This window comes from Anolis carolinensis, chromosome 6 (assembly GCF_035594765.1).
Source record: "Anolis carolinensis isolate JA03-04 chromosome 6, rAnoCar3.1.pri, whole genome shotgun sequence".
NCBI lineage: Eukaryota > Metazoa > Chordata > Lepidosauria > Squamata > Dactyloidae > Anolis > Anolis carolinensis.
Window position 1 is genome coordinate 70,396,392 of NC_085846.1, and position 144,179 is coordinate 70,540,570.

At 41.1% G+C, this 144,179-nt stretch overlaps 1 protein-coding gene, 1 long non-coding RNA gene and 1 pseudogene across 3 annotated transcripts; 1 reads left to right on the forward strand and 2 right to left on the reverse strand.

Annotated features, from left to right (window-relative positions):
- The first annotated feature begins 11,841 nt into the window (after positions 1-11,841).
- gask1a (golgi associated kinase 1A) lies at positions 11,842-89,457 on the forward strand. 2 transcript variants are annotated; one of them, XM_003222198.4, is made up of 5 exons: positions 11,844-12,370; positions 65,677-67,125; positions 83,997-84,119; positions 88,477-88,580; positions 89,094-89,457. In XM_003222198.4, the coding sequence occupies exons 1-5, from the start codon at positions 12,302-12,304 to the stop codon at positions 89,302-89,304; spliced, it is 1,956 nt and encodes a 651-aa protein (XP_003222246.2). In that variant the 5' UTR covers positions 11,844-12,301; the 3' UTR covers positions 89,305-89,457. The 2 variants fall into 2 exon arrangements, with proteins under 2 accessions (XP_062813551.1, XP_003222246.2); XM_062957481.1 differs by lacking the exons at positions 88,477-88,580; positions 89,094-89,457 and adding an exon at positions 84,480-84,579 and having other exon boundaries at positions 11,842-12,370.
- A 1,042-nt stretch (positions 89,458-90,499) lies between these two features.
- Positions 90,500-90,948, reverse strand: LOC134292457 (calmodulin-like; annotated as a pseudogene).
- A 1,679-nt stretch (positions 90,949-92,627) lies between these two features.
- On the reverse strand, positions 92,628-95,312 carry LOC134292458 (uncharacterized). The gene is made up of 2 exons (XR_009999706.1): positions 95,169-95,312; positions 92,628-92,919 (listed from the first exon to the last, which is right to left on the reverse strand). It is a non-coding gene; the product is annotated as an uncharacterized LOC134292458 (long non-coding RNA).
- Between the last annotated feature and the right edge of the window lie 48,867 nt (positions 95,313-144,179).

The window sequence follows — 144,179 nt, forward strand, 5'->3', positions numbered from 1 at the left end:
GATATAGATAAAATATGTACGTTGAGATTTAACAACCTCATCAGATGGGCGGCCGGAATTGCCATGTATTGTGGCAAATCCAGCAGTACTTATTGCAGGGCATCGGGAACCTGTCAGTCCATACCCCACATTGCCCAACTCACCCATTGACCCATCCCATGAGGGGAAGCATCCACTGCCCGACTTCGCCCGGTCGATCTCAATTGAAGATGGAAAGCCTCCTGTGTTTGCCACCTTCCTATTTTCCACGGAGTCCCGTCGGAAGTAGCTGTGCATTATGTAATGGGAGCCAGTGGGTTCCATAGATAAAGGGAAGGTACATGGCACCAAATTTATCCCCGTCTGATGAGGTCTTAATGTTATTGCAAAGAGCTATGAACGACTGAGGCTCTTCTAGGCAGGGGGGAAATCTTTTGATCCCACCGCTGCCACCAATTATAAAGATGTTTTATTTAAAAGCTGCCACCAGAGGTAAAGATGTTTATAATGCAGCCACCAGATGCTAAGGGGATTATCAACTCTTGCCACTACTATTGGAAGATATAGCCACTGGCTACTTAGAGAGCAGACTTTTAAATCTTTATTTTTCTTCCTTCTTGTTTGCTTTTGTTGGTAATATAGATTTCAGAGACTGAGATGTTAAAAAGAACAATAACACGTTTATTCAGGCACAAGCTTAATGGTTACAATAACTTCTTTAGAGGCACTTAGATTAACAGTTGCAAAGATATATTGAGATGTTTCAAACTTTAAAATACTACTTCTTCCTTTACTACTTTAACCTGCAGTCACCCTGTGAATTTTAATCACAGACTATCTGTTCCTTATCTGGAAACAGACTACCTTAAAGTAAGTCACCAAACTTATTTTAAACTTGACTCAAATTCAAACATTTGAACCCCTTCACTGAGGATCAGTCTTCCCTGTAATCCCTCCGATTACAGACTATCTTAAAATAAGTCACCAAATTTACTTTAAATTGACTCAAAATCAAACCTTTGAGTCTCCCTGATTCTCCAACTGAGAATCAGCCTTCCCTGTGCTTCAACAGAACACAGACTGACTCGCTTTTTAAAACATTCCCTCCTTTTTCTCCAAACAGCGGTTGGGTCCGCCCTCATTACTATGGCAACCTGCCTCAGAATGCTGAGCTGGCTACCATCCCCCACACACTGGTGACTCTAATACTTACCCTTTTAAACATACAATTAAACATGACTTTTAAAACGCAATTAAACATGACATCTGTAAACTAAAAAAAATTACACTTCTTTACAGTTATCAAAATAAACAATATTTATTAACCTGTTTATTTATATAGTTGGCCCTTTGTATCTGTGGGTGATTGGTTCCAGAACTCCCATGGGTATCAAAGACGTGGATACTCAAGACTCTTAATATAAAGTTTAAGCACTGTCCAATCCCTTCTATCTCACCACCCTTAGCACATACCCTGAAGGCAATTGTTACTCTGTTTGCACTCCCCATCTTACCCCAACATCCAGTTCCCCTTCTTCATCCCTTTTGCTTGCTCTCCCAGCCTACCTCAGCGACTCCTTTATCTTCAAAAGGGGAGAACCACAGCTTCTTCGGCCATGGTCCTCTCATGAGTTTACTGGGTAGAGCATGGGAAGGATGAAACATTCCACAGTGCTTTTGTTTAATATTTTTGAATGCTGCCTATGTTTTGATGATTAAAACTTCTAGACGCTGCAATGAATTGCTATACTCTGATTGATTATGATAGTGAGAAATATTACAACAGCTACTTCTGCCAATGCAGATGAACACAATGCATGTGAACTTCATAGTGCAGTCAATTCATATGAAATTGGAAACTATGATCGTCTGAAGCCATGGAATTTGCATTAAGTGCTTATCATGTTCTCATTGGTTCAAGGAATCCACTCTAGCAGGAACAACAATTGGCTTTAGGGTTCTAGAAATAGTCATAAGATATAAAGTATAAAGAATATATCAAATTGCTATGGACATTTTTACTGTGTGTAAGGCAAAGGTAAAGGTTCCCCTGACATTAAGTTTACTCATGTCCGACTCTGGGGGTTGGTGCTCATCTCCATTTCTAAGCCGAAGAACCCGCTGCACCCAAATGACATTGCAAAGGTATTTATTTATTTGATTTATATCTTACCTTCTTAAGGTACTAGGTGGCTTCTGAAAGAATTCGGAAAACAAGTAAAAGCATATTATCTTAATGATGAAAGCTTTCAGCCTTCAGTATGCAGTCAGCATTTGTATGGAAAAGAAAGAATGCCTTTGCATCTGATGCCCTCTAGATCCCTTTGCCTACATCTCCCAACAAGTACATGATTGTTAGACATGACCGCCTAGAAACAGTTGTTGTTGTTACATGCCTCTAAGTCATATCTGACTTATGGCAACCCTGTCACAAGGTTACCTTGGCAAGACTTATTTAGACGAGTTCGTCATTGCCTTTTTCTGAGACTGAAAGAGCATGACTTGCCTATGGTCACTTAGTAGATTCCCTGGTTGGGCAAGGATTCAAACTTTGGTCTCCAGAGCCATAATAGTCCAAGGCTCCAGCCACTACAGCAAACTGGCTTTCAGGCTAGTCCATCATTTCCCCCTCCTCCCTGTGCTGGGGCTTTTGAGTAATGAAGGTCAACACATATGGGGAGCACTAGGTTGGGGAAGGCTGAAGTCATCAGATGGCTGCCAAAGCAAAGGTTTAGAAAAAGCGATGGATTTTAGACTTCCCAAGATAAGCAGGACTGGCCTGTTTCTCAGTGAAGTCTGCTCTGCAGTGAAACCTGTCTTGTCTCAAGCGCAGAAGCAGAGGGGGAGATGAGATTGCTTTTTCTGCTTGGCTTGCCTTGCAACTTTTTGCCTGTCCTGCATGAGCTCAGACAGGCTGATGGGATTTGTGGCAGACAAGTGGGAACTCTTTAGTGTAACAACTGCCAAACATTTCCAGTTGGCTCCATTCCCAGCTTGCACATTGGCGTACCTAATTTCTACCTGGAGGGCTTGCAATGTTCACAGAAACAGTTCCCAGTGATCATGAAACGCTGGAAAGAAATACAAATAAAAATCTGTTGCTGAGGGAGGTTTAAGGTGTGGGAGATATCCCTCCAAACCGTATCCCCCTCCTACCCTTAGATCTAGTTCTTTTGATTTTTCAGACAGTGGGTTGGAAAATCAAGTTTGAACTCTGAGTAGATGCCTAAACAATCCATCTGAAGCTGTCAAATTCTGGACAACTCATGAGATGATTGATTTAAAAAAAAAAGATAAGAATGCTGGAGAAAAGCCTCGTCTACACCCCCACTGAATCCAGGATCAAACCCAGTGACAGCTTTATGCACTCTACTGAACCCTCTGTGGCATCGCTTTGATGCCCAGACAGTCCATGACAGCATTGACCCCTTGTCATCCACATGACTGCTGCCACTCCTTGCCAGCCTGGGACCTCACTTTGATGTCTCAGATGCCGCAGTTACATCTGCTGAAACAATAATGGAATGCCAGCAGAATCAACCAGGAGTGGGCAGAACAATTCTCTCTTTGGGGTTGTTGTGTGTTTTTTTGGGCTGTATGGCCATGTTCCTGAAGTATTGTCTCCGGACATTTTGCCCACATTTATGGCAGGCATTCTCAGGATGGCTGCCATAGAATACTTCTGGAACATGGCCATATAGCCTGAAAAACACACAACAACCCTGTGATTCCGGCCATGACAGCCTTAGTTGGTTTAGTCCTTTTGCCTGTATAGAGCTCCTCTGTTAGACCCCTCCTTCTTTCTGTAGTAGAACTATAGAGACTACAGGCCTGGTTTTTGTCTGGAAATCCTAGGCCTAGCAATTTAAAACAGGCATCCTTAGCACTATAAACACTGCATTCAGCAGTATTCTTATACCACCAGTCCCAGAGACACTAGAAGCCTTTGTCCAATTTAGGCTTCACAAAGAAAGAAGATTGAGACAGCCCTTGGGCTCCAGCCTGTGAGCCATTGCTTTTCATCAGAGACGAAAGACTTTCAAAAACCCCAGAGATGACTGCAACCAGCAAAATCTCTTTTCGTAATGTATTGTTTTTAGCTATCTTTCAATAGCCCCGGGTGGAGTTAACCCTTTATTCATCTTCTTTTCAGTAAACACCTTTTTGTTATCTTTTCACCTGCCCTAAAGTGCCGCTGTATGTTAAAGGTCTTGATCTTAATAGAAGATATACAGATAGCCACCCAGTAAAGCCAGTTTTCTCAAAGGCTTGGGCGTGCCATCACAGACTCAGTCCATCTAACCAGAAATCTGCAAAGCCCTAGGATACTCCAAAGTTTCCTGTAAACTCCAGAATATTCCCCAAATTTGCATAGTGTGGAACAAAGTCGAGTTAAGGGCTACATATTCTTTATACTTACCAGAAGTTGCCTGCAACATGAAGACTGCCAGCATCAGATTTGGGCTCTTTTTTCCTGGGTAGACATGGACAAAGTAGAAGGCAATAGGGAAAAAGGAGGGCCATGTTACAGAGGGATTGGTTCAGTAAAGGAAGCCATAGTCCTGAACTTGCAGGACGTGAGCACAACTGTTGATGACCAGGATTTGTAAAACTGTCTAATTTGTACAGCCACCACAACAAACTGAAGCAGATTTGATGGAAGATAACAACAATAAGGCAGGTCCAAAGAGCTGTAGCTTTTCAGATGCTTTGGATTTCAACTCCTATAATTTTTTTTTAATCATAAACTATACTAGCTGGAACTCCAAGAATTGAGTGTTGCCAGCTCATCAGACTTTTTTTCTTTGCCTCTTACCATGCTGGTGCTCCTCTTTCCGATGAAATGGGATGGGGGGTGGGGGCCTCATTAGTGTGATGAGGTTTTTGGACTATGATTCTGGAACCCAGGGTTTGGATCCTTACTTAGCTATGAAAACCCACTGGATGAACTTCGGCAAGTCACATACTCTCAGCCTCAGAGACCCACATAATAGGGTCACCTTTAGTTTTGCAATAAGTTTGAAATGACTTGAAGGCACACAACAACAAAATATATCAACTTTCTTGGTGGAAGACAAAGACAATGACAAAGGTCCTCTGAAGAACTCTTTTCCAAGAAAACCCTAGGATATGAGTGCATCTGTCCTGATTTGTTAGATACAGTCTGTAATCACACTTTTTTCAGGTACTTCTAAAATGTCCCAATTTCTCTATATTCCTCCCCTTTTACCCCAGGCTTATTTTGATTACAATGAACTGAGTTTAAAGTACAAAAGTAGCTTGGTGCTATGGCGGTTGGCAAGAACAAGCGGCTAACGAAAGGAGGCAAGAAAGGTGCTAAGAAGAAAGTGATTGATCCTTTCTCAAAGAAGGACTGGTACGATGTCAAGGCCCCAGCAATGTTTAATATTTGAAACTGGAGCCTCCGGTGGCCTAGGGGATAAAAGCCTCATGACTTGAAGGTTGGGTTGCTGACCTGAAGGCTGCCAGGTTCGAATCCCACCCGGGGAGAGTGCGGATGAGCTCCCTCTATCAGCTCCAGCTCCATGCGGGGACATGAGAGAAGCCTCCCACAAGGATGGTAAAACATCAAAACATCCAGGCGTCCCCTGGGCAACGTCCTTGCAGACAGCCAATTCTCTCAGTCCAGAAACAACTCTGGTTGCTCCTGACACGAAAAAAAAATATTTGAAACATTGGGAAGACATTCATTACCAGGACTCAGGGGACAAAAATTGCCTCTGATGGACTTAAAGGCCATGTGTTTGAAGTAAGTCTTGCTGATCTACAGAACAATGAAGTTGCCTTCTGTAAATTCAAACTGATCACTGAGGATGTTCAAGGAAAGAATTGTCTGACCAACTTCCATGGCATGGACCTGACACGTGACAAAATGTGCTCGATGGTCAAAAAATGGCAGACAATGATTGAAGCCCATATTGATGTCAAAACTACAGATGGATACCTTTTGCGCCTTTTCTGTGTTAGCTTCACCAAGAAGCATACCAACCAGATTCACATAACTTCCTATGGCAAGCACCAGCAGGTCCTCCAAATCCGGTATAAAATTATGGAAATTAGAGGTGTGCATTTGTATAGAACTGCTGTTCATTTTGTGTAGTTTCATTCGTGTCATCTCATTTTTGTATTTGTGTCCTGTTAACGAAAATGGGCCCGCCAATACAACAACAATTTTCATCTGGCTTACGAAAAAAACAAAAATGTTCAGATCGTTGGCTGCAATGGGAGAGCTTCTGAGGCTCATTCCCCCACCCACCCGGCTCGGTTTTTTGGCTAGAGGGGTGAAAATCATCACACATGGAGGGCATTTCGACCCTGTTTAGCCCACCAACATTTAAAACTTTTGGGTCTTCCCCAGAGTACTACTGTTGTTATCATCATCATCATCATCATCATCATCATCATCATCATCATGATCCATGGATCCACATTGGATGTAATTGGGAGGCACTGTTCTCCCAGATTCAGCTTAGGGTGCCAGAATAACTGCTGTTCTTAATATTAATATAAATATTATTATCAAGACCCATGGATCTACATCGGATATAATTGGGAGGCATTGCTCTCCCAGACTCAGCTTAGGGTGCCAGAATATCTGCTGTTCTTAATACAGTAGAGTCTCACTTATCCAACACTCGCTTACCCAACGTTCTGGATTATCCAACGCATTTTTGTAGTCAATGTTTTCAATACATCCTGATATTTTGGTGCTAAATACGTAAATACAGTAATTACTACATAGCATTACTGTGTATTGAACTACTTTTTCTGTCAAATTTGTTGTATAACATGATGTTTTGGTGCTTAATTTGTAAAATCATAACCTAATTTAATGTTTAATAGGCTTTTCCTTAATCTCTCCTTATTATCAAACATATTCGCTTATTCAACGTTCAGCCCGTTTATGTTGGATAAGCGAGACTCTACTGTATTAGTATAAATGTTATTATCAAGATCCATTGATACATATCGGATGTAATTGGGAGGTACTCCTCTCTCAGACTCAGTTTAGGGTACCAGAGTAACTATCGTTATTTATATTAATATTATTGTTAACACCCACTGGTACACATCAGCTGTAATGGGAAAGCAGCCCTCTGTCAGTACCTGCTTATTGTTATAGGGCCAAAACAAAACAAAATTAAAACAAGCACAATGATTGTGCAGCTTTTATTTTAGTCTCGCCTCTCATTTCCTACTAAAATGTCGTCATTCGTTTTGTGTAGATGAATGATCGAAACAAAATAATAGCACAAAGGAAACAAAGGCAATTTTTTCGCACACATCTCTAGTGGAAATCATGACTTGAGAAGTACAAACAATTGACCTGAAAGAAGCTGTCAACAAACTGATTCCAGACAGCATTGGTAAAGATATAGAAAAGGCATGTCAGTCAATCTTATCCCCTTCATGGTATCTATGTTCGTAAAGTCAAGATGTTTGAGAAACCCAAATTTGAATTTGGCAAGCTGATGGAACTGTTAATGTGAGATTTGTGTATTGATAGTGTTTAAATGCAATTTGTGCCATGCTTGTATTGCAACTGATTGCATCATCCAGATTGTACCATAATGTGGAAAGAGTTAATTGCCAAGAAGCTATGATGACCTTGATGCATGGCTGGAACTAGGGAGTATCCAGACACAAGTGTTTGTGCATAACAATTGCATCAGTTCAGTTCAGTTCAGTTGAGTTCTGTCTGCCTAGAGTTCGAGTCAAGTTCTGTTGGAGAACAGAGCAGTCCTGTGTTCGTCTGTTGTCTGCAAGTCTGTTTGTGTTGATTACTGCTGCATACAGTAAAACTTTGTAAATAGTTTTACCAACATCTCTGAGTGTCTCTTCGTTCTGCGCTCCACTGCTTCCATCCAACTACTGCTGTGTTGCAAATACTCTGACAGGAACTGCATGGTGAAGGTGGTGGTGCTGGAAAGCCATCCAGTAATGAAGCTGGTGCTAAGGTAGAATGGGCTGATGGGTATGAGCCCCCTGTGCAATAATCTGTCTAAACTCAGTTCATAACATCACAAAATAAAATATAAAGTACAAAAGTAGTTGACACTGTATTCATCAGGGAGAAGTGAAATAGATCTACCCAGTAGACTCAGTCACAAGCAAAGTACTGCAGCCTCTCCTAGCTATTAAGAAGTTCTTCCATATTTATAACTTTGCCATCTTGAACACATTCTGAAGTTTCTTGGCTACATGTCTCCTGGTTTTCATCTTTGAAATGATGGGAAGATATTGGATCACCATAAGTCAGAATCAATCTTGAAGGCACATAACAACAAAGATTCCCCTCTCCTGATAGAAGGCTTTGAAACATGAGTCTATTCACCAAAGGTTTAATGGGAAAGCCTTTTATATCTCCTAAAGGGAGAGGCAATCGGTATGACTCTCAAGATTCTCCCAGCCTTCAATTTTACAGGGCTTTTGACAGGGCCCCGTCTCGATTTCTGAGGTCAAATTCTTAAAATGTCAGGAATGCATTCAAAATGCCTATTTGCATGAAGGGACGGAAACTGAAGCAACTACACAAATCACCTGTCATGTCGCTCCCCATTTGCAGACAGAGCAACTTGATTCTCCCAGCAGGAATGAGTTTGACAGGAAATGGCTTATAAATGGAAATGGTTCGAAATAAGAAAGGAGAAAGGAAATGAAATGCTTCCAAAAGAAAATGAAGATGGAAATCCATGAAGGAAACCAGCTGCTATTGTACTAAAGTCACTTGAGATGAAATTAAAAAAAAAATGCACACATCAAATATGTCATCCTTTCCTCAGGTATACACTGAACTTTCTTATAAGAACTTGAAAAGTCATGTTAGTAGGGCCAAAAAGTCTCTCCCCCTGTAAAAATAGTTTATAGTGCCAAATGGTGTGATAATGGCAAAACAATATCCTACAACAGATCATATAAAGTTACAAAGTCTGCCGTTTACCAACAGCACCACAATTTATTTTATAGAATTTAACCAGTGTTGAATACAAACTATAAACTGTCTTCAATGTAAATTCCCTGAAATAACCTGATACTGTTTAATAAGGTGGTATGGTCCATATGTTATTCCACTATGTTTCTTTTTAAAATATTTTTATTAGTGCTTTTCCATAATTGTGCAAGACATAAACATAACATAAAAGAAAAGAAGATACAAAGTGTCTACTGATAAAAACGAAGACAAAAGACTTTGTTTCTGAAATACAGTAGAGTCTCACTTATCCAACATAAACGGGCCAGCAGAATGTTGGATAAGCGAATATGTTGGATAATAAGGAGGGAGTAAGGAAAAGCCTATTAAACATCAAATTAGGTTATGATTTTACAAATTAAACACCAAAACATGTTATACAACAAATTTGACAGAAAAAGTAGTTCAATATGCAGTAATGCTATGTAGTAATTACTGTATTTACGAATTTAGCACCAAAATATAATGATGTATTGAAAACATTGACTACAAAAATGCGTTGGTTAATCCAGAACATTGGATAAGCGAGTGTTGGATAAGTGAGTCTCTACTGTAATGATTTTAATGTCTGTCTTATTTTTTTTTTAAATTATTTGCACTTCCATATGTTTCTTCAATTATATATCTTTTTAATAAGAAGCCAGGCCATATTTTGTTGGTTATGGATAAATTAAATCAAGGATAGTGGTCACACTGTATTAAACTTGATCCCACATTTCTTCCAAGGATCTCCAGTTCTTTCTGTTATTTATTGAATCTTCAAGAGATCATTCTGAGGTTTCTTGGACAAATTTCTTGATATGTTGTTTGCTTTTGGCCCAAGATTTCTCAGTGAACTTGAGCTGAGTCTGTATTCAACTGAGTCAATGCTGACACTCTATCCCAGTGATGGCCAACCTATGACACTGCACTGACACACCTAGCCATTTTTGCTGACATGCTGCCGCATGCAGATTGATTGGATGACTAATGTCTTTTGTGGCCAAATTTGGTGTGATTTGGTCCAGTGGTTTTGTAGTTTACTCCATGGGAATTATGCAATATATATATATATATATATATATATATATATATATATATATGTGTGTGTGTGTGTGTGTGTGTGTGTGTGTGTGTGTGTGTGTGTGTGTGTGTAGTCTATTATTATATTATTACTATTATATTATTATTATTATATTATTCATTATTCATGACTACATTGAAACTAGAATAGAGAGAAATCAGCGTGGAAATTGCAAGAGGTACCATAGATTGTTGTACATGGAAATAATGGTAGTAAATAGTTTTTGATTTATTAAATACAGTTATATATTACAATTATATATTTTTGTTATTTAAACTATACATATTGAGAAATCATGTTTTCTCTCTCGAAATGACACACCACCCAAGTCATGCTAGGTTTTTTGGTGAATTTTGACACACCAAGCGCAGAAGCTTGCCCATCATTGCTCTATCCACTAAGCAACATTCCCCCCTCTAGTTGTCTTCCAGAAGCTTTGTGTACTTTGTCTTGTATTGCACTCTTTGAGGAATGGCTGAATATCTCAATTAATAATGGCTCTGCCTAGAAGGACAAGAGCCCATCTCTAACATACCCCAAATCATAGAATCATAAAGCTGGAAGAGACCACAAGGGCCATTGAGTCCAGCTCCCAACTGATAGCCATCCAGCCTCTGCTGAAAAACCTCCAAAGAAGGAGACTGCATCACCCTATGAGGCAGCGTATTCCACTTCTGAATAGCTCTTACTGTCAGGAAATTCTTCCCAATGTTTTGATGGGATCCTTTTTCCTGAAATTTGAATCCACTGCTCTATGTCTTAGTTTCCAGAATAGCAGAAAACAAGCTTGCCCCTTCATCTATGTAACATCCTTCCAAATATTTAAGCATGGCTATTAGGTCCCCTGGAACCCCAGTGGCGAAGCGTGTTAAAGCACTGAGCTGCTGAACTTGCAGACCGAAAGGTCCCAGGTTCAAGCCCCGGCAGTGGCGTGAGCAGCCGCTGTTAGTTCCAGCTTCTGCCATCCTAACAGTGCGAAAACATGCCAGTGTGCCAATGTGCGTAGATCAATAGGTACTGCTCCGGCGCTCCATGCAGTCATGCTGGCCACATGACCTTGGAGGTGTCTACGGGCAACGCCGACTCTTCGGCTTAGAAATGGAGATGAGCACCAACCCCCAGAGTCAGACATGACTGGACTTCACGTCAGGGGAAACCTTTACTTTTCCCTATTAGGACCCCTCTCAGCCTTCCTTTTTTCCCAGCTAAATATAACCAGAGCCCCCGGTGGTGTAGCGGGTTAAATCGCTGAGCTGCTGACTGAAAGGTTAGCAGTTCAAATCAGGGTGAGTTCCTGCTGTTAGCCGCAGCTTCTGCCAACCTAGCAGTTTGAAAACATGCAAATGTGAGTAGACCAATAGGTACCGCTTTGGTGGAAAGGTAATGGTGCTCAATACAGTCATACCGGCCACATGACCTTGGAGGAAATGGAGATGAGCACCAACCCCTGGAGTCTGACACAACTAGACTTGATGTCAGGGAAAACCTTTACCTTTACCTAAATATACACAGCTCTCTAAGCCTTTCCTTATAGGGCTTGGCTTCCAGACCTTTGATCATTTTGGTCACCCTTCTCTGGACATGTTCCAGCTTGTCAATATCCTTCTTGAAATGTGGTGCCCAGAACTAGATACAGTATTTCAGATGAGGTCTGACCAAAGCATGATGGCTTCTTCTTTATCAACTCAGGTCAGCTTTTAATATTTCAAGAGAAGGGGCTTTTACTGTGAAAAGAGGCTCAGCAAGCCAGCAGACCTCCGCTCCCCGTTCCCCTTCAGCCTGCCAGAGTTGGCACACTTTGAGCATTCAACAACTACAAAGTTTGTTGGCTGCTAACAAGCGTGATGCCGTCCGCCCATCTCTCCCCTCCCTCCAACTCCTTGCACGCTGTCCCCACCAGCACACATTTCAGAGCAAGTCTGCCAAGGAAATAGTTTGAGCACGCTCGGGAGAGAGTTTAGCAGCACATCCCATACTCTGGCAATGGGAGAATTGAGTCCCACTTTTGGAATGAGCAGCAAGCGGATCAGTTAGCTGGGCCAATGACCCAGTTCATGAGTGGTGGCAACTGGGATGGCATCACCTTGAAGAAGTAACATCTGGTTGCCATTATCAAAAAGCAGGATGTGTGTATGAGCCTTGGAGAAATACGGTATGGCAACAGCTGAAGTTCTAGACATGGAAGTGGCTTATTTGAAGAAGCTCAAGAGGTGATGGGTGTAGCAAAGCGATGATGGCAGTGCCGCAGAGAACAAAAGCAAGGATCCATGCCCTTGTCTTCTGCTGGAAGTGAAATCAGGCAAAAGGAAGAGATGAGAACTATCAGCTGGAACATGGTAAGACTTAAATGTTTTATTCTTCATAATCATAAGAAAAAAAAGTGAGGAGATGTATCTCCCAAACTAAGACACCATAAAGAAAGGGACAAAAAGGGAAGTCAATCAACACTTGAAACAAAATCTGTGCCAAAATTGCACATGTAACAAATATGCAATATGTTGTACTTTATTTTACAGGTACAGTAGAGTCTCACTTATTCAACACTCGCTTATCCAACGTTCTGGATTATCCAACGCATTTTTGTAGTCAATTTATTTCAATACATTGTGATATTTTGGTGCTAAATTCGTAAATACAGTAATTACAGTAGAGTCTCATTCAACACTAGCTTATGCAACGTTCTGGATTATCCAACGCATTTTTGTAGTCAATTTATTTCAATACATTGTGATATTTGGTGCTAAATTCGTAAATACAGTAGAGTCTCACTTATCCAACATAAACGGGCCGGCAGAACGTTGGATAAGCAAATATGTTGGATAATAAGGAGAGATTAAGAAAAAGCCTATTAAACATCAAAATAGGTTATGATTTTACAAGTTAAGCACCAAAACATCATGTTATACAACAAATTTGACAGAAAAAGTAGTTTATTACACATTAATGCTATGTAGTAATTACTGTATTTACGAGTTTAGCACCAAAATACAGTAGAGTCTCACTTATCCAAGCCTCGCTTATCCAAGTTTCTGGATTATCCAAGCCATTTTTGTAGTCAATGTTTTCAATATATCATGATATTTTGGTGCTAAATTCATAAATACAGTAATTACAACATAACATTACTGTGTATTGAACTGCTTTTTCTGTCAAATTTGTTGTAAAACATGATGTTTTGGTGCTTAATTTGTAAAATCATAACCTAATTTGATGTTTAATAGGCTTTTCCTTAATCCCTCCTTATTATCCAACATATTTGCTTATCCAAGCTTCTGCCGGCCCGTTTAGCTTGGATAAGTGAGACTCTACTGTATCACAATGCATTGAAAACATTGACTACAAAAATGTGTTGGATAATCCAGAACGTTGGATAAGTGAGACTCTACTGTACTACATAGCATTACTGCGTATTGAACTGCTTTTTCTGTCAAATTTGTTGTATAACATGATGTTTTGGTGTTTAATTTGTAAAATCATAACCTAATTTGGTGTTTAATAGGCTTTTCCTTAATCCCTCCTTATTATCCAACATATTCGCTTATCCAACATTCTGCTGGCCCATTTATGTTGGATAAGTGAGACTACTGTACCGCTCCATTTCCTCAAGAGGACTTAGGGCCGTTTCCAACACACGTACAAAAAACAGTCAATTGTGAAAAACATCATGCAACAGCTTAAACATAGTAAACATAATAAACAACATCATCAGATAGAAACCCAAACAACTGTATTAAAATGTATACAGCTTCAAATCCAATCAATATACCATATATACTCGAATATAAGCCGACCCGAATATAAGCCGAAGCATCTAATTTTACCACAAAAAACCTGGGAAATCATTGACTGAAGTATAAGCCGAGGGTGGGAAATTTCAGAAATAAAAATAGATACCAAAAAATTACATTAATTGAGGCATCAGTAGGTTAAATGTTTTTGAATATTTGCATCAAGCTCTAATTTAAGATAAGACTAACTCGGATTAAATCATTATTCTCATCTTCTTCAATGTAAATGTGCTTGTGTATGTATCCTTTTAATAACAATAGAGTAAAATAATGCATGTAATAATAATAATAAATACAGGAAAATAATACATGTAAAAATAAATAGAATAGAATAATGTAATAATAATACAGTAGAGTCTCATTTATCCAACAGTCACTTATCCAATGTTCTGGATTATCCAACGCATTTTTGTAGTCAATGTTTTCAATACATCGTGATATTTTGGTGCTAAATTCGTAAATACAGTAATTAAAACATAACATTACTGCGTATTGAACTACTTTTTCTGTCAAATTTGTTGTATAACATGAAGTTTTGGTGCTTAATTTGTAAAATCATAACCTAATTTGATGTTTTATAGGCTTTTCCTTAATCCCTCCTTATTATCCAACATATTCGCTTATCCAACGTTCTGCCGGCCCGTTTATGTTGGATAAGTGAGACTCTACTGTATTTATTTGGTGCAAATGTTGCTTGGATGGTATATTTCATTCCTCACAGCACCAGTAATTAGATATAGTTAGTTGCTCAGAATGTATTGTATTTATTTATTTGAATAATTTTTACCCTGATGTTCATCCTCAAAGGCTTCCAAAACTCAGAAGTAAGTCCAGGTGATCTAACTCACATTTCTTTGTGTGTAGGACTGGAGTTCAAATCCCTGTGTGTATTTAGGAAAGAGAGAGACAGTGTGGTGTAGTGGTTTGAAAACTGGACTACAACTCTAGAGATCAGTGTCGGAAACCCCATTCAGCCATGGAAAGCCTCTGTGTAGCTCTGGGTAATTTCTGTCACCCTTAAAAAATCCCGTGGTAGGTTTGCATTAGAGTTGTATAAGTCAGAAATGACTTGAATTGACAACAACTAATTTGGGAAAAATATGGATCATAATGTTAAATTGTAGAAGAGAAGAGTGGTTCCCTTTGGTGAAGTGATGTGACTGCTGAGCTGGGATTTAGGAGACAGGGGTTCTATCCATTACTGAATCTTGAAGCTCATGAGTGATCCTGGTCCAATAATTTTCTTTCAGCCTGCCCCATCTCCTGGGTTCTTTTGAGGATAAAAATAGAAATGAGGAAAGTTACATGCACTGCCTTATGCTCACTAGAAAGGGGAGTGTGGAAAAGTCATAGTTATTGTGTTTAATTTTGACTGTTGGAGTATGTATTTGTGTTTAGTGACACAGTAGCTGAAACAGAAGCCATTTTGTTTCAATCCACAGTAGTGCTGTTACCAAGGAGACGAAGCTGGCTAGCTCATCTAAGGAGAAGTGGGCGGAGCCAAGAAAAGGAAAAAAGGGGAGTTTTAAAAACGAGAAGCCAGAGTGTGAGGAGTGTGTGTGCGTGGCTGGAGGCTTTTCAGTCAGGAAGGACTGAGGAGACAGGCCTGGCCAGAAATCTTTAGTCAAGGCAGACTAAAGGGAGCCTAGTCAAGATCTCTAGTTGAGAAAGACTAGTGATCAGGAATTTGATCGGTAGTAGATCAAATTATAAGTTTTATTGTAGTTGGAACATTGTTCACTAAGGAGCTCAGCTGAGGTTAGAGTTCGCTACAATTTATATCATCAGTAGGAGAGTGAGAGTGGATTTACACCAGAGACTACTGTTGGGTGGTTATAAGAGTTATTAAACCACTTGTTTATCTAAAGTTCTATAAGTAAATCAATCAACCTGCAACCATAAGCTTTGTACGCAATAAACTTGTTGTTCTTTGTTAACAACTGACTCATTTCATCTCATCTGCGTCTGTGGAGCCAAATTTCATTGGTGATAATTCAAAAACCTCACGTTGGTGGCAGTTACCTTAATAAATTACCTAATTGGGGAAGAGTAATAGTCACATTTACCTTAGAAAGGGAACCACAACACAGAAATCCCTAACTACAGAGACAGAGGCTGGGATCTTGAAATAAAGATCACCCCCTGTAATCCTTCCCCACATATAAAGGTGATATATAAATAATCTAGAGGGATTAAAAGATACAAAAAATCCTCTCAGCAGTGGAAACAGCATTTATAATCTGCCTCACACCAACATCATCAATTACAATTTGGTGACAGCGGTGGAATCAAAAAGGATTCCATCCCTGCCTCACGTCATTTCCGTTACATTTTTGGTGGCAGCGGTGGGATCAAAAAGGATTCCATCCCTGCCTCACGTCTTTCCATTACAGGGAGATACATGGATAACTATGTTTTAAAAGGATTCTCCACTCAATAGAGTTGGCAGCTCCTTCAGGTCTTTCCCAGTTGGGAACTATAAGCAGATGTCCCAACTTCCACATAACTACATTGGCTTCAGGAATGTTGCCTTGAAGCTGGGTGTAAGTCACACACAGGACATGAATTCCCAATTGAGATGAGGGCGTCTAAGACACAAATGTTCTATTTCTATTTATTTATCTGCAGTATTTATATTCCGCCCTTCTTACCCCGAAGGGGACTCAGGGCGGATAACATTATGTACATATAGGGCAAACATTCAATGCCCATAAACACATCGAACCGAGACAGAGACAACAGACAGACAGACGCAGAGGCAATTTAACCTTCTCCTGAGGGGATGTTCGATTCTGGCCACAGGGGGGAGCAGCTGCTTCATCATCCACTGTGATGGCACTTCCTCATTCCAACATCGTAAATTAGTTAAACTTGCCTCCCCACTTTTATAAGTGGTACCTTATTTCCTATTTGATAGATGCAACTATCTTTCGGGTTGCTAGGTCAGCAACGAGCAGGGGCTATATTTTATTTTTAATTTATGGGTGCTCACCCCGCCATGGGCTGGCCTCGAACTCGTGACCTCATGGTCAGAGTGATTTATTGCCTGCACCACAGCCCGGCCCCATACCTCATATCTCCCTGTTTAATCAGAATGAATGAGTCCGAATTAGGGAGAGCAGGCATGAGGGGCAAGTCAGCTGAAGAGGAAACTAATTATTCTGAATGTGGGATTCGGGGATAGCAGTGTCAACTTGGCCCTCAGTTCCTTCACTGTGGCATTGAAGTGGCCTACAAGATCTATGCCAAAGAGATGCATGTTTTGGTAAGTTCTATCAGAATAATATGGCTTTGAGTAAGGGTTGGAAAGAATACTACAAAATATTCCAAAAAAAAAATCTTTAAGATTTCTTGAATCTCAGGAATCACCAATGAAGATCATCCTTGACTTGTAAGAATCTTTGCAGTACAGGACTTATTCTGCATACAAAATGCATGTGTTTTACACAGACAGTAAATTTTTTTACACAGAAAAGAGGTGGACTGTGAGGAAAAACTGTGTGGACCCCCCTACCAAAAAAAACGTACAGTTCCTACAATCTCTTAGATTCCATAGTGGATTTTTCCAGGCTTTGGAATACAGGAGGCCCTGGGTCCAATTCTAAAATCTCTTTTTAGGGCCAAGAGAGGCTGCCAGTCAATGGGGACAATAATGGAATATCTGGACCCACAGTCCAAAGGCTTCTGAATACTACAGTACTTCTGTGTATTTTTCCCAGCATTGCAAAGAGTAACGAAGGGTAAATAAAGTTGAATGTGTTGTCGAAGGCTTTCATGGCCGGGATCACAGGGTACCTCACAATCTCTGAGGATGCCTGCCATAAATGTGGGCGAAACGTCAGGAGAGAATACTTCTGGAACATGGCTACACAGCCCGAAAGACATACAACAACCCTAAATAAAGTTGCTTTGGTCTCCAGAATTATGTATGCTTACTTTTTTATATCTAATACATCTGGTAGACATCTGTGGCCTAGTATTCCTGTGTTCGATTACACACAAAAGTAAGGAGTTTTGTGTGTAAGAGTTGAAATCGTCATCAAGTGACAATGACAGTTTTAGACTTTCTAGTGTCACTTAGTCACAGAATGTATGCAATGGACAATTGCTTTCACAGCAAGCAAAAAATATTGATAGCGGTTTTCTGCACTTGGCCGTAATTAAGGATGTGGCTTATACCATCTGTCACTTGTAATAGAGATTTCATTTCAATTTCAGACTTGGAAAAAGTAGATTTTCTTGGAACAGAACCTAGAAATGTTATCATTTTAAACTACAACTTCCAGAATAACCCAGCCACTGGCCATGTTGAATGTTGGGTTGCTGGTAGTAAAAAAATTTTTTTTTTCCAAACTTTGATTCAGATTCATCCGAAGGTTTTGGCAGCTGGTGGTTCATATTAGGCTTGTGTGCGGATCTGTTTTAGCCATTTTCCTTCGGCCAATCCGGCTTCTTCGGCTTGGTCGAATCACTGTAACCACAAGGGCCCAGCTATCACGGTTTCCCATCCTTAACCGGACCACGTGGCCGCCAATCATGGCTCATTCTCCCCTTTTTGCGGAGAGGCTGCTGCCGCGTGCTCCTCCTTGCATGGGGTTTCCCTGTGAGCCCTGCCTGTTGGGCCAATTGGAGTAGAAGAATGCCATGATGTGTCTTATGTAAGATGTGTCTATTTAATGGGGCAACTGCCTCCATTGCTCTCAGTTGCTTCAGTCCGATTGCCTTGATGCCACTCAGCTTGATTTTTTGGCTTGGCCTGGCCTGACTATCTTAGTAAAGGTAAAGGTTTCCCCTGACATTAAGTCCAGTCGTGTCCGACTCTGGGGGTTGGTGCTCATCTCCATTTCTAAGCCGAAGAGCCAGCGTTGTCCGTAGACACCTCCAAGGTCATGTGGCTGGCATGACTGCATAGAACGCTGTTACCTTCCTGCCAGAGTGGTACCTATTGATCTACTCACATTGGCATGTTTTTGAACTGCAAGGTTGGCAGAAGCTGGAGCTAACAGCGGGCGGTCACTCCGCTCCCGGGATTTGAACCTGGGACCTTCCAGTCTGCATGTTCAGCAGCTCAGCACTTTAACACACTAAGCCACTGGAGGCTCTGACTATCTTAAGCCCTTACTAGAAATCCAGGTTTCCTTGAAAAACCGAAGGGAAGGGATACCAGAGAAGGTGCTATTTTAACTCTGGTGCTTTTCATCCAGTTCCTAATGAAGGATTTAAAGTTCATCCCAATAGCCCTAAAGTGATGGGAAGGGGAGACGTGAAGCCTGCCGATTGCCGCCAATGGGCTGGATCTAGACATATTTTCTGGTTGCGGACCAAAAACGGCTATCTGGCTACCCATCCGTTTTTGGGCAGTGTGAGAAAACAGATACGGGAGTCTACCGGAATCTGGCAAGCAGAAATGGATCATGGTTCAGCTGAATTAGACATGCCTAGCTCTCACGTCATTGATAAATGTCAAATTTCATTGCAGGCTTAACATAAACTCTCCAAGGTGCTGAACTCCTGGTCCGAAAGTGGTTCAGCACTGTGCAGGGATCCTTTAAAGCTAGGCAAAGTCTGCAATGAATTCACCATTCCACTGTCATGGGAGCCGCAACCACCACTAATTTCTTTTGGCATTAATGGCAACATTGCTTCCCTCCTTGCAAACAAATGTTTAGTACTTAACTATGTGATAATAACAATAGCTAGTGATTTTTTTTTTAAAAGAAGCCACCCATATCAGAGTCCCTTCTTCTAAATGTCATGCAAATGTAATATGATGTATTTGTGCTTCCAATGGCCTTTAGAAACACAATATCATTTGGGTTACTGCCACTAGTACAGTAGAGTCTCACTTATCCAACATTCTGGATTATCCAACACATTTTTGTAGTCAATGTTTTCAAAACATCATGATATTTTGGTGCTACATTCATAAATACAGTATTTACTACATAGCATTACTGCGTATTGAACTACTTTTTCTGTCAAATTTGTTGTATAACGTGTTGTTTTGGTGCTTAATTTGTAAAATCATAACCTAATTTGGTGTTTAATAGGCTTCTCCTTAATCTCTCCTTGTTATCCAACATATTCGCTTATCCAACATTCTGCCGGCCCGTTTATGTTGGATAAGTGAGACTCTACTGTACTTTGTGTTTACATGTATTGGACATTTCTCTCTTGCACTTAAACATTTAATCCTACATTTTCTCTAAGGAATTCATGTATGCATAACCTCATGTTACTATACACTACAATTCTGTATAGTAGTCAGGCTGAGAATCAGTGAGGTTCATAGATGAGCAGAGATTGACAGTTGAGTCTTGACAGTCGAAATCTGACACTTTATTTACTATACAACCTTGGTGTTAAACTACCATGAGAAACTACTTTCTGAATATAGTTACAGAGTGTTGTGTCTTGCCAGTGTTCAAAAATGTGATACAGTAGAGCAGGGGTCCCCAAACATTTTAAACAGGGGGCCACTTCACGATCCTTCGGACCGTTGGAGGGCCAGAATAGTTGGCCACCGAACAATAATAATAATAATAATAATAATAATAATAATAATAATAATAATAATAATTAATAATAATAATAATAATAAAAGAGGGTTGGAAGAGACCCTTTGGGCCATTGAGTCCAATCCCCCTCTGCCTTTGTGCACTGAAAGCACAAGCAAAGCACCCCTGACAGATGGCCACTCAGAATCAATGTTATTAATAATAATAATAATAATAATAATAATAATAATAATAATAATAATAATAAAGAGGGTTGGAAGAGACCCCTTGGGCCATTTATTCCTACCCCCTTCTGCCACTGTGCACCAAAAGAACAAGCAAAGCATCCCTGACAGATGGCCACCCAGCCTCAATGTTAATAATAATAATAATAATAATAATAATAATAATAATAATAATAATAATAATAATAATAATAATAATAAGGGTTGTAAGAGAAGAAGAGACCCCTTGGGTCATTTAGCCCAACCCCCTTCTGCCCTTGTGCCGTGGGGGCCGGATAAATGGCTTCGATGGGCCGCATCTGGCCCCCGGGCCTTAGTTTGGGGACCCCTGCAGTAGAGTCTCACTTATCCAACACTCATTTATCCAACATTCTGGATTATCCAACGCATTTTTGTAGTCAATATTTTCAATACATTGTGATATTTTGGTGCTAAATTCATAAATACAGTAATTACTACATAGCATTACTGAGTATTGAACTACCTTTTCTGTCAAATTTGTTGTATAACATGAAGTTTTGGTGCTTAATTTGTAAAATCATAACCTAATTTGATGTTTAATAGGCTTTTCCTTAATCTCTCCTTATTATCCAACATATTCGCTTATTCAACATTCAGCCGGCCCGTTTACGTTGGATAAGCTATACTTCATCTCTGTAATAACATGAGTACAGTTTAGATTTTTAAGATCTAGTGTTACAGTAAAGATATGTTACGCCTTCTTTTTTTAAGCTCAAATATTTTTCACTGTAAAGTTTATATGATAATTTTCTTACGCTCACAGCACATTCTCAACATTCCTATTCATATCAGTTCCAGAAAACCTCTTGGAATCTTTGTAAGGAATGTAGATTTGAAATCAGCATTTTTCTTCCCTCTTCTGTTGACTATTGTCATTTCAAGGTCATTAGCAATTTGTATAGAACTTAGCATTGTTATTAATTGGTTGGGGATTCTGGGGAGTGTAGTAACATTTTCATGCTCTGCCTTAATACAACAGAGGGTGGTAATCACGGCAAGGATGGTGAACAACATCTGATGGGAATTGCTAAACAATGTAAAATATGGTAGCCTCTCTTGGAAGACAAGAATGCTAAGCCTGATTTTTTGTGGAGTGAAAGAATTGTTGGGTTTTCAAAAAATGTGCAAGATTGCACATTTCGAGCATTGATGTAAACATGTAGCCTGCATATTAAAAGCAGCCACAATGTTCCTGGCATTTTTAGTCTAGTGTGGCCTCAGTCCAGAACTGACAACTGCACAGCCAATACTTGCCAGTTGCTGAAGAAAAGCACTGCCAAATGTGGGTCTGTCATCTCAGGACAACAGCTGTTTTGGAAATTGGATACTGTGCTTGGCTTGGAAAAGTTACTCTTTTGGATTACAACTTCCCAAATCCCTAGACAACATGACTCGTGGCAATGCCAGCTGTGGCGTTTTAGGAGTTATAATCCAGAAGTGTAACTATTTAAAGCTCTATATCTTTGCAGTCTTGCTCTTGGTCAGTTGCACAAAATCAGTGGCTTCTCTATGGGGCAGGAGAACATGGTGGAGGAATCACTCACCAGTTGTGATATCACACTCATAGATTACTGGTATCACATTAGAGTTATAAAGTGGAGGGACTCATTTCCCTGCCGAATTCTGGGAAATGTAATTCAGGGAAGCCAAGGACCTCTCTGGCTGAGAATTCCAAAGGCCTTTCCCTATACTACATTTCCCAAACTTGTGGGGACTTTAGAAGACTAATGTGATATCAGGGTTGTTGTATGTCTTTCGGGCTGTGTGGCCATATTCCAGAAGTATTCTCTCCTGACATTTCACCCACATCTATGGCAGGCATCCTCAGAGGTTGTGAGGTATGGAAAAACTAAGCAAGGAATGTTTATATATATCTGTGGGAAGTCCAAGGTGAGGGAAGAACTCTTGCCAGCGTAAATGTTCCAGTTAATCACCCTAATTTGCATTGAATGGCATTGAGGGGCAGTTGACAAAGAATGCCCCCAGGCAGAAAGTAGCTAGTAGATGTAGCCATTCAATGCAAATTAGGGTGATTAACTGGAACATTTATGCTGGTCCCTCACCTGCCATAGATGTGGGCAAAACGTCAGGAGAGAATACTTCTGGAACATGGCCACACAGCCCGAAAGACATACAACAACCCTGTGATCTTGGCCATGAAAGCCTTCGACAATACATTAATGTGATATCATTGGAGGGTGATAAAACCCTCATTTACAATAAGTATTCTCCCCAATGAAACTTTTCTTCACTCTCCAAATATCACTTGAGTGTTTCAACTATAGTGTAGGCCAGGGGTCCCCAAACTAAGACCCCGGGGCCGGATGCGGCCCATCAAAGCCATTTATCTGGCCCCCATGGCACAAGGGCAGAAGGGGGTTGGACTAAATGGCCCAAGGGGTCTCTTCCAACCCTATTATTATTATTATTATTATTATTATTATTATTATTATTATTATTAACATTGAGGCTGGGTGGACATCTGTCGGGTGCTTTGCTTGTGCTTTCGGTGCACAAAGGCAGAAGGGGATTGGACTCAATGGCCCAAAGGGTCTCTTCCAACACTCTTTTTTGTTGTTGTTGTTGTTGTTGTTGTTGTTGTTGTTGTTGTTGTTATTGCTCGGTGGTCAACTATAGTCCGGCCCTCCAACGGTCTGAAGGATGAACTGGCCCCCTGTTTAAAAAGTTTGGGGACCCCTGGTGTAGGCATTCAAAAAAGGAAAAAGAGAAGCCTATGGTATATTAGAATCCTGCAAACTCCCAACACTAACACTTACTAAACTTACTAAAAGTTATGTCTGCATAAGGAAGCCTTTCCATGCATCTACAATGGCTATGCGTGAAAATTCATTCCCAACATGTAGTCTGTCCCTCGTGCAAGGGAGAACAGTTTTAAAAAGAAATCTTGGCTTTTGAAGGAAAACTACGATACATTATGCTTTTAAAACAATTCAAGTCATTATAGTATAACTTACCCCAATGTGCATTTACTTCTTAGACATTGTTATTTGCACAGTTATTTTGCATGTGGAAAGGATTGTGGTTTTAACTGTCTTACCTTTGGGGAGGGGATGAAGCTTTACAAAATACTTTCAGATTAAAATACATCAACTAGGAATTATTTTTGTCATTATTTATGAAAAGAAATTGGCTACACAGACCTCTCTTACAGGGGGCAGTGTTCATATCAATTTTTTTGGTTCGCCTCCCCAGTTTTTGTCTGTGAAAATGTCTGGTGTATGGTGAATATTATCTAGAGCAGGGGTCCCCAAACTAAGGCCCGGGGGCCGGATGCGGCCCTCCAAGGTCATTTACCTGGCCCCCGCCCTCAGTTTTATAATATAATATTTTATATCATTTTAATAATATAATATATTGTAAATACATATAATATTGATAATAATACCATATAATAATATTAATTATATGTTATATATTACATATAATATTATAGTATAGTGTTATAGTTCAATCTATATATATAAAAGGGTAATGAAATTTCGACCTAGGACAAAACAACAAAACTACACATCCCAGAAACACTAAACTTGGCAGCACAGCCCCTCATCCATGCCTCTACGTTCATACAACAAAAAGAAAAGAAAAATAGTCCTAATTAGAGGGAGAGGAATAATTGTTTTTATCCAATTGCTTCCAGTTAGAAGGCTAAGCTCCGTCAGGGGAAAACCTTTACCCTTTTCCTTAACTACCACCAATTCCTCAATACTTTATTTCCCATACCACCAGACTTCGCCACAGCAACGCGTGGCCGGGCACAGCTAGTATAGTAATATATAATGCTAATATTGTGCTATGCTAATAATATAATATACAGTAGAGTCTCACTTATCCAACGCATTTTTGTAGTCAATGTTTTCAATACATCGTGATATTTTGGTGCTAAATTTGTAAATACAGTAATTACTACATAGCATTACTGTGTATTGAACTATGTTTTCTGTCAAATTTGTTGTATAACATGATGTTTTGGTGCTTAATTTGTAAAATCATAACCTAATTTGATGTTTAATAGGCTTCTCCTTAATCTCTCCTTATTATCCAACATATTCACTTATCCAACGTTCTGTTGGCCTGTTTATGTTGGATAAGTGAGACTCTACTGTATTGTATGTACATACAGCTGCTCTGAGTCCCCTTCAGGGTGAGAAGGGTGGGATATAAATGTAATAAATAAATGTAGTAAATGAATAAATAAATAATTTTAGATTTAGGCTCGCTCAAAGTCTGAAATGACTTGAAGGCACACAACAACAACAATCCTAATTCACTTGACTATCTCATTGGCCAGAAGCAGGCCCACACTTCCCATTGAAATCCTGATACGTTTATGCTGGTTACAGTTGTTTTCATTTTTAAATACTAGCTGTGCCCGGCCACGCGTTGCTGTGGCAAAGTGGTGGTGGTATTGGTTAAAAATTGTTGTGTAATTTTTATTTGACTTTATTTGCATTTTTTAAATTAATTTTATTGTAAGTTATATTTTTATTTATTATATTTTATTATTTTCTTGTATTATTTTTAGTTATTTTCTGTTATTATAGTATTTTATTGTATTAATTTTTAGTGTTTTAAATTATTTTTTAGTGTTTTTTATTATTTTTTATTGGGTTGCTAGGAGACCAAGTTGGAGGAGCTTAGCCTTCTAACTGGCAGCAATTGGATAAAAGCAATTATTCCTCTCTCTCTAATTAGGACTTTATTTTTCTTTTCTTTTTGTTGTATCAACCTAGAGGCATGGATGATGGGTTGTGTTGTCAAAATTCGAGGTTGAGGGGCCTGTAGTTTTGTTGTTTTGTGGGTCGCCGTGATGCCATCACTCTTTTATATATATAGATTGTATTGTCCTTTCATTGTTGTTGTTAAGACATGTGCAGTGTGCATAGGAATTTGTTCGGGTTCTTTTTTTCCAAATGATAATTTGGCCCCTCCACAGTCTGAAGGATTGGGGACCGGTCCTCGGCTTTAAAAGTTTGAGGAACCCTGATCTAGAGACTCAGTGAAAAGTGAATGTGTGATTCAGAAAACTGCTCAGAGAGTAATGAATGGAGCCACAACATGATGATTTCATCTAGAAGATTCTGGAAACTGCAGTCCACAAAGCAAATTTTCCAGACTCTGAACTGAATCCCTTATTACTGCCCAAAAGGGAAAAAAATTCAGGGTTAAGAAGGGAATGAAATATTCCTGTTGCTGATGCAGCAGCAGCATCACTTACAATATCCCACTCTTGGCAACTATTTGCCCTTTCAAATGCTAATTCATGCCTATGTCTCTGAAAAAGCCTTGCAAATGTAACTGTGCAAATGACAATGGCAGAAATCCCAGTCTGGCCTGCACACTCAATCCTTTCTCTTCTAGTTTTCCTGGCACATAAACTCTCAATTTGGGTCACTTCAGCAAGCTCAGAAATCCACAATCTACTTTTTAATCTCTTTAGGTATTTCATTTTAAAGGGTTTTGTTGACTCACATGGAGAAATTCATGGTGAGGACCGAGCCATTGAAGTCCCAGGAAAAAAAGCTTCTGTGAGTTTGCGTGGGCCTTAGGATCATGGACAGAATATTCCTCTACCATTAAGACAATCTGTGAAATCAAGATGACTCTGTCCTTTCATGACTAGCATTTTGGGCTTCTAGATGTGAGATTTTGATGCTTTTTCCCCTTGTGGGTGATAACTGGTAGTAGATGTTGCCAGGTGTTCCTTTGCTAAGATGGTGGGAAAAAAAATATTTGAGAAATGAAACTGATAGGGACGAGTGGGTGGTAAGGGCTGATAAGCAAACTTGCTCAACAGAATTTAAAGAAAATATTTTATGGAGATCATTAAGTGCATGTGAGTTACTAAACTGTGGGAAGATCTGAGATAGAGAGTGAAGCAAGAACACCTTTATCTGTGTGGATTCAGGTGCATTCATGTTGGTTTCCATGGCTGCAGATCCATCATTTGGTAGCTTTTGAATCAAACGGTGTCTGATTAATGTTTGTGTTAACTTACTTTTTGGTCATGGCAGAGATCAGAATCCTCTACTAACTGCTTAGTATCCAAATTATCCTGCCCCACTTTTAGCTGCTGCAGATCTTCATCACCAACCCAGCCACATTCACCTCAATCTGAATCCAATCCACAATCAGCATGTTCTGAAGCCACAAAGTATAGAATGGGGCCATCTATAACAAATGCAACTATCCATTTGGGTAAATCAAATCACACAGTTACATTTCCCTCTCTTTGTTTATTTTAAATTGGCTAGTCTTTAATTTGCAAGACATCTCTATATTTTTCTTTCAAGCAATGTAAACAGGACTAGCTGTTTGACTGGTTCTTTACCCCTCTCTCTCATTCTCATACTTTTTGGAGCTTCATGAAATTCTTCCACCATTCCCCTCCTTCAGTCAAAGTGGAATAGATCTAGTTTGCAAACAGTGGTTTTCCCTTGTCCTTCAATAGAGTGCTGTGGTTGTGCCATCACGCCTGGGGCTATAACTCTTAGCGAAAGAGACATGGACGTGATATCTTTCCCCAGGGGATTGCTTCTTGCCCTCCTTTAGGGAAGCTGGAACTCCCAAGGATCAAAACACTGTAGATAACTCAAAACTGGTTTTATTGTTTTAAAAGGTTATCCCTTTAAGGCAATAAGCTAGAAGTTTCAAAGGGGTAAAGGAAATATACATTACAGTCTCTGGTTGTCTTGAGTCCAAGAAGCTTTGCAGCTGAGAAGCTTTTCCAGGTCCTTCTTTCTCAATGGCTGTGAATGGCGGAGCAATCCTCAGCCTCAGTCCAAATGGCCTATGTTTGAAGACACAGAGTCTTCCTCTGGTGCCAAAAAACTGATTTGAAGGCGCTTGAGACTCCTCAACGTCGTCCAGGTTGGTCTGAACATGAAGCAATAAGTCTCAAGGGTAAGAACATCAGAATTGGTGCTGAGAGGTAACTTAATCAAGGGCTCTTAGAGCCAAGTCCCTCTCTCACGTCCATCTGATAGAAAGCTTGATGGTGGAATGAAAAAGGAAACACTGACCCACTCCAGGAAAGGGTGGAGTCAAAACAATTGAGCTGAGGGAGCAATATTACTGGTGCAAACAACATCGATTGACAGCTATGAATAACCAATTAATCCAACGACATTTACAGGGTAAAGGCAAAATCAGGCATGATACAATTCAAGTCCTGCAACTTACAGTTCGACATATAGATGGCGCCACTCGTGCCGTCACAGTGGTGGCTGGTGACTCCCAAGATATTGGGTTGGTGAATTCAGGTTTAATTGAGCCTTTAAAGCAGTGCTTCCCAACATTTTTTTTTCACCAGGGACTACTTGACCACTCTGATCATGGACCACTTGACCAGGGACCACTCCCCAACATTAGTAGCAAAGGGGTTACAAATCAGTTTTTGTTCAGCTTTAGATTCAGTTTGGTTATTTGGGGTGCTGATTCAGAATATTGCATTGGATAAGCCACATCAGCTCCAGCTTCTGGTACAGAACATAGCCATCCAATAGTCGCCATCTGCTTGCCCACAAAAAATCATATTTAATAATCTAGAGCCGATGTGGTCTATCCGATGCAATTTTCTGAATCAGCACCCCAAATAACCCCAGGAACAGGCCTAAAAACAAAGACAACAAGGCGCTCCCGGCTCTGCTCAGGGAGAGGGAGGAGGAGGAGAAGCAGTAATCACTGATCAGGAGGCTTATTGTCGTGCTTTTCAAGGGTAGTCAGTCTCTCGCCTTCCGACATTCCCATTGCCTTGGCACCAGGCATTTAGCCGGGGGGGGGGGGGGGGGCTTGAGGGGCTTCAGTTCCCCCCCCCCCCCCCGAAAATCTCAGGGTGGTCCGCGAGAAGGCCTTACATTTATGATTCAAACTGTTATGTTTATTCATATCATGAAATGATCACCATGCTCAATATATCCCATATGCATGGGGGTATTAGGATAACAATACAAAAGGTTTGCTAGGGTAGACCCTCTCCTGTTCAGATTCAGCCCCCCCCCCCCCCCCCCCGAACCAAAATCCCAGCCCCTCCCAAAACAAAATCCTGGCTACGGGCCTGCTTGGCACTATAAGGGTTCAGCTAGACCTGTTGCTCTCATTACAATGGTGTAGTAAAGGTGAGGCCATGGACCAAATTTTAGTTCTTAGGAACCACTGGTGGTTCACGGACCACAAGTAGGGAACCACTGCTTTAAAGGTGCTGAATATTAGTTCTAAATAAGTTAGACATCTTGGAGAGATTCACTGTGTCATTGGTGGTGTGTAGCAATGCAGGAGGGCTTTCAGTGAGTTTTCTGCCGGACTTGTTTGCCTTTTGGGATTCATTAGGGGAAGATGTGCATGAATGGTGCTTCCCTTGAACCTATTTCTGTGCAAATTGAAGTCATCTGAGGAAGCAATGAAACCTAGACCTTAACACTGAATTATTATTATTTCCCCATGGTGTACTGAGGGCAGGACAAGAAGAAAATATTGGTCAATTATTAGCTGTGGAAAGGGTAGAATCAGTGCATACTGTTGGTACCTTCAAAGTAGAGCCCGAACCAAAATATACAATTCTGTTTGCACAGTTGAATTACCATATATACTCGAGTATAAGCCGACTCGAATATAAGCCGAGGCACCTGATTTTACCACAAAAAACTGGGATAACTTATTGACTTGAGTATAGGCCGAGGGTGGGAAATGCAGCAGCTATGGGTAAATTTCAAAATAAAAATAGATACCAATAAAATTTCATTAATCAAGGCATCAGTAGGTTAAATGTTTTTGAATATTTACCGCATTTCAAAGAAAAAAAAATAAACTAGCTCTATAAGTGGAAAAGTAGAGGCAACAAAAACAATATGGTATCAACAATGACATAATAATAATAATAATAATAATAATAATAATAATAATAATAATAAAAATTTCATTTGGATCCCACCCTATCTCCCCATGGGGACTCAGGTCAGCTTCCAGCATAGTAACAGGCAAACATTCAATGCTTATATAAACAATGCAGAGCTAGATATAGATCTATAATTATAGATACTAATTTCACATATGCATTTCCCCCTGAAACATTTGCAAATCCCCTCTGTGTGTGTGTGTGTGTGTGCATTTCCCCCCTGTAATATTTGCAAGCCCTATATATAGGTAGGTAAGAATATATTCATATCTATCCAGACATCTCTCTTTATATAGATATTTGCGGAGACTTGCAAACATAAGAGGGTAAATTCATATATAAAAATAATGTATATGTATGGCTACAGATACACAGGTGTTGTCGACCGCGTTTTAGGGGATCAGGCCCTTAAGGAGAGACCCGATCCGGTCCTGAGAGAACGGACCTTGGCGGAGCCAATAGGAAAATATGAGCCGCAATACAACCTGAAGCCGAAATGAAGAAGGTCCGCCAAAGTTGAAGGAAAATCCGCCAAGGAGTCTTTATTGAGCAATTCAGCTGAAGAGGACTCCAGTAGCAATCATTCGGTCTACTAGGGTACCATACAATCAAAATAAAGCCATATTTATACAAAATTTCAGTCTGACAGCCCTTTGAATTTCCCGCCCTGCTCCCCCGCCCATCTGATCGTTGATAGGCTAGAAGGTTGAACGAGGCGGGCTTTCGTTTCCCGCCTTGCTCCGTTGGCCCAATAGGAAGCTGCCTTTTGTCTCTACTCGGGCCAATCAGGAAAGAGAAGGCGGGAGTTATTGAAACAATGAGGTGACAGGGCAGGAACTGTCGGATTAAGTCCTGCTAGACCGATTTCTAAAGGGATTAATGGCAGCAATCAAGGGTGTCCGGGTTCTGTCACGTATACAGATTTTAGATATGCCTTGGGGTGTCAGAGGTGGAAGCAAAGATGGGTGGTGATGAGCCATATTGACAGGCTCTGCAGGGTGCCTTCCTGAGGTGTCCTGGATTTTCCTTTGGGTGAGATATGACAATGTTTGCCTTGGGGCGAATCACCTTTAGGTCAACACTCCGAATTCAGCGACTCAAGCCCTATATTGTCCATGCAATTTGAATTTGATTGGGTTTAGCGGTGGCAGATTATCCTTTTGTTTTTGGGAAGGGAAGCCTGGGTCATAGGAAATGGGATAAGTTCTGGGGTTCAGGTTGAGTTCAAAATATTTCCTATTTGATTTCATGACTTGACAATTATATGAAATAAAATGAAAAATAAAATAAAGTTGGAATATAAACTATGCTGGGAAAAATACATATTTTCCGGGGATCCCAAAGAGTACAAATACATATAGGCAGATAGATAGATTTCATGGAAATAAGGGAGAATTCATAAAAGTGAGTTACATTGCATAAAGGGGAATCATAAATGATATAAACAATTGAAAATATTTGATAAGAACGAAGTTCATAACATCTGGAGAACCCAGCATGGAAATTCATAAAAGTGGAGTTTTAGCAGCATGATTTTACAATTCATGAAGTTGTTATCTCTTGCCTCAGGCTAAAAGGTCAAACACCTTTTGTGCAGAGAGTCACAGTAAACTCCAGTAAAAAGTCTCAATCACCTTCTACTATAAATTATGAAATATAGAACATAAAGTCTTGATTTTTGAACTATCTTTTACAAAGTCCTGGGGGGGGGGGTCACCTCGATCACACAGGTACATGGATCTATATGTGTCAGAACCCTGCTACTAGAGCCTGGATGTGGCTCTGAGTTTCAGGGTCACTGACAGTGATAAGACACCTGCGTCCCAGGACTCGGAGGAGAAACGGCTGATGGACTTGGCGGGGAATTTGCGCGGGGTTTTACTGAGCGGGAAGAGACTGTTCAAATGAGGGGGAGGGTATATAAAGGAGGGTTGGCCGGAGCCTCCCATTCTTGGCTTTTCTGATGTTCATGTTTCCTACAGTAAAAGTTCCTGGTGATACCACAGAGAGTCTCGTGTGTTCATTCAGGAGCGGCTGTGGTGAGCTGACACTAAGCCAAGAATACGGACACCATCCCGCTGTAGCGGTGAGGTGTAACATGCAAGTGGAGGATGAAGAGCTCTTGGGCGCCGGAGGAGGAAGGTCGGAAAGGGCCACTCCCGAGACGGACGCTGAGTTCCACCAGCTGGCGGCCCTGGCGTCATCCACCGCTTATGCCCAGCCAAATGGGGTAACCCAGAGGCGCGGAGTGGTGCGGGGAGATAGCACCGGAGGAGAGGAAGGTTCACCTTCCCCAGGCCCGCAAAAGATGGTGTTTCTGGAGGAGAGGATGTCGGCGATGGAGACCACCCTGGCAGTGATGTCGAGGGCGATGGAGCGCCTGGCGGTTTTGGCGGAGCCGGAGCGAGGAAGGGAACTCCGGGCTAGCTCAATGTGGGACGTGAGCATGGGAAGCAGCCAGGGCTTTGCAGACCTCCCAGCACCGAAGGGAAGGGAAATGCGAAAGGAGCCCGGTGCCCGGCCCAAGATCCAAACGAGCCTGACACACTGCGCGGATGGATTCAGCTGGCGGGGCGCATCGAGACATCGCTGGCCCAGGCGAGGAGGCACCGAGGAGGGCTACAGCAGCGGCCGCAGATGAAAGAGGGGAGCCGGAAGGAGGGATCAACCCCAGCCGGGAGGAGAACGGAGCCGACAGGGAACGTGAGCACCAGCAGGAGGGGCTGCTTCGTGTGCGGCCGTTTGGGCCACAGGGCTGCCGAGTGCTGGCAGAGAAAAGGGGAAGGCGGAGGCCCGCCCAAACCAAGAGCCGTGGCAGGGAAACGCGCCGAGGAAGAACCACCGATGAGGCACCACTCGGGGGGGTTGGTAAGTCAGGACAAAGCCATGATAGTGGTCCCCATTCAGCTGGAAAGTGGCAGCAAACAAGCAACCTGCAAAGCATTTGTGGATTGTGGATGTTCCAGGAACATCATCTCCCCTGAATTAGCCGAGGGATTGGGATGCGAAAGAACGAACCTAGAATCCCCAATAGCTTTTTCGCAGTTGGACGGATCCACAGCATCGGGATCATTAGCTAAGTACAGTACCGAAGATGTAAAGTGTAAGATAGGGAGTTGGGAAGGAAAGGTGTCATTTGTGATATCACAAATAGCCAGCTATAATGTTATACTAGGCATGCCATGGCTGGGGCAGGCCAACCCGCAAATCAACTGGGAGGATAAGAGCATGATCTTCAGGATGAAGTTGGAAGGAGGGAGCCAGGAAGTGGAAAGGGAGCCGGGGAAAAGGGGGGAGGAAGACTCTATCAGGATAGCAGAACTGGCAGATAAATTACCCCCAGAGTATCGGGATTTTGTGGACGTATTCGATGAGAAGGAAGCAGACAGTTTCCCACCGAAGCGGAGAGTTGAAGTGAAGATAGAGCTAGTCCCAGGAGCAGAGCTTCCTAAGGCAAAAATATACCCAATGTCGGCTAGGGAAAAGGAGGAACTGAGAAAATACATTGATAAAAACCTAGCGAGGGGTTTCATAGAGCCTTCAAATTCCCCTCTAGGGGCGCCTGTGTTGTTCAGGCGCAAAAAGGACCAAACGCTGAGGCTCTGCATTGACTACAGGGGCCTGAATGCAATCAGTTCTGGAAATAAATACCCCCTACCTTTAGTAAAGGACTTGATCGCCCAGTTATCGGAGGGACAGATATTCACTAAATTGGACTTAATTGAAGCGTACCATAAATTGCAGATTAAACCAGAGGACAGGTGGAAGACGGCCTTCTCCTGTGCATTCGGATTATTCAATTATCGTGTGCTCCCTTTCGGTTTGTGCGGCGGAGGCGCCGCGTTCATGCAATTAATCAACGAAGTGTTGCATCCATTGTTGTACAAGGGAGTCTTTGTTTTTTTAGATGACATATTGTTAGTATCTCGGACTAAGGAGCAACACATAGAACTAGTCAGGGAAGTCCTGCAAAAGTTGAGAGAAGCAAAACTGTATGCGAAGCTTGCCAAGTGCGAGTTCAATAAAGACCAGATAGACTTTCTGGGGTATAGGATTTCCTCCCAGGGAGTGGCGATGGACCCTGCGAAGGTAGAAGACGTGAGGGGGTGGGAAGCCCCCAAAACACGGAAGCAGCTGCAATCCTTCCTAGGGTTCGCAAACTTCTATAGAACATTTATCAAGGACTTTGCGCGCCTCACTTTGCCATTAACGGATTTGTTAAAGACTAAAGGTAGGGGAGAAACAGCCAAAGTGAAGGCCCCAGGGGCCAAACTGACCTGGACAATAGAATGCCAGGAAGCTTTCGAAGCCCTTAAAAAGCGTTTTACTGAGGAGCCTGTCCTACAGCACCCTGATATGTCTAAAGCCTTTGTATTACATTGCGATGCGTCAGACCGGGCATATGGGGCAGTTCTGCTACAGAAAGACGAGGGGGGGAACCTGAAGCCATGTGGCTATCTGTCAAAAAAGTTTAGCGATACAGAAAAAAACTGGCCGATTTGGGAGAGAGAAGCCTTAGCGATTCTAAAAGCACTAGAGTGCTGGAGACACTTTCTGGAAGGAAGTGGAACACCGTTTGAGGTGTGGACTGACCATAGAAATTTACAGTATCTAAGATCCCCTCGTAAACTATCAGCGAAGCAAATTAGATGGGCCCAATATTTCAGCCGTTTTGATTTCAGACTCAGATTCTTCCAGGGGAAACATAATATACTCGCTGACGCTCTCTCTCGGATGCCTCAGCACGGGGGAGGAATTCAGGAATCTGAAGGGAGTATTTTTCTTGATAAGCAATGGGGCCTGGCAGTACTAACTCGAGCACAAGCGGCCAAAGAAAACAAACGTACTGCCATTTCCACGGGGGGAGGAGAAATATGGGAGGAAGAGTTGAAGCGAGCGTATGGAATGGACAAATGGTTACAAACAAACAAAGAAAAGGGAGAATTGTGTGGGGATTTGGTGTTTGTAAATAAGAAATTGTATATTCCTGAATGTTTAAGACGAGAAATGTTAAGGAAGTACCATGATAACAAGGGTGCGGGTCATCTAGGCCCCACCAGGACCATTAAACTGTTGGCCAAACAATGCTGGTGGCCCGGAATGAGGAAAGACGCCAGGGGATACGTCACGCAGTGTGAATTATGTGCAGAGGGAAAAACACCACCGGGGAAGCCCCAGGGGCTATTGCAGAAGGTGGTGGAGCCCATGAGGCCATGGGAATGCGTAGCCATGGATTTTGTAGGCGAACTACCCCCCAGCAGAGGCCACAGATACATTTGGACAATATTGGACCTATTCTCAAAACAGGCACACTTTGTGGCTCTGCCAAAACTCCCTTCAGCTGAAAAACTTGCTGATTTGTATGTGAAGCATGTATATCGCCTACATGGGTGTCCCGACAAGATAATTAGTGACCGGGGAGTCCAATTTACTGCAAAATTTTGGGGAAAATTCTTACAGCTGTTAGGAGCAGAAAGGAACCTGAGCTCGGCCTTTCATCCCGCGACCAACGGGGGGGTCGAACGTACCCAACAGACACTGTGCCAATTCTTAAGGATGTACACCAATTATAGACAGGATGATTGGGCGGACCTTCTTCCGTTTGCTGAGATGGCTTTTAACGGGGCCGTACATTCGGCCACAGGTCGTGCCCCATTCGAAATAGTATACGGACAGGAGGTGGCACCTTTCCCCAGGCTACCCGAGTGGAAGGAAGGGGAGGGCCAGACCGACGAGGAATGGCCGGCCAAAATCAAGCAAGGGTGGCAAACCGTGGTAGAGGCATTGCGGGAAACACAAAAGAAGTACAAGCTCTTTGCGGATCGTAGGCGCCGAGAGGGGGACAAATTAGGCGAAGGAGATCTGGTTTGGCTGAGCACAAAAAACCTGAAATTGGGGTTCCCATCCAAGAAATTGGCTCCACGCTATATAGGGCCATTCAGGGTAGCAAAAAGAATAAACGAAGTGACCTATGAGCTGAGGCTACCAAAGGACCTAGGAAAGGTACACCCGGTATTCCATTGCAGCCTGTTAAAAAAGTATAAAGGAACTCTGGACAGCGGGGAACAATAGTTGTGTTTAATCTTTTCCTTCCAGGACGAAGGGGAGGAGGACGCCATGTCAGAACCCTGCTACTAGAGCCTGGATGTGGCTCTGAGTTTCAGGGTCACTGACAGTGATAAGACACCTGCGTCCCAGGACTCGGAGGAGAAACGGCTGATGGACTTGGCGGGGAATTTGCGCGGGGTTTTACTGAGCGGGAAGAGACTGTTCAAATGAGGGGGAGGGTATATAAAGGAGGGTTGGCCGGAGCCTCCCATTCTTGGCTTTTCTGATGTTCATGTTTCCTACAGTAAAAGTTCCTGGTGATACCACAGAGAGTCTCGTGTGTTCATTCAGGAGCGGCTGTGGTGAGCTGACATATATGTATAAAGGATTTGCAAAGACCTGCAAACATATGTGAGGAAATTCACATGTAAAATTAATGTATATAGATAGATACACATATAAAGGTACAGATGGCAAAAGCTTGCAAGGGGTTAATGCCTATATATCTGTCGGAGAGTTTAACAAATATTTCAGGGGAAAATGTTTTCATAAGATTGATGAATATATATTTTTCTTCTTCCTGACTTGCAAGGGTGTCTTTCTCTTATCAAAACATTCCCTTGATTGAGAGCAGGGAGGCTTTGCAAAAGAAAACACACTGATAAGGGGAGAAGAGAGAAATAGATCACATATTGCAAGCAATAGCATGCAGGCTCTGTTGCTGGCCTTGACCTTGACCCGATTATAAGCCGAGGGAGGCTTTTTCAGCTCATAAATAAGGGCTGAAAAACTCCGCTTATCTTCGAGTATATACGGTAAGCACTATTTAAAAACAAAGTAATATCAATAATCTCTAAACCAAAATACATGCTAGCTCCTTATCGTTCACTCCTGTATTTTGGCACTCCAGAATACTGGAAGCCAGGGGAACACTTATTTCTCTCATAGTATTACAGTATTGAAATAGTGCTCATATTTTTCAAAAAATTAGGAGTCAGTGGAATATTTCTGAGACAGCCAGCCCTCCAAGGAAGTGAAAAGGAGCAGGAAGGACCTTTCTTTGTGGTGGGAAGGCAGGCATTTTATACAATTCTCATTGTAAGGCAATGCTAATGACTTAATTTAGTGGCAACAAGGCAACATAGCAGGGCAAAAAATAGAAGCCCCCTCTTCTACATTTCATCCACCCAGATAAACTGAAATCAGACCCTGTTTCTTTTGAGTAGGCTCCATTGTTAATTCAAATCCCTTTCATAGGGATATCCTGGAATCTGAAGAATGCACTTTATTTCTCCTCTGGAGGGAAAAATGGAAATCAGATCTGCTGACTTGTAGGCTCCTTCCAAAATGCCTTTGAGGGAACCTGATGCTGTCCCTTGAAAATACCTTTTTAAAAACACTTTAAAACCAGCATAATGTAGATTCTTGGGAAATCTGTATGCGGTTTTCTTGAACTCCTCTATAAAACAGACCATTAAAAAGGGATTTTTCTCTCTCTTTTTTTTTTTAAAAAAAAATCCAAATCATTAAGGATACCATGACAACATAACAGTGCTTTTAGGGCAGTTGGTGTCATAGCTGGTAATCCCATCAAGAAAGAATATAAAACAAGAACACTATTTACTTTTGCTCTGTTGCTTATGGTTTAAACATATGTGACAGTGTGTGTAAGGGCTTTCAACTTGCCTGTCGACATATTGTGACCCCAAGACTTTAAGGGTTTTGTAAGGTAATTTGAATTATCTGGTGCTATACAATGGGGGAGTGGACGCTATAACTCCTTATTTTATTAATTAATTTATTTACTATATTTTTACCCTGCTTTATCTCACCCTGAAGGGGACTCAGAACAGCTTCCAAATTGGCAATAATTCAATATCATACAAACATAAACATAAAAATACAATATATACATACATTAAAATCAGTAAAAATTAAAAAAATCATAGCATATCAATACATTAAAATCAACTATTAAAACCACACAAGCAGATATGAAGAAAAAAACTATACTGAGAGAATTTAGAGATATTAAACTCTCATGGTTCCATTGCTTACAGCTAGAGCAATGGTCCAAGAATTGGATAAATAATAATGGGGAAGGAGGCAATCCTACACAATCTGAACAAATGATACGAAAGGAAAGAGCTATGGGAACACACCATAGGATGAAAGGAATAACCAGCAAAATGTATAAGATAATAATTGAAATCACTGCAAAAAATAAATAAAATAAAAGGATGCATTATTAAGAGAGATATGGGAGGGAGATTTAGGGATTAGGATAAGGGAAGTGGATTGAATACAGTTATGGAATCAAAGACATTTAAGGAACCTATCAATACGTGTTAAAGAAAATTATTATAAACTGGTTTGGAAATGGTACCTAACACCAGTAAAGATAGCAAACATCAATAAAAATGCCACAAAAAATTGTTGGAGAGGTTGCCAGGAGGTGGGAACATATATACATATGTGGTGGCAATGTAAATATGTAAATGTATTTTGGGGGAAGGTATTTAGAGAAACAGAAGCCATAATGGATAAGAAGATAGGAAAAAGTGCAGGTATTGCATTGTTGTCATTATATAATGTCAAGGATTTGAGGAAAAAAACAGAGAAGGATGCAATAAATAATATGTTAACTGCAGCAAGATTGTTGATAGCAAGGAACTGGAAAGGTAAAATAAACATACAAATAGAAAAATGGTATAAAGAACTATGGGAATTAGCAATAAACGATAAGTTGACATGTAGGTTAAGAGTTAGGAAAGGGGTTTGAGGAAAATTTATTGAGAAGGGTTTAAAAGAAGTAGATGGGAAATTACCTCCACAAGAAGAAATGGTATTTTGGAAGGAGAATGTAAATTGAAGTGGCTCGGGGGGGGGGGGGGGAGGCACAGAGGTGAAAAGAAACAACATGCTATATATATATATATATATATATATATATATATATATATATACACACACACACACACACACACACACACATACATACACACACACACACACACACACACACACACACACACACAATGAATTAAGTGTGAAATATAAGAGTATTGAAAGTATTGATGTTGTAGTTGGGCCAAGGGGCAGTTCTGGTACTACTGGTAAAACTGCTAGTAGGAGGAAAAGGGATAATGGTGAGCAAGTGTCTGATGAGGAACAGCAGGTAAAGCGGATTTGGGAAATACTTATGTCTCCTTCTGAGGATGAAACGTTTGAGGGATTCTCTAGTGAAGAGGAGTCAATGCTGGAAGATGATGGGTTAACAGAAAGTAGAGGAACTAAGAGATCAACTCGGGAGCAAGAATCAGATGATGAAAGGGAAAGGAAGAAGATCTAGAATATACTTACTGCTCCCACGGAAGATGAAACGTTTGAGAGTTTTTCTGGGGATGATGGGTCTGGGAGTGGGTTGGAAGATACTGCAGACTGGATTCAAGTGAATGTGTGTGCAGAACCAGTTTCTGAGGGTGCATCAGAAGACTGGCAAACTGCTGATACTAAGTCTTGAACAAAGATGGAGTAGTTGGAGGGCTGATGGGCGAGGTGCACATATGAGATCAAGATCAGCTGTGGATAATGATGACAGGGCAGAGACTCCAAGGTGTAAGTTAAAAGTGGAGTTGGAAATTGAGATTCCTTGCAGAAGGCAAGGTGTCTTTTTGGGACAATGCTTTGTCGCTGCCTGTTTCCTTGGGGCCTGGCTGTACATCTTCGTGTTCCTGAATCCGGATTGATTCCTGACAACAGCGTTCATTCCTGGTTTGGCGTTCCTGGTTTGGCGTTCCAACTCGGCGTTCCTGGCTTCCTTTGGCTCCTGAATCCAGTTTGGCTCCTGACGACGGCGTTCGTTCCTGCCTTGGCGTTCCTGACTTGGTGTTTCTGGCTTGGCATTTCTGGCTCCTGAATCCGGTCTGCTTTCTGAAAACGACATTGTTTGCTCCTGGTTTGGCGATTCCGACTTGTTGCTTGTTGTGTGTGGCACTTTAAGAGGAGTCTGTGTCGTGACAATTGATGTATGGATGTATTTTAAGAAAACTTATTAAAAAAAATTAAAAACCACACAGACTCGAAGTCATAATCTAGGAGTCATTCCAATCATGTTACGACAATTACTTTATAACCACCTATTGCACTGACTGATCTTCAAAGGTTTGGTCCCATAGCCAAGTTTTTATTTTCTTTCTAAAGGTCAGGAGGGAGGGGGCTGATTTGATTTCACTGTACTCTGCTCTGGTGAGCAATCTGGCTGCTGCCCGTTGGACTACTTGAAGCTTCTGAACTGTCTTCAAAGGCAGCCCCATGTAGAGTGCATTGCAGTAGTTTATTCGAGATGTAACAAAAGTGTGGACCACCGTGGCCAAATCTCGCTTCTCAAGGTATGGGTGCAACTGGCGCACAAGTTTTAACCTGGGGTTCTAGGCTCATCACAGCTGCCAAGCACCGGTTCCTTAGCAGAGGATTCTAACTCCTCCAACCAAACTGCAGATCTCAGGGTTTTGTAGAACAGAGTCAGGGTGGTTATATCAGTACTGAACTGTGTAGTGTCATTAGTATCCCAAAATAAAGTCCAGATAGCATATCTCTCTCTCTCTCTCTCTCTCTCTCTCTATATATATATATATATATATATATATATATATATATATATATATATATATATATATATCAGCAAATGAGACTGCATATCAGTATGGACACCACCATTCCTTCAAAAAACCTGCCAGTAATGAACCATGGCGACTTTAAGAATTTTAGCATGAACTTTCAGATACTTTCAGAAACTTCACTCCACTTCTTCAGATGCATTGAATTTTGTGATCCATCCCAATGTTCCATCTGAATTATTGTGGATTCTGGTCTTCAGAGCTGTAGTCCAAGACTCAAACCATACCACAAATAAGTAATGTGAAGGATCCTGATTTCCTTTGTGGCAAGGAGCTAGTGATTTGGGATCATTCTTCATGCATTTTTATTGATTGATTCATGTCTTCATTCAATGAAATTCTGCATAAGAAAATTGTCTAAAGCAGACTACAAATCTTAGTGAAAATGAGTATTCATTTGATTTCTACTCTGCCTTATTACCAAAGAATTACATTCAAGGTCAGTTCAAAACACAAACTTTTAAATAGGATAAGGTAACACTATGACTTAAATAGACTCAGAACCAGAAATCTAGCTAAAGGAGATGCCAAAATGCTCCAAATAATAATTCTATCCTCCAAAATAAAATTCTTCTTCAGTCCACAAATTTCTGGCATTGCAGGTAGTGAGAAATGAAAACCATTCATACATGGGAACTCTGTTCTCATTCCTTTGGTCACATTGCCTGTTCCTTTTTTTTTTTGATGTGTAAACTATATCTCTGAAGCTATAAGTTATGACAATGATAGAATTTGGAACTGAAGAAAACTTTCATTTGGGGGCAGAATTGTTATTTTGGGTGGAAATGTCCTCATTTTGCTCTCTCCGTTAGCTACATCCTTGCTAACGTGTAATACTGCTTTGGCAAGTGAAAGCAATTTCCAAAGATTTTTTTTTCCAGTTTTTTAAAAGAAAGCATAACCTATTACACATTGGCCAGATACAGCAAATAAATATTCCTGCAGCATCTTTGCTCTGTGGAATAATTGTGCTCTTCTGAAAGAGCCACGTTTCCCCGGTCTATTCCAGCTTTTCTCGTTGCCCAGCTAAGCTGCAGTGCCAAGGTTTTTACAAAGAATGAAACCGAGAGAGAAAAAGAGAAAGAATTTCTTTCCATTAAGAAGCAAACAAAGTGAGACTTCTGAACTTTTTGCAGTCCTTCAGCCCTTGTGTTTGAGAAAGAGCTGAGAGAATAGATGGAATTGAAAGCAGTTAATATCAAGCAAACAGGGCTTGCAGAAAGCTGTTTACTTTTTGAAGTGAGATACATTGGATTTCAGGATTAAAGCTGTGGTTTTGAGAAGGTAGCCGACGGTGCGTCTGGCTGAAAAAGCTCGCTTTCCATGAATCACAGGCTGTCTTGAATCTCAGTTCCCTACAGGCTGAAAGATTTATAGGAAAAAGATGCAGAGAGTGGAGAAAAAAAATGAAGCTTTTTCTCCCAGGCCAAATCTATAAAGCAGTACTGTATAATTGTATAATGGGTTTATTTGAAGAGTCTTCTCCTTGCACGTGAGAGCCTTCTTGTCCTCTTCAGCAGACATACATCTCCTACCAGAAAACTACTGGCTGCCCATACATCAGTATTATGCTTGAAGAGATCCTAGATCCATGTTGCAGTTGAATAAATATAAGTGGGATGCCACTTGCTATTCAGACATATGCTAGAATCTATATATATAAAAGGGTAATGAAATTTCGGCCTAGGACAAAACAACAAAACTACACATCCCAGAAACACTAAACTTGGCAGCACAACCCCTCATCCATGCCTCTACATTCATACAACAAAAACAAAAGAAAAATAAAGTCCTAATTAGAGGGAGAGGAATAATTGTTTTTATCCAATTGCTGCCAGTTAGAGGGCTAAGCTCCGCCCACTTGGTCTCCTAGCAACCCACTCAGCCCAGGGGACAGGCAGAGTTAGGCCTCACTTAGGCCTCTTCCACACTGCCTATAAAATACAGATTATCTTATTTTAACTGGATTATATGGCAGTGCAGACTCAAGGCCCTTCCACACAGCTATATAACCCATCTATAACGGACTTAATGAAAGGTAAAAACCTTTACCCTTTACCTTAACTACCACCAATTCCTCAATACTTTATTTCCCATACCACCATACTTCGCCACAGCAATGTGCGGCTAGGCACAGCTAGTCACTGTATAGAAACTGGCTGGGATTTCTGGGAGTAAACTGGCTGGGATTTCTGGGAGTTGTAGGCCAAAACACCTGGGGACTCACAGGTTGAGAACCACTGGCATGGAACATGCTGGAATAAATGGGTAATGTTGTCATTACCCATGTAAAATAAATCTATGTATAGGCAATGATATCACTAGAACACTGCATTATAATTCAGAAAAGCATTTAAAAGTGTTCCATTTATTTACAGCTTTGTAATCTGTGGTATAATGGTTTAAAGTACAGAGTCGCCAACAGAAGAATGACAGCAAGGGCCGAAAATGGGCTGCTGGTATCCTCCTTCCTCCCATTAGGCAGTTGTTTCTATTTGGATTCAACACATGCAATCATATCTTGTAGGGGATATTTTTTACTTAGACTGCATGAATAATTCAAAAATTGATGCAGATTATCTGAGGTGCCTCTCTTACTCATTTTCCAGGCTTCAGAAATGTTTTGCAGAATCACAGTTACTGAAAGAAGGATATGCAGTTGGTTCCAAAATTGTCACTTTTTAAGCCGTATTAAAAGGAGCCCCGGTGGCAAAGTGCGTTAAAGCACTGAGCTGGAGGCCGAAAGGTCCCAGGTTCAAATCCAGAGAGCGGCGTGAGGGGCTGCTGTTAGCTCCAGCTCCTGTCAACCTAGCAGTTCAAAAACATGCCAATGTGAGTAGATCAATAGGTACCGCTCCGATGGGAAGGTAACGGCGTTCCATGCAGTCATGCTGGCCACATGACCTTGGAGGTATCTACGGACAACGCCGGCTCTTCGGCTTAGAAATGGAGATGAGCACCAACCCCCAGAGTCAGACATGACTGGACTTAACGTCAGGGGAAAACCTTTACCAATCTAAGCCGTATTAAAAACCCATCCATGACCTTTAGTATTGTGGTTGGTCACAAACCAGAGGGGAGCATGTTTTAAATCATGACATGGGCACACATCTGTGCAATATCTCACATCAAGCCCATTATAGTATTAAGAGATACATGGGATCTTATACAGCATGGATCCAGAATGCAATTCATCTGTCTCTGTTTTACTCTAAGTTGCTTTTTCATTGCAGTTCTGTGTAAAGGTGGGAAGTAAATAATTGGCTACAATACAATAAGACTTCTGTAACAATATAATCCAGTGGCACAGTAGGTTAAATCAGTGAGCTGTTGAACTTGCCGACCAGCAAGTCGGTGGTTTGAATCTGGCGAGCAGGATAGTGTCCCGCTGTTAGCCCCAGCTTCTGTTAACCTAGCAGTTCGAAAACATGCAAATGTGAGTAGATCAATATATACCGTTCTGGCAGGAAGATAACAGTGCTCCATGCAGTCATGCTGACCACATGACCTTGGAGGTGTCTACGGACAATGCCAGCTCTTTGGCTTAGAAATGGAGATGAGCACCAACCCCCAGAGTCGGACACAACTAGACTTAAAGTCAGGGGAAAACCTTTACCTTTACCTTCAACAATATATTTATTTACAGTATTTATATTCTGCCCTTCTCACCCCGAAGGGGACTCAGGGCGGATCACATTATATATACATACAGGGCAAACATTCAATGCCCATCAACACATCGAACCGAGACACAGACAGACAGAAAGACGCAGAGGCAATTTAACCTTCGATTCTGTTCGATTCTGGCCACAGGGGGGAGCAGCTGCTTCATCATCCACTCTGACTGCACTTCCTCACTTCCTCATTCCAACGTTGTAAATTAGTTAAACTTGCCTCCCCACTTTTATAAGTGGTACCTTATTTCCTACTTGATAGATGCAACTATCTTTCGGGTTGCTAGGTCAGCAACGAGCAGGGGCTATATTTTATTTTTAATTGACGGGTGCTCACCCCGCCACAGGCTGGCCTCGAACTCATGACCTCATGGTCAGAGTGATTTATTGCAGCAGCTGCTCACCAGCCTGTGCCACAGCCCAGCCCCTATATATCTGCAGTTTCACTTGCCTATGCCCAGGGGGAAATGGTCCCTTTAGGAATTTGCTAGGCTCCTCAAGTAATTCTATGATATGCTTATCCTTGGTAGTTACTGTGTAGAGTTATGCTGAAGGACCTAGCAAATTTTCATAGAGATATCTCTAGATCCTTCAGCACACTGCTATTGTATGCTGGGATCAGAAGTCAGGTAATTTAATAATATTCAGTCATATCTGTTTCAGTCAACTGCAGTACAACCACAAACATACCGCTTGTGGATGATGGGGTTTTGCAGTATGTGTAAATGCTGAGTGGGCTTCCTTGCAAGTAGGAGGTCATCCACTCTGATGCTTCCTCTCATGCATCTGATGGAGAAAATGACTGATATCTGCTTGATCCCAGGGGATCCCACTTGATCCCACTCTTTTCGTGGCTGCATGACATTCTTAGCATTTCCCAGGACATTATTGTGAGATCCTTCCCTTCACTGTCCTACAAAGAAACAGGCAAATGTAGACACAGTTTTGGTGATATATGTATAATTTACAAAGAAAAGGATGCCCCTCCTTCCAAGCAAAAGCAGACAAGGAAATTAACAGCAGATTTTTGGCATGGCCCCTCTCCATAATTTATGTTAGTTCTATTTTTCACGATGCGAGACCAAGTTTACAGCAGAAGTCATGGACAGAATATATAATAATAATAAAGAGGGACCTAGAGGAGTAAAAGGTACAGATGGAGAAAAGATACTGATGCTATTCTAGAGTCTGTGCAGGTAGGAATACAAGATTCCTCATTCTTTCATCATGCACCTCATATAACTTGAATATGTTTCAAGACTGCAGAGTGACATCCTAAACTTTCCGTGCAGAAACTGCCATTGTGTTCTTTTTGGTAAGAGTCTTCTGTGCTCAGCAAAAGTCTCAGCGGGGGCATTTGCTTTGGTCTTCAGGTCAGAAAAATGGGAACTCTGAAACACTTCAGTGCTCATAAATAAGCTTGAGGCTAGCATATTTGAAAAGCTCTGGTTTCTGGGAACTACTTAAGAACCAGGGAGAACTACTTAAGAATTAAAATAAAGGACATAAGGTCCATCTTCTCTGGTTTTAATGGATTCATTTCAATTAGTGCAGCCCGAGGATGTGGACAAGATCCTTGGAGAAGCAAAGGCAAACATATGCATCCTAGACCCCTGCCCATCCTGGCTGATAAAGAAAGCAAGAGGGGGTTTGGTGCAGTCTGTTGAGCAGCCTGCTGCAATAAATCACTCTGACCATGAGGTCATGAGTTCGAGGCCAGCCCGTGGCGGGGTGAGCACCCGTCAATTAAAAATAAAAAATAGCCCCTGCTCGTTGCTGACCTAGCAACCTGAAAGATAGTTGCATCTATCACGTAGGAAATAAGGTACCACTTATAAAAGTGGGGAGGAAAGTTTAACTAATTTACGACTTGGAATGAGGAAGTGCCATCAGAGTGGATGATGAAGCAGCTGCTCCCCCCTGTGGCCAGAATCGAACATCCCCTCAGGAGAAGGTTAAATTGCCTCTGCGTCTGTCTGTCTCTGTTTGATGTGTTTATGGGCATTGAATGTTTGCCCTATGTGTGTATAATGTGATCCGCCCTGAGTCCCCTTCGGGGTGAGAAGGGCGGAATATAAATACTGTAAATAAATAAATAAATAAATTTGGTAGAGTGGGTGAAGGTGGTGGTTAATGCCTCCTTACAAGAAGGCAAGATTCCAGTGGGCCTAAAGGCCATCATTGGACCTCACTCAATTAAACAACTTTTGGCCAGTTTCCAATCTCCCCTTTTTGGGCAAAATCCTGAAATGTGTGGTGGCCTCACAACTCCAGGTGTTCTTGGAGGAAACGGATTACCTGGATCCAGCGCAGTATGGCTTTAGGCCGGGACATGGAACTGAAAGAGCCTTGGTCATCTTAGTAGATGATCTATACAGGGAACTAGACAAGAGAGTGTGTCCCTGTTGGCTCTCTTGGACCTCTCAGCAGCCTTCGATACTGTAGACCATGGTATCCTTCTGAGATGCCTCACAGATATGGGGCTTGGGGGCACTGTTTTACAATGGCTCTGGTCCTTCCTAAAGGACCATTCTCAGAAGATGTTGCTGAGGGACACCTGCTCGGCCCCACAGCTATTTTCCTGTAAGGTCCCACAAGGCTCACTATTTTCCCCCATGTCGTTCAACATTTACATGAAGCTACAGGGAGAGATCATCTGGAGTTTTGGAGTTGGGTGTCATCTGTATGCAGATGATGTAAAACTCTATCACTCCTTTCCACCTGCTGGAGCTCCTGATGGCGTAGTGCAGGGGTCCCCAAAATTTTTAAACAGGGGGCCAGTTCACAATCCCTCAGACCGTTGGAGGGCCGGACTATAGTTGGCCAGTGAGCAATAATAATTAATAATAATAATAATAATAATAATAATAATAATAACAGCAGTAATAATAAAAAAGAGGGTTGGAAGAGACCCTTTGGGCCATTGAGTCCAATTCCCTTCTGCCTTTGTGTACCGAAAGCACAAGCAAAGCACCGCTGACAGATGGTCACCCAGCCTCAATGTTAATAATAATAATAATAATAATAATAATAATAATAATAATAATAAGGGTTGGAAGAGACCTCTTGGGCCATTGAGTCCAACCCCCTTCTGCCTCTGTGCACCAAAAGCACAAGCAAAGCACCCCTGACAGATGGCTACCCAACCTTAATGTTAATAATAATAATAATAATAATAATAATAATAATAATAATAATAATAATAATCCCCACGTAAGTGTCACCTTGCCGTGGTGTTGTGGGGGGGGGGGGCTTAACTACTCCAATGATGACTGAGAGCTGTCATCATTGTCCTAGACACTTGGGGAGTGTTCGACTTGTGATTTTGTGAAACGAAATCCAGCATATCTATCTTGTTTGCTGTGTCATATAATAAGGGTTGTAAGAGAAGAAGAGACCCCTTGGGTCATTTAGCCCAACCCCCTTATGCCCTTGTGCTGTGGGGGTCGGATAAATGGCTTTGATGGGCCGCATCCGGCCCCCGGGCCTTAGTTTGGGGACCCCTGGTGTATGGGTTAAAGCCTTGTGACTTGAAGGTTGGGTTGTTGACCTGAAGGCTGCCAGGTTTGAATCCAACCCGGGGAGAGCGCGGATGAGCTCCCTCTATCAGCTCCAGCTGATAGCCTCCCACAAGGATGGTAAAAAACATCAAAACATCCAGGCGTCTCCTGGGCAGCGTCCTTGCAGACGGCCAATTCTCTCATACCAGACACGACTTGCAGTTTCTCAAGTCACTCCTGACACGAAAAAACAAAACAAAAACCTGCTGCTAAGGAGGCTGTTCAGGTCCTATACCAGTGCTTGACAGTTGTGATGGTCTGGATGAGGGTGAACAAATTGAAACTGAATCCAGACAAGACAGAGGTACTTCTGGTCAGTCATAAGGCCAAACAGGGTATAGGGTTACAGCCTGTGCTGATTAGGGTTACATTCCCCCTGAAGACACAGGTTCGCAGCTTGGTGGTTGAGCCTGGAAACTCAGGTCTTGGTGGTGCCCAGGGTTGCTTTTGCACAATTAAAACTTGTCCACCAGCTGTACCTGTACCTTGGGAAGTCAGACTTGGCCACGGTGGTCCATGCTCTGGTTACATCTTGAATTGACGAGGAACTGAAAAATATGGATTTTTAGACATATATTGTATACACATTAGAAGCACTGAAAAGTAGAAAAATCAGACTCTCTCTGTGTTAGATTCTGTGTAAATGTACAAGCTGGGAGAAGGGGGGGCCTGTTATCTATACATTCCAGTGTGAATTGGTTCCTAGTACAGCTTGACAGGTCAAGAGTGGCTTCTTGATGGATCTCTCTTGCTACAGGCTTTTAGAGTGCTTAGATAGAAAAATGCTGATCATGCACATTTATACCCATGTATGTAAACATGTGAAGTGACGTACTAATGACTAGATGTATGTAGAAGCATGTTCTTTGTCTGAAAATGTATAAAAGGCAATCTCAACGCCTTGATTGGGGCTCTGGTTTGCTTTTGGAAGAGATTCTACTTCCAGAGACTCAGCTGAAAATAATAAACCAGACTTTTTGGCCTCTCAAAGGATCTCTCTTGGTGTTATCTCTACTGTCATCTATATCAGAATAGATTACTGAAATGCGTTCTACATGAGGTTACCTTTGAAGACTGTTTGGAAGCTTCAAGTAGTCCACCAGGCAGCAGCCAAGCTGTTGCGTGAGCTCCACTGGCTGCCAGTCTGCTACCGAGCATAATTCAAAGTGCTAGCTTTAGCCCATAAAGCCCTAAATGGTTCTGGCACAGTTTACCTGTCCGAACATATCTCCCTCTATAAGCCAGCTAGGAGATTAAGATCTTCTAGGGAGGCCCTGCTCTTGGTCCCACCTCCTTTGCAGACATGGTTGGTGGGAATGAGAGAGAGGGCCTTCTTAGTGGTGGCCCCTCGGCTTTGGAACTTCCTCCATAGTGAAATTAGATCAGCCCCCTCCCTCTAGAGCTTCAGGAAAAGACTAAGCACATGGATTTGAGACCAAGCATTCAGTCAGTACTCTACCAGTGCAATAAGAGAATTAGATTAGTGCAATGACAACCTTAAATGGCCTCGCATTATGATATTGCATTATGTGATTTTAAATACGTAATTCTAAGGTTTGATATGTTTTTATTGATTGTTTTAATGTATATTTTTATTTTACTCTGTATGTCCATATGGCATCGAATGGCTGCCTATATATGTAAGCCGCCTTGATTCCCCTACGGCAGGGGTCCCCAAACTAAGGCCCGGGGGCCGGATGCGGCCCATCGAAGCCATTTATCCGGCCCCCACGACACAAGGGCAGAAGGGGGTTGGGCTAAATGACCCAAGAGGTCTCTTCTTCTCTTAAAACATTATTATTATATGTCCATAGCAGACACTCTGCTGGCTGTTGTATTGGATCATATGTCGGACACTTCCCAAGTGTCTAGGACTGTGTGATGTATCAGCGAATAATGTATGCAGATCCCAGTAAGGTGGCCTTCTGCAGCTGACAGATGGTAATTTTGTTAGCGCCGATTGTGTTTAAGTGCAGGCCAAGGTCTTTAAGCACTGCACCCAATGTGCCGATCACCACTGGGACCACCTTGACTGGCTTGTGCCAGAGTCTTTGTAATTCGATCTTTAAATCCTCATATCGTGTCAGCTTTTCCAGTTGTTTCTCCTCAATCCTTCTGTCACCTGGGATTGCAACATCGACAATCCATACTTTGTTTTTTAACATGATTGTGAGGTCAGGAGTATTGTGTTCCAAAACCCTGTATTATTATTATTATTATTATTATTATTATTAGTAGTAGTAGTAGTAGTAGTAATAGTAGTATTTATTAACAACATTGAGGCTGGGTGGTCATCTGTCAGGGATGCTTTGCTTGTGCTTTTGGTGCACAGAGGCAGAAGCGGGTTGGACTAAATGGCCCAAGGGGTCTCTTCCAACCCTCTTTATTATTATTGTTGTTGTTGTTGTTGTTGTTGTTATTAATTATTGCTCAGTGGCCAACTATAGTCCGGCCCTCCAACGGTCTGAAGGATCATGACATGGCCCCCTGTTTAAAAAGTTTGGGGACCCCTGCCCTACGGGGATGAGAAGGGCAGGGTATAAATATGGTAAATAAATAAATAATATAGGTGGCTTTTAAGAATGGCTTCAATGTAAACTGAATTTGTCTCTGTGAGATACAGTGGCAAAAATTCCAGGAATTTCCTAAAGTTATTACTTGGGTCTGGTTTTGAAAGGAAGTGAGCCTTACAGTGCTACCGGGACCAATAAAATAGTCAAATGGTTTGCAAGAAGCAAGGAGACAGAAAAAGCCTGAATACTTTTTCTTCAAATGATTTTGAGTTCATTGGAGAGGGATAAAATGAGGAAGCAAAGCAAGCCTGCAGTTTCAAATGGAAACCTCTGCATCAGCACTGGGCATGGTCCATATGTTCCAGCAGGACCTATTGGCGATGTTAGCCTATCCTACTACATCATCATTGCTTGGCCAATACCACTGCTGTTAGTTTATTTTCCTGTTGCTGCCACTTCCAGCCATTCACCCTTTTTCTATGATAGGCTGATCTATCATTGTTAGTTTGCAGAAGGTAGTTGCCTCCTTAAATTCTCTTTTGTTGTTGTCAATTTGCTTTTGTTGGTTAAAAGCAGTTGAGATCAAGTTTACCATCAGAATACTACACAATGTACATGTTAAGGTGCAGAAAAATGACAGTACAAGATATCTGAAGTCATCCTGTTTGTGGATGACTGTTTTATGTATGTATTTTTTGTATTATTGTGATTATCCGTTCTGGGCTCATGTTATCCGCCCTGGGTCCCTTCGTGGAGATGTAGGTGGGATATAAAAATAAAATGGTTGTTGTTGTCGTTGTCATTGTCGTTATCTATATATATAAAAGGGTAAAGAAATTTCGGCCTAGGACAAAACAACAAAACTACACATCCCAGAAACACTAAACTAGGCAACACAACCCCTCATCCATGCCTCTACGTTCATTCAACAAAAAGAAAAGAAAAATAAAGTCCTAATTAGAGGGAGAGGAATAATTGTTTTATCCAATTGCTGCCAGTTAGAAGGCTAAGCTCTGCCCACTTGGTCTCCTAGCAACCCACTCAGCCCAGGGGACAGGCAGAGTTAGGCCTCACTTAGACCTCTTCCACACTGCCTATAAAATACATATTATCTTATTTTAACTGGATTATATGGCAGTGCAGACTCAAGGCCCTTCCACACAGCTATATTACCCATTTATAATCTTATATTATCTGCTTTGAACTGCATTATCTTGACTCCACACTGCCATATAATCCACTTCAGTGTGCATTTTATACAGCTGTGTAGAAGGGGCCTCATATAATCCAGTTCTAAGCAGATAATATAAGATACTTTATTTCTCATACCACCATACTTCCCCAGAGCAACGCGTGGCTGGGCACAGCTAATTATTATTATATTTGCTGATAATTCTGGGTGCATTTGACACCACTTCAACTGCAGTGCCTCAATGTTATGAAATCTTGGGATTTGTAGTTTGATGAAGCACCAGTAGTCTTTGTCAGAGAAGACTAAAGACCTTGTAAAATTACAGCTCCCATGATTCTATTGCATTGAGCCATGACAGTTAAAGTGGTGTTGAACTGCATTAATTCTAAAGTGTAGATTCACCTAATTTTGCAAACAGGGAAGGAAGAAACGCACAACAACCTGAAACAAAATGTAATCCTGGAGTTATCCGAGGTAAATTTGGTAGTGTATGGAACTTCCTGGTTCCATCTTGGGACTTGCTGCTCTTGAACTGACATATAGATCTTGCAGTTGAGTTGAATTTTAATTTTGAATTTATTTTGGGTTTTGTTTCTATATTAAATTTTCTAAAAGGCACTGCCTCAGATCCGCATTAGTCATTGCCTTTTCTGTTGTTATTATAGTTATTTTATTCATTTATATCACAACTTTTTCTCAAGAATGAGACTCGAGGTGGCTAACAATATATTTATAAACACTACAGATTAAGGACTTTATCACACGGGCCAGGCGAATCGCAATTGCAGCAAGGGAACAGCGTCTTTGTCTTGGAGGGAGATGGTTCAAATGTGTGTCTTCTGCAAAAGGATGCCAATAATGGATTATTTGTGTTTGTAAAAGAAACGCATTCCAGGCTGGGTTGTTGTGTGTTTTCTGGGCTGTATGGCCATGTTCCAGAAGTATTCTCTCCTGACATTTCGCCCACATCTATCATATAGCTCATAACCTCTGAGGATGTCTGCCATAGATGTGGGCAAACGTCAGGAGAGAATATTTCTGGAACATGGCCATACAGCCCGGAAAATACACAACAACCCTGTGATCCCAGCCATGAAAGCCTTTGACAACAGCAGGAAAGGAATAGGCCCGGGCTGTGGTGCAGGCTGGTGAGCAGCTAGCTGCAGACAGCTGCAACAAATCACTCTGACCAAGAGGTCATGAGTTCGAGGCCAGCTCGGAGCCTGCGTTTGTCTCTGTCTTTGTTCTATGTTAAGGCATTGAATGTTTGCCTTATATGTGTAATGTGATCTGCCCTGAATCCCTTTTGGGGTGAGAAGGGCGGAATATAAATACTGTAAATAAATAAATAAATAAATAGCATCATGTGAGAACGCCAATGTGACCAGTCAGTGGTTGCAGTAGAGAAGGAGTTGCCCCTGGGAGTCCTGCCACATCTACCATGTTTCCCCGAAAATAAGACAGTGTCTTATATTAATTTTTGCTCCCAAAGATGCTCTAGGTCTTATTTTCAGGGGACGTCTTATTTTTCCATGAAGAAGAATTCACATTTATTGTTGAACAAAAAATGAACATTTATTATATACTGTACAGTAATTGTCCTCACAAACCAGACAAACTGTGAATCCTATCAAGAATTTATTGTTACTGCCATTATTTCCATGTACAACTCTCTATGGTACGTACATTTACCGATCCTGCAAGCTCTGGTGTTCTGTTCAGCGGGCATGCTTCCAAACAAAAACTTTGCTAGGTCTTACTTTTGGGGGAGGCCTTATATTTAGCAATTCAGCAAAACCTCTACTAGGTCTTATTTTCTGGGGATGTCTTATTTTAGGGGAAACAGGGTAGGTCAAAAGCAATGGATACAGAAGTCTTGGGTGCCTCCCTGTGCAATATCTCCAAAAGTGCTTGTTGGGCATCACTGGGAGTTATACCAGTATAATCCACTAACGGATTTCTAAACACAGTATCCAAAAGAAGCTATTTTCCCCATGTTTCATTAAGGAGGCTGTTATGGCCAGGAGGAGCATACCTTCTCTTGCTCTCTAACCAGAGTTTACAAGGAAGTTATGTTAGGCAAAGGTTGTGTTTGTTGAGCACATACTCAGCTACTGCTGCTATATAACCACATGCAAACATCCTGACCCCAAATTGGTAATGGGAAAGCACTGGCAGGTGCCTCAACGGCAGACCAAGATGAGGATGAAACGATCCTTTTATCAAGGCTTCATGTTTTACCTGCAGTGGCACAAGATACCTGGAAGATCTGTGCAGAGCTGAATATTTCCTTTATCTGCATTGGCTTTAAGAACTAGAGCAGTGGTTCTCAACCTTCCCAATGTCCTTAATACAGTTCCTCATGTTATGGTGACTCCCAGCCATAACATTATTTTGTTGCTACTTCATAACTGTCATTTTGCTATTATTATGAATTGTAATGTACTTATCTGATTTGCAGGATGTATTTTCATTCACTGGACCAAATTAGGCATAAATATCTGATACACCCAAATTTGAATACTGGTGGGGTTGGCAGGGGGATTGATTTCGTCATTTGGGAGTTGTAGTTGCTGGAATTTATAGTTCACCTACAATCAAAGAGCATTCTGAACTCCACCAATGATGGAATTGAACCAAACTTGGCACACAGAACTCCCATGACCAACAGAAAATACTGGAAGCGTTTGGTAGGAATTGACCTTGAGTTTTAATTGTAGTTCACCTACATCCAGAGAGCCCAAACTTATTGCAGAGCTATGTTTCCCTACCCCGTAAATGTTATAAATGACTATATTCCTAGGAACTGTTGGTAGTATGCCTCTTCCTTGCCTGCCATAAGCATAAATACTTTGCAAATGTAACCTGCTCTGTTCTCCAACACATACAGAAAGATAAAAAGAAAACTCTGTTTCCTGAAGTTGTTCTGCTGGTTTTCTGTTTTTTTACAGTTTCTTATCCAACTAAACTATGCCAGAATTAGAGATAATGAGAATTGCCCTACAGGAGAAAATGGATGACAATATTCAACCTAAGGCGCTTTTTAAACATCATCATTACTGCAGAAGCAATGATGTGGTAGAGGACACAGTTCAAGACATTTTTTTAAAAGCATAGGAGCGATGAGATCATCTGCTTAAGTGTCAGTAGAAGTGACAGATTCTGCTTGCACTGGAATGTGAGTGAAGTAATAACAAAGTTATCAAGTTTCATAATTGTTGGTAAAAGATTAGTTTGGCTGGATACTTTTTTTACAGTAAGAAGACTAATTTATTTATTTTTTGCATGCAGAACATTTGCATAAATATTAATATAATATTTATTCATTGGTTCACTTAATAATAAGTAATAATAATAATGGCCCGGGCTGTGGCGCAGGCTGGAGAGCAAGCCAGTTGAAACCAGCTGCAATGAATCACTCTGACCAGGAGGTCATGAGTTCGAGGCCCGCTCGGAGCCTATGTTTGTCTTGTCTTTGTTCTATGTTAAAAGGCATTGAATGTTTGCCTATATGTGTAATGTGATCCGCCCTGAGTCCCCTTCGGGGTGAGAAGGGCGGAATATAAATGCTGTAAATAAATAAATAAATAAATAAGTACAATGGTAAAAAAAGAAATTTTGTTTTTAGACATCCAATTTCAGGTGTTGCCTAATGTTACCTTATATGTGTTCATTGAGCATGTGGCTTCGTAGGTCCATTACATTTTTATAATATTTTTTAATTACATTTCTATTTATTTTGTTGCAAAAAACAATTTCTACAATTCTTCTCCCTTCTCCCGTTTTGTTCCCCATCTCCGGAGTCCTTCTTTTTTTCTGATCCCACCAGAACCTCATTTCTTCTGGTAGGGGTTGGTTCCCATCTCCTTCCTTTAATGTTTCTTCAATATTTTTTTTCATATACTTTCAAGATCATTATTGTTCCTTAGGCATTTTTTTTTAACATTTAGATTAACTGTTAATTGATTATTTATTGTTCAGAGGAAGAATTGTTTGAGGCTACAGACAATGCAGTCCCTGTTGCCTGTTTTTGGTCAAAAGATATTTAGCTGCTTGTGCTCCTTCCATTTTTATCAATTTTATACTAATTTATACAATGCTTTCGATACAAAAGGAGCCCCGGTGGCGAAGTGCGTTAAAGCGCTGAGCTGCTGAACTTGCAGACCGAAAGGTCCCAGGTTCAAATCCCGGGAGTGGCTTGAGCACCCGCTGTTAGCTCCAGCTCCTGCCAAGCTAGCAGTTCGAAAACATGCAAATGTGAGTAGATCAATAGGTACCGCTCTGGCGGGAAGGTAAGGGCGCTCCATGCAGTCATGCCGGCCACATGACCTTTCATGGACTTAACGTCAGGGGAAACCTTTACCTTTACCTTTGATACAAAATAAATAAATGTATTGCTAATCTCCAAATTTCCTTATACCATTATTCTATTTTAATTTCCACTTCTCCTTTCCAATTTTTTGCTATTAATAGCCTTGCAGCCATTAACATCGTTATCAAATTCTTTTCATTTTCTTTCCATTCATCTGTATTATAAATAGATAGCAATATAATCACCGGGTTTATATTAATTTTTTTCTTCATAATACTTTCTATCTCTACTATAACTTTCCCTCAAAACCTCTGTACATATTTACATTGCCACCACATATGATTATGCGTTCCCCTTTCTTGGCAACCCCTCCAACATTTTTCTGCACAGTTCTTGTCCATATTGTGTATCTTTGTCGGAATCAAATACCATTTCCATACCATCTTGCATTTAAGTTTGAATGGTAATATTTATTAGCACAATTATTTAGATTTCTCAATTAAAAACCTCAGCACTGGATTTTACTTCATGGAAGATCTTTTGTTAAAGCATCCTGTGCTTTACAAGTTGAAATCATGAGAGTCAGAAGTAAGCACCACAAAGTTTAATGTAACTTACTTGTAGCAGAGCAAATCTAGATGTACATTACAAATGTGTCCCAAAATGATATGGAAGCATTATAAGCCCCAGTTATGTTTATGCAGTTTGCCCGGTCATATATAACCTCCAACATTTCACAAATGAAAACTGGGATATGTGTGGCCAGGCAACATCAGAGGTTGGTCAAGACGGCCAAAGGTATTAATGAGAAAGCAGAGTCAAGAGTCCCCACTGGGGAGATATGGTGGGATACAAATAAAGTTTATTATTATTATTATTTTATTATGACACAGCAAACAAGATAGATATGCTGGATTTCGTTTCACAAAATCACAAGTCGAACACTTCCCAAGTGTCTAGGACTATGTGATGTATTTTCGGATGATGCGCGCAGATCCCAGTAGGGTGGCCTTTTGCAGTTGGCAGATCGTAATTTTGTCAATGTCTATTGTTTCCAAATGCCGGCTGAGATCTTTTGGCACGGCACCCAATGTGCCCATCACCACCGGGACCACCTGCACTGGTTTCTACCAGAGTCTTTGAAGTTCAATCTTGAGGTCCTGATAGCGGCTGAGTTTTTCCTGTTCTTTTTCGTCAATGCGACTGTCACCTGAGATGGCAACAAGAATGATCCAAACCTTTTTCTTTTCCACAACTGTCATGTCTGGTGGGTTGTGTTCCAGAACTTTGTCAGTCTGGATTCGGAAGTCCCACAGTATCTTTGCGTGCTCATTTTCCAATACTTTTGCAGGTTTGTGATCCCACCAGTTCTTTGCTGCTGGGAGGTGGTACTTGAGGCATAAGTTCCAATGAATCATTTGGGCCACATAGTTGTGCCTCTGTTTGTAGTCTGTCTGTGCGAATTTCTTACAGCGGCTGAAGATATGATCAATGGTTTCCTCGCTTTCCTTGCACAGTCTGCATTTTGGGTCATCAGCTGATTTTTCGATCTTGGCCGTAATTGCATTTGTTCTGATGGCTTGCTCCTGGGCTGCAAGGATCAGGCCTTCTGTCTCCTTCTTCAGGGTCCCATTCGTGAGCCATAGCCAGGTCTTCTCCTTATCAGCTTTTCCTTCAATTTTGTCAAGGAACTTTCCATGTAATGTTTTGTTGTGCCAGCTGTCAACTCTAGTTTGTAGTGTGGTTTTCTTGTACTGTTTTTTTGTCTGCTGTGTTTTGAGGAGTTTCTGATTTTTGACTTCAATCAAAGCAGGTTCTTCCCTTTGCTTTACATATTCTGCCAGGGCATGTTCTTCTTCTTTGACTGTTTGTTTTACTTGTAAGAGTCCTCTGCCCCCTGATCTTCTAGGCAGATATAGCCGGTCAACATCACTGTGGGAGTGCAGTGCGTGATGAATGGTCATGAGTTTTCTTGTTTTTCTGTCCAAATTGTCCAGTTCCACCTGTGTCCAGTTTATGATGCCAGGAGTATATCTTATGACAGGTATGGCCCAGGTGTTTATGACCTTGATAGTGTTGCCTCCATTGAGCTTGCTTTTGAGAATTTTTCTGACCCTTTGTGTGTATTCTTTGCTGACCACAGTTTTCACATGTTTGATGTTGTCTAGCTGTAATATGCCCAGATATTTATAGGCCTCTGGCTGGTGACACATTATTATTATTATTATTATTATTATTATTATTATTATTATTATTATTATTATTATTATTATTATTATTATACGAGAGACTGCAGTGGTTTGCTTTTGCCCAAACCTATTGGGAAGAGCAAGATTCAAATACATCCACTCCTTTCCCTCTTAGTGAGTTAATGGAGTGTAAAGTACATTTGCACTTTGAGCTAAGTTTCCTCCAAGGAAGAGAAAAAGAGGAAAAGAGGGAAGAAGAGAAAGAAACTGAAACATTTAAAAAGTAAGATAAAAGAGGAGTAATCAGGATAGTCTCTCTCAAATTAGGACAGTTGCATAGTCCACTCTATAAACATAGTTTTTGGCACTCATATTTTTACATGAGGCAAAGGTAAAGGTTTCCCCTTGAAATTAGGTGTAGTCGAGTCCGACTCCGGGGAGTGGTGCTCATCTCCATTTCTAAGCCGAAGAGCCGGTGTTGTCCGTAGACACCTCCAAGGTCATGTCTGCGTGGAGTGCTGTTACCTTCCTGTCAAAGCAGTACCTATTGATCTACTCACATTTGCATATTTTCGAACTGCTAGGTTGGCAGAAGCTGGGGCTAACAGCGGAAGCTCATCCCACTCCCCAGATTTGAACTGGTGTTCTTTTGGTCAGCAAGTTCAGCAGCTCAGTGGTTTAACCTGCTGCAAAAATTTTGCATAATTTTACAAAACCACACCCTATAAACTTTATTTTGAAATTATAACCAATGCATGATTGGTTAGTTGGTTTCAGATCTCTGTAGATATTTTCAATAGGAGTGTTTGCCCCCTCTGGTGCGGGAGGAATGCATATGGATATTTTTCTGATGGGCATGGCTTTGGACAGTATTCTAGTGAGCGCTTGCATTTTATAACATATTGCTGCACTGTTTCTTGCTGTGGTTTCTTTTAATACATATTCCCGAACTTTTCAATAAACAGGATAAAAGAGGTTGTTTCCATGGCAATCAGGTGAGCCTTGTCACAGCTCCTATAAGGAATTGTTTGTGGAAATCTCCACTCCTTGGCAATATGCCTGTTAGGAATAAAGCAGATATAAGCCCCCTGAGTTGCGTGCATTGTGGGAAGGTATCCTCCGTGCTTTTGTAATCTCTAGTAATGCACTGCATGGCACTCTCTTTGAAGAATCAAGCCTTTTGCTTAACTCTCCTGCCAAACACAATTCTTCAACAGACGTACTTGCATATATATGTATTTATTCAGCCATACCTCACCTGGAGCCTCTCAGATGGGTTGGATTCTAGCTCATGTTGTGTCTGGACAGCGAGGCCAAACTGGGGCTGATAGGAATGTTTGTTCAGCACTATCTGGCAGGCACAAGTTCCTTAACTCTGATTTAACAGCTGGTCTGTCCTAAAGGTAAAGGTTTTCCCTTGACATTAAGTCTAGTCGTATCCTACTCTGGGGGTTGGTGCGCATCTCCATTTCCAAATCGAAGAGCCGGCGTTGTCTGTAGACACCTCCAAGGTCATGTGGCTGGCATGACTGCATGGAGTGACTACAAAGACAAGTATCCACTATTACAGTAATACAGAAATCATTAAACCTAAATTTAGTTCAATACATCAATATGAAAACAGATACAAAAGGCGTTGTTAAACAATCAAACAAAGGACTGTTACATTCACAGTAGAAACAATATTTTTCTCTTGAAGGATGAATTTTCTCCTCTTCTCATCTTCTATATATATAAAAGAGTGATGGCATCAGGGCAGCGGACAAAACAACAAAACTACAGGCCCCCCAACCTCGAAATTTGACAACACAACCCATCATTCACGGCTCTAGGTTGATACAACAAAAAGGAAAAGAAAAATAAAGTCCTAATTACAGGGAGAGGAATAATAGTTTTTATTCAATTGCTGCCAGTTTGAAGGCTAAGCTCCGCCCACTTGGTCTCCTAGCAACCCACTCAGCCCAGGGGACAGGCACAGTTAGGCCTCACTTAAGCCTCTTCCACAGATTATCAGATTTTAACTGGATTATATGGCAATGTAGACTCAAGGCCCTTCCACACAGCTATATAACCTATTTAGAATCTTATATTATCTGCTTTGAACTGGATTATCTTGATTCCACATTGCCATATAATCCACTTCAGTGTGCATACTAAACATAAAGACAACCATAAAGCAGACATTCAATACCACCACTACCTCAACAATTTCTCACCAACACCACAGCAACGCATGGCCGGGCACAGCTAGTAAAAAATAAATGTTCTTTTGTTCTTTGATTGTTCCACATACACAAATTGAGTCCTCTTCTTATATATAATGATTGTTCTTGTTTCTTTATTATGGATAGTAGACTGCAAAACCACAACTGGTTTCAACTCAAAAGAGTCTTCATCAGGTGGACTGTAGTCCTTTTTTTCAGTTTTTTTTTTTTGAGTTTTTAAAATGTGGATCCTATAGGGAACATATATAGTGGCTACCAGCTATTTACAATACATATAGTTACATGAGACATACACTATACACAACAAAGATAATGTAAAAGTCATACTCACAGAAAGATCTAAGTTTTAAACACGCATACTCTGCAAACAGTTTGATTCCAATGCGAGTATGAAGCTGAGTAACTAATTTCACTCTTAAATGGCAAGCACAATGGTCAGGTGGTTGTAAAGTAATGTAATTGCTGTTACTCCAGAGTCACATTTAAAGAAAGACTATCAATCTTTACAAGAAACAATCATAAAAGTTGGTATTGTTCAACCCCTTCGGATGTTCCGTTTGGAGTGTGAAAATCCAAAAAGATTCACGCTGTAGGAGCTTCGTCTGGAAATCTATGCCTTTGGAGGGTGTGACAACTTCTAGAACCTGGACCCGAAGTGATTCAGGATTGTGTTTTAGATCTTCAAAAAGATCTTATAAAAATTGAATCAGTGGAATGTTTCCTGATCTTACTTTTGTGTTCTATAATATGGACTTTGACTTCCCTGCTCGTTTGGCCTATATACATTAGGGAGCAGGGGCATGTGATGGCATAAATTACCCCCTCAGTGGAGCAAGTAGCGAAGTGGTTTATTTTATGACTGCATGGAGTGCCGTTACCTTCCTGCTGGAGCAGTACCTATTGATCTACTCACATTTGCGTGTTTTCAAACTGCTAGGTTGACAGAAGCTGGGGCTAAGAGCGAGAGCTCATTTTGCTCCCCAGATTCAAATTGCTGACCTTTTGGTCTGCCCTATCTTTTACAAATATTTAGCTTGGTTTCCTATAACTGTAAATACCCAGTGTTTCCCTTAATAACCATGCAGCAATCCAAATTTATAATGTGGTGAATTACAGCTAGGGCTCCCATGCTGAGGGTGATGAATGGTATAACTCATTTCGTGGCAGCTCCTAAATGGATTAGTCATATTTGAAAATAATAATAATATAATAATAAAACTTTATTTATACCCTGCCACCATCTCCCCGCGGGGACTCAAGACGGCTTACATGGGGCAGAGTCCCAAACAACATAAGGACAAAATAAACAGCAACATAATACAAATCACAATATAAAAAGATAAAATAGTAATACAATATGAAACAAGAGTGTTATAACAGTTAAAGCCAATCAATTAAAACAACAATACAAGTATAAAAATTTGCATTTAAAACACATAAATGGTAAGGCCATAATAAATACATGATAGATTATTAAAAACCATCTGGGGCTGATTAGTTAATGATTGTCTTACCAAAGGCCTGCCAAAAATATTGTTATTGTTGTTGTATCCCCTCAAGAAAGTTCTGATTTATGGTGAATTTAAGGCAACCCTATCACAAGGTTTCATTGGAAAATTTTGTTCAGAGGGAGTTTGCCCTTGTTTTCCTCGGAGGCTGAGTGGATTGCCATGGGATTCGAACCCTGGTCTCCTAGAGCATTATCCCACACAGTCCCATCCCCCCCCATCCCACTAATTTCTTAACACTTCTAAAACAGTTTCCTGAAGAAGCATCATGGAGCCCATCAAACAATGTAAACAGTTCCACCAGGGAACTCTTTTAAAACTGTTATGAAATTTTGGGGGGGTGGGGGGGGGGTGGGATGATACGGGGAGAAATCATCTTCTGAGCTCATGATCTGAGTGGAAATGGGAGAAAGCGGGAAATATGTAGGATGGGATCTGTCAAATTTGCTAATGTTGAATTGCTTTGGTGACGTGGAGTAGAGTTATGCATAGATCCCATTTCCTTCAGTACCTGTGTGTTGTAGCTCAGCTGTCAGGATCTGGCCATCCACAGGAAACGGAGTTTGACTCAGATTCTGATTCGGATTTTGGGCCTCTCCAGGACTTGGATCAAAGCCCAATGGCTTTGCAGGTGCCCGAAGTTGTGCTTCCAGAAGAACCACTAATTGGGGAACATTCCGATGTTCAGTCAAGGTTGGGTTAGCCAGATGGTGGTGTTGCAGAGGAGGATGTGACTTTTGATCAGAGACAATCTTTTGCAGAGGATAGGAGTAGAAGGGAGGGTGTGAGAAGAAACTGGCACTTGGCTCTCAAGCGCACTAATGAGTAACTTTCCCATGTGAAGTTGTAAGTGTCCTGATTCTCACTGCCTTGTAGCCTTGAGAACTCCTTAAAGGTGCCTTGTTCCTTGTTCTCGTTGCGGTGTCAACATTGCCATCCTTGGGAGAAGAATCTCCATTCCAGTCTCTTGCTCCTTGCTTCGTTTCCGTGCCGGTTCCAGGAACTCCAGGTGGAGTTCATGCCTTGTGACTCTTGAGTATACCTTGCCTTGTTAACCTCGTTTCCGCTACTCCTTAGTGGATGTTTTCCATGTGGATTACAGTTGGTGGATTTACCACGCCTTGTTCCTGATCCTTGCAACCTCTGGCTGTTTACTGACTTTCACTTCTTGGTGGAACTATCAAGTTTTGTTTGTGGATTACAACTTTGAAAGATTTTGTTGGACTAACTATTGAACAGTTGCGGACTTTATATTATGGACTATTCACTTTACTGACTTTTTACACTATTTGCATATATATATATATATATATATATATATATATATATATATATATCCTTCAGTAAACTGCTTTGCTTATGATTGTGGCTCTAGTGTGGTTTTCAAAGTGCTCTCGCAGCCTTGGAGTGCAACACTGTGGCACATCCGGCTCCTCCAGGACCTTTGGGAGCAAGTAACTGGAAGGCCCTCCCCCCAGTACGAAAACCCGCTTGACATGAAAGCAAGCAGGAGCTGATCACCGGCTCCTCCTCTGCTTTTGTGAGCACATGGTGCTCCTCACGTGGTGCTTGGAGAACTGCCACATGCTCTTTCCCTCAAAGCCCTGCCTGTTGGGCCAATTGGAGGAGGAGGTGAATGCCGTAATTTGACGCTCATGCAACCTGAGTCTATTTAATGGGGTGACCACCTCCATTCGCTCACTTGCGTCAGTTGCGCCTCGCCTGCAGCTGCCTGCCTATATCTCACTCGCCACCGTTCTCTTCTGCTGCTAAAATTAGAACCATTGCCGATAAATGTTTATTGTTCTGGTTTGGCATGTGCTGGATTTTACATGTTCCTGTTTAATTCAAATTCTATACCCATTGATGGATATCTGATAAGATACGCATGCCAAAGGGTTGCCACTGTGCAGGACTGACTCAGACCTGAGGTTTCTGAACTAAAAACCTGAGACCCAGGTTCAGCCCCTGGTGATTTTATGTTTTCTTCATGAAGTATCAACCACATTTGTTATTTCTTGCTCTTTGTTTGAAAATCATATCAGAAATCTTAGTTAAATGAGCTGTTGCCAGATCAAAATGAAATGAGGGGATTGTTCCTTCTGCTAAGAGAGATGATGGCATAAGGAATAGAAAAACCAAGCCTACTTGATTCTAACCAGAAGATGGGCTCAGAGCAGAGGATGAATTCTGCTGTTAAAAACAACTGGGAGGGAAGGGGGAAGCTAAATGCACAGACTCTTGGAAAGTCTATGCAAGTTGTAGTGACAAATGAATTATGCCCTTCAAATTGTAGCAAACTGTATTGGAAATTTGCATGCAGCTCTTTCCTCTTTCATGGAGCTGAGCTCAGATGAGAAATTAGTCTCATCTTCTACCTGGAAAAGACTTATGGCAAACAAAGTCAGGGCTGAACTCAGAGATCTGGCAACCCTGAAGTCAGATGGGAAGACAACTAAAATAATAGGTAAAGGAGAAAAATCCAGGTAAGTATCTAGTCTGTCCCAAACTCACATGGAAGCATTATGGCCCTCAAGAGACCCATATGTTATCGAGCTAGATTTTGGTTCGGGATTCCCTTTCTTAAAGGGAATCCTCGCTCCTTTCCTGCGCTCTGGGTCCGAGGATCCTGGCAAGGGGGGGAGCCGCTACAAATCAAGGTTTAGCCAGAAATTCTCACCATCAGACGTGAAGAAAGATACACCGAGTTGTTTTATTCAGTTCAGTTGAAAAGGATGACAGCCTGCGATCGTTTGTCAAGGAGTTATATCATGCAATACATATCAACAACTTTTATAATACAGAAAATGTGGGCACGACTTGAATTTTGCGCTATTCATTTCTCCGCCTCCCTGCACGCTGATTGGTCCTTGAGACGGTGGCGGGAACCCTCGTCCAATCAGGGGGCTCCCTACGCCTTGGTGTTCCCTACCAATCAGGGATGAGGAGGCGGACCTAACTAGGAACAATGGATTTGCCAGGGATTAACAAGGGATTATGATTGAGTCATTGGGTAAATGTCCAGAAGGAGTTTCTAAACTGCTTCTTGGGGTGCAAATATACATATTTGTCTGGCAAGCTTTGCCAGTTTTTGATGAGTCAAGATGGATCGGATGAGCTGTATTTGTTTTTGAAAAGAGTCCAGTTCATGTTGACAGTCAGGAAGATCGCGTTTTGATTGTCCCTATTGTTAAGTGGTCCCAGAACCAGATGGCTGTCTTCCCATTAGGCGGCCCTGCTCCGATGCCTAATGGGAGGAAGACCTAATCTTTTGTCCAAGAAAGGGGAATCTGACAGTTTCCTGGTGTGAGGAATTTTCTCCCTCTGGGGTGTGTTGCAACTTGTCCATTTGATTCCTAGGTCAGGTCTCGGTCATTCTTTAATATAACACATATTTCATAGGGATAAACGAAAAAGGGAGCATGCCGGGTACTTCGATCACATATATGAACATATTTCATCTTAGTTTCCCAATCCCGGACCCCAAGCTTTCATGATATGGAATTCATAAAATAAAAGTTCAAAAGGAGTTGAGTCTGTGACAATCTGGGTGAAGCAGCCCCACTGGGTCAAAGGGTCAGCGGGAGGGGGGCACTCCAGGGATGAAGGTAGTTCATGGATGGAAGGCAAGGAGCTCTGAGTAGTCCCAGCACATAGTTCGAACTTCAGAAGATCTGTCCTTGCAGAGAAAATCGCACCGCAATGCAAGGGAACTCCATTTTTGACATTTGACAGCTTTTGACAATCAGCTGATTTGGTTCCGAAAACTGTATTAATTTGAGAATGGGTGGTGTCCTTCTGATGGGGAAGCATTTTGAGTTAGGGATATGAAAATTGGTCATGCTGGGGGTCAAAATGGGGGAGATATGACCGGAAGTTGAGGCTGGGGGTAGCCCGCAGCTCCGCGGCTCGCCCAGCGAGGGGGAAAAGGAAGGGAGGGCAGAGCTGCGAGAGGGAATTCAAGCTTTCATGCAAGAGAGGATACAAAATAGCTTTTATTAGAAGTCGTTACATAGTCAAAAGCTTGGAAAGCACAGAGAGGGAGCAAAAGATACATTTTAAGTTGCTGCTGGGGCATGCTTGTACGGCTGAATTGATCTCAGCATGGCTCCTTCTGATCTGCGGAACTCACTGCTGCAGGTCAGATTAAACTACACGCAGATGGTCACCTGGGTTCGACCACACATAGAACTTAAACCTCCCACTTCCATATTTGAACATTTCAACCATATCCCTAAATGCCACCTCTGTAAACACGGTCTCGTTTTTTTATTCCACAGATCCATCGAACATGTTATAGGATGAGGTGGAACAGATCTCCGGTAGCTGGCTGCTTCTTCTTGCTCGCCTTATCTGTGATCACTCTTACTAGCTTCTCTCCAGCATCCCTGAACAGTTACAAGAAGTCTAATGCCCAGTTTATACCTAGGGATGAGCCACATGGGAGAGCTACCCGTTCCAAGCGTATATGGATAAACTCTACCTCCGCCAATGCCCAACAGGTATGGCGCTTTAGCGAGAGACAATGGGCAAACCCACTGGGAAGACAAACTCCATCAAATTCTGTCTGCAAACAAAAGAAGAAGCCAAACAACCAGGGTGGGATGAATCACAGAGAACTACAAGGAAGGAAGAATACTGGGCAGCTCAGGAAATATAACATTCCATCTCAAAGCTCTGAACATAGCCAAATATTCCAACAAAAAGACTACCCATCCAGAGCTAACTACAAAAAGAAAAGAGAATTTGGGGGTTTTAATATAAAAAGTGCCAAGGAAGATAAAAGTTTCCCCCCTCACTGGAGAACTGGGAAGGAAGTGGATTGGAAACCACAGAGTCCTGTGGTCTTCCCCTCTTCTCCTTTGAGAGATGGAAAGCTTGGATCTCTTCTGTTGCTTCGGAATACATCCGCAGGCCAGCTGACTGTACCACAGGAGCAATGTAAAACAGATGTGCAGACAGCTGGCGCTGAACACCAACCCTCAGATTTGATCAAAGCTGTTATCTCAGGCAAGCAGCCTCTCCGGAGCATGACAGGCGCTTGGGGACGGATGGATAAATCTCACTCTCGGAGTCCACAAAGCACTCCAGTTTGGGTCAGAGATACAGAAGGGCTGCAGAAATCAGCATGGTGCAAAAAGCTTCAAGACTACGACCACCTTGGAAAACAAGAGGGCGGACTGAGGTTTCATGAGAAAACGCTTCCGTGGTTTACTCTGGATGATGTGCGCAAAATGATGTTTCTGACCAATGGTACAGTGGTAAGCAAAGACAGAATCCCTGCTCATGGACAAATACTCAGAGTTGCCATTTCATCCAACCAAGATACCAACTCGCATGACTCCAAAAATCCCTGTTTGGAAGGGCTCTGTGGTTTAATTAAAAGGCCCACTGACCTCTATGAGGTTCTGGCTTTTCACTTGGACAGAGTTTTAGGGTTACATCGGAGCCTGCCTGTGGTGGCCAGGAAATTCAACAGCCCCTTGCTACCTTACAAGTACACCAACGGTGCCCCTCGACCCATTGTGTGGTGGGTATCTGACCTGCAACACTTGAATGATTCCAATAATGACCAGAACTCCTTTGCTCTAGGATGGGAACAGTATCAGGTGCTACTGAAGCAACGATGTGGCATGGAAGGTTCCAGAACGTCTCTTGGGAAACCTCCGTGTTTGACTGTCCTCCATCCAGAATGGGCCAAACTGGCACTCTTTGATTTTCTTCTCCAGGTAGACATGGTGGTAGAGCAACATTATTCTTTCTTTTCCTAAAAGTGGAGTGGCTGAAATCATGCTAACAAGAAGAAGTGACAAAACTGTGAACACTGATGTATACAAATTTGATCTTATACAACTCAAATTAAGCCAAGGATATACTTCTATTATTTAGTAGAATTTAAAAATGGTGGTTGTTTTGGTATTTAATCAGGGAACAGTCGCACACCTTGTGATTGTGTTATACAGTGTTCCCTCACTTATCGTGGGGGTTATGTTCCAGGACCGCCCGCAATAAGTGAAAATCCGTGAAGTAGGGACACTATATCTATATATATAAAAGGATAAAGTTGCGGGCGCAGTGACTATAACAACAAAACTAAACATCCCAGAAATACGAAATTTGGCAACACAATGCAAAAGGCTTGCCTCCAGGTTACAACAACACAACCACACCACAAAACCACAATCCAGACCCACAACACTCACAACAACTCATCATGCGATAACAACACAACTAAACGCCCCAGAAATACAAAACTTGGCAACACAATGCAAAAGCCTTGCCTCCCAGTTGTAACAACACAACCACACCACAAAACCACACAGGACCCACAAAACTCACAACAACGCATCGTGACTATAACAACACAACTAAACGCCCCAGAAATACAAAACTTGGCAACACAACACAAAAGCCTTCCCTCCAGGTTGTAACAACACAACCACACCACAAAACCACAATCCGGACCCATAAAACTCACAACAATGCACTGTGACTATAACAACACAACTAAACGTCCCAGAAATATAAAACTTGACAACACAACGCAAAAACCTTGCCTCCCGGTTGTAACAACACAACCACACCACAAAACCACAATCCGGACCCACAAAACTCACAACAATGCATTGTGACTATAACAACACAACTAAACGCCCCAGAAATACGAAACTTGGCACACAACTAAACGTCCCAGAAATACAAAACTTGACAACACAACACAAAAGCCTTTTCTCCCGATTGTAACAACACAACTACACCACAAAACCACAATCCGGACCCACAAAACTCACAACAACGCATCGTGACTATAACACAACAAAACGCCCCAGAAATACAAAATTTGACAACACAACGCAAAAGCCTTGCCTCCCAGTTGTAAGAACACAACCACAACACAAAACCACAATCCGGACCCACAAAACTCACAACAACGCATCATGACTATAACAACACAACTAAACGCCCCAGAAATACGAAACTTGGCACACAACTAAACGACCCAGAAATACAAAACTTGGCAACACAACACAAAAGCCTTGCCTCTCGGTTGTAACAACACAACCACACCACAAAACCAGAATCCGGACCCACAAAACTCACAACAACGCATTGTGACTATAACAAATACAACATTTTACAACACAACTCATCCACCTCCCCAATCCCTACATTCACACTTGGCCTCCAAAAAAACAATTACAATAATAACAATGACAACAACAACAACAATAAGAATCAACACCATCACAGGCAAGAAACAGCCAGGCACTGAGGCTGAGAGGCCAGTCAGTGCTACACTGGGCCTCCAAAAAACAATACAGTAGCATCTAACTTATCTAGCCTTCATGACCACTACAACAACAACAATAATAAACACCTACACAGGCAAAACAAAAAAAAACTATTGTACCACAATAAGATGTAAACCGCACTCAGCAGAATCAGACATCACGATTAACAACAAACCAAAGACAACAGGGATCTCAAGCAATTATCAATCAACACAAAAATTGAAGAAGGTAACAGACTTCAAATACTACTACTAATGTGAGTATAAAGAAGGGTGGAGGTCACAGCATAAATACAACCTAATGTAGATGGACCAACACCACCAGACTAAGCCACAGCAACGCGTGGCCGGGCACAGCTAGTTTATTATAATATATATACCTTATATTTATTAGTTGGGCCCCTGGTGGTGGTGCAGTGTGTTAAAGCGCTGAGCGGCTGAACCTGCAGACTGAAAGCTCCCAGGTTAAAATCCTGGGAGCGGAATAAGCGCCCGCTGTTAGCCCCAGCTCCTTTCAACCTAGCAGTTCGAAAACATGCAAATGTGAGTAGATCAATAGGTACCGCTCCAGCGGGAAGGTAACGGCGCTCCATGCAGTCATGCCGGCCACATGACCTTGGAGGTGTCTACAGACAACGCCGACTCTTCGGCTTAGAAATGGAGATGAGCACCAACCCCCAGAGTCGGTCATGACTGGACTTAACGTCAGGGGAAACCTTTACCTTTTAATGAGAGTTAAATCACATTGTTGATGGTGGTGGTTGTTATTTATAGAGCACCATCACTGTACATGGCACTTTGCAATTAAAAAAAAAGAACAACCAAACAGTTCTCTGTCTTCAGGCAAGCAACTAATTAAGACAAGACATCAAAAGGGGAAGAGGAAGGGGATGGCAGTGCAGGATATATTGCCTCTTCTTCTTTCCTTCCAAGGCTCCGGTAGTAGCAGTTGGAATGGGGGAGAGCTTTTCAGTCTCTTTCTCTCTCAAATTACATGGTTGTGTAGGAGTTTCTTTTCTTTTGAAAATAGCCTCAATGGCTGCCCCCAAGACCTCTTGAAAGGCACTGCTGAATCTACCATGGTAGCAATGACATAAATGGGGAGGCATTTTTCTTTCATCATCAAATGCAAGTCTCCTGGGAATCAAGATGGATGTGGCTGCTCTGAAGGGATTCTAGGAAGCCTCCTGAAAGTGTTATTAGCCTTGTCAACTAAGTCCATGGGTCATGCGTGGACCTTGTTGCTTCTAGTGAAGCAAGGCACATTGATGACCCATGAATCTTATTGATGAGACTGCTGAGATATCCAGGAGGTGTTTTGGATCATTAAAAACCTTCAAACAATCAATTTCTATCCTGTCTCCTGTGTAGATTATATTTTGATTTGGAAAAAAGAAAGAAAGGAAAAAGGATAACCACCACTGCAGATTTGGTCCTGGACAGTGCTCCAAATAGCATGAGGCAATCGTGTTTTAATTCTCACGGAGATAAACATTGCCAGGGACACTGGATGAATCTACACCAGTGGTTCTCAACCTGGGGTCCTCAGATGTTTTTGGCCTTCAACTCCCAGAAATCCTAACAGCTGGTAAACTGGCTGGGATTTCTGGGAGTTATAGGCCAAAAACATCTGGTTGAAACCCACTGATCTACACTATACAACTCTAGTACTTTGATTCTACTTTAACTGCCATAGATCTAATGCCCCCCAACAGCCCTTATCTGGCAGGAAATCGACCCTGGTCCTACCTTCTCAATCACCTTTAAAAGTCCCATTCCCCAACCCTTTTCGTATCCCCTCTTTTCCAAATGGCTGCAGACTTAGTTCAACATACAAAGGTAGGGGCTGGGCTGTGGCGCAGGCTGGTGAGCAGCCTGATGCAACAAATCACCCTGACCATGAGGTCATGAGTTTGAGGCCAGCCTGTGGCGGGGTGAGCACCCGTCAATTAAAAAATAAAAAATAGCTCCTGCTCGTTGCTGACATAGCGACCCGGAAGATAGTTGCATCTATCAAGTAGGAAATAAGGTACCACTTATAAAAAGTGGGGAGGCAAATTTAACTAATTTACAATGTTGGAATGAGGAAGTGCCATCACAGTGGATGATGAAGCAGCAGGTCCCCCTGTGGCCAGAATCGAACATCCCTTCAGGAGAAGGTTAAATTGCCTCTGCGTCTGTCTCTGTCTCAGTTCTATGTGTATATGGGCATTGAATGTTTCCCCTATATGTATATAATGTGATCCGCCCTGAGCCCCTTCGGGGTGAGAAGGGCGGAATATAAATACTGTAAATAAATAAATAGTTTGAATTTCATTAGCCCAGTAGAAGGGAAAGGAGAAAATAAAGTGGAAGCTTGTCCTGAACACAATACATAATCTCCAGGCATTCTTAGCTTAAAATAGTCATTTGTGTGTTCTTGCTCTATAATTCCTTTTTTGCCTTTTGTTCCTGACTCATCACTCTCTGACGTGGATTGTTTACATCTGTTCCAGATGAAATGTTGGAAGGTTTGGGCTCCATCCTGTGAAATCATGGCATGTATAATTTAACATTTTCTGCCAGAGATGTTTAAAGCTGTAGCTCCAGAGATAGCAGTAGAGAATTTTGACAAAGATTCTGTAAGATGGAGCTGCAGCTTGCTAAAGTGATAATAAACTGCTATGTTGTTGTTTATTCGTTCAGTCGCCTCATAGACCAGCCCACGCCAGAGCTCCCTGTTGGCCGTGGCCACCCCCAGCTCCTTCAAGGTCAAGCCAGTCCCTTCATGGATGCCATCCATCCATCTTGCCCTTGGTCGGCCCCTCTTCCTTTTTCCTTCCATTTTCCCCAACATCATTCTCTTCTCCAAGCTTTCCTGTCTTCTCATGATGTGGCCAAAGTACTTCATCTTTGCCTCTAATATCCTTCCCTCCAATGAGCAGTCGGGCTTTATTTCCTGGAGTATGGACTGGTTTAAGTGCAATTTAGATATACCCACCATGGGAGTTCAAAGGAGAGTCAAGGCAGATTTGAAAATATTGGCACACAAATAAACTCCCTTCAAGGATACCAGTCTTGATTTGGATGGCTCCAGAAGAGATTTCGATTGTGTGAACGGAGCCCTAAGATTTGTCCATGCAGAGAGTCAACCGCCATTCTGAGGAAGATTTAGATTTCTCAATCTTACAGAATAGTTTAAAAGTTCTACTGAGATAAGATAGTTTTTCCATTACCACAAGTTGTTACTAGTAAAAGGTAAAGATTTCCCCTGACGTTAAGTCCAGTCATGTCTGATTCTGGGGGTTGGTGCTCATCTCCATTTCTAAGCTGAAGAGCCGGCGTTGTCCGTAGACACCTCCAAGATCATGTGGCCGGCATGACTGCATGGAGTGCCATTACAGTAGAGTATCACTTATCCAAGCCTTGCTTATCCAAGCTTCTGGATTATCCAAGCCATTTTTGTAGTCAATGTTTTCAATATATTGTGATATTTTGGTGCTAAATTTGTAAATACAGTAATTACAACATAACATTACTGCGTATTGAACGACTTCTTCTGTCAAATTTGTTGTATAACATGATGTTTTGGTGTTTAATTTGTAAAATCATAACCTAATTTGATGTTTAAGAGGCTTTTCCTTAATCCCTCATTATCCAAGATATTCACTTATCCAAGCTTCTGCCGGCCAGTTTCGCTTGGATAAGTGAGACTCTACTGTACCTATTGATCTACTCACATTGGCATGTTTTCAAACTGCTAGGTTGGCAGAAGCTGGAGCTAACAGCGGGTGCTCACTCCGCTCCCGGGATTTGAACCTGCGACCTTTCGGTCTGGAAGTTCAGCAACTCAGTGCTTTAACACCGCCACTGGGGCTCCCTAGTTGTTACTAGACTTTACTGCAATCTCACTATTATTTATACTACATCTAGCCGTTTCATGTGGATCCCCACAAACCAATTGCATTGTTTGAAATCTATCATATCCCCACCGCCACCACCACACAAAACATGCAACTTGTCATTTCATTCCTTGACTCACAGATATAATTCTGATCATGCTATGAATAGGTCTCCACTGAAAATCAGTACTTCTCCTAAGGAAGACAGTGTCGTCTACTGTGAATAGCCTTTCCTGTTTTTCACATATTTCAGTTAACATCTTAACAGAATTTGAGTGAATGGAAAACCTTCAAAAGAGGCATCTTATTCTTGTGCAGTTTTAATCTCTCTCTCTCTCTCTCTCTCTCTCTCTCTCTCTCTCTCTCTTTCTTTTTCTGGATCCTGTTATTGGTGTTAGTTTTAGTGAATCCTTCTCTTTCAAACTTAGCATTCTTTGGTTCATTCAGGTGCCAAATGACTTAGACCAAGTTATTTGGTATGTCCACCCAAGATGATAGAACAGAAACTCTTTTCAAGACTTGGTCTAAAACATCTGGCAATTTTTTTTTAAAAAAAGAACGATTTCCATATGAATACTTTGCAGCTATGTTCATGCAAATGCATGCTTGTACAATTCTTTTTTCCTTTTGTCCTTCCTTCTTTTGTTCTTTCATTCTGTAGTGATTAAATATACGATATCTACAAATTATACAATTCATTAATACTTGTATAAGAGGGGATGGGCAATTGGCGTGGGTCTCTAAGTTACCTATAACTATTGACTAAAGGTGAAACTGGATTATGTTTGAGTTTGAGTTATTCTAGAAGCAATAGCATGGAAAAATACCAAATAGCATAGGTGCCAGGACAAAAATACCCATTTTCAGCTCTGTGCATATCTTGCATAAGAAAACCCTATGAAATTTGTGGAGTTACCTATGAGTACAAACAGGGATTTTTTTTCCAAAAAATGAAATAGTTCTATTAAAAACACAATGTTTAAATGTTTTAAAGTACATTTAAAATTTACTAAAAAGATATAAGCACAACACATTCTAATAAAAGCTTAATGTACAACAAATTGAAAACCCAAGGCCTATCTAAAGGTCTTTGCTTTGGAAAGACAGCAGAGATCCAACTGAATGTCCAACAAGGAGGGAGTTCCTCAAGCTGGGAGCAGCCATTGAGGTCCCATCAACACTGCCATATAATACAGTTTCAAAGTTATGTAATGCAGTTTAACACAGTTTCTAAATATGGCAGTGTAGATGGGGCCTGAGAAGGTTCTCTCTTTACAAATTTTTATAAAGTCTTTGTAGCATAGGACCAAGTCCTGAGATAATATAAAATCCAGTATTTTCCTTAATATTCTTGCAGAATCCCCTAATATCTGGAATCTATAATAGCCAATATAAATGTGTAACCTAGAATTGTCCATTCATAACTGATTCATATTCATGATTCCTACAATCTATATATATAAAAGAGTGATGGAATCCTGGCACCGAGCAAAACAACAAAACTAAACACCCCCCAACCTCGAAATTTCACAACACAATCCATCATCCACGCCTCGAGGTTGAAACCACAAAATATCACATCACAAACTTCCACAGGGCCTAAAAAAACCCAAAAACCGGAGCTATTCAGTGCAATTCCAATGGGCCACAGCAACGCGTGGCAGGGCACAGCTAGTAGTGTATAAAAAGGTAAAGGTTTCCCCTGAGGTTAAGTCCAGTCATGTCTGACTCTGGGGGTTGGTGCTCATCTCCATTTCTAAGCTGAAGAGCCGGCGTTGTAAGTAGACACCTCCAAGGTCATGTGGCCAGCATGACTGCATGGAGCGCCGTTACCTTCTCGCCGGAATAGTGTATTGTATACACTGTACAATAGTGTATAGAATACCTTATATCCCTGTATAATAGTCGCATCCCCCCCCCTTTGGAGGGGGAAGTGGGGAAAGCCCCTTTGAGGGGGCTTTTTCATCACATAATAGTCCTTGGCGGGTACCTGCACAGGTGTGACCACAAAACAAGTGGGCAAGTTCACCCACTTGGAGGGAAGAGGCGACCGATAAATGAAGGGTGCAACTATTATGCGAGGAATCTTATAATACCAAAACCAGGACCCCGAAGGAGAGGGGAGACTATTATGTGATGGCAACTATTATGTGATGAAATACAGTATTTAGAGATCTTAAAAGTCATCCCATCCTGCTTTTTTAAGCAGCAGCTGCTGCAAGCAGTAGAGCTCTGCTCTCCTGTGACCAGGACCCAGATTATCAACATTTCCACCTCCTTCCTGCCAGTGATCTCTGGAAGGAGCTTGCTTCTAATTTACACTTTGGATATTTCTGGTGGAAGAGGGCTGGAATCATCAGTATACCGTGTCCTGGTCAACAGATCTACATTGCTTGCAATGGATGCTGTCCAGTAAAGCTAGATTGGGGGAGAGGGTCAGATCATGAGGAACACTGACTACTTCAGCAGCTAATATAGAATCTTGATCACAATTAAAATAATGTAAAACATATACTTAGTAAGGATATAAATCATTTTAACATCTGCAATTTAAAATAATATAACATGATCCTGGGCCCAGTACTGTTCAACATCTTTCTAATGACTTGATTGAGGTTTGGAGGGCATGTTTAGGAAGGATCGGTAATATTCCAGAAAACAGGATCAGAATTCAAAATGACCTTAACAGATTAGAGAGTTGGGCAAAAAATAACAAAATTAATTTCAACAAGGACCAATGTAAGATACTACACTTAGGCAGAAAAAAATGAAATGCAAAGATACAGAATGGGTGATGCCTGGCTTGACAACAGTCCATGTGAAAAAGGTCTTGGAGTCTTTGTGGACAACATATTGAATATGAGCCAACAGTGTGATGCAGCAGCTTAAAAAGCCAATGGGATTTTGGGCTGCATTTATTTACAGTATTTATAGTATTTATTTACAGTATTTATATTCCGCCCTTCTCACCCAGGATCACATTACACATATAAGGCAAACATTCAATGCCTTAACATAGAACAAAGACAGAGACAAACACAGGCTCCGAGCTGGCCTCGAACTCATGACCTCTTGGTCAGAGTGATTTGTTGCAGCTGGCTGCAGCTGGCTGCTCACCAGCCTGTGCCACAGCCCGGGCATCAAAAGGAGTATTGTGTCTAGATCAAGGGAAGTCATGGTGCCTTGGTATTCTGCTTTGTTTAGACCTTGCCTAGAATACTGTGTCTAGTTCTGGGCATCACAGAGATATTGACAAGCTGGAAGGTGTCCAGAGGAGGGTAACTAAAATTATCAAAGGTCTAGAGACCATGCCCTATGAGGAGCGTCTTAAAGAACTGGGTATGTTTAGCCAGCATTAGAGAAGGTTGAGAGGAGACATGATAGCCATGTATAAATATGTGAAAGGGTGTCATAAGGAAGAGGTGCCCTTAAAACTAGGACTCAGAGCAGTAAGTTCAAATAACAGGAACTGTGCGAACTGTTCAACAATGGAACTCTCTGCCTTGGAGTGTGGTGGAAGCTCCTTCCTTGGAAACTTTTAAACAGAGGTTGGATGGCCATCTGTCGGAGATACTCTGATTGTGCTTTCCTGCATGGCAGGAGGTTGAACTAGATAGCCCATGTGGTCTCTTCCAATTCTATTATTCTATTCTATGATTCTATGATTTAAGCCCTCTTTCAATTAAAAAAAAATCTTCATTTCTAAAAGCCTACAAATGGAACTATTCTAGCCTCCCTAGTCAGTGAGTTCCAGAAGGTCCTACTTTATGGGTGGGAAAGCAGTGGGTATGAGCATGGATTTTGAGCAGAAAAGCAGTTAGAATAATCAATGTTAAGTAGCTCAATTCCCGTTCTCTCTGTTCCACCCCTTTACTTCATCTGGTTTTAAAACCACACAGCAGTGGGAGGCTGGTACTCATTTGGCCCCAAGTACAAATGATTGCAATCATATTGACTTCAACGTGAGAATACTTATAATCAGGCTACATGGCTAATCTAAAATGTAACAACTTCAATTTGACATTGTGGCAAAAAATGTTAAACTTGCATTGTACCTAGAATGATTCCAATTCCAAACATTTCCTCGCTTCCTGTGTGTTTTAGCATTAGTTTTCTTTGGCAGGAACTGAAGGTTTTATCAAGAGAAGGAGATGCATGTGAGACCTTGTGGAATAAAAAACCTAGAGGAAAAAGATTTTTCTTTTTGAAAGATGAAAATCTCTATGGACTCCTTTGGCCACCTGTTTTGTGAGCTGGGCTGGCCATGATTCAGAAAACAATATCTGATATACTCAAATGTTTGCAATGCATGCGGTGGGATTTTGCATACAATTTGCTATATTTTGAGTGGATTCTGAAACTCTCCCTGGTTTCAGAAGTGATCTGCAGAGTGAGTGACATACAGAGTTCATTTAAAAAACTAAAACAGAAGATAGACATCGTGAAGGACTTCACATGTTTCCTTGCTTTAAGGACTAGAACTTTTGTGGTTTCTAAAAAATAATTATTTGGGAATTGGGTTGCGGTGAGTTTTCTAGGCTGCATGGCCATGTTCCAGAAGCATTCCCTCCTGACATTTCACTCACATCTCTGGCAGGCAACCTCAGAGGTTGTGAGGTATACTGGAAACTAAGCAAGGGAGATTTATATATCAGTGGAAGGTCCAGGGTGGGAGAAAGAACTCTTGTCTGTTGTAGGCAAGTATGAATGTTGTAATTAATCACCTTGATTAGCATGTAATGGCCTTGCCAGCTTCAAGGCCTGGCTGATTCCAGCCTGGGGGAATCCTTTGTCGGTAGGTGTTAGCTGATTGTTTCATGTGTGGAATTCCCCTATTTTCAGAGTGTTGTTCTATATTTACTGTCCCGATTTTAGAGTTTTTGAATACTGGTAGCCAGATTTTGTTCATTTTTGTGGTTTCCTCCTTTCTGTTGAAATTGTCCACATGCTTGTGAATTTCAATGGCTTCTCTGTGTAGTCTACACAAACACAAGATGGTCTATGTACAAAGAAAATATGTCCAAATAGCATATAGTATTATTAAAGTTCCCCGTACAAAGCTCAATTTGGCAGTACCAGACAAAATGAAAAGGAGCAATAGCTCTAACACAAAAGTTATCCAAGTCTGATATTGGTTCCAATGTATATAGGCTTCAGGGATACATAGTCAATGAAAATATCTTCCAAACAAAGTAAACAGACGATTGGTCATGTTGCCGTATACTGGAATAAAGAAAATAATGATGGAGCACCGCTCTCAAGAAAGTCTTCGCAAGTAAAGTCCAAATAAAGTCCCAAGTCTACAGGGGTTCCCGGATATTTTTGTACCCTGTTTCGGGGAGAAAATCCCCTTCTTCAGGAGTTGGTATACTCAGCAACAATGAACTTATATCTAAGTACATAGATCATCTTGTGTTTGTGTAGATACTTTACAAGTATTTTGGGATTTTGTATAGTTCTCTGTGTAGTCTGATATGGTGGTTGTTAGAGTGGTCCAGCATTTCTGTATTCTCAAATAATATGTTGCGTCCTGGTTGGTTCATCAAGTGCTCTGCTATGGCTGACTTCTCTGGTTGGATTAGTTTTCAGTGCCTTTCATGTTCCTTGATTTGTGTTTGGGCAATGCTGCGTTTGGTGGTCCCTATGTAGACTTCTTGCTACCAGTATCAAAAAACTCTAAAATCAGGACAATAAATAAAGAACAACACTCTGAAAATAGGGGAATTCCAGGCATGAAAAAAAAAATCAAGGCCAACTAACACCTCCCAACAAAAGATTCCCCCAGGCAGAAAGCAATCAGGCCTTGACGCTGGCAAGGCCATTAAATGCTAATCAACGTGATTAATTAGAACATTCACACTTGCCTCCAACAGACAAGTGGAGCTTCCACAGATATATAAACCTCCCTTGTTTAGTTTTCAATATATCTCACAACCTCTGAAAATGTCTGCCATAGATGTGGGCGAAACGTCAGAAGAAAATGCTTCTGGAAAATGACCATGCAGCCCGGAAAATTCACAGTAACCCAGTGATTCACAGTAACCCAGTGAAAGCCTTCAACAGCACTTTTTTGGAATTCTATATATGCCATCAGATTCTGTATGCCCTTGAGCCAGTGGGGTGCTACAGCTATAGAAAGTTACTTTTTTGTACTACAATTTCCAGATTGTGGGAGTTGTAGTCCACTTCTAAAGTAATTTTCCCCAGCTCTGCAAGGATATGTATATAGGTAGCTTTGCTAAGATGGATTTGCAGTCATCTTTACTTCTCTCTATGAAAAAGATTAAAATCAAAGACACACATTGCTTTCATTCTTTTTCTTGCCAATCTAAAGAGTGAAATCTTTTCAGATTTGTGGAAGGGTGGGTTGGGGAGCAGTAATTTCACTGCCACCAGCTGTGTCATGGAGGCAGTAGGATATTTTTTTGGAAGGTGTCAATATTTCCCCTGGCAACCCAGAAGGCGAGAAAGCAGAGCGATGGTTTGAATGCCTGCCAACTCTCGCAGTTGCAAATATTCTGTTAACACGCTCTCTGCTGAAATGGTGAGAATATCAGCTCAGTTTTATGAGAGAAATAACTGCATTTTTGCATGTTATGAAATCAGATGAAGAAACATTTAGTAACAAGAGCCACAGCTCAAACCTTACCAGATGTTAACTTTCTTCAAAGCTGAAGGTGACGTTATGGAATCTTTCATCGTACTTGATCTGACCAGGGGCCCTTTCACACTACACAATTATGCTTCCACTTTAACTGCCATGACAACATCCTATGAAATCCTGAGGTTTGTAGTTCAAGGGACACTTGAGCTCTCTGGCTGAGAATTCCAAGTACTCTTTCTCCACTATAAATCCTAGTACTCTATAGGGTGAAATTGTGACCCTTAAAGTGGAACGATAGTGCTGTAATGTGAAGTGTAAAGGGACCCAGGTCACCTATATACCTACTTGGCTCCGTCTGCAATTTGATGCTGTCAATGGGTGACTTTATGACACTCATTCTCTTTTTAATAGTTCTTTACCTTTGACCTAAACTTCAGCTGGTCTGCCCTTCACACAGATGACATTTGCTGATAGAGAACTGCCCTCTGACAGCCCTTCAAATGGAGGAGTCACCACTCTAAAGTAAGATGACACAAGGCTGCCCTGGTCAGGTGTAGTAGCTCTGCACAGATACATATGATGAATGTCAAGCAGGCATTTGTCTGGGAAATAGAGCAGAATTATGCAGCTAAAGGAAGATGCAGAGGTAGCTGAGTCCCTTCCAGAGCCGGCCCTAGGTAATTTTCAAGTGTAGGTGAACAGAATTTTGCCCCACCCCAAACCAATCACTGAAAAATAAAAGCGTCGGATAAGCGAAAATGTTGGATAATAAGGAGGGATTAAGGAAAAGCCTATTAAATATAAAATTACAAATTAAGCACCAAAACATCATGTTTTACAACAAATCAACAGAACAAGCAGTTCAATACATGGTAATGTTATGTAGGAATTACTATATTTGCAAATTTAGCACCAAACATTGAACAGGGATATAGATAACTTAGACTTAGATAACCCAGATAGCCCCCAGTATTAAAAAAAACCCTCTAAAATCAGGATAATAAAAAAAGAACAACACTCTGAAAACAGGAGAAATCCAGGCAGTAAACAATCAGGGACAGCTAACACCTCCCAAAAAAAGATTCTCCCAGGCAAGAAGAAGCCAGGCCTTGAAGCCACAGGGCCATTAAATGCTAATCAAGGTGATTAATTGCAATTTTATACAGCTGTGTAGGCCCAGCACGGGCGCCGGGAGGCCCTGCACAGCCGCCGGAAGGCCCGAAGGAGAAGGAGGCAGGGAGTGGTGCCATCCTCCCGGGACGATGGCGCCCCTGGGATGATGGCGCCACAGGCAAGTGCCTAGTTCACCTTACAGTTGGACCGCCCCTGGTCCCTTTGGCTGAGAAAAGCAGGATATGATCGATAGAAATGAAGTAGCTGGCATATCACTGTTTACCTCCCATGCAATCATTCAGTGGGTTGGATGTACTCCATATGAAAAGAGAGAGGGGGGAGATTTAGAATATACTAGATTTTCCCGGCCACGCGTTGCTGTGGTATCGTCTGGGGGTTTTGAAAAAAAGTAATGAAGAAGTGGTGGTACTTACTTACTTAGGCGATCCCTCATAGTTCGAGGATGATGGTCCTCCATTTCTTGGAAGACACCTGTGCATGATTTTTTTTTTAATTTGTGGAGGTCGGTGTACAGCCGGTCAACACACAGTCTTCACAGAGTGAGGTTCCAGCAGTGGTGTGGTTAACACAATGAGAGTGGCTTCTCAGTCTGTTGCAGCCTTCTTCCTCCTTCACAGCCGTTGTAACATGTACCATGTTATTCTCCTCCTGCTCCGCCGTTGAGGTCTTTGGGTCTTCAGATTGTTCTTGGTCTGGATCCTCCCTGTGGCCACTCCTGGGAGTGCATGACTCCCGTGGTTGTGCCCCCAGGTCCATTGGAACACGCAAGCCCCCTCACCACGTCAAGGTGACAATCCATCGAGAGGGTTAGGGTTGTGGTTTAATATATGTTATATTATTGTATATATGTACAGTATGCATAAGGTTGTATGTGAACTGCAACTCACATCATGCCTGCTTAACACCTACAAACTCCATCAGTACTTAAAGTCTGTTATGCTGGGCAGTACTGCTGGGGTTCAGTGTGGTCTCTGGCTGTAGGGTAGACTTGAACTCTCACTATGGCGAGTCAGTTGTCTCACATTCCTCCAGTAGTGTAATCCCCTGTTTTCAGAATGTTGTTCTTTGTTTACTGTCCTGGTTTTAGAAAAAAATTTTAATGTTGGGAGCCAGGTTTTGTTCATTTTATTTTTTTAAAATATTTTTTTATTAAGAGTTTCAAATACAAATTTAATAAAACCAAGAAAGAAAGAAAAAAGGAAAAAAATAGGGAAAGTAGAGGGAGGTGGGGAAATGGGAATGGATACTAGTAAAAGTTAAAAAAGAAAAAGGAGGGGGTTTGTGTTCATTTTCAACAGATTTCCCTAGGTAGGAAGCAGCCAGGCAAGTGTGATTTATATACCTATGGAATAATGTCCAGCATGGGAGAAAGAACTCTTGTCTGTTGGAGGCAAGATTGAATGCTGCAATTAGTCACCTTGATTAGCATTTAATGGCCTTGTAGCTTCATAGCTTGGCGGATTCCTCCCTGGGGGAATCCTTTGTTGGGAGGTGTTAGCTGGCCCTGATTGTTTCCTGTCTGGAATTCCCCTGTTTTCAGAGTGTTGTTCTTTAGTTACTGTCCTGATTTTAGAGATTACCTTGTTCTGTATACCATAGTAATTATTATATATTACATTTCTAATCTTATATTATCTGTTTAGAACTGGATTATCTTGAGGCCCCTTCTACATAAAATCCACACTGAACTGGATTATATGGTAGTGTGGACTCAAGATAATCCAGTTCAAAGCAGATACTGTGGATTATCTGCCTGGGCATTCTGGGTTATATAGCTGTGTGGGAGGGCCTTGAGTCAACACTGCCATATAATCCAGTTCAAATCAGATAATCTGTATTTTATAGGCAGTGTGGAAGAGGCCTAAGTGAACCCTGCCAGTCCCCTGGGCGCCATTATGGCTGAGCGGGGGTGGAGCCTACCCTTCTGACTGGCAGCCTGGGGGAGAATGGCTCTTCTTCATCCTCCCTCCTCCCCCTCCCATTTCTAATTGGAGGTCTATGTGTTCCTGTGTGTGCGAGGGAGGGAGGGAGGGAAGCCCCTCCAAGAAGAACAACCCTGGCAGCTGGATCTCTCTTTACCTGATCTTCTCCATGCGCCGGGCTCCCACTTCAGCTGTAAACACAGTCACCCTTCTCAGGGCAAGTGCGGAGAGTGAAGGTAAAAGAGGAGAGTGTACCATTTGGGCCGAAAAGGGAGGGGCCAGTGAAAAATAGATATAGGCCAATCCGGGTTTTTTTGGGGGTGGGGTGTAGAGTGAAGGACATACCTTGGATGTGTTGGTGTATTGTGGCCAAATTTGGGGGCATTTGGTCCAGTGGTTTTGTTGTTAACTCGGTCCTACAAGTGGACAGAACATTTTTATAGAGATAAAAGCCCTTCTGAACATTCTAGCTTCTTATGACTCTTCCTTTTGAGGAGGTGATGTGTGGAGATCAGATTCCTGTTTCCAACCCTTCTTTCAATATGTGGATGATGTGTGTATGACTATAGCAACAGTGATGCTGTTAGAGCCAAACTAGCAGACATAAGTCTATGTCCCATGTGCCCTCAAATGACAGTAGTGCAAAGCTACTTTACTTTTTCCAATCTCCATTTAATTTTATCTACTGAAATATCTACTGAATGTCTTGTAACATATCTCCTGTGGATAAGGGGGGACTACTTACTCTCATCCAGGGATGTAGATACAGAATGGGCAAAATGAAGACATTTCCTTCCAAATAAGAGTTCTGCCTCTTCCCCCCATGAAAAATATTTCAGTCCCTGAATTTCTAGACTTGTCATAACTTAAAACTTGTACGTTTAGAAAGGCAGTTGAGGCATCCACAGAAAAAGGGTGGACAAAGTTACCAATGGAGTGTGAACATAGCAAATGTCAGAGTTCTAGGTGTGAATGAGTTTAATGTCTCACTCAGTGCAAGAATTCATTGTGGGAAACGAAGGAAAATTTCATTTTGCTGGGGCAAAGCCCTAATGGTGCTTCTCTTTGTCTCTATATCCCATGGCTGCTTGACCTGGTTTTCTTAACAGCATCGCTCACCAGCAGGGAATATGATATGAGAAATGGTGAGTGAGTGGAGTGTGAACATCCACATAGGGCTTGTCATATCTAGCTGTCAATAAAAATCAGCCAGTCTGAAACCTATGAGTGATAAAGTAAAAGATCTAAAGAAGCCAAGGGAGACAGTATCTTTTAATTCAAACAAGTAAATCTTTTTGTGTGCAGAGGGAAGTTTGTTCCAGGTCCAGATAAATCTCATTCGGGAACAGGATGTTCTGAACTACATGAACGGAGAGGAAAGGAAAAATAGAATAAAAAGGGGGAAAGCTTGGACTCTAGCCTTTGTTTAACTCTCAGAATCCCCTACCCTACAATGGCTGAAAATTATGGAAACTGGGTTGTTGTATGTCTTTCAGGCTGTGTGGCCATGTTCCAGAAGTATTCTCTCCTGACGTTTCGCCCACATCTATGGCAGGCATCCTCATATAAGAACGATGATATCACATATTCCCCCATCTTCCCAAGCACAGAATACTTCCCTTGTTTTCCCTTGTAATGTAACTTAATTGCCTCATAGGCATTACAAGAATGAATGAATTACAAGTACCATTGTTTATTCCTATCTATTTCCAGTTTCTATTATTGATATGAAATCCTGATGTTTCTGAAACCTCCACATTCCCCACAGGTCCATGACCGGCTGGATCGATATTGCTGTGGCTTTCAGCCAGACTCTTCTGAGCCCTGCGTTCAGGAAATGCTCCACGAGAAATGCCGAAACCCTGCAGAGCTGGTCTTGGTTCATATCTTGGTATGCCACTTCCCAATGGTTGACTGTTTTTCTGTTCTGGCCTCAGTAATTGATGGCCTGGAGTGTTCATGCTTGCCTGCATTTCACTGTACTTTTCTGCTAATGGATAGGATAAAACGTCAGAATAAAATGTCTGGGATGAAAAAAGTATTGCAAATGGAAAGAAGTCCGAGTTCTAACTGACAGAGGAAGAGACTTTGGTTAACTAGCAGAGTAAAACATAATTAATTGAATATAGACCGGAGATGGGAAATGTTCCCTTAAAAAAAAAATTCCCAGAATATCCCCAACTGTATTTGTATTATAATCCCCTGCAAAAGAATTGTTCAACATCTGATCCTGCCTCATTGATTTTTCCAGAAACTGGTGCCCGTACTATGCTGCCATATAATCCAGATTATCAAGAATGATAATCCAAATGATCTACTTTGAACTGGATTATATAATAATGATGATGATGATGATGATGATGATGATGATGATGGGGAAAAAAAACAACAGGAAAAACTCAACCGCTATCAGGACCTCAAGATTGAACATCAAAGACTCTGGCAGAAACCAGTACAGGTGGTCCCAGTGGTGATTGGCACATTGGGTGCCATGCCAAAAGATCTCAGCCAGCATTTGGAAACAATAGACATTGACAAAATTATGATCTGCCATCTACAAAAGGCCACCCTACTGGGATCTGCACGCATCATCCGAAAATACATCACACAGTCTTAGACACTTGGGAAGTGTTCAACTTGAGATTTTGTGATATGAAATCCAGCATATCTATCTTGTTTGCTGTGTCATAATAATAATAATAATAATAATAATAATAATAATAATAATAATATATTATTATTTTTATAATATATTATATATTATAAAATATATTATTCCTCAAAGCACAGCAGACAAAAAACCAGTACAAGAAAGCCACACTACAAACTAGAGCTGACAGCTGGCACAACAAAACATTGCATGGAAAGTTCCTTGACAAAATTGAAGGAAAAGCTGACAAGGAGAAGACCTGGCTCTGGCTCACGAATGGGACCCTGAAGAAGGAGACAGAAGGCCTGATCCTTGCAGCCCAGGAGCAAGCCATCAGAACAAATGCAATTAAGGCCAAGATTGAAAAATCAGCTGATGACCCAAAATGCAGACTGTGCAAGGAAGCTGATGAAACCATTGATCATCTCCTCAGCTGCTGTAAGAAAATTGCACAGACAGACTACAAACAGAGGCATAACTGTGTGGCCCAAATGATCCATTGGAACTTATGCATCAAGTACCACCTGCCAGCAGCAAAGAACTGGTGGGATCACAAACCAGAAAAGGTCGTGGAAAATGAACACGCAAAGATACTGTGGGACTTCCGAATCCAGACTGACAAAGTTCTGGAACACAACACACCAGATATCACAGTTGTGGAAAAGAACAAGGTTTGGATAATTGATGTCGCCATCCCAGGTGACAGTCGCATTGATGAAAAACAACAGGAAAAACTCAGCCGCTATCAGGACCTCAAGATTGAACTTCAAAGACTCTGGCAGAAACCAGTGCAGGTGGTCCCGGTGGTGATGGGCACATTGGGTGCTGTGCCAAAAGATCTCAGCCGGCATTTGGAAACAATAGACATTGACAAAATTACGATCTGCCAACTGTAAAAGGCCACCCTGCTGGGATCTGCACGCATCATCCGAAAATACATCACACAGTCCTAGACATTTGGGAAGTGTTCGACTTGTGGTTTTGTGAAACGAAATCCAGCATGTCTATCTTGTTTGCTGTGTCATACAACATCGTTGTGTCAATAATAATAATAATAATAATAGATGTTTATTTGTACCCCACCACCACCACCTCCTCAAAGGGACTCGGGTCGGCTCGGAGAAGCACTCCAAGTGCTGCATATAAACAACAATACATAAGCATAAACACAATGACATAAGTATAAAAATAACAATGCACATAAAATCCCTAATAATAATAATAATTTTATAATAATTTTATTTTTGTATGCCTCCTCCATCTCCCCAATGGGGACTCGAAGCAGCTCACATGGGGGCAAGCCCAATACAATCATATAATATCATAAAATAGTTAAGACATCAAAGAATGCATTTAAAAACAAATTAACAAGTCATGATTTAAAATAGACATAATTAAAATATTAAACAATCATCCAAGGCGTTAAAAGGTCCAATATGGGACAACAATCTGGGCGACAGTCAAACTGATGAAGGGAGTGTCTATTACAGAATAGAACACACATCAAATAGAGACAACAAGCAGGGAAGATAAATCTGAACGGAAATCAAACTATAAAGTGACAGGGCAAGTTTCAATGTGGATATGGGCCAGGTTATAACGGACTTGTCTAATGAAGTTATAAAAATTGTAAAAATTGTAAAATTTCCTAAAACGCAGTAGAACCTGAGAGTAAAACTGGCTATTAGCAAAAACAATCAAAGTGCAAAGTGACATAAGTGGTGGATCATCAAGTTGACCATAGATTACACAGGGTCAAAGGCCTGTCTAAAGAGCCATGTTTTTAGACTTGCCCAAAAGGTTGGAATAGTGGGGGCTAATCTAATTTCTTTAGCGAGGATATTCCACAGCTGGGGAGCCACCACCGAGAAGGCGCTCTCTCTCTCTCTCTCTCTCGTCCCCACCAATCGTACTTGATTTCCGTGCTGGTTCATAGAAGGAGATGTGGTCTCGAAGATATGTTGGACTCGAAGCATATATGAGTCTACACTGTCATATAATCCAGCTCAAAGCAAATAATCTGGATTTTATATGGCAGTGTAGAAGGGGCCTGGCTGGCATCCTTTTAGTAACACACACAAGTGTAATTCCACCTTACACTTGGATATGTTTGTTGGGGGTCATTGCAGAAGTTAGTACCGTATATACTCGAATATAAGCCAAGTTTTTCAGTCCTTTTTATGAGCTGAAAAAGCCTCCCCCGGCTTATAATCGGGTCAGGGTCAAGGTCAAGGCCGGCAACAGAGCCTGCAGGCTGTTGCTTGCAATATGTGATCCATTTCTCTCTTCTCCCTTATCAGTGTGTTTTCTTTTGCAAAGCCTCCCTCGCTCTTAATCAAGGGAATGTTTTGAAAAGAGAAAGATGCCCTTGCAAGTCAGGAAGAAGAAAAATATATATTCATTAATCTTATGAAAGCATTTCCCCCTGAGATATTTGTTAAACTCTCCTACAGATATATAGGCATTAACCCCTTGCAAGCTTTTGCAATCTCTGTGTCCCTTTATATTTGTATCTATCTATATACATTAATTTTATATATGAATTTTCCCCTCATATGTTTGCAGGTCTTTGCAAATCCTTTATACATATAGATCCATGTACCTGTGTATCTGTAGCTATACATATACATTATTTTAATATATGAATTTACCCTCATATGTTTGCAAGTCTCTGTAAATTTTATGTAGATATAATTATCTATATAAAGAGAGATGTCTGGATAGATATGAATATTTTCTTACCTATCTATATATAGGGCTTGCAAATATTACAGGGGGGAAATGAACACACAAATATATATAGACATGTATTATATATATATAATATTGTAGGGGAAATGCACAGGGAGAGAGAGGGGGGATTTGCAAACGTTTCAGCGGGAAATGCATATGTGAAATTAGTATATATAATTATAGATCTATATCTCGCTCTGCATTGTTTATATAAGCATTGAATGTTTGCCTGTTACTATGCTGGAAGCTGGCCTGAGTCCCCATGGGAGATAGGGTGGGATCCAAATGAAGTTGTTGTTGTTATTATTATTATTATTATTATTATTATTATTATTATTATTATTATTATTATTATTTTATTGTTGATACCATATTGTTTTTGTTGCCCCTATTTTCTACTTATAGAGCTAGTTTATTTTTTTTCTTTGAAATACGGTAAATATTCAAAAACATTTAACCTACAGATGCCTCGATTAATGAAATTTTATTGGTATCTATTTTTATTTTGAAATTTACCCGTAGCTGCTGTATTTCCCACCCTCGGCTTATACTCGAGTCAATAAATTATCCCAGTTTTTGTGGTAAAATTAGGTGCCTCGGCTTATATTCGGGTCGGCTTATACTCGAGTATATACGATATTCCCTTCCTGCCTTCATGGTAATAAATACATTCTCTAAATACCCCCCAAATGCCAACCTCCTTTCTTGTCTGCAGCTTGAGACATTGCTGAAGAACATTTAGTCCTAAACTAATGCAACAGGAAAGCAAAAATAGACAAATGACCTGAAATATTACGTTATGTGGACTGATCATATACACAGCCATGTCCTCATTTTACTACCAAGTTTTACTCTTCTTTTCCAGATCCGGAAGAGCAAACCTTCTCACTTGGTATTTATTGACAATGCAGGCAGGCCTCTCCATCCAGAAGCGAAACTTAATTTCAGGCTTCTGCAAGGCATAGATGGGTAAGATGCATGGTAGGCAAATGTTATGGAAAGAAGCCTGTAAATGCCATGGTTTATATGTTTTAATAATATTACTCTTCTACTTTGTTAGGCAGTAATCTTGAATTGGAATTAGACTAATTCATATACTATACTATCAGACTGGGGAAAATATTGCACAAGAACTTACTGAAAAGCACCTTGTGCAATATCAGGAAAAGCTCCTAAACCAGCATAAGCTCCAGTTAAGCTAATGTAACTATGAAAATTATGCATAAAGTCAGAAATTGTTGTTTGTTTGTTTTTGTTTTTTTTACCAGACTGATTATACTCCCTGTCGGAAGCAAAATATCTTAATCTTGAATACCTGTTTTTTTGCATAAAATATTGCAAACTTTAAAATCTAAATGTCTAAAGGAGCTGATATATGATCGCTTCATATGTTGTAATCATCTCGGCTTATGAGATTCTGTGCCTCAGTGATGATTTCTCGCTTTTTTCTTCCTTCCTTCCTTCTTTAATGCTCATCATCAGGTTTCCCAAGACAGCTGTGACTGTGCTAAAGTCGGGATGTTTACAAAACCTGCTTTTACAATCACTGTATGTTGATAAGGAATTCTGGGAAAGCCAAGGTGGATCCGATGGTCTTAAAGACTGGCTTCACACCATTGACAGGAGAGGACAGATCTTGCTTCAGTATATTCAAGACCATAACTTGACTGTCATTGAGGACTCCTTTCTTTAAACTTAGGCCACAAAGGTAATGGAGTCACTTGCCTGAAAAGGTACATTGAGCCATGGAAGTAAAAATACCTTAGCACTAAGACACCAGCAAATGTACCAGTATTTGGCTTCTGCCATATGTGAATTCAGAAATAAAAATAAACATGAAAACTAATTGTTTGGCTGTGTTGCATATTTATTCAAAATTTTAAGGCTGTCATTAACATCACATTAACAGGAAAATTTTAGAATAAATTTTCCCAGTGTTTTGTTGATGTACAATAGGCCCTCTATTTTTGCAGAGGTAAGGGATGTAGGTCCGCTGGGACAAAAAGAAAGCCAACAATTAACACCGCTTCCCTTAAATTTTTTTACTCCATTGAACAGTTCTCTAGGAATTATTTATATCTTCCAGAATCATGTTGGAAAATTCTATTCCTAGAGAGGTGTTTTTTCTAAGATTCTCTAAAGATCATCCAGTAGGACTGTATGATCATGGGGTTGACTACTGTGTATCTAGATATTCCTGGGGTACCTAGTTATTCCTATACATAACATATTAATCATATCTGTAAATAATCAACTTCACAAAAGTTAAATATGCAAATATGGAGAGCTGGTTGCAATCCTCTTCTCTCCCACAAGATCAACCCTTTTTTGACCAGGAACCACTTTGACTAGGGAACCTCTCTCCAACGTTAGTACCAAAAGAGTTATGAATCAATTTTTGATCAACTTTAGATTCAGTTTGGTTATTTGGGGTGCTGATTCAGAAAACTGCATTGGATAGAAACATCAGCTCTAGTTTCTGATACAGAACATGTGCCATCTAGTAGTCACCCCCGCTTCCAGGCATCGCATGGAAAGGCTCTGTTCAGGGGGAGAGAGGAGGAGGAGGAGAAGCAGCAGTTAGCAGGTTTGTTGTCACTCCTTTCGTGGATAGTCGGCCCTTCCCCTCCCAACATCCCTATTGCCTCGGCACTATAAGAAATTTTCGCAAAACCAGTAGCTCTCGCTGCAACATTGTAGTAATGGTGAGGTGGTAGACCATATTTTAGTTCTTTGGGACTACTGGTGGTCCACAGATCACAGGTTGGGAACCACTGCAGTAAATAATGAAAAGAGAAGCTATCAATCTGATGCTAGTCTCATCCATCAGGCTATACCCGGTACTGGTTTAAATAAATTTCCTTGCATTGCTTAAAATAGAAGGGATTACTCCTATTGTAAGCAATGAAAAACACTAGTGGCAAGAGAACATCCTCACTTCCACCTCCAGTGTTTCATCTTGGCTGCCTTTATTTCTCCATCATTGCCAGTGGAAACTGCTCATAATACACTCTCCTTTCTCCATCCAGATCCACTTCCTTCATCATCTCATCTGCTCTTTCAATCAGCTTCTCCCCCAATTTGGTCATAATGTGCTGCAGCTCTGCCATGCTGATTTAACCATAACTGTTCTTGTTGAAAACTCAAAGGGTCTCTTGGATCTCCTTCTTGATGTAACTGTCCTTCTACACAGTAGTGATGGCCCCATTTCCAACTTTGTTCAACATTTTAAAGGCCTCTTTATATTCTGCCAGCTGTTCTTTGGTAAGATGATGAGCCATGTTGCTGTCTGTAATCCCTCACAACATCTTCTCCTTTTTGAGAAGAATGCACATGCTGATTGTCCTCTTGGAACAGAAAGTCTGTTGTGAGAAGAAAAAGCAATGAGGAGGCCAACAAGTGCAGTCCATATTTTTTTTTATGGCCCAAGGCCTGGATTTGCAGCTTTCTAGAGAAACCTATGAGGAGAACAGGCTAGTCCCTTGTGGCTGATACTTTTGTAGGTTTGGTAAAGGAAGAGGGTGCTCTGTTACCAGATATCCACATCTCTGTAGCCTCGGAAATTGGTGGTAGGTGAAACTGGTGTGGTCATGTTATATCCCAGCCGCCTTTGGGTTCTGAACCTGGTTCAGAAATGAACTTTGACCAGGATGAAGCTTATTTTGACTTTTCACTCAGTTCTCCTCCGAGTTCCTTCCAATTACAGACCCCAGCTGTGGATAGCTCCGAGGCTTCCTTAATTGGGAGAGATACTGATAACACTACTCCCGTGGAAGAACCAGATGTTCCAAGCTCCCCAGGGAATGTATCCTTTAACAGAAGACAGTTTTTGCAGCAACAAAGATCCCAGACACAGCAGCTTCGCAGGAATCAACGATTGGCCTCTAGAGGGGATACTGGATAGCAGATTGCTTTGGGAACCTTTGGGGAGTTGGGTTCGCTGTTATTAGATCTAACTTCTATAAAAGTGTCTTGCACTGTGAGCCAGTTGTGGTGTCAACGTAGCAACTTCACCGTTTCCAGTTACCTGATTTTCAAGCCGAGTCTCCTGCTTCCTGGCGGCCAAACTGAGCCACGACTCCCGTTTTAATCCGGAGTGATTCATGTCCTTGCCTTGTTCCTGAATCCAGATTGCTTTTAGCTTTGTCTTTTGCCTGCCTTGAAATCCAAGACTTTCTAGTGACTTTGGACTTTGTTATCTACTCCTGCTTTCTTGTTGTTTCCCCGCTCAAGAACTTTTCATCAGTTTTGAGCGTGTTTCGGTTTCTGGACTTTGGATAATAATATTGGACATATCTCTTCAACGCTTTGGACTAATTCATATCATTCCTTAAAGGACTACTGCTCACTCATCCTTTCCACTTATTCTTTCCTGAATTTATTATTGTTTTAATAAAGATATTATATGATAATTGGTCTCTGTTTGGTTTCCAGTGTTCAAGCTGCCTTGGGGTGCAACAGGTCATTTGAAATGTGGCACTGGAGAAAGTTTCAGTGGATACCATGGAATGGCTATAAGAGACTGATAAATGAGTCCATAAGGAAATCAATCCTGAACTCTCCCAAGAAGCCAAAATGAGACAACTGAGGCTGTCACACAATGGCCATATCATGAGAAGAGCTGACTCATTAGAAAAGACAGTGTTACTTTGGAAGGCAGAAGGCAGCAGGAAAAGAGGAAGGCCACATTCCAGGTGGATGTGTTTAATATAGGAAGCCATGACTTTGAGTCTGCAAGACCTGAGCAGGTTTGTTGAGAACAGGATGGCTTAAAGGTCTCTCATTTATATAGTCTCCATAAATCCAAGTTGACTTGACTGCAGTGAACAACAACACTGGGAGAAAAGGCTTGTTTGTGGAGGTCAATGATTGTAGGAATAGTATTGGGAACCACATGAGCCATTATCCCACACTTTGTTCACCCTTGATTTACACCATGGGCTCTCTCTGAAACATGGAATTTCTCAAGGCGTCCTACACATCCAATTTCCTATTTGAAAGACATCACAACAGAAAGTGTGTTATTAATTTATTCCTGACATACGCACGTATACACACCTCAGGGCTTGAAGCATCATAATGTGAATGTTATTATATGAGAGGAGGTTGAAGATGTTTTGGTGGGGTGTGTCTGCCACTGGGAAAAAAACCACACCAGAGAAGGCTCTCTGACTGGCTTGCTCAGTTCAATGTGTGATCTTCAAAGGAGGAATCTTTGAATATTACGCAAGGGTGGGGTGGAAGTAGAAAGCTGATCTTTGTTTTTCATCAGCCCTTGTGTTTCAGTAGAACCAGATTCACGGCCGCACTGCAAAAACAGACCAGGGCAGAAGAGAGAGAGGTTAAAATATGGTTTAGACCCTCTGTGTTGATTAAAAATGCCTCTGGAAGGGACTTTACCTATCAGTAAGACAGTTGTAGAAAGCCAAAGCAAATATCATGACTCAAGTTCTGTAAAACTTTCTCAGAACATAAATAAACTCAAAGATCCTCCATTCCAGCCCCACAGCGCTGCAACTACATTCTGCATAGGACAGCAATATTGTTCACTTGTTTGGGCTTCCTGTTTGTTTGTTTGTTTAATAGCCTTCCTTTTTGCTTGTATGAGAAATAAGTATGTTGACTGACAACAGAGTTTTAAAATGCTCTTAAAACAACCCTATTTTTTTTAAAAAAAATCAGTTAAATATCATTAAGTAATCTTTCTGAGTAAGTGCAACACTACTTTGAAATTGTTTAAATGTCTCAAGAGGAGTGCAAATTAAAGAAGAATAAAAAAGGACTAGAGGTTTGGTTTGTTGATCTATAAAAGCAAAACACAACTTGAAATCCACAGGAGGACATTGTCTTTGATAGGCAAATTGCATTTCCATAGTAATGTAGTTGTTTCTGAGTTTTCCAGAATCCCAGAAGGAGAGGTACCAAGACTTACAAAAAATGTCTTGATGTTTTTAATCAGAGATTCATGACTTGTTGGTTGTGAACTACAAATCCAAAGCAGTCCTTGCCTGTGTGGTGAGCAATGCTGTGAAATGCAGTCCAACAAGATCAGGAGAATCATGTAATTTCCATGCCTGTTTTGGAGCATGTTGTGTGCAATTTATCATAGTGCCAAGATGAAGTGTTTAGGTTTGATGCATCAAGTATCCCATGACATCGGGCCATGCCAGCTGGAATGAAGACAAACTGATGGGTCCCTATTAAATAGATTTGCCATCTATGGCAGGGGCAAAACCATGTGTTTCAAGAGCTCTGTCCTCACTGAAACTTGCCTCCCCTCTCAAATCATCCCCCAAAATACATATCTTCTAACCTCCCAACAAATCCTCTGCCATCCCAGCTTCTCAGTTGTTTTTAAAATGATTTGATTTCTCTCTCTTTCTCCCACTTTTTTCCTTAATTCAGTTGCAGCAAACTCAGTTCAAAGCACAAAAGTAATTTACACTCAGTACACTCAGGGGAAGAACTTTCATGACTCTCCGTTTGGCAAACCCATATAACCTTTATCTTCTTGATGCCTGCAAACCACCTTTGGACCACAGCCTTATGCCATACCCTCCTACTATCCCGATCTGCTAATCAATACTGATGGAACCATTTCTGTTAGGGGGAGGAAAGACAATCAAATCAAATACTAGAGATGTGCATGAAAATTTATTCTTCGTTTCCTTCGTGCTATCATTTTGACTGTTCGTCTACACAAAATGATGACATTTTCGTAGGAAACGAGAGGCGACACGAAATTGAAAGCCGCACAGTCATCGTGCTTGCTTTCGTTTTCCTTTCGTTTCTGTTCCATAATAATTATATATATACACACACGCACACGCACACGCACACACAAACACATATAGAAGGATCTGGGATTCTAACTTGAGCCTAGGAGAGGAAAATGCCTCTGCATTAGCTCTGATCTGTGGAAATGGGGGTTAATGTAATAATATTAATAACAATAGTACTCTGGGGAAGATCCAAATTGTTGGTGGATGGTGGGCTAAAGATTGGTGGGTTAAAAGGGATTGAAATGCCCTCCAAGTGTGGCGATTTTCACCCCTCTAGCCCAAAAACTGAGGGTGGGGGAAATGAGCCTCCAAATGGCACAAAACTTTTCGTGTTTTTTGTTAGCCAGACAAAAATTCATGTCGTATAGTTGGACGATTTTTTGAAGCCGGACATGAATATGAAAATGAGACGACACAAATGAAACTACACAAAATGAACAGCAATTCCACACAAATGCATAATTTTATCAAATACACTATCTATGCCAGTTGTATCCCCGATATTCTCAGTCCTTGCCTCCACAAAGGTGGTGTTATTTACTTACTTTAAAAACAAAATATTTCTTGCAAAGACATTTTTAACATCTAAAGTAGGACCAAATGGACGAATGATACAAAACCCTCTAATTTTTGCCTTCTCATTCAATGAGGGGAAATGCTGGACCACAACTGCCAGAATCCCCCAGCCAACATGCCCTGGGGTTATCTTGCTGAGATTCCAAGAAAAGGGAGTTTATCTAGGCTTTAAAATGCAATACATAGTAGAGCTCGTCACCTGCTTTATATTCACTTTATTTCTCCGGATTTGTCTTTGCCCTCTGCTTTTTCTCAAGCTCAGAACTGGAAGGTCCTTTGGGCAGAGACCTGTCCTGAAGCTAGATGCCTTCTTGTTGCCATGGAAAATAAGGGAATAAAATATGAGTCAGTACCTAATGACGACAGCCTCAAGAGTCCCTACTTCTTCTCCAGCATCTTCACAAATTCTTCATAGCTCACTTTCCCGTCTCCATCTGTGTCAATCTCCTTGATCATAGCATCCAACTTCTCATCCATAATTTCTTCTGCGAATTTGAGTTTCATGTCTTCAAAGGAGCCTAAGACCGTCTTCAGTTCCTTAGTGCTGATGGCCCCGTCACCATCTACATCAAAGTGTGAGAAAAGTTCTTTGAAAACATCAAGTTCTGCCTTGGTGAAGGAGTGTGCCATCTTGCCCTTTCTGGTACCCTCAGTAAGTTTGCTTTCTTCTTAAAGGCAGCTCATCAAAACAGGAAAATCTGACATTTGGCACAACCTAAGTCCACACCCGCTTCACTGCCCAAGGCTTGGTAGGAGCAGGTTTGCCCCAAATGTAGGCCAAGCCCTTTTGAGCATGCCTAAAAGCCACAGGAATGGGTGGCAGGTGGAGAGGGCACATGCTGTAATCTTTGATAGATTACACACCTGGCATTATGATTTCAGGATGCCATTCTGCAGTGCGTGTAATCTCGATGTAGGTGTTTCTACAGTAAACGTGCTCACCTATGTCCACACCTTTCATCTGCCCTGGTTTGGCAGGGACAATCACAATTTTTCCTCTGTTGTCCCACTTTTTTCAGCTATTTTTAAAATGTCCCAGCTTGTCTTCTCCCATGTCACCTTTGTCTTCAGCTTATTGTATATATCCAGGTATAGGTCTAGATATTTTAGTCAAAAATTGACTCATAAAGCCTGGGCTGATTTTTGTATATGGGTCAATCTAAGGTAGCCATTCCCTCTTCTGAGTAGAGTGGGGAGAGCTTCATCTGTCCCTAAAAGAAGTACCAAACCCCCTACTTTTTCTCTCGTGGTGTCATTTCTGGCCTTTTTGAATATCTGAGTGGGGAAATGATGGTGGCAGCCACTGACTCTGTAAGGCTGTCAAAGACAGAACGCCACCAAATAGAGTACAACACAGTTTATTGAAGTTACAGAACTAAAAAATGCCCGTAGGAAGCAAAGGACTAGGCAAACACTTGTCTTCAGTGTGAAAAGTAACAGAAACAGCTCCGTTTGAATTAAAACGGTTCGAAAGGATAAACCGGATTAAACAGGAGTCAAAAGTGCTTACTTCAGCCTGGCAATTTAAACAAACAAAAGTTGGTAAACAGAGGTCAAAATGAACACAAAAAGCTGGCAACAGATTCCTTTCTGCTACTCAAACGCTACAGATGAGTAACTCAGGCTGTTTACTCCTCTGTGCAACGAGCGAAATCCGGGTCCAGGCACATCAATCAGGGTAACGGCGGTCAGCAGGGTCCCAATCCGGTCCAAGGTCGAAAACCAAGTGCAGACGTCTAAAGTTCCACAAGTTCCACCGAAAGCCACAGAAGGGATAGTCCAAGGTCGTAGTCAGTCAGTCAGTCCAGCGTCAATCCAGAGTAGGTAATTAATGTCCGTCAAAAAGACGACGGAGGTCCAAGGTATCCAGCAACGAATCACACCCGTCTTCAGGTATTTCCCCAACAAGAGCCCAAGTGTTCGTCCAGATTACCTTGCCCAACGCAATTAGCCATTGATCCTAAACCCCATTTTATCCCAGTTCATAACTCCTCATCGCTGTCAGCTGCTATCCTAATTCCAGGTGCCTCATCATCATCATCCTCATCAGAGCTAAAACACCTTTGACTACGCCCCACAGCATCCCCAGCTGTGGATCCCGCTCCATCCCTCCAGCCCGTCCATGGGTCTGATCCTGCAACACGCCAATCGCCTCCCATGCTATCATTGCCGGTGACACCCAAATCCTCCCTCACACGAGTCCACTCCATGTCATCCTCCTCTGAGCTAACCATCTCTTCCTCCATTCCCTCGGTAAAACCCTCAAATGAGTCTTCATCTGTTGGTTCTGCAAATAAGTCCCGGAGCAGTTTCCTTTCACGCTCCTCAAAAGAGACTGACTCTCGAGGAGTCTTATGACCCCGTCTCCTAGTACCGGAGCCAGAAGGCTCAACCATAACAAAGGCAGAGCTTTTTTTTAAATTTGTTTTTATTGTTGTTTTGTCGTTTTATCCCACTCCCACCCTCCCCTACTTATACATACACTTTATACAACAAACTACAGAAGTTACATTTGAAATATCTATCTCAATCTTAATTTTTCCACTCCACATCTTAGTACGTTCTCTAAATAGTTCCTAACTGGTTCCCACATCCCCTTGATTATTGCAATATTTTCAATTTTATCTATATTATTCCATTTGCAATTTGTGATTTCTACATTTAACATATCAACTATATACTTATACCAATTCGTCAGAGTCCATTTTGTTTTATCTTTCCAACCCCTCACTAAAACAATTTGTGCACATGCTATTAATTTGTCAATCATTTTTTTTCTTTTTGTATATTCTTCACTTCTGTTATCCTTGCATGTAGTACATTTCTATTAACTATTACTATTTGTAGATTTAGCATTCTATTGATTTCTCCTTCAATCATTCTCCAGTATTCTTGCACCCAATCGCACTCCCATATCATATGATTAAACACCCCTCTTTGTTCACAACTGTGCCAACATCTATCCTTCATCCCTGGTAAAAAACGTGAAAGCTGTGCAAGAGTTCTGTACCATTTTTGTAACATTTTCCTTCTTGCTTCCCTTAATACATTGTACTTTTCTTTTGCTATATTACTTATTTCTCTTTGTATATCTTCCCTCTCAATTTCCATGTCCATTCTCCATGTTTGGAAAATTTCCTCTATTATTTCTTCTTTTACCATTATAATTTGTTCATACAGATCTCCTGCCACCTTTTTTTCCTCTCTCAAACATTTCATAATCACCTTCTCAAATGGACTGTCCTGTTCTCTAATTTTTTCCCTCAGTCTAAAAATTTCCTTTCTTATAGCCCAGCTTTGAATCCAAATTCCCTGATCCTATCCAATTCTGAATTTCTTTTTGTTCTACAGGGTCTCCATCTACTGTATACAAATCCTCCACTAACCTTTTCCCTCTACTTTCAATTGATCTCAATGTTCTACCTATAATTTCGTTATCATTGTAATTAATTTGCCATATAGTTGCCATCTTATTCTCATTGCCTGGACTTAGCTTCTTCTTTCTTTTTTTCCACACTTTTATTGTTCCTTCAAAAGGTAATGCAGAGCTGATACTTTCCCCTCTCTGTGGAATCCCAGGTACTACAATTTCACTTTCCATCCCACCTTCTGAATATTAAATTAGATTTATTAAAATTGATGTTTATAATGATATTTTGACCATTATGAGTTTTGCTCTGTGGTTTGTTTGTTTTATAAAATTACTCTTCCAAGACCTTGCAAAGAAATTTCTTGTGAATATGATTATATTACAAAACAGGTTCTTGTTTACATAGTGGGGTGGCTAATTTAACATAATTCATTGAACACACCATGGGCCCTGGTATGAGATTTAATTGGAACATTTCATTAGTTGCCACCATCACCATTTTTCAAAATGTAATTGTTTTCCTACAGTACAGACAAAGTGACCTTTTGTCTCACTATCAAAACAGAGCTTACTTTCTCCTACTTTATATATACAGTAGAGTCTCACTTATCCAACATAAACGCGCCGGCAGAACGTTGGCTAAGCGAATATGTTGGATAATAAGGAGGCATTAAGGAAAAGCCTATTAAACATCAAATTAGGTTATGATTTTACAAATTAAGCACCAAAACATCAGGTTATACATCAAATTTGACAGAAAATGTAGTTCAATACGCAGTAATGCCATGTAGTAATTACTGTATTTACGAATTTAGCACCAAAACATTGCCACATTTACTCCAAAAACATTGACTACTAAAAGGCAGACTGCGTTGGATAATCCAGAATGTTGGATAAGCGAATGTTGGATAAGTGAGACTCTACTGTAGTATGAGTTTTACAAGTTCTCAGATGTCATTAAATGGCAACATTATAAAAAATAAACAAAGATCGCCATGTTGATCCATGCGAAGAAAAATGCAAAGATGAACCAAGAAGTATTACTTTTAGCATGACCGTTCAAATTGTTACATAACAGCATGCTTTTGTAGCATTTTAGTTGGTCCTTGCAAAATCTCTGCCAAATATTGATTTCCACCTCTTATAACAGTTGTCGTAATAATTAATATGGACAAAAGTCCACTAATGTCATAAATAAATATACAGTCTTGCTTATCCAACATAAATGGGCAGCCAGAACGTTGGATAAGCGAAAATGTCGGATAATACGGAGGGATGAAGAAAAGGTTGTTAAACCCGAGAGAACCCAGGGAGGAGAGAGACAGCAAGGAGGGAAGGCGAGTCCAGAGCAGGAGCAAGAGAGGAAGAGAGGAAGGAAGGAAGGAAGGAAGGAAGGAAGGAAGGAAGGAAGGAAGGAAGGAAGGAAGGAAGGAAGGAAGGAAGGAAGGAAGGGGAGCCTTGTTGCAATTCTCTGAGGAATAGGAAGAGCCTTGTTTTTATTCTTCCAAGCCAGAAGCAGCCAAGGCACGTTGAATAATGCGGAATGTTGGATAAGCTAAAGTTGGATAAGCGAGACTCTACTGTAAGGTAAAGTTAAAGGTTTCCCCTGACGTTAAGTCCATTCATGTCTGACTCTGGGGGTTGGTGCTCATCTCCATTTCTAAGCTGAAGAGCCGGTGTTGTCCATAGACACCTCCAAGGTTATGTGGTCAGCATGACGGCATGGAGCACCATTACCTTCCTGCAAAAGTGGTACCTATTGATCTACTCACATTTGCATGTTTTCAAACTGCTAGGTCGGCAGAAGCTGGGGCTAATAGCGGGAACTCACTCCGCTCCCTGGATTCAAAGTGCCGACCTTTCAGTCAGCAAGTTCTGCGCCACGAGGGACTCTACTGTACCTGTCAATTTATGGCAACATCATGAATTTCACAAGGTTTTCTTAGGTAAGATGTCCTCAGAGATGGTTTGCCTTTGCCTTCTATTGAAAATATCAGAATGAAATGAGATATCAGAAAAGCCGTCATGTGGAAGAGTGAGTCAACTTGTTTTCACCTGCTCCAGGGAAAAAGACCTAGAACTAATGGATTTAAATAGCGAGAAAGGACATTTAACTAGTTTTCATTAAGAACTTCCCAACTTCAGCACAAACTGCCTTGGAAATTGGTGGCGAAGTGCATTAACTTCTGAACTTGCAGACCGAAAGGTCCCAGGTTCAAATTGCAGGAGCGGCTTGAGCGCCCACTGTTAGCTCCAGCTCCTGCCAACCTAGCAGTTTGAAAACATGCAAAATGTGAGTAGATCAATAGGTACCGCTTTGGCGGGAAGGTAACGGTGCTCCATGCAGTCATGCCAGCCACATGAACTTGGAGGTGTCTACGGACAACGCCAGCTCTTCGGCTTGGAAATGGAGATGAGCACCAACCCCCAGAGTCAGACATGAGGAGCTGGAGCTAACAGTGGCCGCTCCCGCCGCTTCCGAGGTTTGAACCTGGGACCTTTCGGTCTCCAGCTCAGTGCTTTAACGCACTTCGCCACCGGGGCTCTAAATGGATTTAACTTTCCCATAGTTAAACATAGTTAAACATAAAAAGATTTTAAAAGAAACTGAAAAGTTTTTTTTAAAACTTATGGATTTATAACTATGGGAGGGCAACAGGATGTTCGGTGTAGGATAGCAGAGTGATGAAGCGTTTGTGTGGTGGAGCTACTGAAAATATACAATACTGTGGGTGACTGTCCCAATATATTGCTGGGATCAACAGATGCTTTGTGATGTTCCTTCCAACTTCATAGTTCTATGATTTTATGACAGCCAGTTTCATTTTCCTTTATAGTAGCTTTGCTAGCAGCACTTGAAGATCACCCAATACCCAAAAGCTTCCTTACTTCCACACACATTGGGGAAATTCTTTTTAAAAGAATAACTGGCAAGCTTCAAAATTATTTAATTCTGTTGTTTTGATTACACGGTCAAATGGGACACCTTTCTATAAACATCTTTTTGCTGTTTCATTGCTAGTGATACTTCTTTGACAGAGTAGGTTTAGGTATGGCTTGTTGGATGTTGTAGATGTAAATAAATAGAAGCTTTACCATGGCTTCTGAACCAAAGTTTACCTTGCAATGTAATAACGTGCCACTCAGGTTTGTGAAATAAGTAACAGTAACTTCAGCTCAGTAGGTCAAACAGAGCAACAATATATAGAGTAGTCTCTCTGACTTCTTACAGAGAACAGAGGGAATAAACAGTCCTTTTAAAACAGCCTTTAAATATGCCTCATTGTCTCAAAAATGATCAGGCTTCAGAGAGTTGGCAGCCATTAATTCCAACGCTCTCTGAGGTTAAAGTGTCTGCTCAAACTGTTTCTTTCAGCAGCAAGGAGACAGTAGCCAATCAGAATGTTAGCTCCTAGAACACTTAGCCAATTAGCTGCTGACACATATCTTTCCAGTCAACCCATTACATCATGGTGCCTTTTACAAATCCTCACATGGCTGAATGTAACTGAAAATGTTGTGGCAGCTCAAACCTATGAGGTATTTCCATGCTTCTCTGCTGTTCTGCCCTCTCGTGCTCTGAGGTCTCCCATACACTAAAATGTGGCGACATCAAAATCTCATATAACAGACTGGCATTCCCATTGTTTGCCCTCTTCATCCTGAAACACCAGCCAACGGCTTTAGAAAGCCCCATCTTGAAATTGCTTCCGACTTTCCTTTGCCACTGTTAGTTGCCATGGAAATGATTACAGGGACTTATCCTGGAAGGCAGCCATCGAGAGCTAAAGAACCTTTACAAAATTAATATCCTATTTTCATGTAAATTATTTCTGGTCATAATAATGAATCAGGGGAAAAGGTGAGAAAAGCAAACTTGACACTGTCAACACAAGATTGCAACCGCAAATGACAGCCAATGTTATCCATTTTGTGTTGACATTCCATTAAAAGTCCGGTGCTCCAGCTGACATACGTAAGGCAAGTGGCGGTTAAATTATTTCCCCAGCATCAATATTCCACTATAGGAAAAAAAAGTAAAGAAGAAGATGTACATGCCAGAAAAGGGGGAAAGTCAATTTGGTTTGCTCACCCACTCCTGTTTTTAAGATTTTTTTCAGACACTCCGGTTTTCCAGATGGTAATTTGACCCTTTGAGAGCTTCATTAAGTCCAAATGACTTCAAGGAAAAGGAATAATAAACTCTAGTTTCCTTTGCATGCTTTCTTCCTTGATGTTCACTCAAGCGGAATCTATGCTATGAAATCTGGAACTACTATTAGCTATTCATTAAACGGCTCTTTATGAATTAGATCAGAGAAAAGGCCGTGGATGTTACTGCATGCATTATTGACCCTTCTTAACTATGATTAATTTAAATGGATTAAAATACATTCCTATAAAGTGGACTAGGGTCCCGATCCCCACTCAGCCATAGGAACCCACTGTTTCTAGGGCAAAATACGCCCTCTCATCTTCTGAAAGAGGCAAAAGTAAAACCCCTCCAAACAAATTGTGCCAAGGAAACTCTGATGGATTCACGCTAGAGTTGCCATAATTCAGAAATGATTTCCCAGTACCCAACAACAACAAAATCAATCAATCAATCAATCAATCAATCAATCAATCAATATATAATATATTAGCTGTGCCCAGCCACGCTTTGCTGTGGCAAAGTATGGTGGTATGGGAAATAAAGTATTGAGGAATTGATGGTAAAGATTTCCCCTGACATTAAGTCCAGACGTGTCTAACTCTGGGGGTTGGTGCTCATCTTGAGTCTACACTGCCATATAATCCAATTGAAATCAGATAATCTGTATTTTATAGGCAGTGTGGTAGAGGCCTGATTGAAGTGGCCCTGGGCTGAGTGGGTTGCTAGGAGACCAAGTGGGTGGAGCTTAGCCTTCTGACAGCAGACCAAGTGGGTGGAGCTTAGCCTTCTAACTGGCAGCAATTGGATAGAAACAATTATTCCTCTCCCTCCAACTAGGACTTTATATTTCTTTTATTTTTGTTGTATGAACGTAGAGGCATGGATGAGGGGTTGTGCTGCCAAGTTTAGTGTTTCTGGGATGTGTAGTTTTGTTGTTTTGTCCTAGGCCGAAATTTCATTACCCTTTTATATATATAGACTAGCTGTGCCCGGCCACACGTTGCTGTGGCGAAGTATGTTGGTATGGGAAATAAAGTACTGAGGAATTGGTGGTACAGTAGAGTCTCACTTATCCAACACTCGCTTATCCAATGTTCTGGATTATCCAACGCATTTTTGTAGTCAATGTTTTCAATACATTGCAATGTTTTGGTGCTAAATTCGTAAATACAGTAATTACTACATAACATTGCTGTGTATTGAATTGCTTTTTCTGTCAATTTGTTGCAAAACATGATGTTTTGGTGCTTACTCATAACATAATTTGATGTTTAATAGGTTTTTCCTTAATCTCTCTTTATTATCCAACATTTTCGCTTTTCCAACATTCTACCGGCCCGTTTATGTTGGATAAGCAAGACTCTACTGTACTTGTATTGTTTTCCTGTATTTATTATTATTATTATTATTGCATGTATTATTTTACTCTATTATTATTAAAAGGATACATAAGTACATTTACATTGAAGAAGATGAGAATAATGATTTGATCAGAGTTAAATCTTAAATTTGAGCTTTATGTAAATATTCAAAAACATTTAACCTACTGATGCCTCAATTAATATAATTTTATTGGTATCTATTTTTATTTCTGAACTTTACCAACCTCGACTTATACTGGAGTCAATGTTTTCCCAGTTTTTTTGTGGTAAAATTAGGTGCCTCGGCTTATATTCGGGTCGGCTTATACTCAAGTATATACGGTATTTATCTACTCATAATTGCTGATTTCGAACTGCAAGGTAGGCAGAAGCTAGACTGATGGTGGGAGCTCACCCATGGCTTGAACTGCTAACTTTCCGGTCGGCAAGATCTTTTCATAGCTGGCGGTTAAACAGCTATGCCGCAGTCCAATCACTGGCTAACTTATTGAGGAATGCTTTTCCTAATTCCCTTTGCAGAAACCAATATAATTTGGTTCTTTAGTACAGAAATGCTTGTGAAATTGTTTATAGTTAAGGGGAGAAATATGACAGAATTTCTCAGCAATGCATATGTGACATGGTTCTAAGTAATAGCCATCAAGCTCAATGCTACTGGAAAGAAAAGAGAAGAAAAACAACAAAAATCTCAGCATCTGAATTCTCAGGACCAATTTACACAGTGATGTCTGTAATGTCTCTGACCAATCTGATATTACTGTATATACTCGAGTATAAGCCTAGTCTTTCAGCCCTTTTTCAGAGCTGAAAAAACTCCCCTCGGCTTATATTCGAGTGAGGGCCCTGGCCAGCTTATATTTGGGTCAGCTTATACTCAGGTAGATAGGTAATCAGAGTTTGACAGTCTCATCTTATTAAAGTCTTATTATTATCTTAAATTACAGTTTTATATAAATACAGTAGAGTCTCACTTATCCAACATTTGCTTATCCAACATTCTGGATTACCCAACACATTTTTGTAGTCAATGTTTTCAATACATCGTGATATTTTGGTGCTAAATTTGTAAATACAGTCATTACTACGTAGCATTACTGCATATTGAACTACTTTTTCTGTCAAATTTGTTGTATAACATGATGTTTTAGTGCTTAATTTGTAAAATCATAACCTAATTTGGTGTTTAATAGGCTTCTCCTTAATCTCTCCTTATTATCCAACATATTCGCTTATCCAACGTTCTACCGGCCTGTTTATGTTGGATAAGTGAGACTCTACTGTATTCAAAAACATTTAACCTACCGATGCCTCAAATAATGTGATTTTATTAATTTATTATTAATTTTTATTTTTGAAATTTACTAATAGCTGCTGCATTTCCCACCCTCGTCTTATACTCGAGTCAATAAGTTTTCCCAGTTTTTGTGGTAAAAATTAGGTGTCTCGGCTTATATTCGGGTCGGCTTATACTCGAGTATATACGGTACTTATTTATTCTACACTTGTGGCATAACCTAGTCAAAGCTAAGTGTTTTCAAGGCCTTTGATTTGAATTACAGAGATTAAAGGCTTAAAGTCATGAAGCTGGAAAATGGTTACAACCAGGTGGCTCCTGACCTTGATGGTTTCCCAAAGATGTTCATGTGTAAGCTTGGAGATAACAGTTATTGCTACAAAAGTGCTCTGCCGAGGCCGATCTATTATCAACGAGATAGTAGACGGAGTTCTATTCTATCACAGCAGAGCTTTTATCTTTCATAGAAGTAAACAAAACATCAGGCTAATCTACCTCCATTAATCTTTCTGCCTTCTGCTTATATACCATGCCTGCATTTTAAATATTGTCATTATTTTAAAAGGTACCGCTAAGTAAAACAGGAGTTCAGCAACCAGTCACAAATAGAAACCCAGCCTTTTCAGTAACAAGTATAAGGAGCAAATGAAGGGTGTGAGACATGGAAACTAGGGAAGAAATGCTGCAGTAGGAAGAAACAGCTGTGGGTAGGAAACAGCCTAACTATGCATATCTTCTAATCATAATATTGTTTCAGCTGCTATGATGTCACATAATGTTTTGTAGGATAATACCTCACACAGGACATGGGAGTGTACAGTAGTGGGAAAACATGCAAGAAGTGAGGTTGGGTTTCCAGGATGTCCTTTGCTCCCTCGCATGCATGCTACATACCCACTAACGTTTAACAGCTGAAGACCAGGACATACATATCCAAGCACTGTATGGTCAAGAAACCCAAAGTTATAAATTAAGAAGAACATGAATCAAGGAACATGAAAGGCACTGTTGTGAATGCGCCTTCGGAGACTGTGAATGATAGTGGTGGGATCAGGAGAGGAAGGAAAAACCCTCACGAGGAGGGCTCGTTGGAGGATTTGTTTAGGAAAAGGGTCAGGGAGTCTTCTGAGGAGGATTCATGTGGGGATCCTGAGGTGGAAATGGATGCTGGGGAACAGGTGTTAACGGAGGAATTGGGCACGGACTGGGCACGGACTGGGCACGGGCACCGGAGATGCTTGGGGATGAATCGGGGCCCATGGATACTACTGATGCTGGGGAAGCTTTAGTGTCTTCAGAAGCAGATCCCACTTGGTCTGCTTGGAGGAGTGAGAGGGGGTCCACAGGCATGGATAGAGTTGGGCATGGGCAGGATGATTGGGACTCTGATGAGGAATTCGGAACACCTGACCCAAGGGCATTGGCTGTGTGGAGTTCTGATTCAGATTAAGAAGTTGAGACACCTACTCTTTGGGCGTGGATAGTTTGGAAGCCCAGGGAGACCTGGACATATTGGGGTTGTTTGGCCATTATACCTTGCGTATGGCAAGGTGTTGCTGGGCGCCATTGGGTTTCCTGTGTGTGTGTTACTGAAGACTGGACTGGGACTTTGCAATGGATCTGCTGTTCGCCCTCGTTGCGTTGGCTCTCTGTGCCATTTCATGTTGTGACCTTCTTGGATGACTTCAACCTCTCGGACCTTGGACTGGAACTTGACTTGGCTTTGCTCTTTGCTCTCAATCCGTGGCTTGGCGTCGTTCTCTATTCCGTGGCTGTCTGCTGTTGCTGACTACTACCTTCACTCCTGATACCGACGCTGTCTGCTTATCCCGACTTCGGACCGGCTTGACAACGTTCTCCTGCTCTGCTCTGGCTTGGCGTTTGCTTCTGCAGCAGCTTGGTGCTGCTGGTTTATCCCGACTTCGGACCGGCTTGAAGACGCTTTCCCGCTCTGCTCCTTTAACTCTTGGTTTGGTGTATGTTCCAGCAGCGGTTGCTGTGAACTCGCCAGCGTCTCGCTGTTTCGCTGGCTTTGCTGCTCTCAACTGGGAGTAACCTAGCTTAGTTTGGGCGTTTGTTTGTTTTGAACTCCTATTTGTACTTTTGAGTTTTGGGAAAGGTTTGTGGGCTTCAATACTACTTGCTTTAGTTCATGCCTCCATTTTTCAGCCCATTGTGAACTTTTGGGTCAAGTTCTAGAACTTTAAATTTAACCCGGATTATAGCTCTGGCTAATCTGGATTATTTGCCAGTTCTTGTTTTTGGGGGTTTTACCCGCTTGTTCTACTTAATAACACTGAAAGTTAAATGTTTTAAGTCTTTTTAGTTTGTTGAGCTATTTTTTGGACTGTTGCTTTAATAAACTCTATTTTGCTCTCTAATTGGCGTCTGACTTTTGACAGGCACTGCAGACTAATCCAACCAGAGACATCAGCCATAGCAGAGCACTCAATGAACCAATCTGGACACAACATACTATTTGAGAACACAGAAATGCTGAACCACTCTCACAACCACAATGTCAGACTACACAGAGAAGCCACTGAAATCTACAAGCATGTGGACAAATTCAACAGAAAGGAGGAAACCATGAAAATATACAAAATCTGACTACCAGTATTAAAAAAACCCCTCTAAAATGAGGACAGTAAATAAAGAACTACACTGAGAAAACAGGAGAATTCCAGACAGGAAACAATGACGGCCGGCTAACACCTCTCAACAAAAGATTCCCAGCTTACCTGTCTGAATGTATCTCCCTCTATGAACCATCTTAGAGGTTAAGATTTTCTAGAGAGGCTCCGCTCTCGGTCCCACCTGTGTCGTAAGTGCGTTTGGTGGGGACGAGATACAAGGCCTTCTCAGTGGTGGCTCCTCGGCTCTGAAACTCTCTCCCCAGTGAGATTAGATTAGCCCCCTCCCTCCTGGCCTTTAGGAAAAAAAACAAAGATGTGGTTGTGGGACCAGGCATTTGACCAGTAAGGCAGTGCAAAGACTAATAAGGAATATGTGCAATGACAATTGGAATGGCCACAGTGTACGATTTTTGGATCATGAGATTTTAATTTTATATTAGGATGTTTTTAATGCTTTGTCTTAGTGTTAAATGTCACACATGCCTATGCTTTAATGATTTTAATTTAGAGTTATATGTCTGTGTCTAGTCATTATGAATTTTATTACATGTATGTTGGCACTGAATTCTTGCCATTCATATGTTGTAAACTGCCTTGAGTCCCCCTAGGGATGAGAAAGGCGGTATATACATATACTAAATAAATATAAATAAAGGCATTCCCCCAGGCAGGAAGCATCCAGGCTTTGAAGCTGAAAGGCCAATGCTAATCAAGGTGGTCAGTTACAATATTCACACTTGCCTCAAACAGACAAGAGTTCTTTCTCCCACCCTGGACTTTCCACAGATATATAAACCCCACTTGCCTCATTTCTAACAGACTTCACAACTTCTGAGAATGCCTACCATAGAGGTGGGCGAAACATCAGGAAATAATACTTCTGGAACATGGCCATTCAGCCTGGAAAACTCCCAGCAATCCAGTCATTCCAGCCATGAAAGCCTAAAGGTAAAGGTAAAGGTTTCCCCTGACATTAAGTCCAGTCATGTCTGACTCTGGGGGTTGGTGCTCATCTCCATTTCTAAGTTGAAGAGCCGGCATTGTCCGTAGACACCTCCAAGGTCATGTGGCTGGCATGACTGCATGGAGCGCCGTTACCTTCCCGCCAGAGTGGTACCTATTGATCTACTCACATTGGCATGAAGGCCTACAACAACACAAAGGCACAACTAGGCTAGGAAATAGCTGCAGCAGTTTGCTTTTACCTGAGCCTACTGGAAATTGTAAGATTTCTTCTCTCCTCTTCCCTTGCTACTGAGTTTGGACATCTTTAACGCTGGGACATTTTAACAGCAATTGAAAAACTGGAACAGCAGAGGAGTAATCGGGTCTTTTCCTACCAAATTAGGATAGTTAAAAGGTACAGTATATTAGTGTAACAATTACTGATGTGTGATATTTTAACATATTGCATGAGGACATACAGCAAAGTTTCAAGACCTGAAATGATAAAGCTACACCTAAGAAGAACTACATTTCAAAAACTTGACTCTTTTAGTGTTAAATTAACAAGGCATCTGTCCTGCAAGTTTTCCAAGGCTTTTGTTTGTATTAGTGATTATAATAGCTGGCACCAATAGCTATTGCCTGACTTTCAGGAGGTAATTTTATTTATTTATACTGTTGGTAGATGATGCTCAAAAGAACTTCTCATGAATATGTCATACCATAGAAACAGTGGCCCTAGAGACGAATGGATGTAAATTAGTCGGCGGCTTTATTTGCATCCAACAAAGAAAGAGATAAAGCTCCCACTGTGATGGATTTCCTTCATTAGTTAGAGAATGCCTAAGGTAGCACAGCTGACATTATCGCTTTCAAATGGTTAGGCAAACAGTTCATCAAAAGAGTCCCAAATTGTCAGGAAATGAAATAGATTAATGATTAGCAAAGCTAAGATTGCTGAATTCTGTGTTTGAAGTTGCTGTTAAATGGAGTTTTTGTTTTGTAACTTCAAGTGCATGCATGTACAAGCACAAAAGCATAAAATGCCATGAAGAGGCAGGCCACAATTTCCAGTCATACTAAAGTTGTTTTCATTATAGAAATAAATAGCTAGCTAGAAAAAAAACATAGAGAAAAAAGGGGGGAGATATGCTGTTGGTGTATGCTTACGGAGCTTTGGAGAAGAATTCCTTAAGCAAACTCTTGAAATGAAGCAATTTAAAGCAACTGTGGATAGTGAGATCTGGACCGCAGATAACGAAACCTTAAGTGCGAATACCAAGTTCCGTAAGCGGGTAACAGTACCGGCGGCAGGCTGCCTGTGGATCCATGTGCTTGGTGAGACGAAGAAGCTATCCAAATGTTCCCAAATTAAGAAATCTCACCAAACTGAAGCAGAAGCCACCGAGGTATTTTATTAAAGTCAGCTGAAGTGGATGCCAGCTCGTGGTAAACCGCCAAAGGAAGCTGAGATGCCTTACTTACTTAGGTGATCCCTCGTAGTTCGAGGACGATTGTCTTCCATCTCTGGTGTCTTGGGGGTGGGTTCTTAGGTGGCTGAAGAGACCTATTCTTGATCTGCATGTTCTCCCGCAGTGAGGACATCGGTTTCCAGGTGGAAGACGGTCCTAGTCACGGTTGGCTTCACGTTCCTTCCTCTTGGCACGTTTCTCCCTTAAGCCCTCCATTCGTGCCTCTTCGAACTCCACAGCACTGCTGGTCACAGCTGACCTCCAATTAGAGCGCTCAAGGGCCAGGGCTTCCCAGTTCTCAGTGTCTATGCCACAGTTTTTAAGGTTGGCTTTGAGCCCATCTTTAAATCTCTTTTCCTGCTCACCAACATTACGTTTCCTGTTCTTGAGTTCAGAGTACAGTAGCTGCTTTGGGAGACGGTGATCGGGCATTCGGACAACGTGGCCAGTCCAGCGGAGTTGATGGCGTAGGAGCATCGCTTCAATGCTGGTGGTCTTTGCTTCTTCCAGCACGCTGACATTTGTCCGCCTGTCTTCCCAAGAGATTTGTAGGATTTTTCTGAGGCAGCGCTGATGGAAACGCTCCAGGAGTTGAGAGTGACGTCTGTAGACTGTCCACGTTTTGCAGGCGTAGAGCAGGGTTGGGAGGACAATGGCTTTATAAACAAGCACCTTGGTATCTCTACGGATGTCCTGATCCTCAAACACTCTCTGCTTCATATGGAAAAATGCTGCACTCGCAGAGCTCAGGCGGTGTTGTATTTCGGTGTCGATGTTGACTTTTGGGGAGAGGTGGCTGCCATGGTAGCGGAAATGGTCAACGTTTTCTAATGTGACACCATTAAGTTGTATTCCTGGTATTTCAGAGGGATTAGCTGGTGCCTGTTGGAAGAGCACTTTGGTTTTCTTGATGTTCAATGAGAGGCCGAGCTTCTCGTATGCTTCTGCAAAGGTGTTTAGAGTGGCTTGTAGGTCTTCTTCTGAGTGCGCACAGACTACGTTGTCATCGGCATATTGGAGTTCTATAACAGATGTTGTAGTGACCTTGGTTTTGGCTCTTAGTATGTTGTTGTATAAAAAGGCACTGAATATTTGCCTTATATGTGTAGTGTAATTCACTCTGAGTCCCTCAGGGGAGATAAGCATAATACAGTAGAGTCTCACTTATATAAGCTAAACGGGCCAGCAGAAGCTTGTATAAGCGAATATCTTGGATAATAAGGAGGGATTAAGGAAAAGCCTATTAAACATCAAATTAGGTTATAATTTTACAAATTAAGCACCAAAACATCATGTTATACAACAAATTTGAAAGAAAAAGTAGTTCAATACGCAGTAATGTTATGTTGTAATTACTGTATTTACGAATTTAGCACCAAAATATCATGATATATTGAAAACATTGACTACAAAAATGGCATCGGCATTTTGGAGTTCTATAATAGATGTTGTGGTGACCTTGGTTTTGGCTCTCAGTCTGCTGAGGTTAAATAGCTTGCCATCTGTCCAATAGATGATTTCCACTCCGGTGGGAAGCTTCCCATCAACAAGGTGAAGTATCATAGTGATGAAGATGGAAAATAAGGTGGGGGCAATAACACATCCCTGCTTGACACCTGATTCCACCTTAAATGGGTCACTTTGGGAGCCGTTGCTGTCCAAGACTGTTGCCATCATGTCATCACGGAGGAGCCGCAGGATGTTCACAAATTTGTCAGGGCACCCAATTTTTGGAGGATGGTCCAGAGAGTGCAGCGATTCACTGTGTCAGATGCCTTTGCAAGGTCAATGAATGCCATGTGCAGAGATGCCATAGCATTGAAAAATAGACATTTTTATACAGTAAAACCCTTTGAAATGTCCACTCCTGCCCCAGCTGGAGCCATGATTAGATGAGCTCTGTCGACGTCATGATCAGCTGGGTGGGATTCTCTGCAGACAGGCATGTAGCAGAGGGGGGGGGGGCTTGAGGGGCTTGAGCCCCCCCCCCCCAAAAAAAAGTCTCAGAGTAGTCCATGAGAATGCCTTATATTTATTATTTAAACTGTTAAGTTTATTAATATCATGATCTGAACACCATGCTCAATATATCCCATATGCATGGGGGTATTGGGATAACGATACAAAAGGTTTGCTGGGATAGATCCTCTCCCACCCAGATTCAGCCCCCCCCCAGCAAAATCCCAGCCCCCCTCCCCCCCCCCCCCGAATCAAAATCCTGGCTAAGGGCCTGTCTGCAGAGGTAGGACCATGGCACCCAGCGACCAATAGGAAAGCATTCTCCACTTCCAAGGCAAATTCCCGTTCTCCAATTACTGACGGGTGGCATTCCGGTCTGGGAGACAAAGGATTGTAAAGTACAATTGAATTAATCTCCTTTATCCCAACAAGGGACAGAACAAAGAGGGCCTATCAAGTCCCATGCATTTTATGGAATGTCTTTGTGTTTGTGAGTGACCCATCGAGGTGGGTCTGTTATCGACCGCGTTTTAGGGGATCGGGCCCTTAAGGAGAGACCCGATCCGGTCCTGAGAGAACGGACCTTGGCGGAGCCAAAAGGAAAATACGAGCCGCAATACAACCTGAAGCCGAAATGAAGAAGGTCCGCCAAAGTTGAAGGAAAATCCGCCAAGGAGTCTTTATTGAGCAATTCAGCTGAAGAGGACTCTAGTAGCGATCATTCGGTCTACTAGTAGTACCATACAATCAAAATAAAGCCATATTTATACAAAATTTCAGTCTGACAGCCCTTTGAATTTCCCGCCCTGCTTCCCCGCCTATCTGATCGTTGATAGGCTAGAAGGTTGAACGAGGCGGGCTTTCGCTTCCCGCCTCGCTTCGTTGGCCCAATAGGAAGCTGCCTTATGTCTCTACTCGGGCCAATCAGGAGAGAGAAGGCGGGAATTAGTGAAACAATGAGGTGACGGGGACAGGAACCAGAGGATTAAGTCCTGCTAGATTGATTTCTAAAGGGTACTTATTTTATTAATGGCAGCAATCAAGGATGTCCGGGTTCCTGTCACGTATACAGATTTTAGATATGCCTTGGGGTGTCAGAGATGGAAGCAAAGATGGGTAGTGATGAGCCATATTGACAGGCTCTGCAGGACGCCTTCCTGAGGTGTCCTGGATTTTCCTTTGGGTGAGCTATGACAATGTTTGCCTTGGGGCGAATCACCTTTAGGTCAGCAAACTCCGAATTTGGCGACTCAAGCCCTATATTGTCCATGCAATTTGAATTTGATTGGATTTAGCGGTGGCAGATCATCCTTTTGTTTTTGGGAAAGGAAGCCTGGGTCATAGGAAATGGGGTTCATGTTGAGTTCAAAATACTTCCTATTTGATTTCATGATTTGACAATTATGTGAAATAAAATAAAATAAAGTTGGAATATAAACCATGCTGGGAAAAATACATATTTTCTGGGTTCAGCTAGAGTTCAGACTGTGCCTTCATTGATTAAACATACTAGGGGATATAGAGAATCATATTATAGCCATTTTACCCCAAAACTGCCAGAAAAAGTATTAAATATTAACACTTATAGCTCATTTTCCCTCCCTGCGTTAATAGCGCTGATCGGGGAGGCTATTTACGCAAAGAGAGCGATTTGACAGTCAGCTGTTGAGCCGAGGAAAAATAGTCCAAGGTGGTTTCTGCTGGTTGTATTTTTAAGACTAGACAATTATAGGCATAAATATGAAAAAAGGTAATTTTTGGTGTGAAATTGAGTGAGTTCTGAGTGGAAATATAGGCTGGGGGGGGGGGTGTGGGTAAACAATCCGGCCATATCGCGGGTTTCCTGGGGACCGGGAGGAAATTCAGATTCCCTCCGGCTTTAAAGCAGAGAGTAAACCCGGTTTCCTTTTTTTGTAATATATATATATAAAAAGGAAAATATATGAATTTGGGAATCTTCCAGGGGACCTATAGACCAAGTGACATTTGGCTAGACAGTAAATAAAGAATTGATTCCAATATTTCATAAACATATAAGCATACAATTCATGAAAAGTTCATAAACAGCTCAGGCAATTGGAAGTTCATAAAAATAATAAAGTGAAAGAATTCCTGTCGATCTCTGTTCTTGGTAGCCTGGCGATTCATAGAACTGAAGACAAGTATATGAATGAGAAGTCCGGTCATTCATAAAAATGAAGATGAATGAATAGAAGAAATTCATCCGGGAGCCCTTTCCGCAGTAGAGATCACAGCTGGTCCTTGAGGAAACTACATTTCCCTTCCAGGGGAGATGGCAGTCCACTACCAGCAGTCCTGGGAGAAGCTTGTGTCCCTGCAGAGGCAATCCGCTCGCCGCGGGAGCCGGGAAGTGGCTGTGGCTGTAAAGGAGCGATCGGAGCCGGCTTTTTGACAGTCAGCTGATCCGAAGTTTTAAACTGGACCGATTTTGGTTCCGCTGGTGGTCCTTGGGTCAGGAGCCTTAGGAAGGGTTAGAACTAAAAGAAGAGCGTGCTAGGGGTAATTTTGATAGAGATATGAGCCAATTTGTATCGTCCGCCGTATTAACCTATGGCGGAGGAGCCCCAGCCAGAGTTTAAAGGACGGACGGGTTAGTGAGAGGGAGGGGGAGGATTGCATACAAAAAAGGAGTCAAGGAAAGACACAAAATAACCAGATAGAGAGTGTTACTGTTATAAAATGAATGCTACTTTAATTGGGGGGATTTGTTACATAGTTCAGGGAAGGGGAAAGTGAAGGGAAAAAAAAGATCTTTTAATAATAGTCCGCTGCGGTCCCGCTCTGTTCCTTTTGCGATGGATCTGCGGAACTCTCTGCTGCAGGTTCAAATCAATTTGAATGCCGGTGCTTCGGATATCAGGTCCGGCACCCGCGGTGCCCATATCCATTGTGTTTCCTGCAGAGTGTCGTCCAAAGTGATGGCATTAGTAATCCAAAAGGAGAAATGCCATTGTGGAAAACGGGACATGACCTTCTCAGCATTGGGAAATGCCATGCCAGTTGATGGGTGTCTTTGTAATATCCAAGTAGCTGCACAACTGGATTCCTGTTGTCCTCTGCACAGAAGGAGTTATGAGGCCAATAGAGATGGACTGGCCTGAAGAGGATGGGTGATTGAATCCTTTATGACTGGGCCAATGTCAAGGAAAATGGCTGGAGTCCCCAGCCATTTCCGGAGTCATGAGGTGCTGACGAAAGATCACCAAGGTCATGATCACTGGCATAATTCTCCAAATGTGTTTTTATACATAAAGATATAAAATATATACATTAAATGAGTAAAACGGGGTGGGGGAGGATTGGCAGCGGTTTGTGGGAAGAGAAAGAGGTTAGAATAAGGGAGAGGGAAAGAATAAGCCCCACTCCAAGAGCCATGGAAAGCTGTGTGGACGATGCAGCTTGGTGGCTGCGGGAGGTGAAAGTGGGAGAAACTGACTCAAGGAAGCAAAAGGAGAGACAAAGAGGCAGATAGAAAGGGTAACATGCCAAGGTGCACGTTTATTTAGGATTAGGAAGTAATATGGGGCTGGGCTGTGGCGCAGGCTGTTGAGCAGCTGCAATAAATCTCTCTGACCATGAGGTCATGAGTTTGAGGCCAGCCCGTGCTCGTTGCTGACCTAGCAACCCGAAAGATAGTTGCATCTATCAAGTAGGAAATAAGGTACCACTTATAAAAGTGGGGAGGCAAGTTTAACTAATTTACGACCTGGAATGAGGAAGTGCCATCAGAGTGGATGATGAAGCAGCTGCTCCCCCCTGTGGCCAGAATCGAACATCCCCTCAGAAGAAGGTTAACTTGCCTCTGCGTCTGTCTGTCTCAGTCTCTGTTTGATGTGTTTATGGGCATTGAATGTTTGCCCTATGTGTGTATAATGTGATCCGCTCTGAGTCCCCTTCGGGGCGAGAAGGGCGGAATATAAATACTGTAAATAAATAAATAAATATACAGAACATATCATGCAAGGTGCGGGACTTGATAAATCCAAGGCTGGAGTTAAAATTGCTGGAAGAAACATTAACAACCACAGATATGCAGATGATGTCATTTTGAAGGCTGAAAGCAAGGAGGAGTGAGGAGCTTTTTAACCAAGTAAAAGAAGAAAGTGCAAGAAACTGAAATGTTGAAATCTCAGGACCTGGAATACAGAGGAAGAAGTTTTTGTTGGGAAATCATCCGGGACTACTCAAGTCTAGATGTAGTTAGATAGATAATAGAGTTAGATTGAGGAAATCCTTTCCCTGTTTCCAAAGCATGCCTAGACAGGCTTTACTGTGTTTCACTCTATCCTGTTTATGTCACATCCCTTACTTTGAAGTTAGTAGAAATGTGACTCTTTAGGGATACTAACTTCCTATCCATTGGAATATTGCCCCAATAAAAGGCACGACCATGCGGTCAGTCGCCCCTCTCTAAGCTTCTCCCTTTGTTCTTCTAGCTAACAAGAAGCATCTCCCCATTCCTCCTGGCAAGATGTAACTATTTAGATGTTTGTTATTTTTCCTTAGAAACCAGTCTAGAGTAGACTAGACAGTTCCCAAGCCTTTCTATCTACAATGGAGTTCTTTTCACCTGAATAAATATTTTTTAAACTTTTATTGAGACTCTGCAGTCCATTGCAATCCTAAATGATCAAAGGCTTCTCTTGCTCGCCCCATGTAAGTAACTGCTGCATTTAAAAGCTTTGCTTTTGCTACTCTGCTGATTTTTTGGTGGAATCTCCCCCAGAGAGGGTTAAATTGAGTCTAACCGCTCAGAGATTACCACAACACATTTGACCTTTCATCTCCAATGAAACACACAAAGATCATAAAAACATGTAGTTTTGGACAATGAAGACTAATACAGCCATGTAACCCACAATATCAAGGCAGAAAATCCCACAATATCTGCTTTGAACTCGGCTATCTGAATCCACACTGCCATATATTCCAGTTCAAAGTAGATAATGTGGGATTTTATTCAGCTGTGTGGAAGGTGCTTCTGGGTGTGGTTTTTACTCTGCAATCAGGTGATGGGATAAAGGAGAATTCAATTCAATTTATCATCCACTGTGATTTCAAATAGTTCTCCACTTTTTCTCTTCCCATCAAACAACTGAGAAAAGAAAAAAGATGAAAAAGTATGGACACCTTTTGAATATTAGAGGTAAGAGTATTCCAACTAGAAGAGATATGCTAAAGATTGGAGCTGAGTTTTCCAGTGGAAAATAACACAGGTTTGTAAAACTGAAGTTGGTAAAATACTTTTCAAAAATGCATGCTAGTTTTACAGGAATTTGGCATCCTAGATCTAAAAATGACCACAGATTTGTCTCATTGCATATAACCTTCCCCCCACCAACATTTGTTTTGACATTTTTTAATTTAACTAAGATTACTTTGCAGAATAAAGAGTAAATAGATAGATAGAGGTGAAAGTATTCTAATAGACTTTCAAAACATGTTATTGATAATTTGCTGGTGTGAAACAAATAAAAATCAAAACTAATCACAGTAGAACACCAGCATCCACACAACTAACTAAATAGATAACAACTAGTTAAACTAATAAAAAATATGAAGTATTTGAAAGTACTGCAAGTGGAATGATTTTTTTGCTTTATTTTTTCAAATTCAGCACCCCAAAAACATGTTGTTGTTGTTGTTGTTATTTGATACACAACAAGATAAGTACACAGCAAACAAGATCACTGTGCAGGCTTTTGTATTGCATCACACGTCAGACACTTCCCAAGTGTCTAGGGCTATGTGATGTATTGGCTATTATTATTATTATTATTATTATTATTATTATTATTATTATTATTATTATTATTATTATTTTATTATGACACAGCAAACAAGATAGATATGCTGGATTTTGTATCACAAAATCACAAGTCGAACATTTCCCAAGTGTCTAGGACTGTGTGATGTATTTTCGGATGATGTGCGCAAATCCCAATAGGGTGGCCTTTTGCAGTTGGCAGATCATAATTTTGTCAATGTCTATTGTTTCCAAATGCCGGCTGAGATCTTTTGGCACGGCACCCAATGTGCCGATCACCACCGGGACCACCTGTACTGGTTTCTGCCAGAGTCTTTGAAGTTCAATCTTGAGGTCCTGATAGCAGCTGAGTTTTTCCTGTTGTTGTTGTTGTTGTTGTTGTTGTTATTATTATTATTATTATTATTATTATTATTATTATTATATTAATTACTATTATTATTATTTTCACTGAAGGCCTGTGAATTAGTTAAGAACCACTGCCTGAACCTGTAGAGACAGTGCCCTCTTCTGGAAAAGGCTGTTACTGCAATTTGTAGCTGAGGTTGCTCCTAATTGATGCTGCTGATTAGAACAAGGAGGAGCAGGTGGAGTAACCTATTACAAAGGGTATTATACCAAAATAACTCTGTGCACTAAGACAATATAATTTGAAGATAATTTCCTATTTCAAAAGACAGATGAAGGAAAAACGGGATCAGCAATCTTGGGCTTTATCACAACCAATAGTATGGAATTGGTCACTGGAACCAAAATATTCAGTACTTTATGGACCTTGATCATGTAATGCTAGAATTCACAGCTGTGGGTTATGGCAAATAATGAGTGTAGTCAAGCATGGATGCTGGGTTTCAGAAAAACTGATTTTAACCAATTCAGGGAAATACCGTGTGGAATCCAAGTTGCAAAAAGCACCCTCACAATCCCATGGAAGAAGGAAAATGTGGAGACACTGTTCAGTAAAAATGGTAAAAACAGAGCATGACTTACCCAAAGAAACTTAATGGGCTTCCATGGCTAAATCGGGGATTCAAATCTCAACATTTAAACCATTATACCATGCTGTCTGGTGACTTAAATAGAAGTAAAAGCACATTGTCCCATTGAATTCAATGGGTCTACTTTAAGTAGGAGATAGACGCTTTTGAACTGTGGTGTTGGAAGAAAATTCTGAGAGTTCCTTGGATCGCGAAAAGATCAAACCAGTTCATACTGCAGGATATAATACCCGACTGCTCACTGGAGGGAAGGATATTAGAGGCAAAGATGAAGTACTTTGGTCACATAATGAGAAGACAGGGAAACTTGGAGAAGATCATGATGCTGGGGAAAATGGAAGGAAAAAGGAAGAGAGGCCGATCAAGGACAAGATGGATGGATGGATGTTATCCTTGAAGTGATTGACGTGATCTTGAAGGAGCTGGGAGTGGTGATAGCCAACAGGGAGCTCTGATGTGGGCTGGTCCATGAGGTCCGAAGAGTCGGAAGCAACTGAATGAAAAAACAACAACAACAACTTCATGTAGGACTGAGTTTGGAACCAGCCCATTGAGTCCTCCAGAAACTAAGAAGTATTAGATCCTGAGATTACCGTGTAACAGGAGTTTGCAAAGGTTATTGCTACAGAACTTGGTTTTATTTGTTGTAACAGATAAACAAGGGTTGAGATTCCGATTGAAACAAATCTGTGCAACAAAACAGTAATCCACAGGCTTTGGATTTTTGCAAAGCAGTCTATATATATAAAAGGGTAATGGAATCATGGCACCGGACAAAACAACTAAACTAAACACCCCACAACCTAAAAAATTGACAGCACAACCTCTCATCCACGCCTCTACATTCATACAACAAAAAGAAAAGAAAAATAAAGTCCTAGCCACAGCAACGCGTGGCCGGGCACAGCTAGTATTTTATATATTGAATGTTAACTGTATCTCATTACATTTCCCCCAGATTTTATCTGCTCTTCACACCATTTGACAGTGAGACTAGAAAGTCACAGCCTAAACTGTAGATCAGCATTACTTACACATTCTGTCATCTCTCAGCAGCTCAGATAAATTATGCCAATGCATCCAGCTGATAAGCACTATTAGTGAAAGCATACTTCTTTAAATAGGTTTGCCCCGATGACAGGCATGTCTTCTCTCCTCTCCTTCTTCCGCTAATTATTCAATTCTTTCTATAGCTATTATTAATAGTCTGGAGGCTTTCAGACTTGTAAGGAACTGTTGTCAAAGGATTGTCAAAGATTACAAATTCCAGCACATCTAAAACAATAACTGGACAATACTAATCATTCTGCTTTATTCAGTGTTACCATTCACAGCCCTTCTTTGTGGTTACAGCTAGTATGGTGGGGATGCAGCAAATGTTTTGAAAATGTTACCAATAATATTCTATGCCAATTACTTATTTATGTATGCATAACTCAGTAATGTATTCAGCCCCCCAAAGCCTACCTTCAGGCAGACAGCCATATCTGGCAAAGGTGATATATTCATCAGGCACAAGAAGAATAACATTTCCAGACCCATCCCAGCAGCAAATAAGAAGGAATTGTGATAGGGCTCTGCTTATGGTTACAGCGTCGTTGCTGATAGGAGAGGATTGGAAACATCGTCCTCCTTGTGCCTGAACAGAAGACCTCCTTTGCCCAGTATGACAGGTGGGCTGTAGGATCATTTAGGTAGTCTTACAGTAGTCTTACTGAATACAGAGCAGCCACAGATCAGTAGCTCTAGGTTATACATCCATTACAGTGAAACATAATGCCTGATTTTTTCTTCTGCAGAGAAGAAAGGTATTTATTTCAGTGGCCTATAAATATTTTGGGAATTACTGCACCCACTCTCTGGGGCAATAATATTTTGGAAATAAATGGCAATCATAACCTCATTGAAAAGGAAAAATGATGTCATATCCGTGTTGCTGTGAGTTGCTTTCTCGCCTGATGTTTTGCCCACATTGGAATCCTGTCACAGATGTGGGCAAAACGTGTTGGAAAAATGTCATCCTGCACTGCCTAAGTCTCTATGGTTAGATAGGAAGCCTAGAAAAGAGTTAGGGACACCTTCCCCCAGTCCTATGCATGCTTTGATTAGGCTTTACTATTGTTTCCTCCTTCCTGTCCTGTTTAGGTCAACCACACCCATTGATGCTTTAGAAATGTGATCTCTCCTAGGGCTTTGACGTAACTTCCCCAATTTGGCCTTTGGAATGTTTATGGCCCTAGAGAAGAAGAGATCCACGAGGTTGGTCGCCATTCCTGCTTTGTTCCAGAGAGAGGATGCACTTTGTCCGCTCCTGTAGTCAAGATGTAGCTGTCTAGATCTTTGTTATTTTGATCCATCTATGTGTATTAGATCAGATTAGATTAGCTAGTTAGCTCCAAACCTTTTCTATCCATCAATGGATTTCTTTTTACCTCAATAAATGTTTTTAAACTTTGAAGCTGGCTTTGCCATCCTTTGCCATCCTGAAGAACACACAAAGGCTTTCCTAAACTCACACCGCGTAAATCTCACTGTTGCATTTACTCTGCTATTTTAATGGGAATTTAGCTCATAAAGGGGGTGAATGAGCTTAACGGCTCATCAATTCCCAACTTCTGGAACATGGCCATACAGCCTGAAAGACTCACAGCAACCCAGTGATTCTGGCCATGAAAGCCTTCGACAATACAATGTCATATCCATTTGGCAAATGTGAATCCTCATGAACATGTGGATACCACCTTTTGAAAACCACTAGTCAATAAAAGCATGACCTTGTTAGAAGTCAACTCTTTGAGCAACTGATATTCACAAGCATTCATGTAATGGCACACAGGTAACTCAGCTGTTAAACTGAAGTACCATGTTTTTGGACTGCCAAGGACAAAGACATGCCACTACAAAAATATATTTGGTTAGCAGACAATGTTTGTTTCTTTAAAGTTGAAATTGTTGTTGCAGTTGTAATTGTAATTGCTCAAAACATATACACTCCTTTGAAACCTCTTAGTTTAAAATATGCATTCAGAAATAAAAAGCAAAGTTTTCTTTGAAAAACAACATATTTTATTTACTCATAAATATCTTGTATTAATTCACCATACAGGCACATTTTTATTAAAGTTCAGTTATGGATAGGATGTAGCTTCTCTTTGTGTTGAGTACACAGAGTGTCATTCTTAATCAATAGTCCATAGTCTTTAAGTATAGTTGTACTCACTGAAGTCCATAAGCATATATACATGCACCTCCACTGAGATCTGGATACATACTGCTAACATTGAAGTCCAAACAACAACACTGAGGTTTGATGCAAACAGAATAACAAAATAGAGTCCTGAATCTGAACATGCACAGTACAATCACATGTCTATAGCTCCTCCCTCACCAAAGCGGTACAGTTAAACTGGCAAATCAACATAGAACACAGACTAGCAAATATATACATCAATAAGCAAATAGTGAGAGGCTTGGGGGGTTGCTATTTCCAACAGAATAAGATTCAAAATACACAGTAGTCAACAAAGAGGCTGACAGATTGTCAGGCTTAGTGGTGGCTAGAGGGATAGAGATTCTAATCATATAGATACTGGAATCAAGAAATAGGTGGAGAAGAAAGGACATATCATCTGCTCAGCGTGGCAAAGAGATATGCTAGTGCCACAAATGTTACTGGACTAGAGATTCTTTCAAGCAACATAATATGCCACTGTGATTCCACTTAAACTACCATGACAACATGTTAAAGAATCTTGGAGTTTGTAGTCCAGTGAGGTGCCAGAGTTTTCTGGAAGATTTCTAAATACCCTTCTATAAATTATAAACTCCCGTATTCAAAATAGTTAATCACAACACTATAACTGTATGCTGTCAAATATCTTCTAGTGTGGTGGTTCTCAACCTTCCTAATGCCACAATCTCTTAATACAATTCCTCGTGTTGTGGTGATCCCCAACCATAAAATTATTTTTGTTGCTACTTCATAACTGTAATTTTGCTACTGTTATGAATTGTAATGTAAATATCTGATATGCAGGATGTATTTTCATTCACTGGACCAAATTTGGCACAAATACCCAATAAGCCTAAATTTGAATATTGGTGGAGGGAGGATTGATTTTGTTATTTGGGAATTGTAGTTAACATACAATCAAAGAGCATTCTGAATTCCACCAACAATGGCATTGAACCAAAATTGGCACTCAGAACTCCCGTGACCAACATAAAATACTGGAAGGGTTTGGTGGGCATTGAGTTTGATTTTTGGAGTTGTACTTCACCTACATCCAGACAGCACTGTGGACACAAACAATGATGGATCTGGACCAAACTTGGCATAAATACTCAGTATGTCCAAATGTGAACACTGGTGGCATTTGGGGGAAATAGACCTTGATATTTGGGAATTGCAGTTGCTAGGACTTATAGTTCATCTACAATCAAAGTGCCCCTTTGAACCTCACCGACGATAGAATTGGGCAAATTGGGGGTTTGGTGGGAGGATTCGCCATCTGTTTCCAAAAGGGAAGAGAAGGACAGGCAAAGAGATATTCAACCTTCTCTGCCAAAGGGGTTCCTAAGACCATCAGAAATATGTGTTTTCTGATGGTCATTGCCGAACCCTCATGACCACCCCCCAGGGGTCCTGACCCCCAGATTGAGAAACACTGTTCTAGCAGATGGGATTATTTAACTTCTTGATTCATTTGATTCCCCCATACTGACATTATGATTTTCTGTCAAATGGTGTTTAAGAATAGGAATGAAATGCTACATTACTGACAATCCCATTAATTCTAGTGCATTTAGATCTCAATGGAATGAATGCTCAGTATGATAAAGCAATACGATAGTCAACTATCAGCAACTGTATTCGCATTGCATTCAGTGTAAATACATTTAAGATTCCTTTGAGGATAAATATACTTTCAACAATAATTAATCCAGTCCGAGTCAGATAATTTATTTGTTGATAATGAGGGAGGTGATTTGTTCACAATGAAATTCATTCTTCCACATACTAATCATGTATGAGTGGGAAGTTTTTATTTGCTAATAAGAAATTAGTCTTTCCATATGACAAATCTATTATTCGGTGAGAACATTTTTATAAGGCATCTTTTATGTTGTAATCACAATCCATCATTTGGTTGTTGCATAGATTAAGGCAGCAGATCCCATCTGATCTTTGAAGCAAAGCAGGGTCAGTCCTGGTTAATTCTTGGATGGGAGGTCACCAGTAGATGTCAGGAGCTGCAGGCTATGTTTCAGAAACTGCAAAACCATCCCTGAATTTTCCTCACCTGAGAAAACCCTATGTGATTTATAGTTGCTTGGGCATATGCATTTACACACTAAGTTCAAAATTCTCTACCAATGTCCAACAACTAAAATACCCTGCTCTCAAGCCTGTAGCCAAGGGGACGGTTTAAGGGTTCAAACGACCCACAAATCTTTTCCAAAAAAAACAAAAACATTGTTTATTCCTGAATTTTAACTGGTTAATCAAATCCCCATGCCAAGCATACGCCCTTGATGGATTGTCACCTTGTTGGTGGACAGGAAAAGAGATTCAAAGATGGGCTTAAAGGTAACCTGAAAAAAATTGGCATAGACATTTTAAAAATGATGAAAAAATAGAGTAAATCACAAAACAACTAAATAGTTTTAGACCAAAAGCGGGCAACAGCAACTGCATTGTCCGTAGCTTTAAGCAACTCCTCCTCTGTACATGAGGTAGGACATTGTGGGCAAGCATACATATGCGGAGTTGTTTGTTCTGCTCCACAGTCACACAAGGTGGAGGATTCCTCCAGGTAGTGCCACCTTGCCAAGTTGTCTTTAGATCTGCCCACTCCACTTCTGAGTCTGTTTAAAGACTTCCAAGTTGCCCATTCTTGGTTTGCCCCTGGAAGAAGACCCTCATGGGGGGGGGGGGGGCATCCAGTTAGAATTACCAGGTTTAGCTGCCCAGAGGGACACCCTTGCTGCTGCTGGATGAACATCAAGAGAAGTGGTGGTTCTCATGAAGCCCTTCCTTGATTTGAGTCTGGTGGGAGGAGGCTGATAGTCATGCAGTGGATGGCTTTCACAATGTTCAACCTTATTTCTCTCGCAGTTAGTAGCAACCTTCCGTCGCACGTCAGGAGGGGCAATGCCAGCTAACTTGTAGAGTTTATCAACAGGTGTAGGTTTAAGGCATCCTGTGATTATTCTGCATGTTTCATTTAGTGCTATGTCCACCTGCTTCGCATGGGCAGACTTTTGCCAGACAGGACAGGCATACTCTGCAGTTGAGAAAGACAAGGCCAGGGCTGATGTTCTTATTACTTGTGGGTCTGCACCCCATGCACTGCCAGTCAGTTTCCACAAGATGTTGTTGCGTGCAGCTACTTTGTGCTTGGTGTTCATGCAGTGTTTCCTATATGCTAGTGTTCGATCTAAGATATTTAGGATGGAAACAGTGTTTGAGCCTTCCCAAGTAACTTTCAGTTTCCTGTTGGCTTCACGGTTATGTAGGTGGAAAGCACACACTTGTATCTTGGCAGGGTTAGGCTTCAGGTGGTTCTCTTTGTAGTAGCTGGAGAGGTCTTTCAAGGCATTAGTGAGTTGGTTTTCAACTGTTTCAAAATCTTTCACTTGTGTTGTAAGGCCAAGGTCATCAGCATATATAAAGCTCTTTGTGAGTGGTTTTTACTACATGTATTATATGTGGAATTTAATTCTGTCATTGTGTAAGACGGCTCTGGGTCCCCCGGGGGAGAAGAGCGGTATATAAAATAAATAAATAAATAATACTGACATAGTGGAACCAACCATAGTGGAATCTGTCAAAATGTGGTAGCTGGCAGGCAAAGCCTAAGGCGTGGGACGGGGATTTGACCTGGATTGCGGGTGAAAACTGAGGAAACTGGAAAGTGAGGTGTCTACACTGGTTCATCTAATCCAAACCCTGCCAAGCAAACAATGGAACAGGAGCAAAGAGAAGAAGGTGTGTCATTGAACTTTATATGAACAAGACTGTTTCTGATGACCTAGTGAAAACTCAATTAGTGCAAAATCCACAGACGCCATTTCCAGGATATGTATTTTCTGTGAATAAGAAAAGGCATCTAAGATTTCAACACAAATGCTTCAGCAGATTTCCCTAGTTAGCCTACTCATTCCATGTACAAGGTGCACTTTGTGGTGTTTGGAGGAGAAGCTGGGGGTAAAGGTGGTCATCAGAAGCTTGGTACATTGGTTGTTAAACCATTTGTGCAATGGAAAAATGCAGTAGAAGTCTTCAATAGACACCAAAAAACAGAGTACCATCAGAACAACTTGTGCTTGGCTGAAAACATCTTGCAAATTCACAGTGGAAAATGTCTTGATGATAAAGGAAATAAGAAAGCTGAAGAAAACAGAAATAAACTTCTGCCAATTGTGGAAATGATTGTCCTTTGTGGCCGACAAGAATAGGCTTTAAGAGGGTGCAAAGATTCAGGACACATTACCTGTGAGGAAGCTTTGCATAATGATGATCATTTCAGGGTCTTTTTGAGATCTTGTGCCAGATCAGAAGATACTGACCTCAAAAGTCATAGGAGGAGGGGGAGTTTCAACCACTTTTGATTTTTTTTCCTTGTTATGGACCTGCCTGCCCTAACACACACACAAATACACACACACTTTTTTTCATTGGCAGCCTCCACCCACCTCTGCCATTTCTTGGTTGGTGAACAGCAGACAAATATCCTCAGCAGAGCTTCAACTCAGTAGCAGAAGGCCAGTTGTTTGCGTCAACAAATGGCCTTCCTCTAGCCATAAATAAGTATCAATGACATGATTTCTGAGAGTTTCCTCAGCATGTCAAGATACACACTGTAGCAAAACTCCCAGAATTTTTCAGGAGTGTAGATGTGCAGACATATACAGAAGTGTAGCCTTCTAGTAGAATCATAAAACAAGCTCTTAGGCATCATTTGGGAGCAAAATGGTCCTAGTTCTTGTAGGAGTGAGCTGCGAGGAAAGTGCTCAACACAGGTAATATATAAAGGATAAAAAAGAAGTGGTGATACAACAGATCATAGGATAATTCTGCCTGAAATGCGGGCATTTATATTTTACTATATACGGAAATACATGTAAAAGTAATTTTAATGTACTAAAAAGCAAAAATATACTATTCTAGGAGTAAGAACATCATTTATTACTAGCCTTAATGAAATATAGACTTATCATAAATGCACATTATATTAATCTGCTACATATCTCAGTTAACCAAATGATGACATACTGCTTGGAAATCCTGAATATTATTGTTGTTGTTGTTGTTGTTGTTGTTGTTGTTGTATGACACAGCAAACAAGATAGACATGCTGGATTTCATATCACAAAATCACAAGTCGAACACTTCCCAAGTGTCTAGGACTGTGTGATGTATTTTCGGATGATGCGTGTAGATCCCAGTAGGGGGGCCTTTTGCAGTTGGCAGATCGTAATTTTGTCGATGTCTATGGTTTCCAAATGCCGGCTGAGATCTTTTGGCACGGCACCCAGAGTGCCCATCACCACCGGGACCACCTGCACTGGTTTCTGCCAGAGTCTTTGAAGTTCAATCTTGAGGTCCTGATAGTGGCTGAGTTTTTCCTGTTGTTTTTCGTCAATGCGACTGTCACCTGGGATGGCAACATCAATGATCCAAACCTTTTTCTTTTTCACAACTGTGATGTCTAGTGTGTTGTGTTCCAGAACTTTGTCAGTCTGGATTCGGAAGTCCCACAGTATCTTTGCATGCTCATTTTCCAATACTTTTGCAAGTTTGTGATCCCACCAGTTCTTTACTGCTGGGAGGTGGTATTTGAGGCATAAGTTCCAATGAATCATTTGGGCCACATAGTTGTGCCTCTGTTTGTAGTCTGTCTGTGCGATTTTCTTACAGCAGCTGAGGATATGATCAATGGTTTCATCAGCTTCCTTGCACAGTCTGCATTTTGGGTCATCAGCTGATTTTTCGATCTTGGCCTTAATTTCATTTGTTCTGATGGCTTGCTCCTGGGCTGCAAGGATCAGGCCTTTTGTCTCCTTCTTCAGGGTCCCATTTGCGAGCCATAGCCAGATCTTCTCCTTGTCAGCTTTTCCTTCAATTTTGTCAAGGAACTTTCCATGCAATGTTTTGTTGTGCCAGCTAGTGCGGTGTTCTTGTACTGGTTTTTTGTCTGCTGTGCTTTGAGGAGTTTCTGATTTTTGACTTCAATCAAAGCAGGTTCTTCACTTTGCTTTACATATTCTGCCAGGGCATGTTCTTCTTCTTTGACTGCTTGTTTTACTTGTAAGAGTCCTCTGCCCCCTGAACTTTTAGGCAGATATAGCCTATTATTATTATTATTATTATTATTATTATTATTATTATTATTATTATTATTTTCCAACTGTCGTACTGGAACAATGATTGTTTAGTTTAACTTTAACAGTTTATTGGCAGTTCTTTGTTAGACCAGTTTCCAATATCAGCTGCTTCTAAACTAGCGATTTTATTCTAAGTGTTTAATGCTAGTGCTAATGCTTTTTGCTTTTGCTTTTTGGTGTGTTTCTTTGCCAAGTACTTTTGCATTTTTATATCACCATTTGTTTAGATTTAATTATATGTAATAAATGGGGCTAATACTTAACATTAACTTTTTCTTATTTTCATCTGTTTCTGAGAGTACTTCATATGTTTCATTATATATAGTCTACATATATTTAAACGTAATAGGACTAATAAGCAGTAAAATGGTGTTTTATTGAAAGATGTGAATAATATCAAAGCTTAATAGCTCTGGGTTGTTAATGTTAGGAGGCATTAAAGCACGAATGATCAAGTTTTGTAATATATATAATAATATTTCACAGTATTAATATAATAAGAGGGATTCAAAAGTTTTCATTAAAATATTAATGCAACCCCCCTCAAAACAACAACCTTGTTTAAACAAAACAAAACACCCCTGAGTTTTTTCCAACCATGGGAAAAGTGTATTCTAAGGGCTGTTCCACACAGCCATATAACCTAGAATATCAAGACAAATAATGCACAATATCTGCTTTGAACGGGATTATCTGTGTCTACACTGCCAATGTGGATTTTATACAGCTGTGTGGAAGGGACCTAAGATCTTAGAACTTTGGCAGACTCTTGGGAAGATTGCCCTTCTCATAGGCCCCTTCTACACTGCCATATAATACAGATTATCAAAGTAGATAATCCACATTATTTGCTTTGAACTGGATTATATGAGTCTACACGGCCATATAATCCAATTCAAAACAAATAATCTGGATTTTATATGGCAGTGCAGATGGGGCCATAATCTGGTTTCAAGCTGTAAAGGTAGGGTCACCAGATCCCCTTGTCATGCCATATGGGGTTGGCACTGGCAACTGCATTAAGCACGATATATTATCAATTTTCACAGAGAAGAACATTCAAACAACCTCCCCCCAAACCGGTCTTGCAAATGAGGATAAAATATATATGCATAGTGTATACATTTTGAAGATAATTTCTCACCCAGAAGTATCTCCCCAGGCTCTGAGATCTGGGAACCCTTTTTAGGTCATAACCAGCACTTTGAATTGTGCTTGGAAACAGACCGGCTGCCAATAAAACTATTGGAACAATTGTAACAGCCATAATTGTAATATGGCCACAATCCTTTGGACCAACTGAAGTTTCCAAACGTTTTTCAAAGGTAGCTCTACACAAAGTACATTACAGTAATCTAAACAAGATGTTAATCAAGACAAATGTCACCATGACTAAGTCAGATGACCCTAGGAACAGGTTCAGTTGGCACACCAGTTTTAATTGTGCAAATATATTTCTAGCCAATGTCAAAACCTGAGCATCCAGGTTAAAGACACCAAACGCACAACTTCAGGAGGAGTGTAACTCCTTCTAATACAGATTAAACTTCTCTTCTGTGATCTCTTTTTTTTTACTCATCAGGGGCACCTCTGATTTGTTTGGATTCAGATTGAGTTTCTTTGGCTTCATCCAGTCAATTACTGTTAATAGGCATCCTGTTCTGATATCACCAGTGGCACAGCATAACCAGGAAGAAGAAGGAGGCCAATCTCCCCACTTTCTCCATAGTCATGCTGGTGCTTCTGCTGATGTCAGAACAGGGCAGAGCCGGCCCTAGGTATTTTTCAAGTGTAGGCGAACAGAATTTTGGCGCCCCCCCCCCCCAAACCAATCACTGAAAAATAAAAGCGTTGGATAAGCGAAAATGTTGGATAATAAGGAAGTATAAAGGAAAAGCCTATAAAACATCAAATTACATTATAATTTTAAAAATTAAGCACCAAAACATCATGTTTTACAACAAATCAATAGAAAAAGCAGTTCAATACATGGTAATGTTATGTAGGAATTAGTATATTTGCAAATTTAGCACTAAACATTGAACAGGGATATAGGGCAGTGTGGACTTAGATAACCCAGATAGCCCTCAGTATTAAAAAAAACCCCTCTAAAATCAGGACAATAAATAAAGAACAACACTCTGAAAACAGAAGAAATCCAGACAGTAAACAATCAGGGACAGCTAACTCCTCCCAAAAAAGATTCTCCCAGGCAAGAAGAAGCCAGGCCTTGAAGCCACAGGGCCATTAAATGCTAATCAAGGTGATTAATTACAACATTCACACCTGCTTCAAAGAAAAGTTCTTTCTCCCACCCTGGACCTTCTACAGATATATAAACCCCACATACCTAGCTTCCAAGTTCCTACAGACCTCACAATCTCTGAAGGCCCCAAAGGTGGGCTTGCGTGGTGCGAAGGTGGGTCTGCGCCGGCCGGAAGGCCCAGCGTGGCCGCTGGAAGGCCCGAAAGAGAAGGAGGTGGAGAGTGGTGCCCTCCTCCCAGGACGATGGTGCCCCCGGGACGATGGCGCCACAGGCAAATGCCTATTTCGCCTTATGGTTGGACCGCCTCTGGGTACCCACAATGGATAGAAGCTCTCACAGAACTCTATGACCTTCTGGGATCAGCAGCAACACAATCCTGGATTAATGTGAAATTGAATACAGACTGGCTCTGACTTTTGGCCCAATGCTACTGGCCCTGTTGTAATGGTCACACAGTGTTTTACTGTTTTAAATGGGGTATGATATTGGTTTTTAAGTGTGTTTTTATGATCGTTTGTTTTACTATATTTTGTATTATATGTGGCATTAATCTTGCCATTATGTAAGACCGCTCTGGGTCCCCCTGAGGGAGAAGAGCAGTATATAAATTAAATAAATAAATAAATAAATCCTCTTTTCCTTGTACTGATGAGTGCAGGGAAAGGATGATGACGGTGGTGTCAGTCCCAATCCAGTATGTTGCATGAGAAAACCAGCCCTGGGTCCTTGGGATGTCTAGTTTACCTGAGCCAGGTCTCCACTCACTGAAGTCTCCTTTTTTCTCTCTTTTTTATTCCTCCTTCCCCCTTCTTTCCTTCCTTTCTTCCTCCTTCCCTTCCCTTCCTTTCTTTCTCCTTTCCTCCCTCTTTTCCTTCCTTTCCCCTTTTCCTCCTTCCTTACTTTTTTCCCCTTTCCTCCTTTTCTTCCACTCTGACTGCCTTCCTTCCCCTTTTTCCTCTGGGAAGCCTGGCTTGTTAAAGGTACTTTGGAAAACTATGTCTCTCATGTATATAATATGCCCTAAATACTCCATGTTTCTTCCTATGTGTTCCTATTTTACCTATATGTTATGTTAACCTAATGTTTTATGCTCCTGAGATCCCCATTCCTTCCCTTTGGGGGAAACCTTGTTCCTAAACCCAAAGATGTCTTTCATCCCACACAATTACATAGCCAGGGGAAAAGAAACCAAGTTGGGAATTTCCTCATCAATTTCCAGCATCACCCATCTCTTGGACTTTACCTGGACATTGCAACTCAAAAGCTTACTCGGGCAGGGCAATCACGTCTTCCTGCCCCCTTGGGGAAGAACCAATTTCACCACCTGTGCCTTTGATGAATGGGACCTCTCGCATCGGAAGGAATCTGCATGTCTACAGCCAAACCCATCCTCTCTCATTTTTGCATGATTGTATTAATATATGATGTTTTGTTTCTCTGGAGTCTGGAAGGCCTTCGACAAAGTCCCCCACGACCTTCTGGCAAACAAACTAGTAAAATGTGGGCTAGACAAAACTACGGTTAGGTGGATCTGTAATTGGCTAAGTGAACGAACCCAAAGGGTGCTCACCAATGCATCATCTTCACCTTGGAAAGAAGTGACAAGTGGAGTGCCGCAGGGCTCCGTCCTGGGCCCGGTTCTATTCAACATCTTTATTAACAACTTAGACGAAGGGTTAGAAGGCACGATCATCAAGTTTGCAGACGACACCAAACTGGGAGGGATAGCTAACACTCCAGAAGACAGGAGCAGAATTCAAAATGATCTTGACAGACTAGAGAGATGGGCCGAAACTAACAAAATGAAGTTCAACAGGGACAAATGCAAGATACTTCACTTCGGCAGAAAAAATGGAAAGCAAAGATACAGAATGGGGGACGCCTGGCTTGACAGCAGTGTGTGCGAAAAAGACCTTGGAGTCCTCGTGGACAACAAATTAAACATGAGCCAACAATGTGATGCGGCAGCTAAAAAAAGCCAACGGGATTCTGGCCTGCATCAATAGGGGAATAGCGTCTAGATCCAGGGAAGTCATGCTGCCCCTCTATTCTGCCTTGGTCAGACCACACCTGGAATACTGTGTCCAATTTTGGGCACCGCAGTTGAAGGGAAATGTTGACAAGCTGGAAAGCGTCCAGAGGAGGGCGACTAAAATGATCAAAGGTCTGGAGAACAAGCCCTATGAGGAGCGGCTTAAAGAGCTGGGCATGTTTAGCCTGCAGAAGAGAAGGCTGAGAGGAGACATGATAGCCATGTACAAATATGTGAGGGGAAGTCATAGGGAGGAGGGAGCAAGCTTGTTTTCTGCTGCCCTGCAGACTAGGACGTGGAACAATGGCTTCAAACTACAGGAAAGGAGATTCCACCTGAACATCAGGAAGAACTTCCTGACTGTGAGAGCTGTTCGACAGTGGAACTCTCTCCTGTGGTGGAGGCTCCTTCTTTGGAAGCTTTTAAGCAGAGGCTGGATGGCCATCTGTTGGGGGTGCTTTGAATGCGATTTCCTGCTTCTTAGCGGGGGGTTGGACTGGATGGCCCGTGAGTTCTCTTCCAACTCTACTATTCTATGATTCTATGACCGCCAGCCCAGCCCTATTAAGGGGTCATGCCATGTTAATCTCATAAGACGACATTAGCATTCCTGGGTAGGGCCAGAAAATGCCCTCAATCACTTTGTTATTTTTCCTGTTCAGTAAAAGGAACCCCATTCATTGACACTTAATAATCCCTTGTCCCATCCCATGCTGGCATGTGAGCCAAGCCCCTCTCTGTGACTGGTCAGAATTCGAGGCTTGGCTGCAGCCTACCAACTTGTGTATAAAAAGGGCTGTGAAACTGTATTCTGTATGCTATCTACTTTGTGAATGTATCACTAGCTAGCATCTTATCTGCAGATAATAAAATCTTCCTTGGCTGAAAATCACCTTCTCTCTTTGCTTGCAGGCTAATTTCAATTGGGCCTAATCTGAATGCTCGCCATAGAAGGAACTCACTAAAATGGGCAGCTCAGGCAAATCATTTGCCAGGGTTTCTGCCAACAGGCATCTTCCTGGTCTCACTGCCAGGGGTTGCCTCCTAAAATGGGGCCCACAAGTATTTATTTATTTATTTATTTACAGTATTTATATTCCGCCCTTCTCACCCCGAAGGAGACTCAGGGCGGATCACATCACACATATAGGCAAACATTCAATGCCTTTTAACATAGAACAAAGACAGACAAACATAGGCTCTGAGCGGGCCTCGAACTCATGACCTCCTGGTCAGAGTGATTCATTGCAGTGATTCATTGCAGCTGCTCTCCAGCCTGCGCCACAGCCCGAGCCCAAAAAGCTGCAGGATACTCTTAAGTTTCCTGCACACTCTGGAATATCCCCCCACTTTGCCAGAAGTGGGGCAAAGCCAGTTAAACCCATGATCATCCATAATACACAACAGTAGCACAGGAATATTGTGAAGATCTTCAGGAATCAATTCAGAGTGAGTCTGATTTTTCATACCTGCGTAAACTCATCCCTGGAATTTCCTTCAAATAGCAGATTGAAGGACATATAGATCCGCGCAGTAAAGCAGGACACATAGATTTTGAAGCGGAAACTGTGACATCTAGACAAGCAGAAAGTTGGTACATAATTTTTTTTCCAGGTATGCAGGAGATAACTTCACAGGCAACTTTCCTTTCTGTCAGTCAGTTGATAAAGGAACAGGAGTTTGGCCCTAAGGAATTGTCATAGAAGTGACTTTTAAATGAGCAAGAGTTTTTTCCTCTCTTACAGATTTTAAATGTGATTTATATTTTGCTTTTTCATATGATGTTAAAAACATTGCTGACTGCCTTTACTGCACTTGTTTGTTAGGAAGGTGGGGTTCAAATCCCTTTAAAAATGCACTTGCTGTTGTTACTATCTCCAGATCTTCTGCCAATAACTAACTATAGAAGTTTGCAAAACACAGAGACTTTAAGAATAAACTAATCAATTTAAAGTTTTGAGGTTTTAATGGGTCTAATAAACCACAATATGAAAAACAGCCAACCATTCTAAAAGGCAATTATATTTAATGAATAACAGGAACAGAACTAGTTATTTAAAAAGTTTCTTTGAGGAAAAAATGTTGCAATTTCTGTATGAAAGGCAAAAAAGGGAGAAGTCTATTTTATTTATTTATTTATTTATTTATGTACAGCATTTATATTCCACCCTTCTCACCCCGAAGGGGACTCAGGGCGGATCACATTACACATATAGGCAAATATTCAATGCCTTTTAACATAGAACAAAGACAAGACAAACATAGGCTCCGAGTGGGCCTCGAACTCATGACCTCCTGGTCAGAGTGATTTATTGCAGCTGGTTACAGCTGGCTTGCTCTCCAGCCTGCGCCACAGCCCGAGCCCATTTTGACAGGAATGACATTCTAAAATCTATCTCTTGTGTTCAACAGGCTCATGGAAAAATATTTACCTTATATGTGTAGTGTAATTCACTCTGAGTCCCTCAGGGGAGATAAGCATAAAATAAATAAAGTGTATTAATATTAGTATTAAAACCCTGTACTCTTGTGCTTGCACTCCCTCTCCTACAAGCACTCTCATTGATGCTAGCACTCCCTCTGACACTAGCTCTTAACTCAAAACTCTGCTCATATGTCAAAGCAAAACCCAGGCCAAGCAACAGCTCTTAACTCAAAATGTTCTTAAATTAGAATGCTCTTAAGTCGAGATTCCACTGTAAATTAAAATTTAAAACCCATTATAAAATATACTTATAAAACCCTACTCTGACTATAGGTTTAGAAAAGATAACCTAGACCTTAAAACTATATCATATTAAAAACATCTAGTCCTGTACTATCCAACTGCTGGATGTCCCTTTTTATTTTACAAATTGATGCACAGTATAGTTTTTTTCCCTTTTGGCTGGTATTTCCAGTTGTTCTCGAAACTGTGTCCATTTGTTTACTGGCAGTCAACTCTTTTCCACTCTATTTCTTGGGCTTGAAATTGTGATTTCCTGGATCCACATTGTATAAGGTTTTTAACTCTGGAGGCACAGTTTGCTGAAGTTGGCACGTGTTCCTACGTTTTGGAACGATATGTAATGTCTTACTGTCATTCTAGATGATCCATTGCAATGTGAAGAAAAAGGGGCTATGAATCCGAATTTGTCTCATAGTGGCTTAATAGAAATGCACTTGTCTTCCAATTCAAGAATTTTTCATACATCTTTAGAAATATAATTCCAATTGATTTGTTTAGAACGTTTCTTCTACATGTAAGCCTTTGGAAACACAGGTTTCTTTAAAGCATCTGCAGTAAATCTCCTGTGCTGGCTATATCAGAAAGGTAATAAAATGTATGCCTAAATAAACAACGGTGATACTTTAGGGAGTAAGACATCCCTTGCATGAATAGAAAGACTATATATTGTATCATTAGTTTATAAAGAGAAGCATAAGTTATTACCTCCTGCGGTGTTTAAATAATTGACTAGATTAAAGCCAACTGCTCCATGAGAATTAATAGCAAATAATATAGTTCTTTATGCCATTCATGCTCTCCTATAGCAGTGGGGAGCCATTCCTCCAAAGGAGTGAAAATCTGAGCCTTGGGGCTGCATGTAACCCTCCGTTTGGGCTTTCTCAACCACATTTTATTCTGGTCATAAAGATGAATTGTGTCCCTGTAAGTTTGCAGGAGCAGTCATTTTAGTTTTAAGTAGTTTTCACATTTTGAAAACGAATGGAGATGTTGGGTTGAACTGATCTTCAGTATCCCTCCAGGTGGGATACGAAGCTAGGATGAGCCCTGAAACTGAGCAGGAAGGCAAACAGACAATAAACACAACCTCTGAGGCTGCCTGCTATAGATGTGGGTGAAACGTCAGGAGAGAATGCTTCTGGAACATGGCCATACAGCCTGGAAAACTCACAGCAATCCAGATAAACACAAACTTTGGCCAAAGGATCTACTATGCCCCAGCGCTGTTTTCAGTCCGACCTAGGCACCGCACTGGCTGAGATACAGTTTAATCAAAATATCAGTGTTTTATATTACAGTAGTCTCACTTATCCAAGCTAAACGGGCCGGCAGAACCTTGGATAATCGAATATCTTGGATAATAAGGAGGGATTAAGGAAAATCCTATTAAACATCAAATTAGGTTATGATTTTACAAATTAAGCACCAAAACATCATATTATACAACAAATTTGACAGAAAAAGTAGTTCAATATGCAGTAATGTTATGTTGTAATTACTGTATTTACGAATTTAGCACCAAAATATCACGATATATTGAAAACATTGACTACAAAAATGCATTGGATAATCCAGAACCTTGGATAAACGAGTCTTGGGTAAGTGAGACTCTACTGTACTTCAGAATTATGCAAAGACAAAGTGCCCATGAACAGTATTTAATGCATACACAGTAATCCTTATCTGAGGTCTTTGTGACCAGCACAAAATGTAGCCACAGATTGTTGTTTATGAGGATGTTTTCAGGGTCTGGCACTGAATGTAGCCATGAGCTTTGGTTGGTGGCCCTGGGTACATAATATTGTATAGTATTTCCATCAAAACATAAACGACAGTGAACAATATTGACCATGGAAAGACGTCAGCTTTTGTCATAATGGAGTTGTTCAGACTCACTAAAAACATTAAAACAGATCAGTGTACAGCTGAATTTTTAATTCTTATTTTATACGACATATGTCAAGGCCCACATACCAAATGACCCACCATGTCATTTTATCTGTTTCTCCAGATGCTTCACTACAACTCCTGTATTTCTCAGAATTGATGGGAGTTGTGATCCGGAAGTTTATTCTGTTTAGTCAGGACTATGGGGTTTGGATTTAGATACAAGGCTTGTGGGTATGATATTTGACTTTGAAATGTCTTTTAACCGTTCTCCAACCTCAGAACCACAAATGCAGTTGGGTCGCAATTTCCCTTATTCACAGTCTGCGTGGTGGATAATCAAAATAATGAGGGTGTTATTCAGCAACATCCGGGGACACAAATTGGGTCAAAACTAAATGGTATCAACCACTATGTAAAGAAATATATAATTTTCCCTCTGTATCCATCCATGAATTCAACAACGCTTTAAAGGCAAACATAAGACTGATGTGATCCTTGATGAAAATGAGTTTGACACCCCTGTTTTACACCAACAGAGGAAACTTGGTACAGAGAAGAATAAGGCCTGGATAAATAATAATAATAATAATAATAATAATAATAATAATAATAATAATAATAACAACAACAACAACTTTATTTTTATATCCCGCCCCATCTTCCCGAAGGGACTTGGGGCGGCTCACAACAGGGACAAGCCCGAAACAACAACACAACATATTTGACAGAAACTTAAAACATATGTCTCTTCCTCTTCTCTTGCAGGATGAACAAAGATAAAGAGTCACATCTATAGTTCCATCCATGTTTGTCTCTTCCTCCACTTTTGTCTCTGGCATGTCACGAACTCCACTTTGTAGCCCATTTCTGAAGATTTTATTTATTTACTTACAGCATTTATATTCCGCCCTTCTCACTCTGAAGGGGACTCAGGGCAGATCACAATGTACATATACATAACAAACATTCAATGCCATAGACATACGACAAACAGAGACAGAGACACAGAGGCTATTTAACATTTTCCAGCTTCTGGCTTCATGAGGGTATGCTTGATTCCGGCCACAGGGGGAGCTGCTGCTTCATTATTCACTGTGACACCGAGTCCTTGATGGAATACTTCCTCATCTTCCGCACGCACGCTCCTGGACATTTTTATGGTGACGTATATTAGTTAAATTAGCCTCCCGGCATAAGCGATCCCTAAATTTTCCTACAACTGTCTTTCGGGTTGCTATTTAATGGTGGAGCACTCAATCCAACCAGGGCTTCGAACTCATGACCTCTCGGTCAGTAGTGATTTATTGCAGCTGGCCAGTCTTTTGTGTGGCCAGGGGGGAGTCTCTCATCTGATCTCAGCCATGGATTGGGTTTTAGACTGCACTTTTGGACTCTCACTCACTGAGGTGTTCCTGTAAGTATCTCTGCAGATCTCAGAAAGCTATTTCTTGATTTAAGGCATAGGCATGCTGGCTGATATCAGCATAGGGAATTGGCCGGAGATGTCACTGCCTTGGTCCTTTCATTGTTGGCTGATGCAGTCCTATGTCTTCCAGTGAACTCTAAAGGCTGTTCCATCCTACTTCCTCCATCACTACTACTGTTTAGATTGTTTTGGTTGGATCTGGGAATTGTCTTCCCTTTCTTAAATTATGAGACATCAAAATCTCTGCAATTCTGTAATCCCTACCTTTCAAGTATCTTATTTATGATATTTATGGAAAGGTTTCTGAAAAAGATCTACAGGGTCATATCAATAACCAATCTGTTACAGAATTTTGGAGTAATAACTTCTTGGGACTACAACTTCCAGAATCCTCCAAAAGATTCCCCAAAAGTTGGTTTCCCAAATTCTGCTCCAGAACAGAAAAGAAGTTTGCCTTCTGTCAAAACTTCTTTTTAGGACTGCATTTGTATAAGCCATTCCTGAATTTTCCTTCTTCATTTTTAGAACAGCACAGCAAATGCAGCAAGTGTGATGGCGAGCACAGAACTGTCTTTGCTTCTGCTGATCACAGACATTTCGTGACACATACAGAGTACAAAGAGTGCAGGAAGATCTGCAAAGGCCAAATGACAATGTATTCTTCTGTCACAATGTCTTAGTAACCACAGATTACACAGGGCTAGGAAACAGCGTGATCTCTGTCTCTCGCTTTTCTGTTTTTAAATATCATGACTATTCTTTTGCCACCTTTGCTTTTCTCCTTCCGCTCTGGAAACAATCTCAAGAGCACAAACTGTGCACAAACTCTTAAACTGTGCTTGCAAAAGAGCCAAATTGGGCTGTGTGATCTGATTGTGTGATTCTTTCTGAAATACGCCTTGTGTTATTTAGCGCTGCAAACAAGAAATAAGCAATACCCGTGAGACCTAAATCAGGAACAATTATTCCCTTAAACATAATAGAAACATTTAGGGTATAGAATAATAAGTGAAAATAAGCTCCTTCAAATATATCACCGGTATGTGTATTCATCAAATAGAGTGAATTGCTATTCATTATTTATAATACACAAATTCATTTTCTATTTATAAGCGACCAAGAGAAATGTAGCAAGGTGGAATAAGGCTTTTTTGGGAGATGGGTGTTGGTGGAAAAGTGTCCGCTGTCCTTATTTTTCTCTCATCAGAAATTCATTAAACATATTTTAAGGATTTTAGATATTATTACCCTAAGGAGCCCTGGTGGTGAAATGCATTAAAGCGCTGAGCTGCTGAACTTGCAGACCGAAAAGTCCTAGGTTCAAACCCCGGGAGCGGAGTAAGCACCCGCTGTTAGCTCCAGCTCCTGGCAACCTAGCAGTTCGAAAACATGTCAATGTGAGTAGATCAATAGGTACTGCTCCAGCGGGGAGGTAACAGTGCTCCATGCAGTCATGCCGGCCACATGACCTTGGAGGTGTCTACGGACAACGCCGGCTCTTCAGCTTAGAAATGGAGATGAGCACCAACCCTCAGAGTCAGACATTACTGGACTTAACGTCAGGGGAAACCTTTACCTTTAGATATTATTACAGTATTTGTTTTATCCAAACAATAAGCAAAATTATGAACATCAATGTGGTTGACACCAGATAAATTTTCTAGTATTTTTTATCATTAAAGCAGGTGTGTAGGGAATGTGTGACTCCACAAATATACTTGGATTGCAATGCCCAGAACGCCTAACCAAGATAGCCTATGGTAAGTGGTGATGGGAAATGCCATCCAAAACATCCAATGAGACAAACAGTCTCCATCCCTTATTTAAAAAAACATATAATGCATCTCATCATACAAGTAAAAACAGTGACCAGGTGAACTTTGTATCTATTCAATTGCTAAGCAACTTCAAAGCCTCTGCTTTCCATTCTGGTCAAATAAGCAAACTGCATTTTCAGATATAAATCAGATCTAATAAACAGCTAGTTAGCCCCTGGGTGAAGCCTGATGTCCAAATACACAAATAATTCTCCATTGTAATGGCAACGGTTCTTTCTTATTCGCCGACGGCAAAGCGCAATATTTTTTCTTTATGTCAGTTATCATAAAAATATGATATGATTAAAAATATATTCAGTCTGGTTTATACAGCAGCCTTCAGCTCAAAGTAGTAGTGACATTAATCAAATAATACGTACATCTTTGAGTGCTTGTTCTTTACTAAATGCAAAACTTGGACATGCTATTGTTGATCGATTAATTTACATCTCCAACACCAAGATATGGGAAAACTATAAATTCCAGGCTTCCATAGCCTTTAGCTATGGCACTTAAAGTGGTGTCAAACTGCATTAATTCTACAGTGTAGATGTGCCCCTAATCTGTCTGAGCTCTTCATTCCTTGAAATATATTAAGTAAAAGGGGGGAAAAAACTAGCATATGAACACTACCTACATGACATCTAATTTGCTTCCTTTTACATCCCATTACCTTCCAAATTGCTCTTTGATATTCACACTGAAGAGATCCTGTCCATACTGTAAGAATACAGAAATTTAGAGTTTGAAACAATAATACGGAATTCTTTGGGTCTGAATCTGACAACAATATTGCTGGGATTGCCACTTTATAATTTCCCCAAGTAAATATCAGCCAAGTAAATATCAGCAAACTCAGAAAATGTGATCTCTACAATATTTCTTTTGCATAAAACCACAATAATAATAATAATAATAATAATAATAATAATAATAAGAAGAAGAAGAAGAAGAAGAAGAAGAATGCTGGGTGGATAAAAGATTTTGAAGGAAAATTCTCACAGAACAAAATGGAACAGATGGAAATAACAACTGAAATGATCAGCAAACGAGTGCAAAAAGTCAAGAACTGGTCATCGCCTGGTAGTGATCAACTTCATGGATTTTGGCTCAAACATCTGATTAGTCTACATGGAAAAATGGCCCAACAATTCAATGAGATGCTGCAGAAAGGAAGTATCGGTGAATGGCTAACAACTGGAAGAATTGCCTGATACAAAAGGATTCAGCAAAAGGAGCAGCACCAAGAAACTACAGACCAATAACGTGTCTGCCCACTATGTTTAAACTACTGACTGGCATCATAGCTGACAAAGTTCAAGATTATCTTGAAGAAAAAAAAATCTTGCCAGATGAACAGAAAGGCAACAAACGGAAAAGCAGGGGCACAAAAGACCAGTTATTGATTGACAAAATGATTCTGGAGAATTGTAAGAGCCGAAAAGCTAATCTTCACATGACGTGGATTGACTACAAAAAGGCCTTTGACTCACTCCCACACAGCTGGATCATCAAGTGCCTGGGCGCCATCAGGATTAGTAAAAACGTTGGCACCTTCATTGAAAACATGATGGAGCACTGGAAAACTGAACTGTTTGTTGGAAATGAAAGCTATGGACTTGTTAACATCAGAAGAGGAATTTTCCAGGGAGATTCATTGTCCCCTCTGCTTTTCATTGTTGCCATGATCCCTCTGTCAACAATCTTACAAAAAACAAATCTCGGCTATCAAACATCTAAGAAATCTCACAAAATTTCACATCTGATGTACATGGATGACCTGAAGCTGTATGGGAAAGCGGAAACTGAAATCCAGTCTCTGACCAACACTGTCCGAATTTTTAGCACTGATATCAGCATGGAGTTTGGTTTGGACAAATGTTCGACAGTGGCATTGAAGAAAGGAAAAATCATTGAAAGTGAGGACATAAATATGCCTAATGACCAAACAATAAAGTGTCACCAGCCAGAGGCCTATAAATATCTGGGCATACTACAGCTGGACAACATCAAGCATGAACATGTGAAAACTGTGGTCAGCAAAGAATACACACAAAGGGTCAGAAAAATTCTCAAAAGCAAGCTCAATGGAGGCAACATCATCAAGGCCATAAACACCTGGGCCATACCTGTCATAAGATATACTGCTGGCATCATAAACTGGACACAGATGGAACTGGACAATTTGGACAGAAAAACAAGAAAACACATGACCATTCATCATTCACTGCACCCCCACAGTGATGTTGACCGGCTATATCTGCCTAGAAGATCAGGTGGCAGAGGACTCTTACAAGTAAAACAAGCAGTCAAAGAAGAAGGCCATGCCCTGGCAGAATATGTAAAGCAAAGTGAAGAACCTGCTTTGATTGAAGTCAAAAATCAGAAACTCCTCAAAGCACAGCAGACAAAAAACCAGTACAAGAAAACCGCACTACAAACTAGAGCTGACAGCTGGCACAACAAAACATTGCATGGAAAGTTCCTTGACAAAATTGAAGGAAAAGCTGATAAGGAGAAGACCTGGCTCTGGCTCACGAATGGGACCCTGAAGAAGGAGACAGAAGGCCTGATACTTGCAGCCCAGGAGCAAGCCATCAGAACAAATGCAATTAAGGCCAAGATCGAAAAATCAGCTGATGACCCAAAATGCAGACTGTGCAAGGAAGGTGACGAAACCATTGATCATATCCTCAGCTGCTGTAAGAAAATCTCACAGACAGACTACAAACAGAGGCACAACTATGCGGCCCAAATGAACTTATGCCTCAAGTACCACCTCCCAGCAGTAAAGAACTGGTGGGATCACAAACCTGCAAAAGTATTGGAAAATGAGCACGCAAAGATAGTGGGACTTCCAAATCCAGACTGACAAAGTTCTGGAACACAACACACTAGACATCACAGTTGTGGAAAAGAAAAAGGTTTGGATCATTGATGTCGCCATCCCAGGTGACAGTCGCATTGATGAAAAACAACAGGAAAAACTCAGCCGCTATCAGGACCTCAAGATTGAACTTCAAAGACTCTGGCAGAAACCAGTGCAGGTGGTCCCGGTGGTAATGGGCACATTGGGTGCCGTGCCAAAAGATCTCAGCCGGCATTTGGAAACAATAGACATTGACAAAATCACGATTTGCCAACTGCAGAAGGCCACCTTACTGGGATCTGCGCACATCATCCGAAAATACATCACACAGTCCTAGACACTTGGGAAGTGTTCGACTTGTGGTTTTGTGATATGAAATCCAGCATATCTATCTTGTTTGCTGTGTCATAATAAAATAATATAATAATTTAGTCCCTATCTCCTAGAAGGGACTAAAGGCAGATTCCAGCACACACAAACACAAGGGCAAACACTCAATGTATCCCCACATTTCAAATGCACAGGAACCAAGCCAGATTTTAATGAACAACATGGATAGAGAACACGTGAAAGGAGGGTAGTTTGTTTCACAGCTCATTTTAGTAACCTCCCCTGCATCCTTCCCTAAATTTTCACTTTCTGATCCCAATCATTTCTTTCTGCTGCATATGAAGGGGCAGACGAGGGGCAGATTTGTCAAACTGCATTTGTGATATATTTTTAAAATGTGTCTGCTGAGTGTTAAGAAAGAGCGGGGGGGAGCTTTAAGACTAATAAAAGGCTTTGATGCAG

Excerpts from the sequence above, each read along its gene's own strand:
- gask1a (XM_003222198.4), top strand. The coding sequence starts at position 12,302 with ATGCCCTTGTCTTCTGCTGGAAGTGAAATCAGGCAAAAGGAAGAGATG. Across the intron at positions 67,126-83,996 it reads TCTTTGATTTTCTTCTCCAG|GTCCATGACCGGCTGGATCG; the intron begins GTAGACATGGTG and ends CATTCCCCACAG. Across the intron at positions 84,120-88,476 it reads TGGTCTTGGTTCATATCTTG|ATCCGGAAGAGCAAACCTTC; the intron begins GTATGCCACTTC and ends CTTCTTTTCCAG.